General features: G+C 33.2%; 23 non-coding genes across 23 annotated transcripts; all 23 read right to left on the bottom strand.

The window, feature by feature from the left end:
- Positions 1-62,344: 62,344 nt before the first annotated feature.
- Positions 62,345-62,417, bottom strand: TRNAQ-UUG (transfer RNA glutamine (anticodon UUG)). Its single transcript has one exon. It is a non-coding gene; the product is annotated as a tRNA-Gln (tRNA).
- A 2,572-nt stretch (positions 62,418-64,989) lies between these two features.
- On the bottom strand, positions 64,990-65,062 carry TRNAR-UCG (transfer RNA arginine (anticodon UCG)). The gene has a single exon. It is a non-coding gene; the product is annotated as a tRNA-Arg (tRNA).
- Positions 65,063-73,160: 8,098 nt separating this feature from the next.
- On the bottom strand, positions 73,161-73,233 carry TRNAR-UCG (transfer RNA arginine (anticodon UCG)). The gene has a single exon. It is a non-coding gene; the product is annotated as a tRNA-Arg (tRNA).
- Positions 73,234-74,113: 880 nt separating this feature from the next.
- TRNAR-UCG (transfer RNA arginine (anticodon UCG)) lies at positions 74,114-74,186 on the bottom strand. Its single transcript has one exon. It is a non-coding gene; the product is annotated as a tRNA-Arg (tRNA).
- Positions 74,187-78,675: 4,489 nt separating this feature from the next.
- TRNAR-UCG (transfer RNA arginine (anticodon UCG)) lies at positions 78,676-78,748 on the bottom strand. Its single transcript has one exon. It is a non-coding gene; the product is annotated as a tRNA-Arg (tRNA).
- Positions 78,749-84,705: 5,957 nt separating this feature from the next.
- On the bottom strand, positions 84,706-84,778 carry TRNAR-UCG (transfer RNA arginine (anticodon UCG)). The gene has a single exon. It is a non-coding gene; the product is annotated as a tRNA-Arg (tRNA).
- Positions 84,779-91,692: 6,914 nt separating this feature from the next.
- On the bottom strand, positions 91,693-91,765 carry TRNAR-UCG (transfer RNA arginine (anticodon UCG)). The gene has a single exon. It is a non-coding gene; the product is annotated as a tRNA-Arg (tRNA).
- Positions 91,766-94,330: 2,565 nt separating this feature from the next.
- On the bottom strand, positions 94,331-94,403 carry TRNAR-UCG (transfer RNA arginine (anticodon UCG)). Its single transcript has one exon. It is a non-coding gene; the product is annotated as a tRNA-Arg (tRNA).
- A 3,307-nt stretch (positions 94,404-97,710) lies between these two features.
- Positions 97,711-97,783, bottom strand: TRNAR-UCG (transfer RNA arginine (anticodon UCG)). Its single transcript has one exon. It is a non-coding gene; the product is annotated as a tRNA-Arg (tRNA).
- Positions 97,784-99,627: 1,844 nt separating this feature from the next.
- TRNAR-UCG (transfer RNA arginine (anticodon UCG)) lies at positions 99,628-99,700 on the bottom strand. Its single transcript has one exon. It is a non-coding gene; the product is annotated as a tRNA-Arg (tRNA).
- A 3,307-nt stretch (positions 99,701-103,007) lies between these two features.
- TRNAR-UCG (transfer RNA arginine (anticodon UCG)) lies at positions 103,008-103,080 on the bottom strand. The gene has a single exon. It is a non-coding gene; the product is annotated as a tRNA-Arg (tRNA).
- Positions 103,081-104,924: 1,844 nt separating this feature from the next.
- TRNAR-UCG (transfer RNA arginine (anticodon UCG)) lies at positions 104,925-104,997 on the bottom strand. Its single transcript has one exon. It is a non-coding gene; the product is annotated as a tRNA-Arg (tRNA).
- Positions 104,998-108,304: 3,307 nt separating this feature from the next.
- TRNAR-UCG (transfer RNA arginine (anticodon UCG)) lies at positions 108,305-108,377 on the bottom strand. Its single transcript has one exon. It is a non-coding gene; the product is annotated as a tRNA-Arg (tRNA).
- A 2,576-nt stretch (positions 108,378-110,953) lies between these two features.
- TRNAR-UCG (transfer RNA arginine (anticodon UCG)) lies at positions 110,954-111,026 on the bottom strand. Its single transcript has one exon. It is a non-coding gene; the product is annotated as a tRNA-Arg (tRNA).
- A 4,265-nt stretch (positions 111,027-115,291) lies between these two features.
- On the bottom strand, positions 115,292-115,364 carry TRNAR-UCG (transfer RNA arginine (anticodon UCG)). Its single transcript has one exon. It is a non-coding gene; the product is annotated as a tRNA-Arg (tRNA).
- A 2,576-nt stretch (positions 115,365-117,940) lies between these two features.
- TRNAR-UCG (transfer RNA arginine (anticodon UCG)) lies at positions 117,941-118,013 on the bottom strand. Its single transcript has one exon. It is a non-coding gene; the product is annotated as a tRNA-Arg (tRNA).
- A 2,576-nt stretch (positions 118,014-120,589) lies between these two features.
- On the bottom strand, positions 120,590-120,662 carry TRNAR-UCG (transfer RNA arginine (anticodon UCG)). The gene has a single exon. It is a non-coding gene; the product is annotated as a tRNA-Arg (tRNA).
- A 1,616-nt stretch (positions 120,663-122,278) lies between these two features.
- TRNAR-UCG (transfer RNA arginine (anticodon UCG)) lies at positions 122,279-122,351 on the bottom strand. Its single transcript has one exon. It is a non-coding gene; the product is annotated as a tRNA-Arg (tRNA).
- Positions 122,352-123,967: 1,616 nt separating this feature from the next.
- TRNAR-UCG (transfer RNA arginine (anticodon UCG)) lies at positions 123,968-124,040 on the bottom strand. Its single transcript has one exon. It is a non-coding gene; the product is annotated as a tRNA-Arg (tRNA).
- Positions 124,041-125,657: 1,617 nt separating this feature from the next.
- TRNAR-UCG (transfer RNA arginine (anticodon UCG)) lies at positions 125,658-125,730 on the bottom strand. The gene has a single exon. It is a non-coding gene; the product is annotated as a tRNA-Arg (tRNA).
- A 1,610-nt stretch (positions 125,731-127,340) lies between these two features.
- On the bottom strand, positions 127,341-127,413 carry TRNAR-UCG (transfer RNA arginine (anticodon UCG)). The gene has a single exon. It is a non-coding gene; the product is annotated as a tRNA-Arg (tRNA).
- An 884-nt stretch (positions 127,414-128,297) lies between these two features.
- TRNAR-UCG (transfer RNA arginine (anticodon UCG)) lies at positions 128,298-128,370 on the bottom strand. The gene has a single exon. It is a non-coding gene; the product is annotated as a tRNA-Arg (tRNA).
- Positions 128,371-129,980: 1,610 nt separating this feature from the next.
- On the bottom strand, positions 129,981-130,053 carry TRNAR-UCG (transfer RNA arginine (anticodon UCG)). Its single transcript has one exon. It is a non-coding gene; the product is annotated as a tRNA-Arg (tRNA).
- Positions 130,054-144,179: the final 14,126 nt, after the last annotated feature.

Here is a 144,179-nt window from a genome sequence, read left to right as displayed (position 1 = left end):
TTACTGAATACTAAAAGAATGTTGTGCAAACAATACTTATTCTTCATAGGAAGAGATGTGCAAGAATACGAGGACATGCACTGAAACTGGAGGGAGGTAGACTTAGAGGAAATTTGAAGAAAAATTACTTCACAGAGAGGGTAGTTGATAAATAGAAAAGCCTCCCATCCGATGTTATTGAAGCTAAATGGTGAAACAATTTAAACACTCTTGGGATAGGCATAATAATATCCTTAAGAGAAATGTAAGGAGCAAATAGGGTTGAAGTTGCCTAAAGGATACATGAAAAGGAGCAGACTACGTGGGCCAAGTGGTTCTTATCTGCCATCAAATTCTGTTTCTATGTAATATATTATTTCAATAGCCAATTTCTACATGAACTGAAATTTAGAATTTTAAACTAATCATATTGTCTTTATCATTTAAGAATAATTTAATTAATTTACCTCTAATGTAATTTGATCTTGATTGGAGTGTAGATGGGAAAATTGATCAATTCTTAGGTCTTTAACAGTTTCTATGCCCTTTAATTTATACAATCATTGCGCTTCACATTGCAAGGAAATAATTGGGATCAAGATATCAATGTCTGGGAGAGGAAAGATTGAAAGACTGTGGATGTCCTGAGCATACTTCTCAATGTCTGTCATTTTGAGTCTAAAACATAACCAAACAGCAAGAAAATATTGTCAAAAGTGGGATTTGAACTCACGCCTCTTTACAGAGACCAGAATTCCCATTAACCAGAAGAGTAGAATCTTGAGTCTGGCGCCTGAGACCGCTCGGCCATCCTGACAAACACATCAGTATGTCCAAACCTGCTGCCTGTTAGGGTTTATCATTTTACTATTTATATTTTTGATTGTGATTTTGACAAATAATTTGGACTTGTTGAAAAAGGGGTCATTAAATCAAGATCTTAGATTAATGCATTTCCTCTAAAAGCTGTTTCTTAAATAACATTATTTAGGAAAAATGGCTCAAGCTAAAGTGTTATCCTTCAAAATTACTGTTGCCACACTTTACTAAGGTCTTCATCCTAGCAGAACAGATTAGTTTGTCTTAGAAGTAAATTGTATATCACATTATATGTAAGAGTCTAAGAGCCTTAAAATACTTTAGATGCCAATTATTCTTGTGTTTTATGTTTAGATTACTGAATACTAAAAGAATGTTGTGCAAACAATATTTATTCTTCAAAGGAAGAGATGTACAAGAACACGAGGACATGCACTGAAACTGGAGGGAGGTAGACTTAGAGGAAATTTGAAGAAAAATTACTTCACAGAAAGGGTAGTTGATAAATAGAAAAGCCTCCCATCCGATGTTGTTGAAGCTAAATGGTGAAACAATTTAAATACTCTAGGAATAGGCATGAGAATATCCTTAAGATATATGTAAGGAGCAAATAGGGTTGAAGTTGCCTAAAGGATATATGAAAAGGAGCAGACTACGTGGGCCAAGTGGTTATTATCTGCCATCAAATTCTGTTTCTATGTAATACATTATTTCAATAGACAATTTCTACATGAACTGAACTTTAGAATTTTAAAACTAATCATAGTGTCTTTATCATTTAAGAATAATTTAATTAATTTAACTCTAATGTAATTTGATCTTGATTGGAATGTAGATGGGAAAATTGATCTATTCTTAGGTGTTTAACAGTTTCTATGCCCTTTAATTCATTCAATCATTGCACTTCACATTGCTTAGAAATAAATGGGATCAAGATATCAATGTCTGGGAGAGGAAAGATTGAAAGACTGTGGATGTCCTGAGCATACTTCTCAATGTCGGTCATTTTGAGTTTTAAAACATAACCAAAGAGCAAGAAAATATAGTCAGAAGAGGGATTTGAACCCACGCCTCTTTACAGAGACTAGAATTCCCATTAACTGGAAGAGTAGAATCTTGAGTCTGGCACCTTAGACCCCTCGGCCATCCTGACAAGCACATCAGTATATCCAAACCTGCTGCCTGTTAGGGTTTATCATTTTACTATTTATATTTTTGAGTGTGATTTTGACAAATAATTTGGACTTGTTGAAAAAGGGGTCATTAAATCAAGATCTTATATTAATGCATTTCCTCTAAAAGCTGTTTCTTAAATAACATTATTTAGGAAAAATGGCTCAAGCTAAAGTGTTATCCTTCAAAATTACTGTTGCCACACTTTACTAAGGTCTTCATCCTAGCAGAACAGATTAGTATGTCTTAGAAGTAAATTGTATATCACATTATATGTAAGAGTCTAAGAGCCTTAAAATACTTTCGATGTCAATTATTCTTGTGTTTTATGTTTAGATTACTGAATACTAAAAGAATGTGGTGCAAACAATATTTATTCTTCAAAGGAAGAGATGTACAAGAACACGAGGACATGCACTGAAACTGGAGGGAGGTAGACTTAGAGGAAATTTGAAGAAAAATTACTTCACAGAAAGGGTAGTTGATAAATAGAAAAGCCTCCCATCCGATGTTGTTGAAGCTAAATGGTGAAACAATTTAAACACGCTTCGGATAGGCATAAGAATATCCTTAAGAGAAATGTAAGGAGCAAATAGGGTTGAAGTTGCCAAAAGGATACATGAAAAGGAGCAGACTACGTGGGCCAAGTGGTTCTTATCTGCCATCAAATTCTGTTTCGATGTAATATATTATTTCAAAAGCCAATTTCTACATTAACTGAACTTTAGAATTTTAAAACTAATCATAGTGTCTTCATCATTTAAGAATAATTTAATTAATTTAACTAATGTAATTTGATCTTTATTGGAATGTAGATGGGAAAATTGATCAATTCTTAGGTGTTTAACAGTTTCTATGCCCTTTTATTCATTCAATCATTGCACTTCTTATGGCTTAGAAATAAATGGGATCAAGATATCAATGTCTGGGAGAGATAAGATTGAAAGACTGTGGATGTCCAGAGCATACTTTTCAATGTCGGTCATTTTGAGTCTAAAACATAACCAAACAGCATGAAAATATTGTCAGAAGTGGGATTTGAACCCACGCCTCTTTACAGAGACCAGAATTCCCATTAACTGGAAGAGTAGAATCTTGAGCCTGGCGCCTTAGACCACCTGGCCATTCTGACAAGCACATCAGTATGTCCAAACCTGCTGCCTGTTAGGGTTTATCATTTTACTATTTATATTTTTGATTGTGATTTTGACAAATAATTTGGACTTGTTGGAAAAGGGGTCATTAAATCAAGATCTTATATTAATGCATTTCCGCTAAAAGTTGTTCCTTAAATAACATTATTTAGGAAAAATGGCTCAAGCTAAAGTGTTATCCTTCAAAATTACTGTTGCCACCCTTTACTAAGATCTTCATCCTAGCAGAACAGATTAGTTTGTCTTAGAAGTAAATTGTATATCACGTTATTTGTAAAGTCTAAGAGCCTTAAAATACTTTCGATGCCAATTATTCTTGTGTTTTATGTTTAGATTACTGAATACTAAAAGAATGTTGTGCAAACAATACTTATTCTTCATAGGAAGAGATGTACAAGAACACGAGGACATGCACTGAAACTGGAGGGAGGTAGACTTAGAGGAATTTGAAGAAAAATTACTTCACAGAAAGGGTAGTTGATAAATAGAAAAGCCTCCCATCCGATGTTGTTGAAGCTAAATGGTGAAACAATTTAAACACGCTTGTGATAGGCATAAGAATATCCTTAAGAGAACTGTAAGGAGCAAATAGGGTTGAAGTTGCCTGAAGGATACATGAAAAGGAGCAGACTACGTGGGCCAAGTGGTTCTTATCTACCATCAAATTCTGTTTCTATGTAATACATTATTTCAATAGAAAATTTCTACATGAACTGAACTTTTGAATTTTAAAACTAATCATAGAGTCTTTATCATTTAAGAATAATTTAATTAATTTAATCTCTAATGTATTTTGATCTTGATTGGAATGTAGATGGGAAAATCTATCTATTCTTAGGTCTTTAACAGTTTCTATGCCCTTTAATTCATTCAATCATTGCACTTCACATTGCTTAGAAATAAATGGGATCAAGATATCAATGTCTGGGAGAGGAAAGATTGAAAGACTGTGGATGTCCTGAGCATACTTCTCAATGTCGGTCATTTTGAGTCTAAAACATAACCAAACAGCAAGAAAATATTGTCAGAAATGGGATTTGAACCCACGCCTCTTTACAGAGACCAGAATTCCCATTAACTGGAAGAGAAGAATCTTGAGTCTGGCACCTTAGTCCGCTCGGCCATCCTGACAAGCACATCAGTATGTCCAAACCTGCTGCCTGTTAGGGTATATCATTTTACTATTTATATTTTTGATTGTGATTTTGACAAATAATTTGGACTTGTTGAAAAAGAGGTCATAAAATCAAGATCTTAGATTAATGCATTTCCTCTAAAAGCTGTTTCCTAAATAACATTATTTAGGAAAAAGGGCTCAAGCTAAAGTGTTATCCTTCAAAATTACTGTTGCCACCCTTTACTAATGTCTTCATCCTAGCAGAACAGATTAGTTTGTCTTAGAAGTAAATTGTATATCACATTATATGTAAAGTCTAAGAGCCTTAAAATACTTTCGATGCAAATTATTCTTGTGTTTTTGTTTATATTACTGAATACTAAAAGAATGTTGTGCAAACAATACTTATTCTTCATAGGAAGAGATGTGCAAGAATACGAGGACATGCACTGAAACTGGAGGGAGGTAGACTTAGAGGAAATTTGAAGAAAAATTACTTCACAGAAAGGGTAGTTGATAAATAGAAAAGCCTCCCATCCGATGTTATTGAAGCTAAATGGTGAAACAATTTAAACACTCTTGGGATAGGCATAATAATATCCTTAAGAGAAATGTAAGGAGCAAATAGGGTTGAAGTTGCCTAAAGGATACATGAAAAGGAGCAGACTACGTGGGCCAAGTGGTTCTTATCTGCCATCAAATTCTGTTTCTATGTAATATATTATTTCAATAGCCAATTTCTACATGAACTGAAATTTAGAATTTTAAACTAATCATATTGTCTTTATCATTTAAGAATAATTTAATTAATTTACCTCTAATGTAATTTGATCTTGATTGGAGTGTAGATGGGAAAATTGATCAATTCTTAGGTCTTTAACAGTTTCTATGCCCTTTAATTTATACAATCATTGCGCTTCACATTGCAAGGAAATAATTGGGATCAAGATATCAATGTCTGGGAGAGGAAAGATTGAAAGACTGTGGATGTCCTGAGCATACTTCTCAATGTCTGTCATTTTGAGTCTAAAACATAACCAAACAGCAAGAAAATATTGTCAAAAGTGGGATTTGAACTCACGCCTCTTTACAGAGACCAGAATTCCCATTAACCAGAAGAGTAGAATCTTGAGTCTGGCGCCTGAGACCGCTCGGCCATCCTGACAAACACATCAGTATGTCCAAACCTGCTGCCTGTTAGGGTTTATCATTTTACTATTTATATTTTTGATTGTGATTTTGACAAATAATTTGGACTTGTTGAAAAAGGGGTCATTAAATCAAGATCTTAGATTAATGCATTTCCTCTAAAAGCTGTTTCTTAAATAACATTATTTAGGAAAAATGGCTCAAGCTAAAGTGTTATCCTTCAAAATTACTGTTGCCACACTTTACTAAGGTCTTCATCCTAGCAGAACAGATTAGTTTGTCTTAGAAGTAAATTGTATATCACATTATATGTAAGAGTCTAAGAGCCTTAAAATACTTTAGATGCCAATTATTCTTGTGTTTTATGTTTAGATTACTGAATACTAAAAGAATGTTGTGCAAACAATATTTATTCTTCAAAGGAAGAGATGTACAAGAACACGAGGACATGCACTGAAACTGGAGGGAGGTCGACTTAGAGGAAATTTGAAGAAAAATTACTTCACAGAAAGGGTAGTTGATAAATAGAAAAGCCTCCCATCCGATGTTGTTGAAGCTAAATGGTGAAACAATTTAAATACTCTAGGAATAGGCATGAGAATATCCTTAAGATATATGTAAGGAGCAAATAGGGTTGAAGTTGCCTAAAGGATATATGAAAAGGAGCAGACTACGTGGGCCAAGTGGTTATTATCTGCCATCAAATTCTGTTTCTATGTAATACATTATTTCAATAGACAATTTCTACATGAACTGAACTTTAGAATTTTAAAACTAATCATAGTGTCTTTATCATTTAAGAATAATTTAATTAATTTAACTCTAATGTAATTTGATCTTGATTGGAATGTAGATGGGAAAATTGATCTATTCTTAGGTGTTTAACAGTTTCTATGCCCTTTAATTCATTCAATCATTGCACTTCACATTGCTTAGAAATAAATGGGATCAAGATATCAATGTCTGGGAGAGGAAAGATTGAAAGACTGTGGATGTCCTGAGCATACTTCTCAATGTCGGTCATTTTGAGTTTTAAAACATAACCAAAGAGCAAGAAAATATAGTCAGAAGAGGGATTTGAACCCACGCCTCTTTACAGAGACTAGAATTCCCATTAACTGGAAGAGTAGAATCTTGAGTCTGGCACCTTAGACCCCTCGGCCATCCTGACAAGCACATCAGTATATCCAAACCTGCTGCCTGTTAGGGTTTATCATTTTACTATTTATATTTTTGAGTGTGATTTTGACAAATAATTTGGACTTGTTGAAAAAGGGGTCATTAAATCAAGATCTTATATTAATGCATTTCCTCTAAAAGCTGTTTCTTAAATAACAATATTTAGGAAAAATGGCTCAAGCTAAAGTGTTATCCTTCAAAATTACTGTTGCCACCCTTTACTAAGGTCTTCATCCTAGCAGAACAGATTAGTTTGTCTTAGAAGTAAATTGTATATCACGTTATATGTAAAGTCTAAGTGCCTTAAAATACTTTCGATGCCAATTATTCTTGTGTTTTATGTTTATATTACTGAATACTAAAAGAATGTTGTGCAAACAATACTTATTCTTCATAGGAAGAGATGTACAAGAACACGAGGACATGCACTGAAACTGGAGGGAGGTAGACTTAGAGGAAATTTGAAGAAAAATTACTTCACAGAAAGGGTAGTTGATAAATAGAAAAGCCTCCCATCCGATGTTGTTGAAGCTAAATGGTGAAACAATTTAAACACGCTTCGGATAGGCATAAGAATATCCTTAAGAGAAATGTAAGGAGCAAATAGGGTTGAAGTTGCCAAAAGGATACATGAAAAGGAGCAGACTACGTGGGCCAAGTGGTTCTTATCTGCCATCAAATTCTGTTTCGATGTAATATATTATTTCAAAAGCCAATTTCTACATTAACTGAACTTTAGAATTTTAAAACTAATCATAGTGTCTTTATCATTTAAGAATAATTTTATTAATTTAACTCTAATGTAATTTGATCTTGATTGGAATGTAGATGGGAAAATTGATAAATTCTTAGGTGTTTAACAGTTTCTATGCCCTTTTATTCATTCAATCATTGCACTTCTTATGGCTTAGAAATAAATGGGATCAAGATATCAATGTCTGGGAGAGATAAGATTGAAAGACTGTGGATGTCCAGAGCATACTTTTCAATGTCGGTCATTTTGAGTCTAAAACATAACCAAACAGCATGAAAATATTGTCAGAAGTGGGATTTGAACCCACGCCTCTTTACAGAGACCAGAATTCCCATTAACTGGAAGAGTAGAATCTTGAGCCTGGCGCCTTAGACCACCTGGCCATTCTGACAAGCACATCAGTATGTCCAAACCTGCTGCCTGTTAGGGTTTATCATTTTACTATTTATATTTTTGATTGTGATTTTGACAAATAATTTGGACTTGTTGGAAAAGGGGTCATTAAATCAAGATCTTATATTAATGCATTTCCGCTAAAAGTTGTTCCTTAAATAACATTATTTAGGAAAAATGGCTCAAGCTAAAGTGTTATCCTTCAAAATTACTGTTGCCACCCTTTACTAAGATCTGCATCCTAGCAGAACAGATTAGTTTGTCTTAGAAGTAAATTGTATATCACGTTATATGTAAAGTCTAAGAGCCTTAAAATACTTTCGATGCCAATTATTCTTGTGTTTTATGTTTAGATTACTGAATACTAAAAGAATGTTGTGCAAACAATATTTATTCTTCATAGGAAGAGATGTACAAGAACACGAGGACATGCACTGAAACTGGAGGGAGGTAGACTTAGAGGAATTTGAAGAAAAATTACTTCACAGAAAGGGTAGTTGATAAATAGAAAAGCCTCCCATCCGATGTTGTTGAAGCTAAATGGTGAAACAATTTAAACACGCTTGTGATAGGCATAAGAATATCCTTAAGAGAAATGTAAGGAGCAAATAGGGTTGAAGTTGCCTGAAGGATACATGAAAAGGAGCAGACTACGTGGGCCAAGTGGTTCTTATCTACCATCAAATTCTGTTTCTATGTAATACATTATTTCAATAGAAAATTTCTACATGAACTGAACTTTTGAATTTTAAAACTAATCTTAGTGTCTTTATCATTTAAGAATAATTTAATTAATTTAATCTCTAATGTATTTTGATCTTGATTGGAATGTAGATGGGAAAATCTATCTATTCTTAGGTCTTTAACAGTTTCTATGCCCTTTAATTCATTCAATCATTGCACTTCACATTGCTTAGAAATAAATGGGATCAAGATATCAATGTCTGGGAGAGGAAAGATTGAAAGACTGTGGATGTCCTGAGCATACTTCTCAATGTCTGTCATTTTGAGTCTAAAACATAACCAAACAGCAAGAAAATATTGTCAGAAGTGGGATTTGAACTCACGCCTCTTTACAGAGACCAGAATTCCCATTAACCAGAAGAGTAGAATCTTGAGTCTGGCGCCTGAGACCGCTCGGCCATCCAGAAAAACACATCAGTATGTCCAAACCTGCTGCCTGTTAGGGTTTATCATTTTACTAGTTATATTTTTGATTGTGATTTTGACAAATAATTTGGACTTGTTGAAAAAGGGGTCATTAAATCAAGATCTTAGATTAATGCATTTCCTCTAAAAGCTGTTTCTTAAATAACATTATTTAGGAAAAATGGCTCAAGCTAAAGTGTTATCCTTCAAAATTACTGTTGCCACCCTTTACTAAGGTCTTCATCCTAGCAGAACAGATTAGTTTGTCTTAGAAGTAAATTGTATATCACATTATATGTAAGAGTCTAAGAGCCTTAAAATACTTTAGATGCCAATTATTCTTGTGTTTTATGTTTAGATTACTGAATACTAAAAGAATGTTGTGCAAACAATATTTATTATTCAAAGGATGAGATGTACAAGAACACGAGGACATGCACTGAAACTGGAGGGAGGTAGACTTAGAGGAAATTTGAAGAAAAATTACTTCACAGAAAGGGTAGTTGATAAATAGAAAAGCCTCCCATCCGATGTTGTTGAAGCTAAATGGTGAAACAATTTAAATACTCTAGGAATAGGCATGAGAATATCCTTAAGATATATGTAAGGAGCAAATAGGGTTGAAGTTGCCTAAAGGATATATGAAAAGGAGCAGACTACGTGGGCCAAGTGGTTATTATCTGCCATCAAATTCTGTTTCTATGTAATACATTATTTCAATAGACAATTTCTACATGAACTGAACTTTAGAATTTTAAAACTAATCATAGTGTCTTTATCATTTAAGAATAATTTAATTAATTTAACTCTAATGTAATTTGATCTTGATTGGAATGTAGATGGGAAAATTGATCTATTCTTAGGTGTTTAACAGTTTCTATGCCCTTTAATTCATTCAATCATTGCACTTCACATTGCTTAGAAATAAATGGGATCAAGATATCAATGTCTGGGAGAGAAAAGATTGAAAGACTGTGGATGTCCTGAGCATACTTCTCAATGTCGGTCATTTTGAGTTTTAAAACATAACCAAAGAGCAAGAAAATATAGTCAGAAGAGGGATTTGAACCCACGCCTCTTTACAGAGACTAGAATTCCCATTAACTGGAAGAGTAGAATCTTGAGTCTGGCACCTTAGACCCCTCGGCCATCCTGACAAGCACATCAGTATGTCCAAACCTGCTGCCTGTTAGGGTTTATCATTTTACTATTTATATTTTTGAGTGTGATTTTGACAAATAATTTGGACTTGTTGAAAAAGGGGTCATTAAATCAAGATCTTATATTAATGCATTTCCTCTAAAAGCTGTTTCTTAAATAACAATATTTAGGAAAAATGGCTCAAGCTAAAGTGTTATCCTTCAAAATTACTGTTGCCACCCTTTACTAAGGTCTTCATCCTAGCAGAACAGATTAGTTTGTCTTAGAAGTAAATTGTATATCACGTTATATGTAAAGTCTAAGTGCCTTAAAATACTTTCGATGCCAATTATTCTTGTGTTTTATGTTTAGATTACTGAATACTAAAAGAATGTTGTGCAAACAATACTTATTCTTCATAGGAAGAGATGTACAAGAACACGAGGACATGCACTGAAACTGGAGGGAGGTAGACTTAGAGGAAATTTGAAGAAAAATTACTTCACAGAAAGGGTAGTTGATAAATAGAAAAGCCTCCCATCCGATGTTGTTGAAGCTAAATGGTGAAACAATTTAAACACGCTTCGGATAGGCATAAGAATATCCTTAAGAGAAATGTAAGGAGCAAATAGGGTTGAAGTTGCCAAAAGGATACATGAAAAGGAGCAGACTACGTGGGCCAAGTGGTTCTTATCTGCCATCAAATTCTGTTTCGATGTAATATATTATTTCAAAAGCCAATTTCTACATTAACTGAACTTTAGAATTTTAAAACTAATCATAGTGTCTTTATCATTTAAGAATAATTTTATTAATTTAACTCTAATGTAATTTGATCTTGATTGGAATGTAGATGGGAAAATTGATAAATTCTTAGGTGTTTAACAGTTTCTATGCCCTTTTATTCATTCAATCATTGCACTTCTTATGGCTTAGAAATAAATGGGATCAAGATATCAATGTCTGGGAGAGATAAGATTGAAAGACTGTGGATGTCCAGAGCATACTTTTCAATGTCGGTCATTTTGAGTCTAAAACATAACCAAACAGCATGAAAATATTGTCAGAAGTGGGATTTGAACCCACGCCTCTTTACAGAGACCAGAATTCCCATTAACTGGAAGAGTAGAATCTTGAGCCTGGCGCCTTAGACCACCTGGCCATTCTGACAAGCACATCAGTATGTCCAAACCTGCTGCCTGTTAGGGTTTATCATTTTACTATTTATATTTTTGATTGTGATTTTGACAAATAATTTGGACTTGTTGGAAAAGGGGTCATTAAATCAAGATCTTATATTAATGCATTTCCGCTAAAAGTTGTTCCTTAAATAACATTATTTAGGAAAAATGGCTCAAGCTAAAGTGTTATCCTTCAAAATTACTGTTGCCACCCTTTACTAAGATCTGCATCCTAGCAGAACAGATTAGTTTGTCTTAGAAGTAAATTGTATATCACGTTATATGTAAAGTCTAAGAGCCTTAAAATACTTTCGATGCCAATTATTCTTGTGTTTTATGTTTAGATTACTGAATACTAAAAGAATGTTGTGCAAACAATATTTATTCTTCATAGGAAGAGATGTACAAGAACACGAGGACATGCACTGAAACTGGAGGGAGGTAGACTTAGAGGAATTTGAAGAAAAATTACTTCACAGAAAGGGTAGTTGATAAATAGAAAAGCCTCCCATCCGATGTTGTTGAAGCTAAATGGTGAAACAATTTAAACACGCTTGTGATAGGCATAAGAATATCCTTAAGAGAAATGTAAGGAGCAAATAGGGTTGAAGTTGCCTGAAGGATACATGAAAAGGAGCAGACTACGTGGGCCAAGTGGTTCTTATCTACCATCAAATTCTGTTTCTATGTAATACATTATTTCAATAGAAAATTTCTACATGAACTGAACTTTTGAATTTTAAAACTAATCTTAGTGTCTTTATCATTTAAGAATAATTTAATTAATTTAATCTCTAATGTATTTTGATCTTGATTGGAATGTAGATGGGAAAATCTATCTATTCTTAGGTCTTTAACAGTTTCTATGCCCTTTAATTCATTCAATCATTGCACTTCACATTGCTTAGAAATAAATGGGATCAAGATATCAATGTCTGGGAGAGGAAAGATTGAAAGACTGTGGATGTCCTGAGCATACTTCTCAATGTCTGTCATTTTGAGTCTAAAACATAACCAAACAGCAAGAAAATATTGTCAGAAGTGGGATTTGAACTCACGCCTCTTTACAGAGACCAGAATTCCCATTAACCAGAAGAGTAGAATCTTGAGTCTGGCGCCTGAGACCGCTCGGCCATCCAGAAAAACACATCAGTATGTCCAAACCTGCTGCCTGTTAGGGTTTATCATTTTACTAGTTATATTTTTGATTGTGATTTTGACAAATAATTTGGACTTGTTGAAAAAGGGGTCATTAAATCAAGATCTTAGATTAATGCATTTCCTCTAAAAGCTGTTTCTTAAATAACATTATTTAGGAAAAATGGCTCAAGCTAAAGTGTTATCCTTCAAAATTACTGTTGCCACCCTTTACTAAGGTCTTCATCCTAGCAGAACAGATTAGTTTGTCTTAGAAGTAAATTGTATATCACATTATATGTAAGAGTCTAAGAGCCTTAAAATACTTTAGATGCCATTTATTCTTGTGTTTTATGTTTAGATTACTGAATACTAAAAGAATGTTGTGCAAACAATATTTATTCTTCATAGGAAGAGATGTACAAGAACACGAGGACATGCACTGAAACTGGAGGGAGGTAGACTTAGAGGAATTTGAAGAAAAATTACTTCACAGAAAGGGTAGTTGATAAATAGAAAAGCCTCCCATCCGATGTTGTTGAAGCTAAATGGTGAAACAATTTAAACACGCTTGTGATAGGCATAAGAATATCCTTAAGAGAAATGTAAGGAGCAAATAGGGTTGAAGTTGCCTGAAGGATACATGAAAAGGAGCAGACTACGTGGGCCAAGTGGTTCTTATCTACCATCAAATTCTGTTTCTATGTAATACATTATTTCAATAGAAAATTTCTACATGAACTGAACTTTTGAATTTTAAAACTAATCTTAGTGTCTTTATCATTTAAGAATAATTTAATTAATTTAATCTCTAATGTATTTTGATCTTGATTGGAATGTAGATGGGAAAATCTATCTATTCTTAGGTCTTTAACAGTTTCTATGCCCTTTAATTCATTCAATCATTGCACTTCACATTGCTTAGAAATAAATGGGATCAAGATATCAATGTCTGGGAGAGGAAAGATTGAAAGACTGTGGATGTCCTGAGCATACTTCTCAATGTCTGTCATTTTGAGTCTAAAACATAACCAAACAGCAAGAAAATATTGTCAGAAGTGGGATTTGAACTCACGCCTCTTTACAGAGACCAGAATTCCCATTAACCAGAAGAGTAGAATCTTGAGTCTGGCGCCTGAGACCGCTCGGCCATCCAGAAAAACACATCAGTATGTCCAAACCTGCTGCCTGTTAGGGTTTATCATTTTACTAGTTATATTTTTGATTGTGATTTTGACAAATAATTTGGACTTGTTGAAAAAGGGGTCATTAAATCAAGATCTTAGATTAATGCATTTCCTCTAAAAGCTGTTTCTTAAATAACATTATTTAGGAAAAATGGCTCAAGCTAAAGTGTTATCCTTCAAAATTACTGTTGCCACCCTTTACTAAGGTCTTCATCCTAGCAGAACAGATTAGTTTGTCTTAGAAGTAAATTGTATATCACATTATATGTAAGAGTCTAAGAGCCTTAAAATACTTTAGATGCCAATTATTCTTGTGTTTTATGTTTAGATTACTGAATACTAAAAGAATGTTGTGCAAACAATATTTATTATTCAAAGGATGAGATGTACAAGAACACGAGGACATGCACTGAAACTGGAGGGAGGTAGACTTAGAGGAAATTTGAAGAAAAATTACTTCACAGAAAGGGTAGTTGATAAATAGAAAAGCCTCCCATCCGATGTTGTTGAAGCTAAATGGTGAAACAATTTAAATACTCTAGGAATAGGCATGAGAATATCCTTAAGATATATGTAAGGAGCAAATAGGGTTGAAGTTGCCTAAAGGATATATGAAAAGGAGCAGACTACGTGGGCCAAGTGGTTATTATCTGCCATCAAATTCTGTTTCTATGTAATACATTATTTCAATAGACAATTTCTACATGAACTGAACTTTAGAATTTTAAAACTAATCATAGTGTCTTTATCATTTAAGAATAATTTAATTAATTTAACTCTAATGTAATTTGATCTTGATTGGAATGTAGATGGGAAAATTGATCTATTCTTAGGTGTTTAACAGTTTCTATGCCCTTTAATTCATTCAATCATTGCACTTCACATTGCTTAGAAATAAATGGGATCAAGATATCAATGTCTGGGAGAGAAAAGATTGAAAGACTGTGGATGTCCTGAGCATACTTCTCAATGTCGGTCATTTTGAGTTTTAAAACATAACCAAAGAGCAAGAAAATATAGTCAGAAGAGGGATTTGAACCCACGCCTCTTTACAGAGACTAGAATTCCCATTAACTGGAAGAGTAGAATCTTGAGTCTGGCACCTTAGACCCCTCGGCCATCCTGACAAGCACATCAGTATGTCCAAACCTGCTGCCTGTTAGGGTTTATCATTTTACTATTTATATTTTTGAGTGTGATTTTGACAAATAATTTGGACTTGTTGAAAAAGGGGTCATTAAATCAAGATCTTATATTAATGCATTTCCTCTAAAAGCTGTTTCTTAAATAACAATATTTAGGAAAAATGGCTCAAGCTAAAGTGTTATCCTTCAAAATTACTGTTGCCACCCTTTACTAAGGTCTTCATCCTAGCAGAACAGATTAGTTTGTCTTAGAAGTAAATTGTATATCACGTTATATGTAAAGTCTAAGTGCCTTAAAATACTTTCGATGCCAATTATTCTTGTGTTTTATGTTTAGATTACTGAATACTAAAAGAATGTTGTGCAAACAATACTTATTCTTCATAGGAAGAGATGTACAAGAACACGAGGACATGCACTGAAACTGGAGGGAGGTAGACTTAGAGGAAATTTGAAGAAAAATTACTTCACAGAAAGGGTAGTTGATAAATAGAAAAGCCTCCCATCCGATGTTGTTGAAGCTAAATGGTGAAACAATTTAAACACGCTTCGGATAGGCATAAGAATATCCTTAAGAGAAATGTAAGGAGCAAATAGGGTTGAAGTTGCCAAAAGGATACATGAAAAGGAGCAGACTACGTGGGCCAAGTGGTTCTTATCTGCCATCAAATTCTGTTTCGATGTAATATATTATTTCAAAAGCCAATTTCTACATTAACTGAACTTTAGAATTTTAAAACTAATCATAGTGTCTTTATCATTTAAGAATAATTTTATTAATTTAACTCTAATGTAATTTGATCTTGATTGGAATGTAGATGGGAAAATTGATAAATTCTTAGGTGTTTAACAGTTTCTATGCCCTTTTATTCATTCAATCATTGCACTTCTTATGGCTTAGAAATAAATGGGATCAAGATATCAATGTCTGGGAGAGATAAGATTGAAAGACTGTGGATGTCCAGAGCATACTTTTCAATGTCGGTCATTTTGAGTCTAAAACATAACCAAACAGCATGAAAATATTGTCAGAAGTGGGATTTGAACCCACGCCTCTTTACAGAGACCAGAATTCCCATTAACTGGAAGAGTAGAATCTTGAGCCTGGCGCCTTAGACCACCTGGCCATTCTGACAAGCACATCAGTATGTCCAAACCTGCTGCCTGTTAGGGTTTATCATTTTACTATTTATATTTTTGATTGTGATTTTGACAAATAATTTGGACTTGTTGGAAAAGGGGTCATTAAATCAAGATCTTATATTAATGCATTTCCGCTAAAAGTTGTTCCTTAAATAACATTATTTAGGAAAAATGGCTCAAGCTAAAGTGTTATCCTTCAAAATTACTGTTGCCACCCTTTACTAAGGTCTTCATCCTAGCAGAACAGATTAGTTTGTCTTAGAAGTAAATTGTATATCACGTTATATGTAAAGTCTAAGAGCCTTAAAATACTTTCGATGCCAATTATTCTTGTGTTTTATGTTTAGATTACTGAATACTAAAAGAATGTTGTGCAAACAATACTTATTCTTCATAGGAAGAGATGTACAAGAACACGAGGACATGCACTGAAACTGGAGGGAGGTAGACTTAGAGGAAATTTGAAGAAAAATTACTTCACAGAAAGGGTAGTTGATAAATAGAAAAGCCTCCCATCCGATGTTGTTGAAGCTAAATGGTGAAACAATTTAAACACGCTTGTGATAGGCATAAGAATATCCTTAAGAGAAATGTAAGGAGCAAATAGGGTTGAAGTTGCCTGAAGGATACATGAAAAGGAGCAGAGTATGTGGGCCAAGTGGTTCTTATCTACCATCAAATTCTGTTTCTATGTAATACATTATTTCAATAGAAAATTTCTACATGAACTGAACTTTTGAATTTTAAAACTAATCATAGTGTCTTTATCATTTAAGAATAATTTAATTAATTTAATCTCTAATGTATTTTGATCTTGATTGGAATGTAGATGGGAAAATCTATCTATTCTTAGGTCTTTAACAGTTTCTATGCCCTTTAATTCATTCAATCATTGCACTTCACATTGCTTAGAAATAAATGGGATCAAGATATCAATGTCTGGGAGAGGAAAGATTGAAAGACTGTGGATGTCCTGAGCATACTTCTCAATGTCGGTCATTTTGAGTCTAAAACATAACCAAACAGCAAGAAAATATTGTCAGAAATGGGATTTGAACCCACGCCTCTTTACAGAGACCAGAATTCCCATTAACTGGAAGAGTAGAATCTTGAGTCTGGCACCTTAGTCCGCTCGGCCATCCTGACAAGCACATCAGTATGTCCAAACCTGCTGCCTGTTAGGGTTTATCATTTTACTATTTATATTTTTGATTGTGATTTTGACAAATAATTTGGACTTGTTGAAAAAGAGGTCATAAAATCAAGATCTTAGATTAATGCATTTCCTCTAAAAGCTGTTTCCTAAATAACATTATTTAGGAAAAATGGCTCAAGCTAAAGTGTTATCCTTCAAAATTACTGTTGCCACCCTTTACTAATGTCTTCATCCTAGCAGAACAGATTAGTTTGTCTTAGAAGTAAATTGTATATCACATTATATGTAAAGTCTAAGAGCCTTAAAATACTTTCGATGCAAATTATTCTTGTGTTTTATGTTTAGATTACTGAATACTAAAAGAATGTTGTGCAAACAATACTTATTCTTCATAGGAAGAGATGTGCAAGAACACGAGGACATGCACTGAAACTGGAGGGAGGTAGACTTAGAGGAAATTTGAAGAAAAATTACTTCACAGAAAGGGTAGTTGATAAATAGAAAAGCCTCCCATCCGATGTTATTGAAGCTAAATGGTGAAACAATTTAAACACTCTTTGGATAGGCATAATAATATCCTTAAGAGAAATGTAAGGAGCAAATAGGGTTGAAGTTGCCTAAAGGATACATGAAAAGGAGCAGACTACGTGGGCCAAGTGGTTCTTATCTGCCATCAAATTCTGTTTCTATGTAATATATTATTTCAATAGCCAATTTCTACATGAACTGAAATTTAGAATTTTAAAACTAATCATATTGTCTTTATCATTTAAGAATAATTTAATTAATTTACCTCTAATGTAATTTGATCTTGATTGGAGTGTAGATGGGAAAATTGATCAATTCTTAGGTCTTTAACAGTTTCTATGCCCTTTAATTTATACAATCATTGCGCTTCACATTGCAAGGAAATAATTGGGATCAAGATATCAATGTCTGGGAGAGGAAAGATTGAAAGACTGTGGATGTCCTGAGAATACTTCTCAATGTCTGTCATTTTGAGTCTAAAACATAACCAAACAGCAAGAAAATATTGTCAGAAGTGGGATTTGAACTCACGCCTCTTTACAGAGACCAGAATTCCCATTAACCAGAAGAGTAGAATCTTGAGTCTGGCGCCTTAGACCGCTTGTCCATCCTGACAAGCACATCAGTATGTCCAAACCTGCTGCCTGTTAGGGTTTATCATTTTACTATTTATATTTTTGAGTGTGATTTTGACAAATAATTTGGACTTGTTGAAAAAGGGGTCAATAAATCTAGATCTTAGATTAATGCACTTCCTCTAAAAGCTGTTTCTTAAATAACATTATTTAGGAAAAATGGCTCAAGCTAAAGTGTTATCCTTCAAAATTACTGTTGCCACACTTTACTAAGGTCTTCATCCTAGCAGAACAGATTAGTTTGTCTTAGAAGTAAATTGTATATCACATTATATGTAAGAGTCTAAGAGCCTTAAAATACTTTTGATGCCAATTATTCTTGTGTTTTATGTTTAGATTACTGAATACTAAAAGAATGTTGTGCAAACAATATTTATTCTTCAAAGGAAGAGATGTACAAGAACACGAGGACATGCACTGAAACTGGAGGGAGGTAGACTTAGAGGAAATTTGAAGAAAAATTTCTTCACAGAAAGGGTAGTTTATAAATAGAAAAGCCTCCCATCCGATGTTGTTGAAGCTAAATGGTGAAACAATTTAAACATGCTTGGGATAGGCATAAGAATATCCTTAAGAGAAATGTAAGGAGCAAATTTGGTTGAAGTTGCCTAAAGGATACATGAAAAGGAGCAGACTACATGGGCCAAGTGGTTCTTATCTGCCATCAAATTCTGTTTCTATGTAGTATATTATTTCAATAGCCAATTTCTACATGAACTGAACTTTAGAATTTTAAAACTAATCATATTGTCTTTATCATTTAAGAATAATTTAATTAATTTAACTCTAATGTAATTTGATCTTGATTGGAGTGTAGATGGGAAAATTGATCAATTCTTAGGTCTTTAACAGTTTTTATGCCCTTTAATTCATACATTCATTGCGCTTCACATTGCAAGGAAATAAATGTGATCAAGATATCAATGTCTGGGAGAGGAAAGATTGAAAGACTGTGGATGTCCTGAGCATACTTCTCAATGTCAGTCATTTTGAGTCTAAAACATGACCAAAGAGCAAGAAAATATTGTCAGAAGAGGGATTTGAACCCACGCCTCTAAACAGAGACCAGAATTCCCATTAACCAGAAGAGAAGAATCTTGAGTCTGGCACCGTAGACCGCTCGGCCATCCTGACAAGCACATCAGTATGTCCAAACCTGCTGCCTGTTAGGGTTTATCATTTTACTATTTATAATTTTGATAGTGATTTTGACAAATAATTTGGACTTGTTGAAAATGGGGTCATTAAATCAAGATCTTAGATTAATGCATTTCCTCTAAAAGCTGTTTCCTAAATAACATTATTTAGGAAAAATGGCTCAAGCTAAAGTGTTATCCTTCAAAATTACTGTTGCCACACTTTACTAAGGTCTTCATCCTAGCAGAACAGATTAGTTTGTCTTAGAAGTAAACTGTATATCATGTTATATGTAAGGTCTAAGAGCCTTTAAATACTTTTGATGCCAATTATTCTTGTGTTTTATGTTTAGATTACTGAATACTAAAAGAATGTTGTGCAAACAATATTTATTCTTCAAAGGAAGAGATGTACCAGAACACGAGGACATGCACTGAAACTGGAGGGAGGTAGACTTAGAGGAAATTTGAAGAAAAATTACTTCACAGAAAGGGTAGTTGATAAATAGAAAAGCCTCCCATCCGATGTTGTTGAAGCTAAATGGTGAAACAATTTAAACACGCTTGGGATAGGCATAAGAATATCCTTAAGAGAAATGTAAGGAGCAAATAGGGTTGAAGTTGCCTAAAGGATACATGAAAAGGAGCAGACTACGTGGGCCAAGTGGTTCTTATCTGCCATCAAATTCTGTTTCTATGTAATTTATTTTTTCAAAAGCCAATATCTACATTAACTGAACTTTAGAATTTTAAAACTAATCATATTGTCTTTATCATTTAAGAATAATTTAATTAATTTAATCTCTAATGTATTTTGTTCTTGATTGGAATGCAGATGGGAAAATTGATCTATTCTTAGGTCTTTAACAGTTTCTATGCCCTTTAATTCATTCAATCATTGCACTTCACATTGCTTAGAAATAAATGGGATCAAGATATCAATGTCTGGGAGAGGAAAGATTGAAAGACTGTGGATGTCCTGAGCATAATTCTCAATGTCGGTCATTTTGAGTGTAAAACATAACCAAAGAGCAAGAAAATATTGTCAGAAGTTGGATTTGAACCCATGCCTCTTTATAGAGACCTGAATTCGCATTAACTGGAAGAGTAGAATCTGGCGCCTTAGACCGCTCGGCCATCCTGACAAGCACATCAGTATGTCCAAACCTGCTGCCTGTTAGGGTTTATCATTTTACTATTTATATTTTTGATTGTGATTTTGACAAATATTTTGGACTTTTTGAAAAAAGGGTCATTAAATCAAGATCTTAGATTAATGCACTTCCTCTAAAAGCTGTTTGTTAAATAACATTATTTAGGAAAAATGGCTCAAGCTAAAGTGTTATCCTTCAAAATTACTGTTGCCACCCTTTACTAAGGTCTTCATCCTAGCAGAACAGATTAGTTTGTCTTAGAAGTAAATTGTATATCACATTATAAGTAAAGTCTAAGAGCCTTAAAATACTTTTGATGCCAATTATTCTTCTGTTTTATGTTTAGATTAATGAATACTAAAAGAATGTTGTGCAAACAATATTTACTCTTCAAAGGAAGAGATGTACAAGAACACGAGGACATGCACTGAATCTGGAGGGAGGTAGACTTAGAGGAAATTTGAAGAAAAATTACTTCACAGAAAGGGTAGTTGATAAATAGAAAAGCCTCCCATCTGATGTTGTTGAAGCTAAATGGGGAAACATTTTAAATACGCTTGGGATAGGCATATGAATATCCTTAAGAGAAATGTAAGGAGCAAATAGGGTTGAAGTTGCCTAAAGGATACATGAAAAGGAGCAGACTACGTGGGCCAAGTTGCTCTTATCTGCCATCAAATTCTGTTTCTATGTAATACATTATTTCAATAGCCAATTTCTACATGAACTTAACTATAGAATTTTAAAACTAATCATAGTGTCTTTATCATTTAAGAATAATTTAATTAATTTAACTCTAATGTAATTTGATCTTGATTGGAATGTAGATGGGAAAATTGATCAATTCTTAGGTGTTTAACAGTTTCTATGCCCTTTAATTCATTCAATCATTGCACTTCACATGGCTTAGAAATAAATGGGATCAAGATATCAATGTCTGGGAGAGGAAAGATTAAAAGACTGTGGATGTCCTGAGCATACTTCTCAATGTCGGTCATTTTGAGTCTAAAACATAACCAAACAGAAAGAAAATATTGTCAGAAGTGGGATTTGAACCCATGCCTCTTTACAGAGACCAGAATTCCCATTAACTGGAAGAGTAGAATCTTGAGTCTGGTGACTTAGACTGCTCGGCCATCCTGCCAAGCACATCAGTATGGCCAAACCTGCTTCCTGTTAGGGTTTATCATTTTACTATTTATATTTTTGAGTGAGATTTTGACAAATAATTTTAACTTGTTGAAAAGGGGTCATTAAATCAAGATCTTAGATTAATGCATTTCCTCTAAAAGCTGTTTCTTAAATAACATTATTTAGGAAAAATTGCTCAAGCTAAAGTGTTATCCTTCAAAATTACTGTTGCAACCCTTTAATAAGATCTTCATCCTAGCAGAACAGATTAGTTTGTCTTAGAAGTAAACTGTATACCATGTTATATGTAAAGTCTAAGAGCCTTAAAATACTTTCAATGCCAATTATTCTTCTGTTTTATGTTTAGATTACTGAATACTAAAAGAATGTTGTGCAAACAATATTTATTCTTCAAAGGAAGAGATGTACAAGAACACGAGGACATGCACTGAAACTGGAGGGAGGTAGACTTAGAGCAAATTTGAAGAAAAATTACTTCACAGAAAGGGTAGTTGATAAATAGAAAAGCCTCCCATCCGATGTTGTTGAAGCTAAATGGTGAAACAATTTAAACACGCTTGGGATAGGCATAAGAATATCCTTAAGAGAAATGTAAGGAGCAAATAGGGTTGAAGTTGCCTAAAGGATACATGAAAAGGAGCAGACTACGTGGGCCAAGTGGTTCTTATCTGCCATCAAATTCTGTTTCTATGTAATATTTTTTTTCAAAAGCCAATATCTACATTAACTGAACTTTAGAATTTTAAAACTAATCATAATGTCTTTATCATTTAAGAATAATTAAATTAATTTTATCTCTAATGTATTTTGTTCTTGATTGGAATGTAGATGGGAAAATCGATCTATTCTTAGGTCTTTAACAGTTTCTATTCCCTATAGTTCATTCAATCATTGCACTTCACATTGCTTAGAAATAAATGGGATCAAGATATCAATGTCTGGGAGAGGAAAGATTGAAAGACAGTGGATGTTCTGAGCATAATTCTCAATGTCGGTCATTTTGAGTGTAAAACATAACCAAAGAGCAAGAGAATATTGTTAGAAGTGGGATTTGAACCCATGCCTCTTTATAGAGACCTGAAATCCCATTAACTGGAAGAGTAGAATCTTGAGTCTGGCACCTTAGACCGCTCGGCCATCCTGACAAGCACATCATTATGTCCAATCCTGCTGCCTGTTAGGGTTTATCATTTTACTATTTATATTTTTGAGTGTGATTTTGACAAATAATTTGGACTTGCTGAAAAAGGGGTCATTAAATCAAGATCTTAGATTAATGCATTTCCTCTAAAAGCTGTTTCTTAAATAACATTATTTAGGAAAAATGGCTCAAGCTAAAGTGTTATCCTTCAAAATTACTGTTGCCACCCTTTACTAAGGTCTTCATCCTAGCAGAATAGATTAGTTTGTCTTAGAAGTAAATTGTATATCACGTTATATGTAAAGTCTAAGAGCCTTAAAATACTTTCGATGCCAATTATTCTTGTGTTTTATGTTTAGATTACTGAATACTAAAAGGATGTTGTGCAAACAATACGTATTCTTCAAAGGAAGAGATGTACAAGAACAACAGTGAGATGCAATAAAACTGGAGGGAGGTAGACTTAGAGGAAATTTGAAGAAAAATTTCTTCACAGAAAGGGTAGTTTATAAATAGAAAAGCCTCCCATCCGATGTTGTTGAAGCTAAATGGTGAAACAATTTAAACATGCTTGGGATAGGCATAAGAATATCCTTAAGAGAAATGTAAGGAGCAAATTTGGTTGAAGTTGCCTAAAGGATACATGAAAAGGAGCAGACTACATGGGCCAAGTGGTTCTTATCTGCCATCAAATTCTGTTTCTATGTAGTATATTATTTCAATAGCCAATTTCTACATGAACTGAACTTTAGAATTTTAAAACTAATCATATTGTCTTTATCATTTAAGAATAATTTAATTAATTTAACTCTAATGTAATTTGATCTTGATTGGAGTGTAGATGGGAAAATTGATCAATTCTTAGGTCTTTAACAGTTTTTATGCCCTTTAATTCATACATTCATTGCGCTTCACATTGCAAGGAAATAAATGTGATCAAGATATCAATGTCTGGGAGAGGAAAGATTGAAAGACTGTGGATGTCCTGAGCATACTTCTCAATGTCAGTCATTTTGAGTCTAAAACATAACCAAAGAGCAAGAAAATATTGTCAGAAGAGGGATTTGAACCCACGCCTCTAAACAGAGACCAGAATTCCCATTAACCAGAAGAGAAGAATCTTGAGTCTGGCACCGTAGACCGCTCGGCCATCCTGACAAGCACATCAGTATGTCCAAACCTGCTGCCTGTTAGGGTTTATCATTTTACTATTTATAATTTTGATAGTGATTTTGACAAATAATTTGGACTTGTTGAAAATGGGGTCATTAAATCAAGATCTTAGATTAATGCATTTCCTCTAAAAGCTGTTTCCTAAATAACATTATTTAGGAAAAATGGCTCAAGCTAAAGTGTTATCCTTCAAAATTACTGTTGCCACACTTTACTAAGGTCTTCATCCTAGCAGAACAGATTAGTTTGTCTTAGAAGTAAACTGTATATCATGTTATATGTAAGGTCTAAGAGCCTTTAAATACTTTTGATGCCAATTATTCTTGTGTTTTATGTTTAGATTACTGAATACTAAAAGAATGTTGTGCAAACAATATTTATTCTTCAAAGGAAGAGATGTACCAGAACACGAGGACATGCACTGAAACTGGAGGGAGGTAGACTTAGAGGAAATTTGAAGAAAAATTACTTCACAGAAAGGGTAGTTGATAAATAGAAAAGCCTCCCATCCGATGTTGTTGAAGCTAAATGGTGAAACAATTTAAACACGCTTGGGATAGGCATAAGAATATCCTTAAGAGAAATGTAAGGAGCAAATAGGGTTGAAGTTGCCTAAAGGATACATGAAAAGGAGCAGACTACGTGGGCCAAGTGGTTCTTATCTGCCATCAAATTCTGTTTCTATGTAATTTATTTTTTCAAAAGCCAATATCTACATTAACTGAACTTTAGAATTTTAAAACTAATCATATTGTCTTTATCATTTAAGAATAATTTAATTAATTTAATCTCTAATGTATTTTGTTCTTGATTGGAATGCAGATGGGAAAATCGATCTATTCTTAGGTCTTTAACAGTTTCTATGCCCTTTAATTCATTCAATCATTGCACTTCACATTGCTTAGAAATAAATGGGATCAAGATATCAATGTCTGGGAGAGGAAAGATTGAAAGACTGTGGATGTCCTGAGCATAATTCTCAATGTCGGTCATTTTGAGTGTAAAACATAACCAAAGAGCAAGAAAATATTGTCAGAAGTTGGATTTGAACCCATGCCTCTTTATAGAGACCTGAATTCGCATTAACTGGAAGAGTAGAATCTGGCGCCTTAGACCGCTCGGCCATCCTGACAAGCACATCAGTATGTCCAAACCTGCTGCCTGTTAGGGTTTATCATTTTACTATTTATATTTTTGATTGTGATTTTGACAAATATTTTGGACTTTTTGAAAAAAGGGTCATTAAATCAAGATCTTAGATTAATGCACTTCCTCTAAAAGCTGTTTGTTAAATAACATTATTTAGGAAAAATGGCTCAAGCTAAAGTGTTATCCTTCAAAATTACTGTTGCCACCCTTTACTAAGGTCTTCATCCTAGCAGAACAGATTAGTTTGTCTTAGAAGTAAATTGTATATCACATTATAAGTAAAGTCTAAGAGCCTTAAAATACTTTTGATGCCAATTATTCTTCTGTTTTATGTTTAGATTAATGAATACTAAAAGAATGTTGTGCAAACAATATTTACTCTTCAAAGGAAGAGATGTACAAGAACACGAGGACATGCACTGAATCTGGAGGGAGGTAGACTTAGAGGAAATTTGAAGAAAAATTACTTCACAGAAAGGGTAGTTGATAAATAGAAAAGCCTCCCATCTGATGTTGTTGAAGCTAAATGGGGAAACATTTTAAATACGCTTGGGATAGGCATATGAATATCCTTAAGAGAAATGTAAGGAGCAAATAGGGTTGAAGTTGCCTAAAGGATACATGAAAAGGAGCAGACTACGTGGGCCAAGTTGCTCTTATCTGCCATCAAATTCTGTTTCTATGTAATACATTATTTCAATAGCCAATTTCTACATGAACTTAACTATAGAATTTTAAAACTAATCATAGTGTCTTTATCATTTAAGAATAATTTAATTAATTTAACTCTAATGTAATTTGATCTTGATTGGAATGTAGATGGGAAAATTGATCAATTCTTAGGTGTTTAACAGTTTCTATGCCCTTTAATTCATTCAATCATTGCACTTCACATGGCTTAGAAATAAATGGGATCAAGATATCAATGTCTGGGAGAGGAAAGATTAAAAGACTGTGGATGTCCTGAGCATACTTCTCAATGTCGGTCATTTTGAGTCTAAAACATAACCAAACAGAAAGAAAATATTGTCAGAAGTGGGATTTGAACCCATGCCTCTTTACAGAGACCAGAATTCCCATTAACTGGAAGAGTAGAATCTTGAGTCTGGTGACTTAGACTGCTCGGCCATCCTGCCAAGCACATCAGTATGGCCAAACCTGCTTCCTGTTAGGGTTTATCATTTTACTATTTATATTTTTGAGTGAGATTTTGACAAATAATTTTAACTTGTTGAAAAGGGGTCATTAAATCAAGATCTTAGATTAATGCATTTCCTCTAAAAGCTGTTTCTTAAATAACATTATTTAGGAAAAATTGCTCAAGCTAAAGTGTTATCCTTCAAAATTACTGTTGCAACCCTTTAATAAGATCTTCATCCTAGCAGAACAGATTAGTTTGTCTTAGAAGTAAACTGTATACCATGTTATATGTAAAGTCTAAGAGCCTTAAAATACTTTCAATGCCAATTATTCTTCTGTTTTATGTTTAGATTACTGAATACTAAAAGAATGTTGTGCAAACAATATTTATTCTTCAAAGGAAGAGATGTACAAGAACACGAGGACATGCACTGAAACTGGAGGGAGGTAGACTTAGAGCAAATTTGAAGAAAAATTACTTCACAGAAAGGGTAGTTGATAAATAGAAAAGCCTCCCATCCGATGTTGTTGAAGCTAAATGGTGAAACAATTTAAAAACGCTTGGGATAGGCATAAGAATATCCTTAAGAGAAATGTAAGGAGCAAATAGGGTTGAAGTTGCCTAAAGGATACATGAAAAGGAGCAGACTACGTGGGCCAAGTGGTTCTTATCTGCCATCAAATTCTGTTTCTATGTAATATTTTTTTTCAAAAGCCAATATCTACATTAACTGAACTTTAGAATTTTAAAACTAATCATAATGTCTTTATCATTTAAGAATAATTAAATTAATTTTATCTCTAATGTATTTTGTTCTTGATTGGAATGTAGATGGGAAAATCGATCTATTCTTAGGTCTTTAACAGTTTCTATTCCCTATAGTTCATTCAATCATTGCACTTCACATTGCTTAGAAATAAATGGGATCAAGATATCAATGTCTGGGAGAGGAAAGATTGAAAGACAGTGGATGTTCTGAGCATAATTCTCAATGTCGGTCATTTTGAGTGTAAAACATAACCAAAGAGCAAGAGAATATTGTTAGAAGTGGGATTTGAACCCATGCCTCTTTATAGAGACCTGAAATCCCATTAACTGGAAGAGTAGAATCTTGAGTCTGGCACCTTAGACCGCTCGGCCATCCTGACAAGCACATCATTATGTCCAATCCTGCTGCCTGTTAGGGTTTATCATTTTACTATTTATATTTTTGAGTGTGATTTTGACAAATAATTTGGACTTGCTGAAAAAGGGGTCATTAAATCAAGATCTTAGATTAATGCATTTCCTCTAAAAGCTGTTTCTTAAATAACATTATTTAGGAAAAATGGCTCAAGCTAAAGTGTTATCCTTCAAAATTACTGTTGCCACCCTTTACTAAGGTCTTCATCCTAGCAGAATAGATTAGTTTGTCTTAGAAGTAAATTGTATATCACGTTATATGTAAAGTCTAAGAGCCTTAAAATACTTTCGATGCCAATTATTCTTGTGTTTTATGTTTAGATTACTGAATACTAAAAGGATGTTGTGCAAACAATACGTATTCTTCAAAGGAAGAGATGTACAAGAACAACAGTGAGATGCAATAAAACTGGAGGGAGGTAGACTTAGAGGAAATTTGAAGAAAAACTTCTTCACAGAAAGGGTAGTTGATAAATAGAAAAGCCTCCCATCCGATGTTGTTGAAGCTAAACGGTGAAACAATTTAAACACGCTTGGGATAGGCATAAGAATATCCTTAAGAGAAATGTAAGGAGCAAATAGGGTTGAAGTTGCCTAAAGGATCTATGAAAAGGAGCAGACTAAGTGGGCCAAGTGGTTCTTATCTGCCATCAAATTCTGTTTCTATGTAATACATTATTTCAATAGCCAATTTCTACATGAACATAACTTTAGAATTTTAAAACTAATCATAGTGTCTTTATCATTTAAGAATAATTTCATAAATTTAACTCTAATGTAATTTGATCTTGATTAGAATGTAGATGGTAAAATCGATCAATTCTTAGGCCTTTAACGGTTTCAATGCCCTTTAATTCATTCAATCATTGCGCTTCACATTGCTTAGAAATAAATGGGATCAAGAAATCAATGTCTGGGAGAGGAAAAATTGAAATACTATGGGTGTCCTGAGCATACTTCTCAATGTTGGTCATTTTGAGTGTAAAACATAACCAAAGAGCAAGAAAACATTGTCAGAAGTGGGATTTGAACCCACGCCTCTTTACAGAGACCAGAATTCCCATTAACTGGAAGAGTAAAATCTTGAGTGTGGCACCTTAGACAGCTCTGCCATCCTGACAAGCACATCAGTATGTCCAAACCTGCTGCCTGTTAGGGATTATCATTTTACTATTTATATTTTTGAGTGTGATTTTGACAAATAATTTGGACTTGTTGAAAAAGGGGTCATTAAATCAAGATCTTAGATGAATGCATTTCCTCTAAAAGCTGTTTCTTAAATAACATTATTTAGGAAAAATGGCTCAAGCTAAAGTGTTATCCTTCAAAATTACTGTTGCCACCCTTTACTAAGGTCTTCATCCTAGCAGAACAGATTAGATTGTCTTAGAAGTAAATTGTATATCACGTTATATGTAAAGTCTAAGAGCCTTAAAATACTTTTGATGCCAATTGTTCTTGTGTTTTATGTTTAGATTACTGAATACTATAAGAATGTTGTGCAAACAATACTTATTCTTCAAAGGAAGAGATGTACAAGAACACGAGGACATGCACTGAAACTGGAGGGAGGTAGACAGAGGAAATTTGAAGAAAAATTACTTCACAGAAAGGGTAGTTGATAAATAGAAAAGCCTCCCATCCGATGTTGTTTAAGCTAAATGGTGAAACAATTTAAACAGGCTTGGGATAGGCATAAGAATATCCTTAAGAGAAATGTAAGGAGCAAATAGGGTTGAATTTGCCTAAAGGATACATGAAAAGGAGCAAACTACGTGGGCCAAGTGGTTCTTATCTGCCATCAAATTCTGTTCTATGTAATACATTATTTCAATAGCCAATTTCTACATGAACTGAACTTTAGAATTTTAATAAATAATCATAGTGTCTTTATCATTTAAGAAGAATTTAATTAATTTAACTCTAATGTAATTTGATCTTGATTGGAATGTAGATGGGAAAATCGATCAATTCTTAGGTCTTTACAGTTTCTTAGCCCTTTAATTCATTCAATCATTGCGCTTCACATTGCTTAGAAATAAATGGGATCAAGATATCAATGTCTGGCAGAGGAAAGATTGAAAGACTGTTGATGTTATGAGCATACTTCTCAATGTCGTTGATTTTGAGTCTAAAACATAACCAAAGAGCAAGAAAATATTTTCAGAAGTGGGATTTGAACCCACGCCTCTTTACAAAGACCAGAATTCCCATTAACTGGAAGAGTAGAATCTTGAGTGTGGCGCCTTAGACCACTCGGCCATCCTGACAAGCACATCAGTATATTCAAACCTGCTGCCTGTTAGGGTTTATCATTTTACAATTTATATTTTTGAGTGTGATTTTGACAAATAATTTGGACTTGTTGAAAAAGGGGTCATTAAATCAAGATATTAGATTAATGCATTTCCTCTAAAAGCTGTTTCTTAAATAACATTATTTAGGAAAACTGGCTTAAGCTAAAGTGTTATCCTTCAAAATTACTGTTGACACCCTTTACTAAGGTCTTCATCCTAGCAGAACAGATTAGTTTGTCTTAGAAGTAAATTCTATATCACTTTATATGTAAAGTCTAAGAGCCTTAAAATACTTTCGATGCCAATTATTCTTGTGTTTTATGTTTAGATTACTGAATACTAAAAGAATGTTGTGCAAACAATACTTATTCTTCAAAGGAAGAGATGTACAAGAACACGAGGACATGCACAGAAACTGGAGGGAGGTAGACTTAGAGGAAATTTGAAGAAAAATTACTTCACAGAAAGGGTAGTTGATAAATAGAAAAGCCTCCCATCCGATGTTGTTGAAGCTAAATGGTGAAACAATTTAAACACGCTTGGGATAGGCATAAGAATATCCTTAAGAGAAATGTAAGGAGCAAATAGGGTTGAATTTGCCTAAAGGATACATGAAAATGAGCAAACTACGTGGGCCAAGTGGTTCTTATCTGCCATCAAATTCTGTTTCTATGTAATACATTATTTCAATAGCCAATTTCTACATAAACTGAACTTTAGAATTTTAAAAATAATCATAGTGTTTTTATCATTTAAGAAGAATTTAATTAATTTTACTCTAATGTACTTTGATCTTGATTGGAATGTAGATGGGAAAATCGATCAATTCTTATGTCTTTAACAATTTCTATGCCCTTTAATTCATTCAAACATTGCACTGCACATTGCTTAGAAATAAATAGGATCAAGATATCAATGTCTGGGAGAGGAAAGATTGAAAGACTGTGGATGTCCTGAGCATACTTCTCAATGTCGGTCATTTTGAGTCTAAAACATAACCAAACAGCAAGAAAATATTGTCAGAAATGGGATTTGAACCCACACCTCTTTACAGAGACCAGAATTCCCATTAACTGGAAGAGTAGAATCTTGAGTCTGGCACCTTAGTCCGCTCGGCCATCCTGACAAGCACATCAGTATGTCCAAACCTGCTGCCTGTTAGGGTTTATCATTTTACTATTTATATTTTTGATTGTGATTTTGACAAATAATTTGGACTTGTTGAAAAAGAGGTCATAAAATCAAGATCTTAGATTAATGCATTTCCTCTAAAAGCTGTTTCCTAAATAACATTATTTAGGAAAAAGGGCTCAAGCTAAAGTGTTATCCTTCAAAATTACTGTTGCCACCCTTTACTAATGTCTTCATCCTAGCAGAACAGATTAGTTTGTCTTAGAAGTAAATTGTATATCACATTATATGTAAAGTCTAAGAGCCTTAAAATACTTTCGATGCAAATTATTCTTGTGTTTTATGTTTATATTACTGAATACTAAAAGAATGTTGTGCAAACAATACTTATTCTTCATAGGAATAGATGTGCAAGAACACGAGGACATGCACTGAAACTGGAGGGAGGTAGACTTAGAGGAAATTTGAAGAAAAATTACTTCACAGAAAGGGTAGTTGATAAATAGAAAAGCCTCCCATCCGATGTTATTGAAGCTAAATGGTGAAACAATTTAAACACTCTTGGGATAGGCATAATAATATCCTTAAGAGAAATGTAAGGAGCAAATAGGGTTGAAGTTGCCTAAAGGATACATGAAAAGGAGCAGACTACGTGGGCCAAGTGGTTCTTATCTGCCATCAAATTCTGTTTCTATGTAATATATTATTTCAATAGCCAATTTCTACATGAACTGAAATTTAGAATTTTAAAACTAATCATATTGTCTTTATCATTTAAGAATAATTTAATTAATTTACCTCTAATGTAATTTGATCTTGATTGGAGTGTAGATGGGAAAATTGATCAATTCTTAGGTCTTTAACAGTTTCTATGCCCTTTAATTTATAGAATCATTGCGCTTCACATTGCAAGGAAATAATTGGGATCAAGATATCAATGTCTGGGAGAGGAAAGATTGAAAGACTGTGGATGTCCTGAGCATACTTCTCAATGTCTGTCATTTTGAGTCTAAAACATAACCAAACAGAAAGAAAATATTGTCAGAAGTGGGATTTGAACTCACGCCTCTTTACAGAGACCAGAATTGCCATTAACCAGAAGAGTAGAATCTTGAGTCTGGCGCCTTAAACTGCTCGGCCATCCTGACAAGCACATCAGTATGTCCAAACCTGCTGCCTGTTAGGGTTTATCATTTTACTATTTATATTTTTGATTGTGATTTTGACAAATAATTTGGACTTGTTGAAAAAGGGGTCATTAAATCAAGATCTTAGATTAATGCATTGCCTCTAAAAGCTGTTTCTTAAATAACATTATTTAGGAAAAATGGCTCAAGCTAAAGTGTTATCTTTCCAAATTACTGTTGCCACCCTTTACTAAGGTCTTCATCCTAGCAGAACAGATTAGTTTGTCTTAGAAGTAAATTGTATATCACGTTATATGTAAAGTCTAAGTGCCTTAAAATACTTTCGATGCCAATTATTCTTGTGTTTTATGTTTAGATTACTGAATACTAAAAGAATGTTGTGCAAACAATACTTATTCTTCATAGGAAGAGATGTACAAGAACACGAGGACATGCACTGAAACTGGAGGGAGGTAGACTTAGAGGAAATTTGAAGAAAAATTACTTCACAGAAAGGGTAGTTGATAAATAGAAAAGCCTCCCATCCGATGTTGTTGAAGCTAAATGGTGAAACAATTTAAACACTCTTGGAATAGGCTTGAGAATATCCTTAAGATATATGTAAGGAGCAAATAGGGTTGAAGTTGCCTAAAGGATATTTGAAAAGGAGCAGACTACGTGGGCCAAGTGGTTCTTATCTGCCATCAAATTCTGTTTCTATGTAGTATATTTTTTCAAAAGCCAATTTCTACATTAACTGAACTTTAGAATTTTAAAACTAATCATAGTGTCTTTCTCATTTAAGAATAATTTAATTAATTTAACTGTAATGTAATTTGATCTTGATTGGAATGTAGATGGGAAAATTGATCAATTCTTAGGTGTTTAACAGTTTCTATGCCCTTTAATTCATTCAATCATTGCACTTCACATGGATTAGAAATAAATGGGATCAAGATATCAATGTCTGGGAGACGAAAGATTGAAAGACTGTGGATGTCCTGAGCATACTTCTCAATGTCGGTCATTTTGAGTCTAAAACATAACCAAAGAGCAAGAAAATATTGTCTGAAGTGGGATTTGAACCCACGCCTCTTTACAGAGACCAGAATTCCCATTAACCAGAAGAGTAGAATCTTGAGTCTGGCACCTTAGACCGCTTGTCCATCCTGACAAGCACGTCAGTATGTCCAAACCTGCTGCCTGTTAGGGTTTTTCATTTTACTATTTATATTTTTGATTGTGATTTTGACAAATAATTTGGACTTGTTTAAAAAGGGGTCATTAAATCTAGATCTTAGATTAATGCACTTCCTCTAAAAGCTGTTTCTTAAATAACATTATTTAGGAAAAATGGCTCAAGCTAAAGTGTTATCCTTCAAAATTACTGTTGCCACACTTTACTAAGGTCTTCATCCTAGCAGAACAGATTTGTTTGTTTTAGAAGTAAATTGTATATCACATTATATGTAAGAGTCTAAGAGCCTTAAAATACTTTCGATGCCAATTATTCTTGTGTTTTATGTTTAGATTACTGAACACTAAAAGAATGTTGTGCGAGCAATATTTATTCTTCAAAGGAAGAGATGTACAAGAACACGAGGACATGCACTGAAACTGGAGGGAGGTAGACTTAGAGGAAATTTGAAGAAAAATTACTTCACAGAAAGGGTAGTTGATAAATAGAAAAGCATCCCATCCGATGTTGTTGAAGCTAAATGAAACAATTTAAACATGCTTGGGATAGGCATAAGAATATCCGTAAAAGAAATGTAAGGAGCAAATAGGGTTGAAGTTGCCTAAAGGATACATGAAAAGGAGCGGACTACAACGGCCAAGTGGTTCTTATCTGCCATCAAATTCTGTTTCTATGTAACATATTATTTCAAAAGCCAATTTCTACATTAACTGGACTTTAGAATTTTAAAACTAATCATAGTGTCTTTATCATTTAAGAATAATTTAATTAATTTAACTCTAATGTAATTTGATCTTGATTGGAATGTAGATGGGAAAATTGATCAATTCTTAGGTGTTTAACAGTTTCTATGCCTTTAATTCATTCAATCATTGCACTTCACATGGCTTAGAAATAAATGGGATCAAGATATCAATGTCTGGGAGAGGAAAGATTGAAAAACTGTGGATGTCCAGAGCATACTTCTCAATGTAGGTCATTTTGAGTCTAAAACATAACCAAACAGCATGAAAATATTGTCAGGAGTGGGATTTGAACCCACGCCTCTTTACAGACACCAGAATTCCCATTAACTGGAAGAGTAGAATCTTGAGTCTGGCGCTTTAGACTGCTCAGCCATCCTGACAAGCACATCAGTATGTTCAAACCTGCTGCCTGTTAGGGTTTATCTTTTTACTATTTATATTTTTGATTGTGATTTTGACAAATAATTTGGACTTGATGGAAAAGGGGTCATTAATCAAGATCTTATATTAATGCATTTCCACTAAAAGTTGTTTCTTAAATAACATTATTTAGGAAAAATGGCTCAAGCTAAAGTGTTATCCTTCAAAATTACTGTTGCCACCCTTTACTAAGGTCTTCATCCTAGCAGAACAGATTAGTTTGTCTTAGAAGTAAATTGTATATCACATTATATGTAAAGTCTAAGAGCCTTAAAATACTTTCGATGCCAATTATTCTTGTGTTTTATCTTTAGATTACTGAATACTAAAAGAATGTTGTGCAAACAATACTTATTCTTCATAGTAAGAGATGTACAAGAACACGAGGACATGCACTGAAACTGGAGGGAGGTAGACTTAGAGGAAATTTGAAGAAAAATTACTTCACAGAAAGGGTAGTTGATAAATAGAAAAGCCTCCCATCCAATGTTGTTGAAGCTAAATGGTGAAACAATTTAAACACTCTTGGGATAGGCATAAGAATATCCTTAAGATATATGTAAGGAGCAAAAAGGGTTGAAGTTGCCTAAAGGATATATGAAAAGGAGCAGACTACGTGGGCCAAGTGGTTATTATCTGCCATCAAATTCTGTTTCTATGTCATACATTATTTCAATAGACAATTTCTACATGAACTGAACTTTAGAATTTTAAAACTAATCATAGTATCTTTATCATTTAAGAATAATTTAATTAATTTAACTCTAATGTAATTTGAACTTGATTGGAATGTAGATGGGAAAATTGATCAATTCTTAGGTGTTTAACAGTTTCTATGCCCTTTAATTCATTCAATCATTGCACTTCACATTGCTTAAAAATAAATGGGATCAAGATATCAATGTCTGAGAGAGGAAAGATTGAAAGACTGTGGATGTCCTGAGCATACTTCTCAATGTCGGTCATTTTGAGTCTAAAACATAACCAAAGAGCAAGAAAATATTGTCTGAAGTGGGATTTGAACCCACGCCTCTTTACAGAGACCAGAATTCCCATTAACCAGAAGAGTAGAATCTTGAGTCTGGCACCTTAGACCGCTTGTCCATCCTGACAAGCACGTCAGTATGTCCAAACCTGCTGCCTGTTAGGGTTTTTCATTTTACTATTTATATTTTTGATTGTGATTTTGACAAATAATTTGGACTTGTTTAAAAAGGGGTCATTAAATCTAGATCTTAGATTAATGCACTTCCTCTAAAAGCTGTTTCTTAAATAACATTATTTAGGAAAAATGGCTCAAGCTAAAGTGTTATCCTTCAAAATTACTGTTGCCACACTTTACTAAGGTCTTCATCCTAGCAGAACAGATTAGTTTGTCTTAGAAGTAAATTGTATATCACATTATATGTAAGAGTCTAAGAGCCTTAAAATACTTTCGATGCCAATTATTCTTGTGTTTTATGTTTAGATTACTGAACACTAAAAGAATGTTGTGCGAGCAATATTTATTCTTCAAAGGAAGAGATGTACAAGAACACGAGGACATGCACTGAAACTGGAGGGAGGTAGACTTAGAGGAAATTTGAAGAAAAATTACTTCACAGAAAGGGTAGTTGATAAATAGAAAAGCATCCCATCCGATGTTGTTGAAGCTAAATGAAACAATTTAAACATGCTTGGGATAGGCATAAGAATATCCGTAAAAGAAATGTAAGGAGCAAATAGGGTTGAAGTTGCCTAAAGGATACATGAAAAGGAGCGGACTACAACGGCCAAGTGGTTCTTATCTGCCATCAAATTCTGTTTCTATGTAACATATTATTTCAAAAGCCAATTTCTACATTAACTGGACTTTAGAATTTTAAAACTAATCATAGTGTCTTTATCATTTAAGAATAATTTAATTAATTTAACTCTAATGTAATTTGATCTTGATTGGAATGTAGATGGGAAAATTGATCAATTCTTAGGTGTTTAACAGTTTCTATGCCTTTAATTCATTCAATCATTGCACTTCACATGGCTTAGAAATAAATGGGATCAAGATATCAATGTCTGGGAGAGGAAAGATTGAAAGACTGTGGATGTCCAGAGCATACTTCTCAATGTAGGTCATTTTGAGTCTAAAACATAACCAAACAGCATGAAAATATTGTCAGGAGTGGGATTTGAACCCACGCCTCTTTACAGACACCAGAATTCCCATTAACTAGAAGAGTAGAATCTTGAGTCTGGCGCTTTAGACTGCTCAGCCATCCTGACAAGCACATCAGTATGTTCAAACCTGCTGCCTGTTAGGGTTTATCTTTTTACTATTTATATTTTTGATTGTGATTTTGACAAATAATTTGGACTTGATGGAAAAGGGGTCATTAATCAAGATCTTATATTAATGCATTTCCGCTAAAAGTTGTTTCTTAAATAACATTATTTAGGAAAAATGGCTCAAGCTAAAGTGTTATCCTTCAAAATTACTGTTGCCACCCTTTACTAAGGTCTTCATCCTAGCAGAACAGATTAGTTTGTCTTAGAAGTAAATTGTATATCACATTATATGTAAAGTCTAAGAGCATTAAAATACTTTCGATGCCAATTATTCTTGTGTTTTATCTTTAGATTACTGAATACTAAAAGAATGTTGTGCAAACAATACTTATTCTTCATAGTAAGAGATGTACAAGAACACGAGGACATGCACTGAAACTGGAGGGAGGTAGACTTAGAGGAAATTTGAAGAAAAATTACTTCACAGAAAGGGTAGTTGATAAATAGAAAAGCCTCCCATCCGATGTTGTTGAAGCTAAATGGTGAAACAATTTAAACACTCTTGGGATAGGCATAAGAATATCCTTAAGATATATGTAAGGAGCAAAAAGGGTTGAAGTTGCCTAAAGGATATATGAAAAGGAGCAGACTACGTGGGCCAAGTGGTTATTATCTGCCATCAAATTCTGTTTCTATGTCATACATTATTTCAATAGACAATTTCTACATGAACTGAACTTTAGAATTTTAAAACTAATCATAGTATCTTTATCATTTAAGAATAATTTAATTAATTTAACTCTAATGTAATTTGATCTTGATTGGAATGTAGATGGGAAAATTGATCAATTCTTAGGTGTTTAACAGTTTCTATGCCCTTTAATTCATTCAATCATTGCACTTCACATTGCTTAAAAATAAATGGGATCAAGATATCAATGTCTGAGAGAGGAAAGATTGAAAGACTGTGGATGTCCTGAGCATACTTCTCAATGTCGGTCATTTTGAGTCTAAAACATAAACAAAGAGCAAGAAAATATTGTCAGAAGTGGAATTTGAACCCATGTCTCTTTACAGAAACCAGAATTCCCATTAACTGGAAGAGTAGAATCTTGAGTGTGGCGCCTTAGACCACTCGGCCATCCTGACAAGCACATCAGTATATTCAAACCTGCTGCCTATTAGGGTTTATCATTTTACTATTTATATTTTTGAGTGAGATTTTGACAAATAATTTGGACTTGTTGAAAAAGTGGTCATTAAATCAAGATCTTAGATTAATGCATTTCCTCTAAAAGCTGTTTCTTAAATAACATTATTTAGGAAAAATGACTCAAGCTAAAGTGTTATCCTTCAAAATTACTGTTGCCACCCTTTAGAAAGGTCTTCATCCTAGCAGAACAGATTAGTTTGTCTTAGAAGTAAACTGTATATCATGTTATATGTAAGGTCTAAGAGCCTTTAAATACTTTTGATGCCAATTATTCTTGTGTTTTATGTTTAGATTACTGAATACTAAAAGAATGTTGTGCAAACAATATTTATTCTTCAAAGGAAGAGATGTACAAGAACACGAGGACATGCACTGAAACTGGAGGGAGGTAGACTTAGAGGAAATTTGAAGAAAAATTACTTCACAGAAAGGGTAGTTGATAAATAGAAAAGCCTCCCATCCGATGTTGTTGAAGCTAAATGGTGAAACAATTTAAACACGCTTGGGATAGGCATAAGAATATCCTTAAGAGAAATGTAAGGAGCAAATAGGGTTGAAGTTGCCTAAAGGATACATGAAAAGGAACAGACTACGTGGGCCAAGTGGTTCTTATCTGCCATCAAATTCTGTTTCTATGTAATTTATTTTTTCAAAAGCCAATATCTACATTAACTGAACTTTAGAATTTTAAAACTAATCATATTGTCTTTATCATTTAAGAATAATTTAATTAATTTAATCTCTAATGTATTTTGTTCTTGATTGGAATGCAGATGGGAAAATCGATCTATTCTTAGGTCTTTAACAGTTTCTATTCCCTATAGTTCATTCAATCATTGCACTTCACATTGCTTAGAAATAAATGGGATCAAGATATCAATGTCTGGGAGAGGAAAGATTGAAAGACTGTGGATGTCCTGAGCATAATTCTCAATGTCGGTCATTTTGAGTGTAAAACATAACCAAAGAGCAAGAAAATATTGTCAGAAGTTGGATTTGAACCCATACCTCTTTATAGAGACCTGAATTCGCATTAACTGGAAGAGTAGAATCTGGCGCCTTAGACCGCTCGGCCATCCTGACAAGCACATCAGTATGTCCAAACCTGCTGGCTGTTAGGGTTTATCATTTTACTATTTATATTTTTGATTGTGATTTTGACAAATATTTTGGACTTTTTGAAAAAAGGGTCATTAAATCAAGATCTTAGATTAATGCACTTCCTCTAAAAGCTGTTTGTTAAATAACATTATTTAGGAAAAATGGCTCAAGTTAAAGTGTTATCCTTCAAAATTACTGTTGCCACCCTTTACTAAGGTCTTCATCCTAGCAGAACAGATTAGTTTGTCTTAGAAGTAAATTGTATATCACATTATATGTAAAGTCTAAGAGCCTTAAAATACTTTCGATGCCAATTATTCTTCTGTTTTATGTTTAGATTACTGAATACTAAAAGAATGTTGTGCAAACAATATTTACTCTTCAAAGGAAGAGATGTACAAGAACACGAGGACATGCACTGAAACTGGAGGGAGGTAGACTTAGAGCAAATTTGAAGAAAAATTACTTCACAGAAAGGGTAGTTGATAAATAGAAAAGCCTCCCATCCGATGTTGTTGAAGCTAAATGGTGAAACAATTTAAACACGCTTGGGATAGGCATACGAATATCCTTAAGAGAAATGTAAGGAGCAAATAGGGTTGAAGTTGCCTAAAGGATACATGAAAAGGAGCAGACTACGTGGGCCAAGTGGTTCTTATCTGCCATCAAATTCTGTTTCTATGTAATATTTTTTTTCAAAAGCCAATATCTACATTATCTTAACTTTAGAATTTTAAAACTAATCATAATGTCTTTATCATTTAAGAATAATTAAATTAATTTTATCTCTAATGTATTTTGTTCTTGATTGGAATGTAGATGGGAAAATCGATCTATTCTTAGGTCTTTAACAGTTTCTATGCCCTTTAATTCATTCAATCATTGCACTTCACATTGCTAAGAAATAAATGGGATCAAGATATCAATGTCTGGGAGAGGAAAGATTGAAAGACAGTGGATGTCCTGAGCATAATTCTCAATGTCGGTCATTTTGAGTGTAAAACATAACCAAAGAGCAAGAGAATATTGTTAGTAGTGGGATTTGAACCCATGCCTCTTTATAGAGACCTGAAATCCCATTAACTGGAAGAGTAGAATCTTGAGTCTGGCACCTTAGACCGCTCGGCCATCCTGACAAGCACAACATTATGTCCAATCCTGCTGCCTGTTAGGGTTTATCATTTTACTATTTATATTTTTGAGTGTGATTTTGACAAATAATTTGGACTTGCTGAAAAAGGGGTCATTAAATCAAGATCTTAGATTAATGCATTTCCTCTAAAAGCTGTTTCTTAAATAACATTATTTAGGAAAAATGGCTCAAGCTAAAGTGTTATCCTTCAAAATTACTTTTGCCACCCTTTACTAAGGTCTTCATCCTAGCAGAATAGATTAGTTTGTCTTAGAAGTAAATTGTATATCACGTTATATGTAAAGTCTAAGAGCCTTAAAATACTTTCGATGCCAATTATTCTTGTGTTTTATGTTTAGATTACTGAATACTAAAAGGATGTTGTGCAAACAATACGTATTCTTCAAAGGAAGAGATGTACAAGAACAACAGTGAGATGCAATAAAACTGGAGGGAGGTAGACTTAGAGGAAATTTGAAGAAAAACTTCTTCACAGAAAGGGTAGTTGATAAATAGAAAAGCCTCCCATCCGATGTTGTTGAAGCTAAACGGTGAAACAATTTAAACACGCTTGGGATAGGCATAAGAATATCCTTAAGAGAAATGTAAGGAGCAAATAGGGTTGAAGTTGCCTAAAGGATCTATGAAAAGGAGCAGACTAAGTGGGCCAAGTGGTTCTTATCTGCCATCAAATTCTGTTTCTATGTAATACATTATTTCAATAGCCAATTTCTACATGAACATAACTTTAGAATTTTAAAACTAATCATAGTGTCTTTATCATTTAAGAATAATTTCATAAATTTAACTCTAATGTAATTTGATCTTGATTAGAATGTAGATGGTAAAATCAATCAATTCTTAGGCCTTTAACGATTTCAATGCCCTTTAATTCATTCAATCATTGCGCTTCACATTGCTTAGAAATAAATGGGATCAAGAAATCAATGTCTGGGAGAGGAAAGATTGAAATACTATGGGTGTCCTGAGCATACTTCTCAATGTTGGTCATTTTGAGTGTAAAACATAACCAAAGAGCAAGAAAACATTGTCAGAAGTGGGATTTGAACCCACGCCTCTTTACAGAGACCAGAATTCCCATTAACTGGAAGAGTAAAATCTTGAGTGTGGCACCTTAGACAGCTCTGCCATCCTGACAAGCACATCAGTATGTCCAAACCTGCTGCCTGTTAGGGATTATCATTTTACTATTTATATTTTTGAGTGTGATTTTGACAAATAATTTGGACTTGTTGAAAAAGGGGTCATTAAATCAAGATCTTAGATGAATGCATTTCCTCTAAAAGCTGTTTCTTAAATAACATTATTTAGGAAAAATGGCTCAAGCTAAAGTGTTATCCTTCAAAATTACTGTTGCCACCCTTTACTAAGGTCTTCATCCTAGCAGAACAGATTAGATTGTCTTAGAAGTAAATTGTATATCACGTTATATGTAAAGTCTAAGAGCCTTAAAATACTTTTAATGCCAATTGTTCATGTGTTTTATGTTTAGATTACTGAATACTAAAAGAATGTTGTGCAAACAATACTTATTCTTCAAAGGAAGAGATGTACAAGAACACGAGGACATGCACTGAAACTGGAGGGAGGTAGACAGAGGAAATTTGAAGAAAAATTACTTCACAGAAAGGGTAGTTGATAAATAGAAAAGCCTCCTATCCGATGTTGTTTAAGCTAAATGGTGAAACAATTTAAACAGGCTTGGGATAGGCATAAGAATATCCTTAAGAGAAATGTAAGGAGCAAATAGGGTTGAATTTGCCTAAAGGATACATGAAAAGGAGCAAACTACGTGGGCCAAGTGGTTCTTATCTGCCATCAAATTCTGTTCTATGTAATACATTATTTCAATAGCCAATTTCTACATGAACTGAACTTTAGAATTTTAAAAATAATCATAGTGTCTTTATCATTTAAGAAGAATTTAATTAATTTAACTCTAATGTAATTTGATCTTGATTGGAATGTAGATGGGAAAATCGATCAATTCTTAGGTCTTTACAGTTTCTTAGCCCTTTAATTCATTCAATCATTGCGCTTCACATTGCTTAGAAATAAATGGGATCAAGATATCAATGTCTGGCAGAGGAAAGATTGAAAGACTGTTGATGTTATGAGCATACTTCTCAATGTCGGTGATTTTGAGTCTAAAACATAACCAAAGAGCAAGAAAATATTGTCAGAAGTGGGATTTGAACCCACGCCTCTTTACAAAGACCAGAATTCCCATTAACTGGAAGAGTAGAATCTTGAGTGTGGCGCCTTAGACAACTCGGCCATCCTGACACGCACATCAGTATATTGAAACCTGCTGCCTGTTAGGGTTTATCATTTTACAATTTATATTTTTGAGTGTGATTTTGACAAATAATTTGGACTTGTTGAAAAAGGGGTCATTAAATCAAGATATTAGATTAATGCATTTCCTCTAAAAGCTGTTTCTTAAATAACATTATTTAGGAAAACTGGCTTAAGCTAAAGTGTTATCCTTCAAAATTACTGTTGCCACCCTTTACTAAGGTCTTCATCCTAGCAGAACAGATTAGTTTGTCTTAGAAGTAAATTGTATATCACTTTATATGTAAAGTCTAAGAGCCTTAAAACACTTTCAATGCCAATTGTTCTTGTGTTTTATGTTTAGATTACTGAATACTAAAAGAATGTTGTGCAAACAATACTTATTCTTCAAAGGAAGAGATGTACAAGAACACGAGGACATGCACAGAAACTGGAGGGAGGTAGACTTAGAGGAAATTTGAAGAAAAATTACTTCACAGAAAGGGTAGTTGATAAATAGAAAAGCCTCCCATCCGATGTTGTTGAAGCTAAATGGTGAAACAATTTAAACACGCTTGGGATAGGCATAAGAATATCCTTAAGAGAAATGTAAGGAGCAAATAGGGTTGAATTTGCCTAAAGGATACATGAAAAGGAGCAAACTACGTGGGCCAAGTGGTTCTTATCTGCCATCAAATTCTGTTTCTATGTAATACATTATTTCAATAGCCAATTTCTACATGAACTGAACTTTAGAATTTTAAAAATAATCATAGTGTTTTTATCATTTAAGAAGAATTTAATTAATTTTACTCTAATGTACTTTGATCTTGATTGGAATGTAGATGGGAAAATCGATCAATTCTTATGTCTTTAACAATTTCTATGCCCTTTAATTCATTCAAACATTGCACTGCACATTGCTTAGAAATAAATAGGATCAAGATATCAATGTCTGGGAGAGGAAAGATTGAAAGACTGTGGATGTCCTGAGCCTATTTCTCAATGTCGGTCATTTTGAGTCTAAAACATACCCAAAGAGCAAGAAAAAATTGTCAGAAGTGGGACTTGAACCAATGCCTCTTTACAGAGACCAGAATTCCCATTCACTGGAAGAGTAGAACCTTGAGTCTGGTGCCTTAGACCACTTGGCCATCCTGACAAGCACATCAGTATGTCCAAACCTGCTGCCTATTAGGGTTTATCATTTTACTATTTATATTTTTGATTGTGATTTTGACAAATAATTTGGACTTGTTGGAAAAGGGGTCATTAAATCAAGATCTTATATTAATGCATTTCCGCTAAAAGTTGTTCCTTAAATAACATTATTTAGGAAAAATGGCTCAAGCTAAAGTGTTATCCTTCAAAATTACTGTTGCCACCCTATACTAAGGTATTCATCCTAGCAGAACAGATTAGGTTGTCTTAGAAGTAAATTGTATATCACGTTATATGTATAGTGTAAGACCCTTAAAATACTTTGGAAGCCAATTTTTCTTGTGTTTTATGTTTACATTACTGAATACTAAAAGAATGTTGTGCAAACAATACTTATTCTTCAAAGGAAGAGTTGTACATGAACACGAGGATTTGCACTGAAACTGGAGGGAGGTAGACTTAGAGGAAATTTGAAGAAAAATTACTTCACAGAAAGGGTAGTTGATAAATGGATTAGCCTCCCTTCAGATGTGGTTGAAGCTAAAATGGTAAAACAATTTAAACACGCTTGGGATAGGCATAAGAATATCCTTAAGAGAAATGTAAGGAGCAAATAGGGTTGAGGTTACCTAAAGGATACATGAAAGGAGCAGACTACATGGGCCAAGTGGTTCTTATCTGCCATCAAATTCTATGTTTCTATGTAATACATTATTCCAATAGCCAATTTCTACATGAACTGAACTTTATAATTTTAAAACTAATCATAGTGTCTTTATCATTTAAGAATAATTTAATTAATTTAACTCTAATAAAATTTGATCTTGATTGGAATGTAGATGGGAAAATCGATCAATTCTTAGGTCTTTAACAGTTTCTATGCCCTTTAATTCATTCAATCATTGCCCTGCACATTGCTTAGAAATAAATGGGATCAAGATATCAATGGCTGGGAGAGGAAAGATTGAAAGACTGTGGATGTCCTGAGCATACTTCTCAATGTCGGTCATTTTGAGTGTAAAACATAACCAAAGAGCAAGAAAATATTGTCAGAAGTGGGATTTAAACCCACGCCTCTTTAGAGAGACCAGAATTCCCATTCACTTGAACAGTAGAATCTTGAGTCTGGCGCCTTATGGGGGGCATCCACTAAACGATTTTAGCCCTGTCCAACTTCTAAACGATTTTCCATTGAATTTTCCCTTGAAATTTGATCTTCCGCTCTGAACAATTTGCAAACGATTTGCAAACAATTTTCAAAAGATCTAAGAATAAATGTTGTCGTTTCAAACTGTGATAGACAGCTTTCAGCTATAGTGGGCAGATAATATTTTAGAGGGGTGGGCGTGGCTATAATGATGGAATAAATAGGTGGTGGCCATTTTACTCATTGCATTTATGCTCTGTGGCTAGTTTGGTTTGGTTTATACCTGTTGAATGCTGTTTCATTGCTCATTTGCTGTGGTTTGTTTTTGGCTTGTCTTTAAACAAACTGTACTTATTTCTCTTCATCATGGATCCTTCTTATCGCTATCGTGTGATGACAGCATATGCTGGAGTCGTGCTTTTAGCTGATAGGGAGAGGTCTGAGAGATGGAGAAGGGTGCACTCATGCTGGACCAGGGAGTGGTTGCTGCAGAGGGATACTCTGTCGCACATGCCACTGCTGATGGGACTTCGTGAGAACAACCCTGATGACTTCCAAAACTGTCTGAGGATGGATGATGTCACCTTCCGGGAGTTATTGAGATTGGTGATGCCCTATATCGAGAGGCAGGATATGAGGATGCGAAAGGCCATACCCCCTGAGGAGAGGCTGATTGCTACCCTGCAGTTCCTGGCAACTGGCAGATCCCTGGCTGACTTAAAGTTTGGCACCCTCATCTCTGCGCAAACTTTAGGTCGCATCATTCCGGAGACCTGTCGAGCCATATTTATGGTTTTGAAGGCTGAGTATTTTTAGGTAATCACAATTTATACTGTTCATTTATTAAGTGATCCATGAACCCATTACCCCCCTCTACCCTCAGAAATGTTTGTATGTGCAGGACTCCTAGTATACACTTGCAGGTCCCAGCAGTCTGCCCTAATCTCTCACATATCATGAGCTGCCCCTCTAAATGCTGCAGGACTCCACTATCCCCCCCCTGAAATGTGTATGTGCAGGACCCCATTATCCCCCCCCTTAAATGTGTATGTGCAGGACCCCACTATCCCCCCCTGAGATGTGTATGTGCAGGACTCAAGAGTAATTTTATTTGCTAAAACACACTTCACATACCCTTTTTTAATAATCTGTTTTAAATTGGAATATAATGGGGTTGATGTATGAAGCCCAAAACCAGTATCAGCGCATGTTATGTGCGCTGATACCGCTTCTCCCCGATGTATGATTGGGGGGTCTGGATGGTAAATGACAGGGGCGCTATGTGCCTCTGTCATTATTGGTGCTGCTATCTACAAGATAGCAGCACCAAGCATAAGGGCTATATATGAACGGCCATACCGTATGACCATTTGCCTGGCTGTAGCTGGCGTTATGGACAGCTACAGCCTGTCACTAGCCTATACCCACAACAGGGACAGCGCTGTCCCTTCTGGGGCTGCTGCCAGCTCTAGGGCTGCACGTGGGGATCTCGCGATACTGGCGAGAGCCGGCCGGGACAGAGACACAGTGCATCAGCACTAGGCTGATGCGCTGTGCTCTCCAGCGATTACGAATTTATTTTTATAGATGTGGGTAAAAATGGCCATGCATCAGATGGTGGATCATTTAAGGACACTGAATTTTATCATCGTATGATCTCTGGAGCCCTCAATTTACCGCCTGTTTCACAATGCAAGCATCAATTGAACTTTGTGTTTGTAGCTGATGCGGCCTTTGCCTTACAGGAGAATGTAATGAAACCCTATCCCCAAAGGGGTTTAACCAAAGAGCGGCATATCTTTAATTATCGCCTTTCAAGGACTAGGCGTACTGTGGAAAATTCATTTGGCATCATGTGCAGCAGGTTAAGAATTTTCTACACACCTATTAATCTGGAAATTTCAAAAATTGAATGGTTAGTAATGGCCTGCTGTGCTCTACACAACTTGTTACGGTGTAAAGCAACATCACAAACACACTTACCTACCTCTGTTTTGGAGCGGCCCGAACAAACGGTGAACAATGAACTCTTGCCATCAGTATCCCAATCCAGAGTCCCTCAGGTTGCGTCAGGGCGTGCAAAAGCAATAAGGGAGGAATACCTCCATTTCTTCAATGGTGTGGGTGCCGTGGAATGGCAAGATAATTACATCTAATTGTTTATTTTACCCACACTTAATATTTTGAAAATGACAATAAAAGTTTTTACAAACACTGACTTTTTGGATACATATTTGAATAAAATTTTCTAAAATGTCATTAGATTATGTACCAAAATATTCTTAATCTAAAGTTGCTTATGCTTTTAGATAAATTCATTTGTAATTATTCTGTTTTTTTAGGAAAATATTATAAAGTGTTTTTTTTTTTAAAGTGTTTTTTTTTATAAGATTTTTTTTTGGTTTTCGAACAACATCTGGATATAATATGGGTATAAAGCAATGATTAGGTGGGAAAATTGAGGGCCTGATTCAGATACGGTCGCTCTGATAGAGCACTCACTCAGAATCAGGGAATTTTTTTTTTTTTTTAAATGGAGTGGCCTCCTGGCCGCTAGCATAGCTGTGGGTGACCAACCACAACTATTGCGAGCGGCCAGGATGATGGTCACCATGGTCAAGACCATGGCGACCATCCGGCTTGCAACAAGACCCTTGTGGTAGGGTCTCAGCCATCACAAGCCCCAGAGATCTTTCGGCATTAACAGAGCCGGAAGTTCTCCACTGACATCACTTGTGATGTCAGTGGGACCGGCCCCAAACAGCAGGCATTCTGGCAGGAATGCTTCCGTTTGGGCTTCCACCCCCCCGGCCCGCTCACCAAAGAGGGCGTGCTGTCACTCAACATCGACAGCACAACCCCTTTGGTGCGAGACCCGGAGCGACAGATTGCCCATCGCTAGCAAGGTCTCGCGCATGCGCACGACGGAGCCAGCTCCATGGTGCGCATGCCCAGTGGTCAACCATCGACCCATTTGCAAGCGCTCAGTGCTTGTGACCAGGTCAGAATCAGGCCCTGAATTCACAAATTATTCAGGTTCAGTATACATAGGATGAATGGTACACATATTCAAATCACATACATTGGTTAATGAAAATCACACCCACAACCAAACATTTATTCTACATGAATGCACCATCAAGAAAGAAAAACACAGGACCAGAGTATTGAAGTTTAACATTTTTATAAGTATCCAAAAAAAAAAAAACTGGACTGGATTAATTGAATATTACCAGACCAATGAGTGCCTCCTCAGTAGGGACTACTCCAAAAATGAGAAGCTTCAGGAACTGAAATAAGTGTAATATACAGTCGGGAGCTAAACAGTGATGTCAACATAAGCAGGGTGAAGAACAAGAAATAGGGTTCAAAAACAGTGTCCATGGGAGCACAAGAAGTAAGCAGAAATCAAAACGTTCAGAAAACAAGTGCAAATGAAGTACATTTGCCAAAGTTAAGGCACTATGTACATGCTCAAATTCAGCCTTGACAAAGAACCAAAGAAAAAGAAGTGTCAAATTTTTGAATCACTAAAAAAAAACGAACATTAAAAAATAACTAATAATTAAAATACACTTCATCATCGGCCTCCAGCGTAACATGTGCACTCATCCATGATGAGCGCACTTCACTGCTGGATGTGGTGGGAATGGGATCTGGTGTCTGTTGGGCGCCGGACGCATGATAGGTGAGGGGATGTGATGGAGGAGGAATTGGCATTAGTTGGGACGCGGGTCTATGAGGTGGGATAGGGAAATTGTCAGAAAACAATGGGGTGGGCTGCGCCATCATATATGACCCTATGTTACTATGCTCATCCAATTTTCCTTCATGAGCTAGTAACATAGCGTTATATATAATACGCTTGAAATGATGCAGCTGGTTTTGAGCCATGCTGTCCATTTCGTTGCCGATGTGAGCAGCAAAAGTTTGATTTGGACCGGGGAGTGCATGTAATACCTCCTCCGCGTGACTCAAAAATCTGGCACTTCTTGACGGGCCAGAGGATGGAGTCCTGGAAGCTGTTCTCCGCTTCTTGGTGGATGCTGCCACTGCCGGCCTCTCAATTCTAGACTCCATAACCTCTGTGGTCTCGCTGGTTGAAGGGACAGGATTCACATCCAGGACTTCCTCCTTTGGAAAAATGACAAACAATAAATAAAAGTATTTCGATATTAACAAAATAAACATACATACAGTGCCTTACAAGTTGTTTTTTTAATAAAAAAAGCACAACATTTGAAGCATCTCCATCCTGTCCATCCTAGCAAAAAATAATACAATATGGGCCTGATTCAGACCTGGACGCAAGTGGTGAGCACTCGCAACCTGGTCGATGGTGGCCCAGAGCACTTGCGCATGACGGAGCCGGCTCCGTCGTGCGCATGTGCGAGACCTAGATAGCGACGGGCACTCAGTCGCTCCGGGTTTCGCACCAAAGGCGTCGTGCTGTCGATGTTGAGTGACAGCACGCCCCCTTTGGTGGGCAGGCCGGGGGGGTGGAAGCCCAAATGGAGGTGTTCCCATGTGAACACCTACTGTTTGGGGCCGGCCCCACTGACATCACGAGTTATGTCAGTGGGAGAGATTTCGGCTCTGTTAGAGCCAAAATCTCTCTGGGGCTTGCGGCCATGAGACCCTACCACAAGGGTCTCGTCGCAAGCCCGATGGTCATGATGGTCATGACTATCGCAACCATCATCATGGCCGCTCGCTATAGTGGTCCTGACTCAGAGCGAGCACTCTGTCGCAGCAAGTTGCTCTGAATCAGGCTGTCATGATTGGTGTCTGCGAGTTACCTGTCTCAGGTGGTGATCGGGTTTCAACGGAGGCCGGCATGACTGGAATCACAGATAATGTAAATAGCTCTATTTACAAGACTTGGGTAGCAGTGAAAACTGCCTTTGATGATAAATGACAGGAACTGGAGGGACCGGACTGGGACCGGCAGGAAGACTTGTTGAATTGAACTGATGTACTAAGAACTTGACTCTGGACTGGAACAACGTGGACTGAACTGATGAGCTTGGAACTTGACTCTGGACTGGAACAACGTGGACTGAACTGAAGAGCTTGGAACTTGACTCTGGAACAACGTGGACTGAACTGATGAGCTAAAGGGAAGTCAGGTAATGCTGAGACGAGGGCTAAACAGGGTAATCTGGAATTACTATGACAAAGGCTAGAACTCAGGTGCAGGCTGGACAGGATAATTGGAAATAACAGGTTTCAGGAAGGATTGGGTAGGTTTGGGAATTTGCAGGCTGGACAGGATAATTGGAAATAACAGGTTACAGGAAGGATTGGGTAGGTTTGGGAATTTGCAGGCTGGACAGGATAATTGGAAATAACAGGTTTCAGGAAGGAATGGGTAGGTTTGGGAATTTTAGGTTCAGGGAGGGAATAGGTAGGTAACAGGGGCAGGAGTTGATCCACAGCAGGAAGCAAGGCAGGGTAACACGATGCAGGTTTACAGAGTGCCAGGGACCAACCAGGAGTCGGACTAGCAGCAGATCACAGGCCAGGTATTCTGTAACAGGACGTCTGGATGCCAGGTATTACTGTAGCAGGTTTTCGGGATGCACCAGAGGTTGCTGTCAGCAGACTTACTGGATTGCCAGGCTTGGCTGTAACAGGTTTTCTGGAAGCACCGGGGGTTGCTGCCAGCAGATTTACTGGATTGCCAGGTACAGCTGAAACAGGTTTTCTGGATAGCGCCAGGGATTGCTGTAGCAGGTTACAGGGACAGACTTGAATGCATGAACCATAAACCATGGGAAGATGAGATGTTCAGGCTCAGAATGCTATCAGGAGAGGATATATATATCATGGGTCTGGCAGCAATTGGTGGATATGGACAGGTGGTCTGGTAGTAGCATTCTGAGTGGAGGAAGGCACAACATGCAGAGGGAGTATTCATCTCTGCAGCTCTGAGAATCAGAACCACACCTGTGATTCCGATCAGGGCTAGCAGTGCTCACAGACAGAGGAGAGACCAGGTGCAATAATCAGAGCAAATCCTCCAGGCAAATTACACACACAGCTCTATGGGGAAGCTGACAGGGGTAAGTCCCAAGGCAAAAAGGTGACAACTAGACATGGTCGTGACAGTACCCCCCTCTTTATGGGTGGACTCCGGACACCAAAACTGAAACTTTCTTCAGACATCTTCCCAATTCTCAATTTCTTGGGATACTTGGAGTGGAAATAGGGGCAACCCAGTCCCAAGCTTTACCTTGAAAAGATGAGATAACAAACTCTACAATATTAGTAGACTTGACTCCACATGGCAGGGAAGAATTCATCATACTGAAGAATTGTTTCAATAAAGCATAGTATTGAGTTAAGTCCCCATCAAAATAAATGCATGGTGAAGTATCTGACGAATCCTGTGTGTTGAAGGATTGTGGAGCACTTTCAGGTGCCAGGCAGGAGGAAATTTGAGGATGCTCCGATTGATGAGGAGTCGAAATAACTGAAGCTGACCGATGTTCAGAATTCAGGCCAATTGATGGAACTGGAAGGAGTCCTGGGGAGCCAGAGACAGTAGCATCAACAATCAAAGCTGAGAACAGACTACAGAGGTTGTCATCTTCTGGAACAATATATGCAGGAGATGGTGAACAGGAACCATAATCAGATTTTTTAGCACAAGACACTTCTCCCTGATAACAGGAACTTGAGACCCCCTCCTGAGGCATGAGACTTGAGACCCCCTCCTGGGGCGCAAGACTTGAGACCCCCTCCTGGGGCGCGAGACTTGAGACCCCCTCCTGGGGCGCAAGACTTGAGACCCCCTCCTGGGGCGCGAGACTTGAGACCCCCTCCTGGGGCGTGAGACTTGAGACCCCCTCCTGGGGCACGAGACTTGAGACCCCCTCCTGGGGCGTGAGACTTGAGACCCCCTCCTGGGGCGTGAGACTTGAAACCCCCTCCTGGGGTGTGAGACTTGAAACCCCCTCCTGGGGTACGAGACTAGAAACCCCCTCCTGGGGTACAAGACTAGAAACCCCCTCCTGGGGTACGAAACTAGAAACCCCTTGCTGGGGTGCCAGACTTGAGATCCCCTTCTGGGGTACGAGACTTGAAACCCCCTCCTGGGGTACGAGACTTGAAACCCCTCCTGGGGCTGCTGACTGGAGTCCCCTGCTGGGACGGGCAGAATCCGGGCAGGGACCGGAACGGGCAGAATCTGGGCTGGGACCGGAACTGGCAGAATCCGGGCTGGGACCGTAACGGGCAGAATCCGGGCTGGGACCGTAACGGGCAGAATCCGGGCTGGGACCGGAACGGGCAGAATCCAGGCTGGGACCGGAACGGGCAGAATCCAGGCTGGAACCGGAACGGGCAGAATCCGGGCTGGAACCGGAACGGGCAGAATCCGGGCTGGAACCGGAACGGGCAGAATCCGGGCTGGAACCGGAACGGGCAGAATCCGGGCTGGAACCGGAACGGGCAGAATCCGGGCTGGAACCGGAACGGGCACTGAGACGTTGACACTTAGAACCACTGCTGGAGTTGCAAAGGAAACAGTCTTTAATGAAGTGGTCAGAACTCCCACAATAGAGACAGAGCTGTAAATCTTTGCGCCGCTGGCGTTCGGCCACAGAGAGCTTGGGGCATGGGTAACTACGATGTCTGACATTACTTGGTTCGGAAGAATCCTTGTTTCTTAGGGATTCCAAGGCAGAGGTTTTAGTCGAGACAGAGGCAGCTCTAAGAAATTCAGGAATGATCTGAAAAATTTTGCTGAGTAGAACCTGAAGCTGTTCCAGCAGTCGATGGAAGGTAGTTAGGGGTTCAGGTAAGGTTTGGGTAACATCTAGCCGGTTATTCAGGATTTTCAAAAGCTGTAGCACTTGATGCTGTACGGCCTCCTGTGAATCCAAGCGGGTGACCAGGTTACGGAAAGCATCTAGTCCCTTAATAGGTGCTTGATCCGCCACCATCGTTGGGCCTGAACATTCTGTCATGATTGGTGTCTGCGAGTTACCTGTCTCAGGTGGTGATCGGGTTTCAACGGAGGCCGGCATGACTGGAATCACAGATAATGTAAATAGCTCTATTTACAAGACTTGGGTAGCAGTGAAAACTGCCTTTGATGATAAATGACAGGAACTGGAGGGACTGGACTGGGACCGGCAGGAAGACTTGTTGAATTGAACTGATGAACTAAGAACTTGACTCTGGACTGGAACAACATGGACTGAACTGATGAGCTTGGAACTTGACTCTGGACTGGAACAATGTGGACTGAACTGAAGAGCTTGGAACTTGACTCTGGAACAACGTGGACTGAACTGATGAGCTAAAGGGAAGTCAGGTAATGCTGAGACGAGGGCTAAACAGGGTAATCTGGAATTACTATGACAAAGGCTAGAACTCAGGTGCAGGCTGGACAGGATAATTGGAAATAACAGGTTTCAGGAAGGATTGGGTAGGTTTGGGAATTTGCAGGCTGGACAGGATAATTGGAAATAACAGGTTTCAGGAAGGATTGGGTAGGTTTGGGAATTTGCAGGCTGGACAGGATAATTGGAAATAACAGGTTACAGGAAGGATTGGGTAGGTTTGGGAATTTGCAGGCTGGACAGGATAATTGGAAATAACAGGTTTCAGGAAGGAATGGGTAGGTTTGGGAATTTTAGGTTCAGGGAGGGAATAGGTAGGTAAAAGGGGCAGGAGTTGATCCACAGCTGGAAGCAAGGCAGGGTAACACGATGCAGGTTTACAGAGTGCCAGGGACCAACCAGGAGTAGGACTAGCAGCAGATCACAGGCCAGGTATTCTGTAACAGGACGTCTGGATGCCAGGTATTACTGTAGCAGGTTTTCGGGATGCACCAGAGGTTGCTGTCAGCAGACTTACTGGATTGCCAGGCTTGGCTGTAACAGGTTTTCTGGAAGCACCGGGGGTTGCTGCCAGCAGATTTACTGGATTGCCAGGTACAGCTGAAACAGGTTTTCAGGATAGCGCCAGGGATTGCTGTAGCAGGTTACAGGGACAGATTTGAATGCATGAACCATACACCACGGGAAGACGAGATGTTCAGGCTCAGAATGCTATCAGGAGAGGATATATATATCATGGGTCTGGCAGCAATTGGTGGATACGGACAGGTGGTCTGGTAGTAGCACTCTGAGTGGAGGAAGGCACAACATGCAGAGGGAGTATTCATCTCTGCAGCTCTGAGAATCAGAACCACACCTGTGATTCCAATCAGGGCTAGCAGTGCTCACAGACAGAGGAGAGACCAGGTGCAATAATCAGAGCAAATCCTCCAGGCAAATTACACACACAGCTCCATGGGGAAGCTGACAGGGGTAAGTCCCAAGGCAAAAAGGTGACAACTAGACAGGGTGGTGACACAGGCCCAATGTCCAATTAAAAAATACAATAGTTTAATGGCATACCTGGTCCTGCCCCTCCACATTCTCCATGAGGGTCTATTCTTCCTCGGGAATCAGTGAAGACTGCGCCTGTGTCTTTGGCTCTTGGTCAAGGATGAATTTGAGCAAGTCATAATACCATAACTTAGGCTTCATGACTTCATCTGCACCTGCTCCCGAATGTTTTGATTCTTCATACTTCTTGTGCTCCTTCAGGAACACTGTTCTCAAACCCTGGATCTTGTTCTTCACCCACTCTATGCCAACATCACTGTCACACTCCCGACTGTATACTAACAATTTCTTCAGTGCCTGAAGCTTAACATCATGATTGGAGTAGTCCCTATCTGTGTGCTTCCAAAGGCACTCATTGGCCTGGTACATCTCAATGAACCCGGTCACAAATGCTCTGGATTGAGTTCCAGTCATGTCTGCAAGTGAGAAAATAAATAAATAAATAAAAAAAAACAGATGCATTATCCTATGTACCTATGCCCTTTATGCAGCTTCTCTCCTATGCCCTTTATGCAGCCTCCCCCCTATGACCTTTATGCAACCTCTCCCCTATGCCCTTTATGCAGCCTCCCCCCAATGCCCTTTATGCAGCCCCCCTATGCCCTTTATGCAGCCTCTCCCCAAAGCCCTGTATGCAGCCTACCCCCCTATGCCCTTTATGCAGCCCCCCTATGCCCTTTATGCAGCCTCTCTCCTATGCCCTTTATGCAGCCTCCCCTATGCCCATTATGCAGTGTCTCCCCTATGCCCTTTATGCAGCCTCCTCCCATGCCCTTTATGCAGCACCCCCTATGCAGCCTCTCCCCTATGCCCTTTATGCAGCCTCCCCCCAATGCCATGTATGCAGCCTCCCCCCTATGCCCTTTATGCAACACCCCCTATGCAGCCTCTCCCCTATGCCCTTTATGCAGCCTCTCCCCAATGCCCTGTATGCAGCCTCCCCACATGCCCTTTATGCAGCACCCCCTATGCAGACTCTCCCCTATGCCTTTTATGCAGCCTCTCCCCAATGCCCTGTTTGCAGCCTCCCCCCCTATGACCTTTATGCAGCACCCCCAATGCAGCCTCTCCCCTATGCCCTTTATGCAGCCTCTCCCCAATGCCCTGTATGCAGCCTCCCCCATGCCCTTTATGCAGCACCCACTATGCAGCCTCTCCCCTATGCTCTTTATGCAGCCTCTCCCCTATCCCTTTTATGCAGCACCCCCATTCCCTTTATGCATCCTCTCCCCAATGCCCTGTATGCAGACTCCCCCCTATGCCCTTTATGCAGCACCCCCATGCCCATTCTGCAGCACCCCCCCACAGTATGCCCTTTAGACAGTACACCCCAAGTCCCTCTATGCAGCACCCTCCAAGTGCCACACCCCACTTGTGTACCCCCTCTTGTGCCCCTTCCCAGTGCCAGTCCCCAGGGAGTGCTACATTGGTGGACAGTGGTTTACAAATAAATACTTACCGAGCTTCTATTTGTGATCCGCGTGGTCCTCAAAATGTTGCCTCTTGTCAGACGCTCCATCAGGGCAGAATAAACAAAATGGTGGTGTGGGAGTGTCAAGGAGTAGTGTCAGGGAGTGGTTCATCGTTTGATCGTTCACCCTGAACGATTTGCAAACGATGTGTAAATGATGTGCAAATGATCTACAAGCGATATAGAAGCGATCAAGTGAAATTGACCTGCATGTTCACTCAATGGAGGAGATGATCACGCGATCAGCGGGAGCGCGCATCGTACATCGTTAGAAACTATTTCTGCACGATTTGCAAACGATTTGTAAACGATTTTTAAATGATTGAACAATAATGATATCGTTATCGTTCGATCGCCTGCTAAAATCATCTAGTGGATGCCCCCCATTAGACCGCTCGGCCATCCTGACAAGCACGTCAGTATATCCAAACCTGCTGCCTGTTAGGGTTTATCATTTTACTATTTATATTTTTGAGTGTGATTTTGACAAATAATTTGGACTTCTTGATAAAGGAATCATTAAATCAAGATCTTAGATTAATGCATTTCCTCTAAAAACTGTTTCTTAAATAACATTATTTAGGAAAAATGGATCACGCTAAAGTGTTATCCTTCAAAATTACTGTTGCCACCCTTTACTAAGGTCTTCATCCTAGCAGAACAGATTAGGTTGTCTTAGAAGTAAATTGTATATCACATTATATGTAAATTCTAAGGGCCTGATTCAGAGCCACTCATAAGCGGCAGTACGCTCGTTCTGAGCGATGTTCGCACATCTGCGCATATGGACAGTTTTTAAAACGAAAGCGCTAACCAGTCAGTGCGGCTGAAAATCGTTTGTTCGCTTAATAGCGAATGCCTGCTATTTTGAGTGACAGAATGAGGCGTATGTGGGTGGTAACAGGGGAAGGTGCTTGAAAACGGGGAGTGGAGATCAGAACACAGGTGTGCTTAAAGGTCAAAGCGGGCGTTTTATGGGTGTGCATAATTAATACAGCAGCGTCATTGACCACGTCACTTGGTTGATTTATAGTCAGAACTGCTCGCAATATAGTGGTAGGAAAAACCAACCACAAGAATAGCGAGCAGTTCATACGCTGTTCGATGTACTCGAGTAATCTAATAAATAGCAGACATGACATATGATGCGAGCGGCCGGAGGGCGTATTTTTCAAATAAACATCCGCATGTTTTGTTTGCTCGTTCAGACATGGAGGCGGCAACAGACCACAAAGAGCGAACGGTTCATTTGAATAGCCACCCCCTTTTTCTGAACAAGCGAGCGCTAATTGCGTCCAGCTCTGAATCAGGCCCTAAGAGCCTTAAAATGCTTTTGATGCCAATTATTCTTGTGTTTTACGTTTAGATTACTGAATACTAAAAGAATGTTGTGCAAACAGTTAGAACATCAAATACTTTTTTTATATGAGGCTCGCCTGCCCAAACTCACTCAAGACCAACATGACACCTTAGACTTAGCAATCACTGAACAAGAACTTCGTGATGCCATAAAAACCCTTCCTGCTCATAAAGCCCCTGGTCCAGATGGCTATTCAGGAGGGTACTACAAAATCCTCCAAGATGATCTCTCCCCTCTTCTTCTAGATTTAATTTGACATATTCATTGCGACTCTCCCCCCCTTTGATCTTTCAACACCTCACATATGATCCTGCTACCTAAGCAGGAGAAAGATCTCCTCTTCTTGGTTCATGCCGTCCCATTACATTGCTGAATGTAGATTTAAATTACTTGCGAAAATCATGGCCACTCGTCTACAGCAAATCTTACCCACTCTTTTGACTGAACATCAGTTAGGATTAGTGACAAAAAGGCACTCAGTTAAAGGCATCCTTACCACTTTGACCATGATAATTGCCTCTAATCAGGACCCCCACGCACAGAACAGGCTCCTGATCCTTGATACACACAAGGCATTTGATACAGTTCTCTGGCCTCATCTGTTCGAGGTCTTGAGATGCAGAGAATTTGCTCCAAATTTTATTAAACTGCTTCACTTTTTTTATCATTCCCCCTCTACATCATTATTGATTAATGGATTGTATGCTACTCCAATGGAACTGGGACAGGGCACTCCACAGGGATGTCCCTTCTCCCCTCTCCTTTTTAATCTTGCCATCGATCCTTTTCTCCATATTCTACAACAATGGTCTAGCTTTCAGGGAGTTCGTGTAGGCACTCGCAGTATCAAACTCATGGTGTACGCAGATGACATTCTTTTACACATTAACGACCCTCAACATACACTATCACTGATCATGCAAAAGTTTGGGCAGTTTGGCAACATCTCTGGTCTCCAAATCAATGCAGACAAATCAAAGGGAATGTTTCTTCACCCCACCATAGTCACTTCCTCCTGGGGTTCGTCCATTTTTTACATTTTATTTTCTGAATGGACTGGTTTGAAACGGTGTTTGAAAAAGAGTGGTGGGTCGCTTTTTTCTTTGACACCTGGGAAAGCTTTATTGTGACTCTGCCACTTTCAACACAAACCGAGATATATCATAGTATGCATCTGACCCAATGGAATGAAACTAGAATCTTCTTTGGTGATCCTCCTATCATGCTGCCTGGTGGGTGAGTGCTGGACATTCTACCTTTTTTTTTCCTTTTCTTCATTTATTTATTTATCATTTATATATTTTCAATTGCTTGTGTTTTATACTTCAATTTGCATTGGAAAAAACTATGGGCAAATTGTGCACAGATATGTATACAGACATACAAATGCCATGGAATAAATGTATAGGCTGATAGACATCATATGTATTGTCATCCAATACTTGTACTTGATTTCTTACATCTATAAATTGCTAATTCGATGTATAGTGTTTTTTCTTGCTTCAATAAAAAAGATATTTAAAAAAAAAGATGTTGTGCAAACAATACTTATTCTTCAAAGGAATAGATGTACAAGAACATGAGGACTTGCACTGAAACTGGAGGGAGGTAGACATAGAGGAAATTTGAAGAAAAAATACTTCACAGAAAGGGTAGTTGATAAATAGAATAACCTCCCATCAGATGTGGTTGAAGCTAAAATGGTGAAACAATTTAAACACGCTTGGGATAGGCATAAGAATATCCTTAAGAGAAATGTAAGGAGCAAATAGGGTTGAAGTTGCCTAAAGGATACATGAAAAGGAGCAGACTACGTGGGCCAAGTGGTTCTTATCTGCCATCAAATTCTATGTTTCTATGTAATACATTATTTCAATAGCCAATTTCTACATGAACTGAACTTTAGAATTTTAAAACTAATCATAGTGTCTTTATCATTTAAGAATAATTTAATTAATTTAATTATAATGAAACTTGATCTTGATTGGAACATAGATAGGAAAATCGATCAATTCATAAAAATCTTTATCAGTTTCTATGCCCTTTAATTCATTCAATCATTGCATTGCACATTGCTTAGAAATAAATGGGATCAAGATATCAATGTCTGGGAGAGGAAAGATTGAAAGACTGTGATGTCCTGAGCATACTTCTCCCTGTCAGTCATTTTGACTCTAAAACATAACCAAAGAGTTGGAAAAAATTATCAGATGTGGATTTTGAACCCACATCTCTTTACACAGACCAGAAATCCCATTCACTGGAAGAGTAGAATCTTGAGAAAGGCACATTAGACCGCTCGGCCATCCTGACTAGCACATCAGTAAGTCCAAACCTGCTGCCTATTTGGGTTTGTCATTTTACTATTTATATTTTTAATCGTGATTTTGACAAATAATTTGTACTTTTTGAAAAAAGAATCATTAAATCAAGATCTTAGATTAATGCATTTCCTCTAAAAGCTGTTTCTTAAATAACATTATTTAGGAAAAATGGCTCAAGCTAAAGTGTTATCCTTCAAAATTACTGTTGCCCCCCTTTACTAAGGTCTTCATCCTAGCAGAACAGATTAGGTTGTCTTAGAAGTAAATTGTATATCATGTTATATGTAAAGTCTAAGAGGCTGAAATAAGTTTTGATGCCAATTATTCTTGTGTTTTATGTTTAGATTACTGAATGCTAAGGAAAGTTGTGCAAACAATACTCATTCTTCAAAGGAACACGAGGACATGCACTAAAACTGGAGGGAGGCAGACTTAGAGGAAATTTGAAGAATACTTACTTCACAGAAAGGGTAGTTGATAAATGGATTAGCCTCCCATCAGATGTGGTTGAAGATAAAATGGTGAAACAATTTAAAGACGTTTGGGATAGGCATAAGAATATCCTTAAGAGAAATGTAAGAAGCAAATAGGGTTGAAGTTGGCTAAAGGATACATGAAAAGGAGCAGACTACATGGGCCAAGTGGTTCTTATCTGCCATCAAATTCTATGTTTCTATGTAATACATTATTTCAATAGCCAATTTCTACATGAACTGAACTTTAGAATTTTAAAACTAATCATAGTGTCTTTATCATTTAAGAATAATTTAATTAATTTAATTATAATGAAACTTGATCTTGATTGGAACATAGATAGGAAAATCGATCAATTCATAAAAATCTTTATCAGTTTCTATGCCCTTTAATTCATTCAATCATTGCATTGCACATTGCTTAGAAATAAATGGGATCAAGATATCAATGTCTGGGAGAGGAAAGATTGAAAGACTGTGATGTCCTGAGCATACTTCTCCCTGTCAGTCATTTTGACTCTAAAACATAACCAAAGAGTTGGAAAAAATTATCAGATGTGGATTTTGAACCCACATCTCTTTACACAGACCAGAAATCCCATTCACTGGAAGAGTAGAATCTTGAGAAAGGCACATTAGACCGCTCGGCCATCCTGACTAGCACATCAGTAAGTCCAAACCTGCTGCCTATTTGGGTTTGTCATTTTACTATTTATATTTTTAATCGTGATTTTGACAAATAATTTGTACTTTTTGAAAAAAGAATCATTAAATCAAGATCTTAGATTAATGCATTTCCTCTAAAAGCTGTTTCTTAAATAACATTATTTAGGAAAAATGGCTCAAGCTAAAGTGTTATCCTTCAAAATTACTGTTGCCCCCCTTTACTAAGGTCTTCATCCTAGCAGAACAGATTAGGTTGTCTTAGAAGTAAATTGTATATCATGTTATATGTAAAGTCTAAGAGGCTGAAATAAGTTTTGATGCCAATTATTCTTGTGTTTTATGTTTAGATTACTGAATGCTAAGGAAAGTTGTGCAAACAATACTCATTCTTCAAAGGAACACGAGGACATGCACTAAAACTGGAGGGAGGCAGACTTAGAGGAAATTTGAAGAATACTTACTTCACAGAAAGGGTAGTTGATAAATGGATTAGCCTCCCATCAGATGTGGTTGAAGATAAAATGGTGAAACAATTTAAAGACGTTTGGGATAGGCATAAGAATATCCTTAAGAGAAATGTAAGAAGCAAATAGGGTTGAAGTTGGCTAAAGGATACATGAAAAGGAGCAGACTACATGGGCCAAGTGGTTCTTATCTGCCATCAAATTTTGTAAAATCCTTATCTTAACTGAGAAATAGATTGACTTTTCTATAGGCAAGCTATAAAGTTTTATGAAAAGATTAGGGATGTAGGCTTTAGAGCAATTTCTCATTGAACTATGGGTGTTCTGATTTCATTGATTCCATCTAAACATGTGAGATGTAATTTTAATATGCAGATATGCAAATATCTATTATAGTATCAATTCGGTTAAAGAATTTTTTTGCAACACAGATTACCAAAATTGAACAAGTTAACAGGTAAACACTTGTCTTTTCCTAAAGAATATATTTTAATATCCTCCAAAAATCTAAAAAAAACTGCAACTATGTGTACTTCATACTCATCATTGTTTATGTTATATTTTTTTCCTATAGGAATTACATTTACAAATGTACTTTCTTTACAACATTCTCATCCATTGAATTCATGCAGTTTGAAGTTTTCAAATAGTGACCAAAGAGAACTCCTTGACCACAAAGGTACTCGAATCCATAATCTACTGAACCAAAGTCAGACACCTTATCCATTAGGCCACACAGTCATCTTAGTTGAAGAAGTCAAACTTGTGGAAGGTGTGGTAATACTAACCCCAAGTATAACAATCAAACTTTAGAAGATTTTTCAAGAGGAATATTTTGGTACAACTTGAATTTGAATTACAAAATGAGACCCAACAACATATTTTAATAATTTATTTTGAGTGAACTGTAAAAGTATACCTTTCACAGAGCCTAGATTTTGTAAAATTATTTTCTTAACTGAGAAAGAGATTAACTTTTCTTTAGGCAAGCTATAAAGTTTTATGAAAAGATCAGGTATGTAGGCTTTTGAGCAATTTCTCATTGAACTATGGGTGTTTTGATTTCATTGATTCCTTCTAAACATGTGAGATGTAATTTTTATATGAAATTATGCAAATGTCCATTATAGTATCAATTTGGTGAAAGAATTTTTTGCAACACAGATTACCAAAATTGAAGAAGTTAACAAGTAAATACTTTCCTTTTCCAAAAGGATTTTTAAGTTTTATGAAAAGATTAGGGATGTAGACATTAGAGCAACTTCTCATTGAACTATGTGTGTTCTTATTTCATTGATTCCTTCTAAACATGTGAGATGTAATTTTAATATGCAGATATGCAAATAACCATTACAGTATCAATTTGGTCAAAGAATTTTTTGCAACACAGATTACCAAAATAGAACAAGTTAACAGGTAAATACTTACCTTTTCCAAAAGGATACCTTTTACTATAAACCAAAAACCTAAAAAAGCTGTAACTATGTGTACATCATACACATCATTGTTTATGTTGTATTTATTTTCCTATGGGAATTACATTTAGAAATGTACATTCTTTACAACATTGTCATCCATTTATTGATCGAAAAGAAAACCTCGTCCACGAAGGGACTCGAACCCTCAATCTTCTGATCCAAAGTCAGATGCCTTATCCATTAGGCCACACAGTCAACTATGTAGAAGTTGTCGAACCTGTGGAAGGTGTGGTAATAGTAACCTAAAGTATAACATTCAAAATGTAGAAGTTTTTTCTAGAGGAATGTTTTGGATAAACTTGCATATGAATTACAAAATGAAATCGAACAACATATTTTAATAATTTATTTTGAGTGAACATTACAAAGTATAACTTTATCATAGCCTAGATTTTGTTAAATCCTTAATTTAGCTGAGAAATAACTTAACTTTTCTATAGGCATGCTATAAAGTTTTCTGAAAAAATTAGGGATGTAGGCTTTAGAGCAATTTCTCATTGAACTATGGGTGTTCGGACTTCATTGATTCCTTCTAAATATGTGAGATGTTATTTTTATATGCAAATATGCAAATAAACATTATAGTATCAATTTGGTCAAATAATTGTTTTTAACACAGATTTCCAAAATTGAACAAGTTAAGAGGTAAACACTTACCTTTTCCAAAAGGATACCTTTTACTATGCACCAAAAACCAAAAAAAACTATAGCTATGTGTACGTCATGCACATCATTGTTTATGTTGTATTTATTTTCCTATGGGAATTACATTTAGAAATGTACATTCTTTACAACATTGTCATCCATTGAATTCATGCAGAGTTTGAAGATTTCAAATAGTGATCGAAAAGAAAACCTCGACCACGAAGGGACTCGAACCCTCCATCTTCTGATCCGAAGTCAGACGCCTCATCCATTTGAGCACACAGTCATCTATGTTGAAATTGTCGAACCTGTGGAAGGTGTGGTAATAGTAACCTCTAGTATAACATTCAAAATTTAGAAGCTTTTTCTAGAGGTATGTTTTGGAAAAACTTGCATATGAATTACAAAATGAAATCCAACATATTTTAGTGATTTATGTTGAGTGAACATTACAAAGTATACCTTTCACATAGCCTAGATTTTGTAAAATCCTTAACTTAGCTGAGAAATAACTTAACTTTTCTATAGGCATGCTATAAAGTTTTATAAAAAGATTAGGGATGTAGGCATTAGAGCAATTTCTCATTGAACTATGGGTGTTCTGATTTCACTGATTCCTTCTAAACATGTGAGATGTATTTTTTATATGCAGATATGCAAATAACCATTATAGTATCAATTTGGTCAAAGAATTGCTTTGCAACACAGATTACCAAAATTGAAGATATTAATAGGTAAACACTTTCATTTTCCAAAAGGATTTTTAAGTTTTATGAAAATATTAGGGATGTAGGCTTTATAGCAATTTCTCATTGGACTATGGGTGTTCTGATTTCATTGATTCCTTTTAAACATGTGAGATATAATTTTTAAATGGAGATATGCAAATATCCTTTATTGTATCAATTTGGTCAAATAATTTTTTGCAACACAAATTACCAAAATTGAACAAGTTAACAGGTAAACACTTACCTATTCCAAAAGGATAACTTTTAATGTGCACCTAAAACCTAAAAAAACAGTAACTATGTGTACATCATACACATCATTGTTTATGTTGTATTTATTTTCCTATAGGAATTACATTTACAAATGTACATTCTTTACAACATTGTCATCCATTGAATTTATGCAGAGTTTGAAGATTTCAAATAGTGACAAAAAGAATGACTTGACCACGAAGGGACACGAACCCTCAATCTTCTGATCAGAAGTCAGACGCCTCATCCATTATGCCATGCTGTCATCTATGTCAAAATTGTCGAACCTGTGGAAGGTGTGGTAATAGTAACCTCAAGTATAACATTCAAAATTTAGAAGCTTTTTCTAGAGGTATGTTTTGGAAAAACTTGCATATGAATTACAAAATGAAATACAACATATTTTAGTGATTTATGTTGAGTGAACATTACAAAGTATACCTTTCACATAGCCTAGATTTTGTAAAATCCTTAACTTAGCTGAGAAATAACTTAACTTTTCTATAGGCATGCTCTAAAGTTTTATAAAAAGATTAGGGATGTAGGCATTAGAGCAATTTCTCATTGAGCTATGGCTGTTCTGATTTCACTGATTCCTTCTAAACATGTGAGATGTATTTTTTATATGCAGATATGCAAATAACCATTACAGTATCAATTTGGTCAAAGAATTGCTTTGCAACACAGATTACCAAAATCGAATAAGTTAACAGATAAACACTTACATTTTCCAAAAGGATTTTTAAGTTTTATGAAAATATTAGGGATGTAGGCTTTATAGCAATTTCTCATTGGACTATGGGTGTTCTGATTTCATTGATTCCTTTTAAACATGTGAGATATAATTTTTATATGGAGATATGCAAATATCCTTTATTGTATCAATTTGGTCAAATAATTTTTTGCAACACAAATTACCAAAATTGAACAAGTTAACAGGTAAACACTTACCTATTCCAAAAGGATAACTTTTAATATGCACCTAAAACCTAAAATACAGTAACTATGTGTAAATCATACACATCATTGTTTATGTTGTTTTTATTTTCCTATAGGAATTACATTTACAAATGTACATTCTTTACAACATTGCCATCCATTAATTTCATGAAGAGGTCAAATAGTTATCGAAAAGAAAACCTCGACCACGAAGGGACTCGAACCCTCAATCTTCTGATCCGAAGTCAGACGCCTAATCCATTAGGCCACGCGGTAATCTATGTAGAAATTCTTGAACCTGTGGAAGGTGTGGTAATAGTGACCTCAGGTATAACATTCAAAATTTAGAAGTTTTTTCTAGAGGTATGTTTTGGAAAAACTTGCATATGAATTACAAAATAAAATCCAACAACATATGTTAATGATTTATTTTGAGTGAACATTACAAAGTATACCTTTCACATAGCCTAGATTTTGTAAAATCCTTAACTTAGCTGAGAAATAACTTAACTTTTCTATAGGCACGCTATAAAGTTTTATAAAAAGATTAGGGATGTAGGCATTAGAGCAATTTCTCTTTGAGCTATGGCTGTTCTGATTTCACTGATTCCTTCTAGACATGTGAGATGTATTTTTTATATGCAGATATGCAAATAACCATTATAGTATCAATTTGGTCAAAAAATTGCTTTGCAACACAGATTACCAAAATCGAATAAGTTAACAGGTAAACACTTACATTTTCCAAAAGGATTTTTAAGTTTTATGAAAATATTAGGGATGTAGGCTTTATAGCAACTTCTCATTGGACTATGGGTGTTCTGATTTCAATGATTCCTTTTAAACATGTGAGATATAATTTTTATATGCAGATATGCAAATATCCTTTATTGTATCAATTTGGTCAAAGAATTTTTTGCAACACAGATTACCAAAATTGAACAAGTTAACAGGTAAATACTTACCTTTTCCAAAAGGATACCTTTTACTGTCCACCAAAAGCCTAAAAAAACTGTAACTATGTGTACGTCATACTCATCATTGTTTATGTTGTATTTATTTTCCTTTGGGAATTACATTTAGAAATGTACATTGTTTACAACATTGTCATCCTTTGAATTCATGCAGAGTTTGAAGATTTCTAATTGTGACAAAATGAAAGACTCGACCATGAAGGGACTCGAACCCTCAATCTTCTGATCCGAAGTCAGACGCCTTATCCATTAGGCCATGCGGTCATCTTTATAGAAGTTGTCGAACCTGTGGAAGGTGTGGTAATAGTAACCTCAAGTATAACATTCAAAATTTAGAAGTTTTTTCTAGAGGTATGTTTTGGAAAAACTTGCATATGAATTACAAAATGAAATCCAACATATTTTAGAGATTTATGTTGAGTGAACATTTCAAAGTATACCTTTCACATAGCCTAGATTTTGTAAAATCCTTAACTTAGCTGAGAAAAAACTTAACTTTTCTATAGGCATGCTATAAAGTTTTATAAAAAGATTAGGGATGTAGGCATTAGAGCAATTTCTCATTGAGCTATGGCTGTTCTGATTTCACTGATTCCTTCTAAACATGTGAGATGTATTTTTTATATGCAGATATGCAAATAACCATTATAGTATCAATTTGGTCAAAGAATTGGTTTGCAACACAGATTACCAAAATCAAACAAGTTAACAGGTAAACACTTACATTTTCCTAAAGGTTTTTTAAGTTTTATGAAAATATTAGGGATGTAGGCTTTATAGCAATTTCTCATTGGACTGTGGATGTTCGGATTTCAATGATTCATTTTAAACATGTGAGATATAATTTTTATATGCAGATATGCAAATATCCTTTATTGTATCAATTTGGTCAAAGATTTCTTTCCAACACAGATTACCAAAATTGAACAAGTTAACAGGTAAATACTTACCTTTTCCAAAAGGATACCTTTTACTATGCACCAAAAACCTAAAAAAACTATAAATATGTGTACATCATGCACATCATTGTTTATGTTGTATTTATTTTCCTATGGGAATTACATTTAGAAATGTACATTCATTACAACATTGTCATCCATTGAATTCATGCAGAGTTTGAAGATTTCAAATAGTGACAAAAAGAATGACTTGACCACGAAGGGACACGAACCCTCAATCTTCTGATCAGAAGTCAGACGCCTCATCCATTATGCCATGCTGTCATCTATGTTAAAATTGTCGAACCTGTGGAAGGTGTGGTAATAGTAACTTCAAGTATAATATTCAAAATTTAGAAGCTTTTTCTAGAGGTATGTTTTGGAAAAACTTGCATATGAATTACAAAATGAAATACAACATATTTTAGTTATTTATGTTGAGTGAACATTACAAAGTATACCTTTCACATAGCCTGGATTTTGTAAAATCCTTAACTTAGCTGAGAAATAACTTAACTTTTCTATAGGCATGCTCTAAAGTTTTATAAAAAGATTAGGGATGTAGGCATTAGAGCAATTTCTCATTGAGCTATGGCTGTTCTGATTTCACTGATTCCTTCTAAACATGTGAGATGTATTTTTTATATGCAGATATGCAAATAACCATTACAGTATCAATTTGGTCAAAGAATTGCTTTGCAACACAGATTACCAAAATCGAATAAGTTAACAGATAAACACTTACACTTTCCAAAAGGATTTTTAAGTTTTATGAAAATAATAGGGATGTAGGCTTTATAGCAACTTCTCATTGGACAATGGGTGTTCTGATTTCATTGATTCCTTTTAAACATGTGAGATATAATTTTTATATGCAGATATGCAAATATCCTTTATTGTATCAATTTGGTCAAAGAATTTTTTGCAACACAGATTACCAAAATTGAACAAGTTAACAGGTAAATACTTACCTTTTCCAAAAGGATACCTTTTACTATGCACCAAAAACCTAAAAAAACTATAACTATGTGTACATCATGCACATCTTTGTTTATGTTGTATTTATTTTCCTATGGGAATTACATTTAGAAATGTACATTGTTTACAACATTGTCATCCTTTGAATTCATGCAGAGTTTGAAGATTTCAAATAGTGACAAAAAGAATGACTTGACCCCGAAGGAACACGAACCCTCAATCTTCTGATCAGAAGTCAGACGCCTCATCCATTATGCCACGCTGTCATCTATGTTGAAATTGTTGAACCTGTGGAAGGTGTGGTAATAGTAACCTCAAGTATAACATTCAAAATTTAGAAGCTTTTTCTAGAGGTATGTTTTGGAAAAACTTGCATATGAATTACAAAATGAAATCCAACATATTTTAGTGATTTATGTTGAGTGAACATTACAAAGTATACCTTTCACATAGCCTAGATTTTGTAAAATCCTTAACTTAGCTGAGAAATAACTTAACTTTTCTATAGGCATGCTATAATGTTTTATAAAAAGATTAGGGATGTAGGCATTAGAGCAATTTCTCACTGAACTATGGGTGTTCTGATTTCAATGATTCATTTTAAACATGTGAGATATAATTTTTATATGCAGATATGCAAATATCCTTTATTGTATCAATTTGGTCAAAGATTTTTTTCCAACACAGATTACCAAAATTAAACAAGTTAACAGGTAAATACTTACCTTTTCAAAAAGGATACCTTTTACTATGCACCAAAAACCTAAAAAAACTATAACTATGTTTACATCATGCATATCTTTGTTTATGTTGTATTTATTTTCCTATGGGAATTACATTTAGAAATGTACATTCTTTACAACATTGTCATCCATTGAATTCATGCAGAGTTTGAAGATTTCAAATAGTGACAAAAAGAATGACTTGACCACGAAGGGACACTAACCCTCAATCTTCTGATCAGAAGTCAGACGCCTCATCCATAATGCCACGCGGTCTTCTATGTTGAAATTGTCGAACCTGTGGAAGGTGTAGTAATAGTAACCTCAAGTATAACATTCTAAATTTAGAAGTTTTTTCTAGAGGTATGTTTTGGAAAAACTTGCATATGAATTACAAAATGAAATCCAACATATTTTAGAGATTTATGTTGAGTGAACATTTCAAAGTATACCTTTCACATAGCCTAGATTTTGTAAAATCCTTAACTTAGCTGAGAAAAAACTTAACTTTTCTATAGGCATGCTATAAAGTTTTATAAAAAGATTAGGGATGTAGGCATTAGAGCAATTTCTCATTGAGCTATGGCTGTTCTGATTTCACTGATTCCTTCTAAACATGTGAGATGTATTTTTTATATGCAGATATGCAAATAACCATTATAGTATCAATTTGGTCAAAGAATTGGTTTGCAACACAGATTACCAAAATCAAACAAGTTAACAGGTAAACACTTACATTTTCCTAAAGGTTTTTTAAGTTTTATGAAAATATTAGGGATGTAGGCTTTATAGCAATTTCTCATTGGACTGTGGATGTTCGGATTTCAATGATTCATTTTAAACATGTGAGATATAATTTTTATATGCAGATATGCAAATATCCTTTATTGTATCAATTTGGTCAAAGATTTCTTTCCAACACAGATTACCAAAATTGAACAAGTTAACAGGTAAATACTTACCTTTTCCAAAAGGATACCTTTTACTATGCACCAAAAACCTAAAAAAACTATAAATATGTGTACATCATGCACATCATTGTTTATGTTGTATTTATTTTCCTATGGGAATTACATTTAGAAATGTACATTCATTACAACATTGTCATCCATTGAATTCATGCAGAGTTTGAAGATTTCAAATAGTGACAAAAAGAATGACTTGACCACGAAGGGACACGAACCCTCAATCTTCTGATCAGAAGTCAGACGCCTCATCCATTATGCCATGCTGTCATCTATGTTAAAATTGTCGAACCTGTGGAAGGTGTGGTAATAGTAACTTCAAGTATAATATTCAAAATTTAGAAGCTTTTTCTAGAGGTATGTTTTGGAAAAACTTGCATATGAATTACAAAATGAAATACAACATATTTTAGTTATTTATGTTGAGTGAACATTACAAAGTATACCTTTCACATAGCCTGGATTTTGTAAAATCCTTAACTTAGCTGAGAAATAACTTAACTTTTCTATAGGCATGCTCTAAAGTTTTATAAAAAGATTAGGGATGTAGGCATTAGAGCAATTTCTCATTGAGCTATGGCTGTTCTGATTTCACTGATTCCTTCTAAACATGTGAGATGTATTTTTTATATGCAGATATGCAAATAACCATTACAGTATCAATTTGGTCAAAGAATTGCTTTGCAACACAGATTACCAAAATCGAATAAGTTAACAGATAAACACTTACACTTTCCAAAAGGATTTTTAAGTTTTATGAAAATAATAGGGATGTAGGCTTTATAGCAACTTCTCATTGGACAATGGGTGTTCTGATTTCATTGATTCCTTTTAAACATGTGAGATATAATTTTTATATGCAGATATGCAAATATCCTTTATTGTATCAATTTGGTCAAAGAATTTTTTGCAACACAGATTACCAAAATTGAACAAGTTAACAGGTAAATACTTACCTTTTCCAAAAGGATACCTTTTACTATGCACCAAAAACCTAAAAAAACTATAACTATGTGTACATCATGCACATCTTTGTTTATGTTGTATTTATTTTCCTATGGGAATTACATTTAGAAATGTACATTGTTTACAACATTGTCATCCTTTGAATTCATGCAGAGTTTGAAGATTTCAAATAGTGACAAAAAGAATGACTTGACCCCGAAGGAACACGAACCCTCAATCTTCTGATCAGAAGTCAGACGCCTCATCCATTATGCCACGCTGTCATCTATGTTGAAATTGTTGAACCTGTGGAAGGTGTGGTAATAGTAACCTCAAGTATAACATTCAAAATTTAGAAGCTTTTTCTAGAGGTATGTTTTGGAAAAACTTGCATATGAATTACAAAATGAAATCCAACATATTTTAGTGATTTATGTTGAGTGAACATTACAAAGTATACCTTTCACATAGCCTAGATTTTGTAAAATCCTTAACTTAGCTGAGAAATAACTTAACTTTTCTATAGGCATGCTATAATGTTTTATAAAAAGATTAGGGATGTAGGCATTAGAGCAATTTCTCACTGAACTATGGGTGTTCTGATTTCAATGATTCATTTTAAACATGTGAGATATAATTTTTATATGCAGATATGCAAATATCCTTTATTGTATCAATTTGGTCAAAGATTTTTTTCCAACACAGATTACCAAAATTGAACAAGTTAACAGGTAAATACTTACCTTTTCAAAAAGGATACCTTTTACTATGCACCAAAAACCTAAAAAAACTATAACTATGTTTACATCATGCATATCTTTGTTTATGTTGTATTTATTTTCCTATGGGAATTACATTTAGAAATGTACATTCTTTACAACATTGTCATCCATTGAATTCATGCAGAGTTTGAAGATTTCAAATAGTGACAAAAAGAATGACTTGACCACGAAGGGACACTAACCCTCAATCTTCTGATCAGAAGTCAGACGCCTCATCCATAATGCCACGCGGTCTTCTATGTTGAAATTGTCGAACCTGTGGAAGGTGTAGTAATAGTAACCTCAAGTATAACATTCTAAATTTAGAAGCTTTTTCTAGAGGTATGTTTTGGAAAAACTTGCATATGAATTACAAAATGAAATCCAACATATTTTAGTGATTTATGTTGAGTGAACATTACAAAGTATACCTTTCACATAGCCTAGATTTTGTAAAATCCTTAACTTAGCTGAGAAATAACTTAACTTTTCTATAGGCATGCTATAAAGTTTTATAAAAAGATTAGGGATGTAGGCATTAGAGCAATTTCTCATTGAACTATGGGTGTTCTGATTTCACTGATTCCTTCTAAACATGTGAGATGTATTTTTTATATGCAGATATGCAAATAACCATTATAGTATCAATTTGGTCAAAGAATTGCTTTGCAACACAGATTACCAAAATTGAAGATATTAATAGGTAAACACTTTCATTTTCCAAAAGGATTTTTAAGTTTTATGAAAATATTAGGGATGTAGGCTTTATAGCAATTTCTCATTGGACTATGGGTGTTCTGATTTCATTGATTCCTTTTAAACATGTGAGATATAATTTTTAAATGGAGATATGCAAATATCCTTTATTGTATCAATTTGGTCAAATAATTTTTTGCAACACAAATTACCAAAATTGAACAAGTTAACAGGTAAACACTTACCTATTCCAAAAGGATAACTTTTAATGTGCACCTAAAACCTAAAAAAACAGTAACTATGTGTACATCATACACATCATTGTTTATGTTGTATTTATTTTCCTATAGGAATTACATTTAGAAATGTACATTCTTTACAACATTGTCATCCATTGAATTCATGCAGAGTTTGAAGATTTCAAATAGTGACAAAAAGAATGACTTGACCACGAAGGGACACGAACCCTCAATCTTCTGATCAGAAGTCAGACGCCTCATCCATTATGCCATGCTGTCATCTATGTCAAAATTGTCGAACCTGTGGAAGGTGTGGTAATAGTAACCTCAAGTATAACATTCAAAATTTAGAAGCTTTTTCTAGAGGTATGTTTTGGAAAAACTTGCATATGAATTACAAAATGAAATACAACATATTTTAGTGATTTATGTTGAGTGAACATTACAAAGTATACCTTTCACATAGCCTAGATTTTGTAAAATCCTTAACTTAGCTGAGAAATAACTTAACTTTTCTATAGGCATGCTCTAAAGTTTTATAAAAAGATTAGGGATGTAGGCATTAGAGCAATTTCTCATTGAGCTATGGCTGTTCTGATTTCACTGATTCCTTCTAAACATGTGAGATGTATTTTTTATATGCAGATATGCAAATAACCATTACAGTATCAATTTGGTCAAAGAATTGCTTTGCAACACAGATTACCAAAATCGAATAAGTTAACAGATAAACACTTACATTTTCCAAAAGGATTTTTAAGTTTTATGAAAATATTAGGGATGTAGGCTTTATAGCAATTTCTCATTGGACTATGGGTGTTCTGATTTCATTGATTCCTTTTAAACATGTGAGATATAATTTTTATATGGAGATATGCAAATATCCTTTATTGTATCAATTTGGTCAAATAATTTTTTGCAACACAAATTACCAAAATTGAACAAGTTAACAGGTAAACACTTACCTATTCCAAAAGGATAACTTTTAATATGCACCTAAAACCTAAAATACAGTAACTATGTGTAAATCATACACATCATTGTTTATGTTGTTTTTATTTTCCTATAGGAATTACATTTACAAATGTACATTCTTTTCAACATTGCCATCCATTAATTTCATGAAGAGGTCAAATAGTTATCGAAAAGAAAACCTCGACCACGAAGGGACTCGAACCCTCAATCTTCTGATCCGAAGTCAGACGCCTAATCCATTAGGCCACGCGGTAATCTATGTAGAAATTCTTGAACCTGTGGAAGGTGTGGTAATAGTGACCTCAGGTATAACATTCAAAATTTAGAAGTTTTTTCTAGAGGTATGTTTTGGAAAAACTTGCATATGAATTACAAAATAAAATCCAACAACATATGTTAATGATTTATTTTGAGTGAACATTACAAAGTATACCTTTCACATAGCCTAGATTTTGTAAAATCCTTAACTTAGCTGAGAAATAACTTAACTTTTCTATAGGCATGCTCTAAAGTTTTATAAAAAGATTAGGGATGTAGGCATTAGAGCAATTTCTCATTGAGCTATGGCTGTTCTGATTTCACTGATTCCTTCTAAACATGTGAGATGTATTTTTTATATGCAGATATGCAAATAACCATTACAGTATCAATTTGGTCAAAGAATTGCTTTGCAACACAGATTACCAAAATCGAATAAGTTAACAGATAAACACTTACATTTTCCAAAAGGATTTTTAAGTTTTATGAAAATATTAGGGATGTAGGCTTTATAGCAATTTCTCATTGGACTATGGGTGTTCTGATTTCATTGATTCCTTTTAAACATGTGAGATATAATTTTTATATGGAGATATGCAAATATCCTTTATTGTATCAATTTGGTCAAATAATTTTTTGCAACACAAATTACCAAAATTGAACAAGTTAACAGGTAAACACTTACCTATTCCAAAAGGATAACTTTTAATATGCACCTAAAACCTAAAATACAGTAACTATGTGTAAATCATACACATCATTGTTTATGTTGTTTTTATTTTCCTATAGGAATTACATTTACAAATGTACATTCTTTACAACATTGCCATCCATTAATTTCATGAAGAGGTCAAATAGTTATCGAAAAGAAAACCTCGACCACGAAGGGACTCGAACCCTCAATCTTCTGATCCGAAGTCAGACGCCTAATCCATTAGGCCACGCGGTAATCTATGTAGAAATTCTTGAACCTGTGGAAGGTGTGGTAATAGTGACCTCAGGTATAACATTCAAAATTTAGAAGTTTTTTCTAGAGGTATGTTTTGGAAAAACTTGCATATGAATTACAAAATAAAATCCAACAACATATGTTAATGATTTATTTTGAGTGAACATTACAAAGTATACCTTTCACATAGCCTAGATTTTGTAAAATCCTTAACTTAGCTGAGAAATAACTTAACTTTTCTATAGGCACGCTATAAAGTTTTATAAAAAGATTAGGGATGTAGGCATTAGAGCAATTTCTCTTTGAGCTATGGCTGTTCTGATTTCACTGATTCCTTCTAGACATGTGAGATGTATTTTTTATATGCAGATATGCAAATAACCATTATAGTATCAATTTGGTCAAAAAATTGCTTTGCAACACAGATTACCAAAATCGAATAAGTTAACAGGTAAACACTTACATTTTCCAAAAGGATTTTTAAGTTTTATGAAAATATTAGGGATGTAGGCTTTATAGCAACTTCTCATTGGACTATGGGTGTTCTGATTTCAATGATTCCTTTTAAACATGTGAGATATAATTTTTATATGCAGATATGCAAATATCCTTTATTGTATCAATTTGGTCAAAGAATTTTTTGCAACACAGATTACCAAAATTGAACAAATTAACAGGTAAATACTTACCTTTTCCAAAAGGATACCTTTTACTGTCCACCAAAAGCCTAAAAAAACTGTAACTATGTGTACGTCATACTCATCATTGTTTATGTTGTATTTATTTTCCTATGGGAATTACATTTAGAAATGTACATTGTTTACAACATTGTCATCCTTTGAATTCATGCAGAGTTTGAAGATTTCAAATTGTGACAAAATGAAAGACTCGACCATGAAGGGACTCGAACCCTCAATCTTCTGATCCGAAGTCTAGACGCCTTATCCATTAGGCCATGCGGTCATCTTTATAGAAGTTGTCGAACCTGTGGAAGGTGTGGTAATAGTAACCTCAAGTATAACATTCAAAATTTAGAAGTTTTTTCTAGAGGTATGTTTTGGAAAAACTTGCATATGAATTACAAAATGAAATCCAACATATTTTAGAGATTTATGTTGAGTGAACATTTCAAAGTATACCTTTCACATAGCCTAGATTTTGTAAAATCCTTAACTTAGCTGAGAAAAAACTTAACTTTTCTATAGGCATGCTATAAAGTTTTATAAAAAGATTAGGGATGTAGGCATTAGAGCAATTTCTCATTGAGCTATGGCTGTTCTGATTTCACTGATTCCTTCTAAACATGTGAGATGTATTTTTTATATGCAGATATGCAAATAACCATTATAGTATCAATTTGGTCAAAGAATTGGTTTGCAACACAGATTACCAAAATCAAACAAGTTAACAGGTAAACACTTACATTTTCCTAAAGGTTTTTTAAGTTTTATGAAAATATTAGGGATGTATGCTTTATAGCAATTTCTCATTGGACTATGGATGTTCGGATTTCAATGATTCATTTTAAACATGTGAGATATAATTTTTATATGCAGATATGCAAATATCCTTTATTGTATCAATTTGGTCAAAGATTTTTTTCCAACACAGATTACCAAAATTGAACAAGTTAACAGGTAAATACTTACCTTTTCCAAAAGGATACCTTTCACTATGCACCAAAAACCTAAAAAACCTATAACTATGTGTACATCATGCACATCATTGTTTATGTTGTATTTATTTTCCTATGGGAATTACATTTAGAAATGTACATTCTTTACAACATTGTCATCCATTGAATTCATGCAGAGTTTGAAGATTTCAAATAGTGACAAAAAGAATGACTTGACCACGAACCCTCAATCTTCTGATCAGAAGTCAGACGCCTCATCCATTATGCCACGCTGTCATCTATGTCAAAACTGTCAAACCTGTGGAAGGTGTGGTAATAGTAACCTCAAGTATAACATTCAAAATTTAGAAGCTTTTTCTAGAGGTATGTTTTGGAAAAACTTGCATATGAATTACAAAATGAAATCCAACATATTTTAGTGATTTATGTTGAGTGAACATTACAAAGTATACCTTTCACATAGCCTAGATTTTGTAAAATCCTTAACTTAGCTGAGAAATAACTTAACTTTTCTATAGGCATGCTATAAAGTTTTATAAAAAGATTAGGGATGTAGGCATTAGAGCAATTTCTCATTGAACTATGGGTGTTCTGATTTCACTGATTCCTTCTAAACATGTGAGATGTATTTTTTATATGCAGATATGCAAATAACCATTATAGTATCAATTTGGTCAAAGAACTGCTTTGCAACACAGATTACCAAAATCAAACAAGTTAACAGGTAAACACTTACATTTTCCTAAAGGTTTTTTAAGTTTTACGAAAATATTAGGGATGTATGCTTTATAGCAATTTCTCATTGGACTATGGATGTTCGGATTTCAATGATTCATTTTAAACATGTGAGATATAATTTTTATATGCAGATATGCAAATATCCTTTATTGTATCAATTTGGTCAAAGATTTTTTTCCAACACAGATTACCAAAATTGAACAAGTTAACAGGTAAATACTTACCTTTTCCAAAAGGATACCTTTTACTATGCACCAAAAACCTAAAAAAACTATAACTATGTGTACATCATGCACATCTTTGTTTATGTTGTATTTATTTTCCTATGGGAATTACATTTAGAAATGTACATTCTTTACAACATTGTCATCCTTTGAATTCATGCAGAGTTTGAAGATTTCAAATAGTGACAAAAAGAATGACTTGACCCCGAAGGAACACGAACCCTCAATCTTCTGATCAGAAGTCAGACGCCTCATCCATTATGCCACGCTGTCATCTATGTTGAAATTGTTGAACCTGTGGAAGGTGTGGTAATAGTAACCTCAAGTATAACATTCAAAATTTAGAAGCTTTTTCTAGAGGTATGTTTTGGAAAAACTTGCATATGAATTACAAAATGAAATCCAACATATTTTAGTGATTTATGTTGAGTGAACATTACAAAGTATACCTTTCACATAGCCTAGATTTTGTAAAATCCTTAACTTAGCTGAGAAATAACTTAACTTTTCTATAGGCATGCTATAATGTTTTATAAAAAGATTAGGGATGTAGGCATTAGAGCAATTTCTCACTGAACTATGGGTGTTCTGATTTCAATGATTCATTTTAAACATGTGAGATATAATTTTTATATGCAGATATGCAAATATCCTTTATTGTATCAATTTGGTCAAAGATTTTTTTCCAACACAGATTACCAAAATTGAACAAGTTAACAGGTAAATACTTACCTTTTCCAAAAGGATACCTTTTACTATGCACCAAAAACCTAAAAAAACTATAACTATGTTTACATCATGCATATCTTTGTTTATGTTGTATTTATTTTCCTATGGGAATTACATTTAGAAATGTACATTCTTTACAACATTGTCATCCTTTGAATTCATGCAGAGTTTGAAGATTTCAAATAGTGACAAAAAGAATGACTTGACCCCGAAGGGACACGAACCCTCAATCTTCTGATCAGAAGTCAGACGCCTCATCCATTATGCCACGCTGTCATCTATGTTGAAATTGTCGAACCTGTGGAAGGTGTGGTAATAGTAACCTCAAGTATAACATTCAAAATTTAGAAGCTTTTTCCAGAGGTATGTTTTGGAAAAACTTGCATATGAATTACAAAATGAAATCCAACATATTTTAGTGATTTATGTTGAGTGAACATTACAAAGTATACCTTTCACATAGCCTAGATTTTGTAAAATCCTTAACTTAGCTGAGAAATAACTTAACTTTTCTATAGGCATGCTATAAAGTTTTATAAAAAGATTAGGGATGTAGGCATTAGAGCAATTTCTCATTGAACTATGGGTGTTCTGATTTCACTGATTCCTTCTAAACATGTGAGATGTATTTTTTATATGCAGATATGCAAATAACCATTATAGTATCAATTTGGTCAAAGAACTGCTTTGCAACACAGATTACCAAAATCAAACAAGTTAACAGGTAAACACTTACATTTTCCTAAAGGTTTTTTAAGTTTTATGAAAATATTAGGGATGTAGGCTTTATAGCAATTTCTCATTGGACTATGGATGTTCGGATTTCAATGATTCATTTTAAACATGTGAGATATACTTTTTATATGCAGATATGCAAATATCCTTTATTGTATCAATTTTGTCAAAGATTTTTTTCCAACACAGATTACCAAAATTGAAAAAGTTAACAGGTAAATACTTACCTTTTCCAAATGGATACCTTTTACTATGCACCAAAAACCTAAAAAAACTATAACTATGTGTACATCATGCACATCATTGTTTATGTTGTATTTATTTTCCTATGGGAATTACATTTAGAAATGTACATTCTTTACAACATTGTCATCCATTGAATTCATGCAGAGTTTGAAGATTTCAAATTGTGACAAAATGAAAGACTCGACCACGAAGGGACTCGAACCCTCAATCTTCTGATCCGAAGTCAGATGCCTAATCCATTAGGCCACGCGGTCATCTTTATAGAAGTTGTCGAACCTTTGGAAGGTGTGGTAATAGTAACCTCAAATATAACATTCAAAATTTAGAAGTTTTTTCTAGATATATGTTTTGGAAAAACTTGCATATGAATTACAAAATGAAATCCAACATATTTTAGTGATTTATGTTGAGTGAACATTACAAAGTATACCTTTCACATAGCATAGATTTTGTAAAATCCTTAATCTAGCTGAGAAATAACTGAACTTTTCTATAGGCATGCTATAAAGTTTTATAAAAAGATTAGGGATGTAGGCATTAGAGCAATTTCTCATTGAGCTATGGCTGTTCTGATTTCACTGATTCCTTCTAAACATGTGAGATTTATTTTTTATATGCAGATATGCAAATAACCATTATAGTATCAATTTGGTCAAAGAATTGCTTTGCAACACAGATTACCAAAATCAAACAAGTTAACAGGTAAACACTTACATTTTCCTAAAGGTTTTTTAAGTTTTATGAAAATATTAGGGATGTAGGCTTTATAGCAATTTCTCATTGGACTATGGATGTTCGGATTTCAATGATTCATTTTAAACATGTGAGATATAATTTTTATATGCAGATATGCAAATATCCTTTATTGCATCAATTTGGTCAAAGATTTTTTTCCAACACAGATTACCAAAATTGAACAAGTTAAGAGGTAAATAATTACATTTTCCAAAAGGATACCTTTTACTATGCACCAAAAACCTAAAAAAACTATAACTATGTGTACATCATGCACATCATTGTTTATGTTGTATTTATTTTCCTATAGGAATTACATTTAGAAATGTACATTCTTTACAACATTGTCATCCATTGAATTCATGCAGAGTTTGAAGGTTTCAAATAGTGAAAAAAAGAATGACTTGACCCCGAAGGGACACGACCCCTCAATCTTCTGATCAGAAGTCAGACGCCTCATCCATTATGCCACGCTGTCATCTATGTCGAAATTGTCGAACCTGTGGAAGGTGTGGTAATAGTAACCTCAAGTATAACATTCAAAATTTAGAAGCTTTTTCTAGAGGTATGTTTTGGAAAAACTTGCATATGAATTACAAAATGAAATCCAACATATTTTAGTGATTTATGTTGAGTGAACATTACAAAGTATACCTTTCACATAGCCTAGATTTTGTAAAATCCTTAACTTAGCTGAGAAATAACTTAACTTTTCTATAGGCATGCTATAAAGTTTTATAAAAAGATTAGGGATGTAGGCATTAGAGCAATTTCTCACTGAACTATGGGTGTTCTGATTTCAATGATTCATTTTAAACATGTGAGATATAATTTTTATATGCAGATATGCAAATATCCTTTATTGTATCAATTTGGTCAAAGATTTTTTTCCAACACAGATTACCAAAATTGAACAAGTTAACAGGTAAATACTTACCTTTTCCAAAAGGATACCTTTTACTATGCACCAAAAACCTAAAAAAACTATAACTATGTTTACATCATGCATATCATTGTTTATGTTGTATTTATTTTCCTATGGGAATTACATTTAGAAATGTACATTCTTTACAATATTGTCATCTATTGAATTCATGCAGAGTTTGAAGATTTCAAATTGTGACAAAATCAAAGACTCGACCACGAAGGGAATCGAACCCTCAATCTTCTGATCCGAAGTCAGACGCCTTATCCATTAGGCACCGCGGTCTCTTTATAGAAGTTGTCGAACCTGTGGAAGGTGTGGTAATAGTAACCTCAAGTATAACATTCAAAATTTAGAAGTTTTTCTAGATATATGTTTTGGAAAAACTTGCATATGAATTACAAAATGAAATCCAACATATTTTAGTGATTTATGTTGAGTGAACATTACAAAGTATACCTTTCACATAGCCTAGATTTTGTAAAATCCTTAACTTAGCTGAGAAATAACTTAACTTTTCTATAGGCATGCTATAAAGTTTTATAAAAAGATTAGGGATGTAGGTATTAGAGCAATTTCTCATTGAGCTATGGCTGTTCTGATTTCACTGATTCCTTCTAAACATGTGAGATGTATTTTTTATATGCAGATATGCAAATAACCATTATAGTATCAATTTGGTCAAAGAATTGCTTAGCAACACAGATTACCAAAATCAAACAAGTTAACAGGTAAACACTTACATTTTCCTAAAGGTTTTTTAAGTTTTATGAAAATATTAGGGATGTATGCTTTATAGCAATTTCTCATTGGACTATGGATGTTCGGATTTCAATGATTCATTTTAAACATGTGAGATATAATTTTTATATGCAGATATGCAAATATCCTTTATTGTATCAATTTGGTCAAAGATTTTTTTCCAACACAGATTACCAAAATTGAACAAGTTAACAGGTAAATAATTACCTTTTCCAAAAGGATACCTTTTACTATGCACCAAAAACCTAAAAAAACTATAACTATGTGTACATCATGCACATCTTTGTTTATGTTGTATTTATTTTCCTATGGGAATTACATTTAGAAATGTACATTCTTTACAACATTGTCATCCTCTGAATTCATGCAGAGTTTGAAGATTTCAAATAGTGACAAAAAGAATGACTTGACCCCGAAGGGACACGAACCCTCAATCTTCTGATCAGAAGTCAGACGCCTCATCCATTATGCCACGCTGTCATCTATGTTGAAATTGTTTAACCTGTGGAAGGTGTGGTAATAGTAACCTCAAGTATAACATTCAAAATTTAGAAGCTTTTTCTAGAGGTATGTTTTGGAAAAACTTGCATATGAATTACAAAATGAAATCCAACATATTTTAGTGATTTATGTTGAGTGAACATTACAAAGTATACCTTTCACATAGCCTAGATTTTGCAAAATCCTTAACTTAGCTGAGAAATAACTTAACTTTTCTATAGGCATGCTATAATGTTTTATAAAAAGATTAGGGATGTAGGCATTAGAGCAATTTCTCACTGAACTATGGGTGTTCTGATTTCAATGATTCATTTTAAACATGTGAGATATAATTTTTATATGCAGATATGCAAATATCCTTTATTGTATCAATTTGGTCAAAGATTTTTTTCCAACACAGATTACCAAAATTGAACAAGTTAACAGGTAAATACTTACCTTTTCCAAAAGGATACCTTTTACTATGCACCAAAAACCTAAAAAAACTATAACTATGTGTACATCATGCACATCTTTGTTTATGTTGTATTTATTTTCCTATGGGAATTACATTTAGAAATGTACATTCTTTACAACATTGTCATCCTTTGAATTCATGCAGAGTTTGAAGATTTCAAATAGTGACAAAAAGAATGACTTGACCCCGAAGGGACACGAACCCTCAATCTTCTGATCAGAAGTCAGACGCCTCATCCATTATGCCACGCTGTCATCTATGTTGAAATTGTCGAACCTGTGGAAGGTGTGGTAATAGTAACCTCAAGTATAACATTCAAAATTTAGAAGCTTTTTCCAGAGGTATGTTTTGGAAAAACTTGCATATGAATTACAAAATGAAATCCAACATATTTTAGTGATTTATGTTGAGTGAACATTACAAAGTATACCTTTCACATAGCCTAGATTTTGTAAAATCCTTAACTTAGCTGAGAAATCACTTAACTTTTCTATAGGCATGCTATAAAGTTTTATAAAAAGATTAGGGATGTAGGCATTAGAGCAATTTCTCATTGAACTATGGGTGTTCTGATTTCACTGATTCCTTCTAAACATGTGAGATGTATTTTTTATATGCAGATATGCAAATAACCATTATAGTATCAATTTGGTCAAAGAACTGCTTTGCAACACAGATTACCAAAATCAAACAAGTTAACAGGTAAACACTTACATTTTCCTAAAGGTTTTTTAAGTTTTATGAAAATATTAGGGATGTAGGCTTTATAGCAATTTCTCATTGGACTATGGATGTTCGGATTTCAATGATTCATTTTAAACATGTGAGATATACTTTTTATATGCAGATATGCAAATATCCTTTATTGTATCAATTTTGTCAAAGATTTTTTTCCAACACAGATTACCAAAATTGAAAAAGTTAACAGGTAAATACTTACCTTTTCCAAATGGATACCTTTTACTATGCACCAAAAACCTAAAAAAACTATAACTATGTGTACATCATGCACATCATTGTTTATGTTGTATTTATTTTCCTATGGGAATTACATTTAGAAATGTACATTCTTTACAACATTGTCATCCATTGAATTCATGCAGAGTTTGAAGATTTCAAATTGTGACAAAATGAAAGACTCGACCACGAAGGGACTCGAACACTCAATCTTCTGATCCGAAGTCAGATGCCTAATCCATTAGGCCACGCGGTCATCTTTATAGAAGTTGTCGAACCTTTGGAAGGTGTGGTAATAGTAACCTCAAGTATAACATTCAAAATTTAGAAGTTTTTTCTAGATATATGTTTTGGAAAAACTTGCATATGAATTACAAAATGAAATCCAACATATTTTAGTGATTTATGTTGAGTGAACATTACAAAGTATACCTTTCACATAGCATAGATTTTGTAAAATCCTTAATCTAGCTGAGAAATAACTGAACTTTTCTATAGGCATGCTATAAAGTTTTATAAAAAGATTAGGGATGTAGGCATTAGAGCAATTTCTCATTGAGCTATGGCTGTTCTGATTTCACTGATTCCTTCTAAACATGTGAGATTTATTTTTTATATGCAGATATGCAAATAACCATTATAGTATCAATTTGGTCAAAGAATTGCTTTGCAACACAGATTACCAAAATCAAACAAGTTAACAGGTAAACACTTACATTTTCCTAAAGGTTTTTTAAGTTTTATGAAAATATTAGGGATGTAGGCTTTATAGCAATTTCTCATTGGACTATGGATGTTCGGATTTCAATGATTCATTTTAAACATGTGAGATATAATTTTTATATGCAGATATGCAAATATCCTTTATTGCATCAATTTGGTCAAAGATTTTTTTCCAACACAGATTACCAAAATTGAACAAGTTAAGAGGTAAATAATTACATTTTCCAAAAGGATACCTTTTACTATGCACCAAAAACCTAAAAAAACTATAACTATGTGTACATCATGCACATCATTGTTTATGTTGTATTTATTTTCCTATAGGAATTACATTTAGAAATGTACATTCTTTACAACATTGTCATCCATTGAATTCATGCAGAGTTTGAAGGTTTCAAATAGTGAAAAAAAGAATGACTTGACCCCGAAGGGACACGACCCCTCAATCTTCTGATCAGAAGTCAGACGCCTCATCCATTATGCCACGCTGTCATCTATGTCGAAATTGTCGAACCTGTGGAAGGTGTGGTAATAGTAACCTCAAGTATAACATTCAAAATTTAGAAGCTTTTTCTAGAGGTATGTTTTGGAAAAACTTGCATATGAATTACAAAATGAAATCCAACATATTTTAGTGATTTATGTTGAGTGAACATTACAAAGTATACCTTTCACATAGCCTAGATTTTGTAAAATCCTTAACTTAGCTGAGAAATAACTTAACTTTTCTATAGGCATGCTATAAAGTTTTATAAAAAGATTAGGGATGTAGGCATTAGAGCAATTTCTCACTGAACTATGGGTGTTCTGATTTCAATGATTCATTTTAAACATGTGAGATATAATTTTTATATGCAGATATGCAAATATCCTTTATTGTATCAATTTGGTCAAAGATTTTTTTCCAACACAGATTACCAAAATTGAACAAGTTAACAGGTAAATACTTACCTTTTCCAAAAGGATACCTTTTACTATGCACCAAAAACCTAAAAAAACTATAACTATGTTTACATCATGCATATCATTGTTTATGTTGTATTTATTTTCCTATGGGAATTACATTTAGAAATGTACATTCTTTACAATATTGTCATCTATTGAATTCATGCAGAGTTTGAAGATTTCAAATTGTGACAAAATCAAAGACTCGACCACGAAGGGAATCGAACCCTCAACCTTCTGATCCGAAGTCAGACGCCTTATCCATTAGGCACCGCGGTCTCTTTATAGAAGTTGTCGAACCTGTGGAAGGTGTGGTAATAGTAACCTCAAGTATAACATTCAAAATTTAGAAGTTTTTCTAGATATATGTTTTGGAAAAACTTGCATATGAATTACAAAATGAAATCCAACATATTTTAGTGATTTATGTTGAGTGAACATTACAAAGTATACCTTTCACATAGCCTAGATTTTGTAAAATCCTTAACTTAGCTGAGAAATAACTTAACTTTTCTATAGGCATGCTATAAAGTTTTATAAAAAGATTAAGGATGTAGGTATTAGAGCAATTTCTCATTGAGCTATGGCTGTTCTGATTTCACTGATTCCTTCTAAACATGTGAGATGTATTTTTTATATGCAGATATGCAAATAACCATTATAGTATCAATTTGGTCAAAGAATTGCTTTGCAACACAGATTACCAAAATCAAACAAGTTAACAGGTAAACACTTACATTTTCCTAAAGGTTTTTTAAGTTTTATGAAAATATTAGGGATGTATGCTTTATAGCAATTTCTCATTGGACTATGGATGTTCGGATTTCAATGATTCATTTTAAACATGTGAGATATAATTTTTATATGCAGATATGCAAATATCCTTTATTGTATCAATTTGGTCAAAGATTTTTTTCCAACACAGATTACCAAAATTGAACAAGTTAACAGGTAAATACTTACCTTTTCCAAAAGGATACCTTTTACTATGCACCAAAAACCTAAAAAAACTATAACTATGTGTACATCATGCACATCTTTGTTTATGTTGTATTTATTTTCCTATGGGAATTACATTTAGAAATGTACATTCTTTACAACATTGTCATCCTTTGAATTCATGCAGAGTTTGAAGATTTCAAATAGTGACAAAAAGAATGACTTGACCCCGAAGGGACACGAACCCTCAATCTTCTGATCAGAAGTCAGATGCCTCATCCATTATGCCACGCTGTCATCTATGTTGAAATTGTTGAACCTGTGGAAGGTGTGGTAATAGTAACCTCAAGTATAACATTCAAAATTTAGAAGCTTTTTCTAGAGGTATGTTTTGGAAAAACTTGCATATGAATTACAAAATGAAATCCAACATATTTTAGTGATTTATGTTGAGTGAACATTACAAAGTATACCTTTCACATAGCCTAGATTTTGTAAAATCCTTAACTTAGCTGAGAAATAACTTAACTTTTCTATAGGCATGCTATAATGTTTTATAAAAAGATTAGGGATGTAGGCATTAGAGCAATTTCTCACTGAACTATGGGTGTTCTGATTTCAATGATTCATTTTAAACATGTGAGATATAATTTTTATATGCAGATATGCAAATATCCTTTATTGTATCAATTTGGTCAAAGATTTTTTTCCAACACAGATTACCAAAATTGAACAAGTTAACAGGTAAATACTTACCTTTTCCAAAAGGATACCTTTTACTATGCACCAAAAACCTAAAAAAACTATAACTATGTGTACATCATGCACATCTTTGTTTATGTTGTATTTATTTTCCTATGGGAATTACATTTAGAAATGTACATTCTTTACAACATTGTCATCCTTTGAATTCATGCAGAGTTTGAAGATTTCAAATAGTGACAAAAAGAATGACTTGACCCCGAAGGGACACGAACCCTCAATCTTCTGATCAGAAGTCAGACGCCTCATCCATTATGCCACGCTGTCATCTATGTTGAAATTGTCGAACCTGTGGAAGGTGTGGTAATAGTAACCTCAAGTATAACATTCAAAATTTAGAAGCTTTTTCCAGAGGTATGTTTTGGAAAAACTTGCATATGAATTACAAAATGAAATCCAACATATTTTAGTGATTTATGTTGAGTGAACATTACAAAGTATACCTTTCACATAGCCTAGATTTTGTAAAATCCTTAACTTAGCTGAGAAATAACTTAACTTTTCTATAGGCATGCTATAAAGTTTTATAAAAAGATTAGGGATGTAGGCATTAGAGCAATTTCTCATTGAACTATGGGTGTTCTGATTTCACTGATTCCTTCTAAACATGTGAGATGTATTTTTTATATGCAGATATGCAAATAACCATTATAGTATCAATTTGGTCAAAGAACTGCTTTGCAACACAGATTACCAAAATCAAACAAGTTAACAGGTAAACACTTACATTTTCCTAAAGGTTTTTTAAGTTTTATGAAAATATTAGGGATGTAGGCTTTATAGCAATTTCTCATTGGACTATGGATGTTCGGATTTCAATGATTCATTTTAAACATGTGAGATATACTTTTTATATGCAGATATGCAAATATCCTTTATTGTATCAATTTTGTCAAAGATTTTTTTCCAACACAGATTACCAAAATTGAACAAGTTAACAGGTAAATACTTACCTTTTCCAAAAGGATACCTTTTACTATGCACCAAAAACCTAAAAAAACTATAACTATGTTTACATCATGCATATCATTGTTTATGTTGTATTTATTTTCCTATGGGAATTACATTTAGAAATGTACATTCTTTACAATATTGTCATCTATTGAATTCATGCAGAGTTTGAAGATTTCAAATTGTGACAAAATCAAAGACTCGACCACGAAGGGAATCGAACCCTCAACCTTCTGATCCGAAGTCAGACGCCTTATCCATTAGGCACCACGGTCTCTTTATAGAAGTTGTCGAACCTGTGGAAGGTGTGGTAATAGTAACCTCAAGTATAACATTCAAAATTTTGAAGTTTTTCTAGATATATGTTTTGGAAAAACTTGCATATGAATTACAAAATGAAATCCAACATATTTTAGTGATTTATGTTGAGTGAACATTACAAAGTATACCTTTCACATAGCCTAGATTTTGTAAAATCCTTAACTTAGCTGAGAAATAACTTAACTTTTCTATAGGCATGCTATAAAGTTTTATAAAAAGATTAGGGATGTAGGTATTAGAGCAATTTCTCATTGAGCTATGGCTGTTCTGATTTCACTGATTCCTTCTAAACATGTGAGATGTATTTTTTATATGCAGATATGCAAATAACCATTATAGTATCAATTTGGTCAAAGAATTGCTTAGCAACACAGATTACCAAAATCAAACAAGTTAACAGGTAAACACTTACATTTTCCTAAAGGTTTTTTAAGTTTTATGAAAATATTAGGGATGTATGCTTTATAGCAATTTCTCATTGGACTATGGATGTTCGGATTTCAATGATTCATTTTAAACATGTGAGATATAATTTTTATATGCAGATATGCAAATATCCTTTATTGTATCAATTTGGTCAAAGATTTTTTTCCAACACAGATTACCAAAATTGAACAAGTTAACAGGTAAATAATTACCTTTTCCAAAAGGATACCTTTTACTATGCACCAAAAACCTAAAAAAACTATAACTATGTGTACATCATGCACATCTTTGTTTATGTTGTATTTATTTTCCTATGGGAATTACATTTAGAAATGTACATTCTTTACAACATTGTCATCCTCTGAATTCATGCAGAGTTTGAAGATTTCAAATAGTGACAAAAAGAATGACTTGACCCCGAAGGGACACGAACCCTCAATCTTCTGATCAGAAGTCAGACGCCTCATCCATTATGCCACGCTGTCATCTATGTTGAAATTGTTGAACCTGTGGAAGGTGTGGTAATAGTAACCTCAAGTATAACATTCAAAATTTAGAAGCTTTTTCTAGAGGTATGTTTTGGAAAAACTTGCATATGAATTACAAAATGAAATCCAACATATTTTAGTGATTTATGTTGAGTGAACATTACAAAGTATACCTTTCACATAGCCTAGATTTTGCAAAATCCTTAACTTAGCTGAGAAATAACTTAACTTTTCTATAGGCATGCTATAATGTTTTATAAAAAGATTAGGGATGTAGGCATTAGAGCAATTTCTCACTGAACTATGGGTGTTCTGATTTCAATGATTCATTTTAAACATGTGAGATATAATTTTTATATGCAGATATGCAAATATCCTTTATTGTATCAATTTGGTCAAAGATTTTTTTAAAACACAGATTACCAAAATTGAACAAGTTAACAGGTAAATACTTACCTTTTCCAAAAGGATACCTTTTACTATGCACCAAAAACCTAAAAAAACTATAACTATGTGTACATCATGCACATCTTTGTTTATGTTGTATTTATTTTCCTATGGGAATTACATTTAGAAATGTACATTCTTTACAACATTGTCATCCTTTGAATTCATGCAGAGTTTGAAGATTTCAAATAGTGACAAAAAGAATGACTTGACCCCGAAGGGACACGAACCCTCAATCTTCTGATCAGAAGTCAGACGCCTCATCCATTATGCCACGCTGTCATCTATGTTGAAATTGTCGAACCTGTGGAAGGTGTGGTAATAGTAACCTCAAGTATAACATTCAAAATTTAGAAGCTTTTTCCAGAGGTATGTTTTGGAAAAACTTGCATATGAATTACAAAATGAAATCCAACATATTTTAGTGATTTATGTTGAGTGAACATTACAAAGTATACCTTTCACATAGCCTAGATTTTGTAAAATCCTTAACTTAGCTGAGAAATCACTTAACTTTTCTATAGGCATGCTATAAAGTTTTATAAAAAGATTAGGGATGTAGGCATTAGAGCAATTTCTCATTGAACTATGGGTGTTCTGATTTCACTGATTCCTTCTAAACATGTGAGATGTATTTTTTATATGCAGATATGCAAATAACCATTATAGTATCAATTTGGTCAAAGAACTGCTTTGCAACACAGATTACCAAAATCAAACAAGTTAACAGGTAAACACTTACATTTTCCTAAAGGTTTTTTAAGTTTTATGAAAATATTAGGGATGTAGGCTTTATAGCAATTTCTCATTGGACTATGGATGTTCGGATTTCAATGATTCATTTTAAACATGTGAGATATACTTTTTATATGCAGATATGCAAATATCCTTTATTGTATCAATTTTGTCAAAGATTTTTTTCCAACACAGATTACCAAAATTGAAAAAGTTAACAGGTAAATACTTACCTTTTCCAAATGGATACCTTTTACTATGCACCAAAAACCTAAAAAAACTATAACTATGTGTACATCATGCACATCATTGTTTATGTTGTATTTATTTTCCTATGGGAATTACATTTAGAAATGTACATTCTTTACAACATTGTCATCCATTGAATTCATGCAGAGTTTGAAGATTTCAAATTGTGACAAAATGAAAGACTCGACCACGAAGGGACTCGAACACTCAATCTTCTGATCCGAAGTCAGATGCCTAATCCATTAGGCCACGCGGTCATCTTTATAGAAGTTGTCGAACCTTTGGAAGGTGTGGTAATAGTAACCTCAAGTATAACATTCAAAATTTAGAAGTTTTTTCTAGATATATGTTTTGGAAAAACTTGCATATGAATTACAAAATGAAATCCAACATATTTTAGTGATTTATGTTGAGTGAACATTACAAAGTATACCTTTCACATAGCATAGATTTTGTAAAATCCTTAATCTAGCTGAGAAATAACTGAACTTTTCTATAGGCATGCTATAAAGTTTTATAAAAAGATTAGGGATGTAGGCATTAGAGCAATTTCTCATTGAGCTATGGCTGTTCTGATTTCACTGATTCCTTCTAAACATGTGAGATTTATTTTTTATATGCAGATATGCAAATAACCATTATAGTATCAATTTGGTCAAAGAATTGCTTTGCAACACAGATTACCAAAATCAAACAAGTTAACAGGTAAACACTTACATTTTCCTAAAGGTTTTTTAAGTTTTATGAAAATATTAGGGATGTAGGCTTTATAGCAATTTCTCATTGGACTATGGATGTTCGGATTTCAATGATTCATTTTAAACATGTGAGATATAATTTTTATATGCAGATATGCAAATATCCTTTATTGCATCAATTTGGTCAAAGATTTTTTTCCAACACAGATTACCAAAATTGAACAAGTTAAGAGGTAAATAATTACATTTTCCAAAAGGATACCTTTTACTATGCACCAAAAACCTAAAAAAACTATAACTATGTGTACATCATGCACATCATTGTTTATGTTGTATTTATTTTCCTATAGGAATTACATTTAGAAATGTACATTCTTTACAACATTGTCATCCATTGAATTCATGCAGAGTTTGAAGGTTTCAAATAGTGAAAAAAAGAATGACTTGACCCCGAAGGGACACGACCCCTCAATCTTCTGATCAGAAGTCAGACGCCTCATCCATTATGCCACGCTGTCATCTATGTCGAAATTGTCGAACCTGTGGAAGGTGTGGTAATAGTAACCTCAAGTATAACATTCAAAATTTAGAAGCTTTTTCTAGAGGTATGTTTTGGAAAAACTTGCATATGAATTACAAAATGAAATCCAACATATTTTAGTGATTTATGTTGAGTGAACATTACAAAGTATACCTTTCACATAGCCTAGATTTTGTAAAATCCTTAACTTAGCTGAGAAATAACTTAACTTTTCTATAGGCATGCTATAAAGTTTTATAAAAAGATTAGGGATGTAGGCATTAGAGCAATTTCTCACTGAACTATGGGTGTTCTGATTTCAATGATTCATTTTAAACATGTGAGATATAATTTTTATATGCAGATATGCAAATATCCTTTATTGTATCAATTTGGTCAAAGATTTTTTTCCAACACAGATTACCAAAATTGAACAAGTTAACAGGTAAATACTTACCTTTTCCAAAAGGATACCTTTTACTATGCACCAAAAACCTAAAAAAACTATAACTATGTTTACATCATGCATATCATTGTTTATGTTGTATTTATTTTCCTATGGGAATTACATTTAGAAATGTACATTCTTTACAATATTGTCATCTATTGAATTCATGCAGAGTTTGAAGATTTCAAATTGTGACAAAATCAAAGACTCGACCACGAAGGGAATCGAACCCTCAACCTTCTGATCCGAAGTCAGACGCCTTATCCATTAGGCACCGCGGTCTCTTTATAGAAGTTGTCGAACCTGTGGAAGGTGTGGTAATAGTAACCTCAAGTATAACATTCAAAATTTAGAAGTTTTTCTAGATATATGTTTTGGAAAAACTTGCATATGAATTACAAAATGAAATCCAACATATTTTAGTGATTTATGTTGAGTGAACATTACAAAGTATACCTTTCACATAGCCTAGATTTTGTAAAATCCTTAACTTAGCTGAGAAATAACTTAACTTTTCTATAGGCATGCTATAAAGTTTTATAAAAAGATTAGGGATGTAGGTATTAGAGCAATTTCTCATTGAGCTATGGCTGTTCTGATTTCACTGATTCCTTCTAAACATGTGAGATGTATTTTTTATATGCAGATATGCAAATAACCATTATAGTATCAATTTGGTCAAAGAATTGCTTTGCAACACAGATTACCAAAATCAAACAAGTTAACAGGTAAACACTTACATTTTCCTAAAGGTTTTTTAAGTTTTATGAAAATATTAGGGATGTATGCTTTATAGCAATTTCTCATTGGACTATGGATGTTCGGATTTCAATGATTCATTTTAAACATGTGAGATATAATTTTTATATGCAGATATGCAAATATCCTTTATTGTATCAATTTGGTCAAAGATTTTTTTCCAACACAGATTACCAAAATTGAACAAGTTAACAGGTAAATACTTACCTTTTCCAAAAGGATACCTTTTACTATGCACCAAAAACCTAAAAAAACTATAACTATGTGTACATCATGCACATCTTTGTTTATGTTGTATTTATTTTCCTATGGGAATTACATTTAGAAATGTACATTCTTTACAACATTGTCATCCTTTGAATTCATGCAGAGTTTGAAGATTTCAAATAGTGACAAAAAGAATGACTTGACCCCGAAGGGACACGAACCCTCAATCTTCTGATCAGAAGTCAGATGCCTCATCCATTATGCCACGCTGTCATCTATGTTGAAATTGTTGAACCTGTGGAAGGTGTGGTAATAGTAACCTCAAGTATAACATTCAAAATTTAGAAGCTTTTTCTAGAGGTATGTTTTGGAAAAACTTGCATATGAATTACAAAATGAAATCCAACATATTTTAGTGATTTATGTTGAGTGAACATTACAAAGTATACCTTTCACATAGCCTAGATTTTGTAAAATCCTTAACTTAGCTGAGAAATAACTTAACTTTTCTATAGGCATGCTATAATGTTTTATAAAAAGATTAGGGATGTAGGCATTAGAGCAATTTCTCACTGAACTATGGGTGTTCTGATTTCAATGATTCATTTTAAACATGTGAGATATAATTTTTATATGCAGATATGCAAATATCCTTTATTGTATCAATTTGGTCAAAGATTTTTTTCCAACACAGATTACCAAAATTGAACAAGTTAACAGGTAAATACTTACCTTTTCCAAAAGGATACCTTTTACTATGCACCAAAAACCTAAAAAAACTATAACTATGTGTACATCATGCACATCTTTGTTTATGTTGTATTTATTTTCCTATGGGAATTACATTTAGAAATGTACATTCTTTACAACATTGTCATCCTTTGAATTCATGCAGAGTTTGAAGATTTCAAATAGTGACAAAAAGAATGACTTGACCACGAACCCTCAATCTTCTAATCAGAAGTCAGACGCCTCATCCATTATGCCACGCTGTCATCTATGTCAAAATTGTCGAACCTGTGGAAGGTGTGGTAATAGTAACCTCAAGTATAACATTCAAAATTTAGAAGCTTTTTCTAGAGGTATGTTTTGGAAAAACTTGCATATGAATTACAAAATGAAATCAAACATATTTTAGTGATTTATGTTGAGTGAACATTACAAAGTATACCTTTCACATAGCCTAGATTTTGTAAAATCCTTAACTTAGCTGAGAAATAACTTAACTTTTCTATAGGCATGCTATAAAGTTTTATAAAAAGATTAGGGATGTAGGCATTAGAGCAATTTCTCATTGAACTATGGGTGTTCTGATTTCACTGATTCCTTCTAAACATGTGAGATGTATTTTTTATATGCAGATATGCAAATAACCATTATAGTATCAATTTGGTCAAAGAACTGCTTTGCAACACAGATTACCAAAATCAAACAAGTTAACAGGTAAACACTTACATTTTCCTAAAGGTTTTTTAAGTTTTATGAAAATATTAGGGATGTAGGCTTTATAGCAATTTCTCATTGGACTATGGATGTTCGGATTTCAATGATTCATTTTAAACATGTGAGATATACTTTTTATATGCAGATATGCAAATATCCTTTATTGTATCAATTTTGTCAAAGATTTTTTTCCAACACAGATTACCAAAATTGAAAAAGTTAACAGGTAAATACTTACCTTTTCCAAATGGATACCTTTTACTATGCACCAAAAACCTAAAAAAACTATAACTATGTGTACATCATGCACATCATTGTTTATGTTGTATTTATTTTCCTATGGGAATTACATTTAGAAATGTACATTCTTTACAACATTGTCATCCATTGAATTCATGCAGAGTTTGAAGATTTCAAATTGTGACAAAATGAAAGACTCGACCACGAAGGGACTCGAACCCTCAATCTTCTGATCCGAAGTCAGATGCCTAATCCATTAGGCCACGCGGTCATCTTTATAGAAGTTGTCGAACCTTTGGAAGGTGTGGTAATAGTAACCTCAAGTATAACATTCAAAATTTAGAAGTTTTTTCTAGATATATGTTTTGGAAAAACTTGCATATGAATTACAAAATGAAATCCAACATATTTTAGTGATTTATGTTGAGTGAACATTACAAAGTATACCTTTCACATAGCATAGATTTTGTAAAATCCTTAATCTAGCTGAGAAATAACTGAACTTTTCTATAGGCATGCTATAAAGTTTTATAAAAAGATTAGGGATGTAGGCATTAGAGCAATTTCTCATTGAGCTATGGCTGTTCTGATTTCACTGATTCCTTCTAAACATGTGAGATTTATTTTTTATATGCAGATATGCAAATAACCATTATAGTATCAATTTGGTCAAAGAATTGCTTTGCAACACAGATTACCAAAATCAAACAAGTTAACAGGTAAACACTTACATTTTCCAAAAGGTTTTTTAAGTTTTATGAAAATATTAGGGATGTAGGCTTTATAGCAATTTCTCATTGGACTATGGATGTTCGGATTTCAATGATTCATTTTAAACATGTGAGATATAATTTTTATATGCAGATATGCAAATATCCTTTATTGCATCAATTTGGTCAAAGATTTTTTTCCAACACAGATTACCAAAATTGAACAAGTTAAGAGGTAAATAATTACATTTTCCAAAAGGATACCTTTTACTATGCACCAAAAACCTAAAAAAACTATAACTATGTGTACATCATGAACATCATTGTTTATGTTGTATTTATTTTCCTATAGGAATTACATTTAGAAATGTACATTCTTTACAACATTGTCATCCATTGAATTCATGCAGAGTTTGAAGGTTTCAAATAGTGAAAAAAAGAATGACTTGACCCCGAAGGGACACGACCCCTCAATCTTCTGATCAGAAGTCAGACGCCTCATCCATTATGCCACGCTGTCATCTATGTCGAAATTGTCGAACCTGTGGAAGGTGTGGTAATAGTAACCTCAAGTATAACATTCAAAATTTAGAAGCTTTTTCTAGAGGTATGTTTTGGAAAAACTTGCATATGAATTACAAAATGAAATCCAACATATTTTAGTGATTTATGTTGAGTGAACATTACAAAGTATACCTTTCACATAGCGTAGATTTTGTAAAATCCTTAACTTAGCTGAGAAATAACTTAACTTTTCTATAGGCATGCTATAAAGTTTTATAAAAAGATTAGGGATGTAGGCATTAGAGCAATTTCTCACTGAACTATGGGTGTTCTGATTTCAATGATTCATTTTAAACATGTGAGATATAATTTTTATATGCAGATATGCAAATATCCTTTATTGTATCAATTTGGTCAAAGATTTTTTTCCAACACAGATTACCAAAATTGAACAAGTTAACAGGTAAATACTTACCTTTTCCAAAAGGATACCTTTTACTATGCACCAAAAACCTAAAAAAACTATAACTATGTTTACATCATGCATATAATTGTTTATGTTGTATTTATTTTCCTATGGGAATTACATTTAGAAATGTACATTCTTTACAATATTGTCATCTATTGAATTCATGCAGAGTTTGAAGATTTCAAATTGTGACAAAATCAAAGACTCGACCACGAAGGGAATCGAACCCTCAATCTTCTGATCCGAAGTCAGACGCCTTATCCATTAGGCACCGCGGTCTCTTTATAGAAGTTGTCGAACCTGTGGAAGGTGTGGTAATAGTAACCTCAAGTATAACATTCAAAATTTAGAAGTTTTTCTAGATATATGTTTTGGAAAAACTTGCATATGAATTACAAAATGAAATCCAACATATTTTAGTGATTTATGTTGAGTGAACATTACAAAGTATACCTTTCACATAGCCTAGATTTTGTAAAATCCTTAACTTAGCTGAGAAATAACTTAACTTTTCTATAGGCATGCTATAAAGTTTTATAAAAAGATTAGGGATGTAGGTATTAGAGCAATTTCTCATTGAGCTATGGCTGTTCTGATTTCACTGATTCCTTCTAAACATGTGAGATGTATTTTTTATATGCAGATATGCAAATAACCATTATAGTATCAATTTGGTCAAAGAATTGCTTTGCAACACAGATTACCAAAATCAAACAAGTTAACAGGTAAACACTTACATTTTCCTAAAGGTTTTTTAAGTTTTATGAAAATATTAGGGATGTATGCTTTATAGCAATTTCACATTGGACTATGGATGTTCGGATTTCAATGATTCATTTTAAACATGTGAGATATAATTTTTATATGCAGATATGCAAATATCCTTTATTGTATCAATTTGGTCAAAGATTTTTTTCCAACACAGATTACCAAAATTGAACAAGTTAACAGGTAAATACTTACCTTTTCCAAAAGGATACCTTTTACTATGCACCAAAAACCTAAAAAAACTATAACTATGTGTACATCATGCACATCTTTGTTTATGTTGTATTTATTTTCCTATGGGAATTACATTTAGAAATGTACATTCTTTACAACATTGTCATCCTTTGAATTCATGCAGAGTTTGAAGATTTCAAATAGTGACAAAAAGAATGACTTGACCCCGAAGGGACACAAACCCTCAATCTTCTGATCAGAAGTCAGACGCCTCATCCATTATGCCACGCTGTCATCTATGTTGAAATTGTTGAACCTGTGGAAGGTGTGGTAATAGTAACCTCAAGTATAACATTCAAAATTTAGAAGCTTTTTCTAGAGGTATGTTTTGGAAAAACTTGCATATGAATTACAAAATGAAATCCAACATATTTTAGTGATTTATGTTGAGTGAACATTACAAAGTATACCTTTCACATAGCCTAGATTTTGTAAAATCCTTAACTGAGCTGAGAAATAACTTAACTTTTCTATAGGCATGCTATAATGTTTTATAAAAAGATTAGGGATGTAGGCATTAGAGCAATTTCTCACTGAACTATGGGTGTTCTGATTTCAATGATTCATTTTAAACATGTGAGATATAATTTTTATATGCAGATATGCAAATATCCTTTATTGTATCAATTTGGTCAAAGATTTTTTTCCAACACAGATTACCAAAATTGAACAAGTTAACAGGTAAATACTTACCTTTTCCAAAAGGATACCTTTTACTATGCACCAAAAACCTAAAATAACTATAACTATGTTTACATCATGCATATCATTGTTTATGTTGTATTTATTTTCCTATGGGAATTACATTTAGAAATGTACATTCTTTACAATATTGTCATCTATTGAATTCATGCAGAGTTTGAAGATTTCAAATTGTGACAAAATCAAAGACTCGACCACGAAGGGAATCGAACCCTCAATCTTCTGATCCGAAGTCAGACGCCTTATCCATTAGGCCACGCGGTCTCTTTATAGAAGTTGTCGAACCTGTGGAAGGTGTGGTAATAGTAACCTCAAGTATAACATTCAAAATTTAGAAGTTTTTTCTAGATATATGTTTTGGAAAAACTTGCATATGAATTACAAAATGAAATCCAACATATTTTAGTGATTTATGTTGAGTGAACATTACAAAGTATACCTTTCACATAGCCTAGATTTTGTAAAATCCTTAACTTAGCTGAGAAATAACTTAACTTTTCTATAGGCATGCTATAAAGTTTTATAAAAAGATTAGGGATGTAGGTATTAGAGCAATTTCTCATTGAGCTATGGCTGTTCTGATTTCACTGATTCCTTCTAAACATGTGAGATGTATTTTTTATATGCAGATATGCAAATAACCATTATAGTATCAATTTGGTCAAAGAATTGCTTTGCAACACAGATTACCAAAATCAAACAAGTTAACAAGTAAACACTTACATTTTCCTAAAGGTTTTTTAAGTTTTATGAAAATATTAGGGATGTATGCTTTATAGCAATTTCTCATTGGACTATGGATGTTCGGATTTCAATGATTCATTTTAAACATGTGAGATATAATTTTTATATGCAGATATGCAAATATCCTTTATTGTATCAATTTGGTCAAAGATTTTTTTCCAACACAGATTACCAAAATTGAACAAGTTAACAGGTAAATACTTACCTTTTCCAAAAGGATACCTTTTACTATGCACCAAAAACCTAAAAAAACTATAACTATGTGTACATCATGCACATCTTTGTTTATGTTGTATTTATTTTCCTATGGGAATTACATTTAGAAATGTACATTCTTTACAACATTGTCATCCTTTGAATTCATGCAGAGTTTGAAGATTTCAAATAGTGACAAAAAGAATGACTTGACCCCGAAGGGACACGAACCCTCAATCTTCTGATCAGAAGTCAGACGCCTCATCCATTATGCCACGCTGTCATCTATGTTGAAATTGTCGAACCTGTGGAAGGTGTGGTAATAGTAACCTCAAGTATAACATTCAAAATTTAGAAGCTTTTTCCAGAGGTATGTTTTGGAAAAACTTGCATATGAATTACAAAATGAAATCCAACATATTTTAGTGATTTATGTTGAGTGAACATTACAAAGTATACCTTTCACATAGCCTAGATTTTGTAAAATCCTTAACTTAGCTGAGAAATAACTTAACTTTTCTATAGGCATGCTATAAAGTTTTATAAAAAGATTAGGGATGTAGGCATTAGAGCAATTTCTCATTGAACTATGGGTGTTCTGATTTCACTGATTCCTTCTAAACATGTGAGATGTATTTTTTATATGCAGATATGCAAATAACCATTATAGTATCAATTTGGTCAAAGAACTGCTTTGCAACACAGATTACCAAAATCAAACAAGTTAACAGGTAAACACTTACATTTTCCTAAAGGTTTTTTAAGTTTTATGAAAATATTAGGGATGTAGGCTTTATAGCAATTTCTCATTGGACTATGGATGTTCGGATTTCAATGATTCATTTTAAACATGTGAGATATACTTTTTATATGCAGATATGCAAATATCCTTTATTGTATCAATTTTGTCAAAGATTTTTTTCCAACACAGATTACCAAAATTGAAAAAGTTAACAGGTAAATACTTACCTTTTCCAAATGGATACCTTTTACTATGCACCAAAAACCTAAAAAAACTATAACTATGTGTACATCATGCACATCATTGTTTATGTTGTATTTATTTTCCTATGGGAATTACATTTAGAAATGTACATTCTTTACAACATTGTCATCCATTGAATTCATGCAGAGTTTGAAGATTTCAAATTGTGACAAAATGGAAGACTCGACCACGAAGGGACTCGAACCCTCAATCTTCTGATCCGAAGTCAGATGCCTAATCCATTAGGCCACGCGGTCATCTTTATAGAAGTTGTCGAACCTTTGGAAGGTGTGGTAATAGTAACCTCAAGTATAACATTCAAAATTTAGAAGTTTTTTCTAGATATATGTTTTGGAAAAACTTGCATATGAATTACAAAATGAAATCCAACATATTTTAGTGATTTATGTTGAGTGAACATTACAAAGTATACCTTTCACATAGCATAGATTTTGTAAAATCCTTAATCTAGCTGAGAAATAACTGAACTTTTCTATAGGCATGCTATAAAGTTTTATAAAAAGATTAGGGATGTAGGCATTAGAGCAATTTCTCATTGAGCTATGGCTGTTCTGATTTCACTGATTCCTTCTAAACATGTGAGATTTATTTTTTATATGCAGATATGCAAATAACCATTATAGTATCAATTTGGTCAAAGAATTGCTTTGCAACACAGATTACCAAAATCAAACAAGTTAACAGGTAAACACTTACATTTTCCTAAAGGTTTTTTAAGTTTTATGAAAATATTAGGGATGTAGGCTTTATAGCAATTTCTCATTGGACTATGGATGTTCGGATTTCAATGATTCATTTTAAACATGTGAGATATAATTTTTATATGCAGATATGCAAATATCCTTTATTGCATCAATTTGGTCAAAGATTTTTTTCCAACACAGATTACCAAAATTGAACAAGTTAAGAGGTAAATAATTACATTTTCCAAAAGGATACCTTTTACTATGCACCAAAAACCTAAAAAAACTATAACTATGTGTACATCATGCACATCATTGTTTATGTTGTATTTATTTTCCTATAGGAATTACATTTAGAAATGTACATTCTTTACAACATTGTCATCCATTGAATTCATGCAGAGTTTGAAGGTTTCAAATAGTGAAAAAAAGAATGACTTGACCCCGAAGGGACACGACCCCTCAATCTTCTGATCAGAAGTCAGACGCCTCATCCATTATGCCACGCTGTCATCTATGTCGAAATTGTCGAACCTGTGGAAGGTGTGGTAATAGTAACCTCAAGTATAACATTCAAAATTTAGAAGCTTTTTCTAGAGGTATGTTTTGGAAAAACTTGCATATGAATTACAAAATGAAATCCAACATATTTTAGTGATTTATGTTGAGTGAACATTACAAAGTATACCTTTCACATAGCGTAGATTTTGTAAAATCCTTAACTTAGCTGAGAAATAACTTAACTTTTCTATAGGCATGCTATAAAGTTTTATAAAAAGATTAGGGATGTAGGCATTAGAGCAATTTCTCACTGAACTATGGGTGTTCTGATTTCAATGATTCATTTTAAACATGTGAGATATAATTTTTATATGCAGATATGCAAATATCCTTTATTGTATCAATTTGGTCAAAGATTTTTTTCCAACACAGATTACCAAAATTGAACAAGTTAACAGGTAAATACTTACCTTTTCCAAAAGGATACCTTTTACTATGCACCAAAAACCTAAAAAAACTATAACTATGTTTACATCATGCATATCATTGTTTATGTTGTATTTATTTTCCTATGGGAATTACATTTAGAAATGTACATTCTTTACAATATTGTCATCTATTGAATTCATGCAGAGTTTGAAGATTTCAAATTGTGACAAAATCAAAGACTCGACCACGAAGGGAATCGAACCCTCAATCTTCTGATCCGAAGTCAGACGCCTTATCCATTAGGCACCGCGGTCTCTTTATAGAAGTTGTCGAACCTGTGGAAGGTGTGGTAATAGTAACCTCAAGTATAACATTCAAAATTTAGAAGTTTTTCTAGATATATGTTTTGGAAAAACTTGCATATGAATTACAAAATGAAATCCAACATATTTTAGTGATTTATGTTGAGTGAACATTACAAAGTATACCTTTCACATAGCCTAGATTTTGTAAAATCCTTAACTTAGCTGAGAAATAACTTAACTTTTCTATAGGCATGCTATAAAGTTTTATAAAAAGATTAGGGATGTAGGTATTAGAGCAATTTCTCATTGAGCTATGGCTGTTCTGATTTCACTGATTCCTTCTAAACATGTGAGATGTATTTTTTATATGCAGATATGCAAATAACCATTATAGTATCAATTTGGTCAAAGAATTGCTTTGCAACACAGATTACCAAAATCAAACAAGTTAACAGGTAAACACTTACATTTTCCTAAAGGTTTTTTAAGTTTTATGAAAATATTAGGGATGTATGCTTTATAGCAATTTCTCATTGGACTATGGATGTTCGGATTTCAATGATTCATTTTAAACATGTGAGATATAATTTTTATATGCAGATATGCAAATATCCTTTATTGTATCAATTTGGTCAAAGATTTTTTTCCAACACAGATTACCAAAATTGAACAAGTTAACAGGTAAATACTTACCTTTTCCAAAAGGATACCTTTTACTATGCACCAAAAACCTAAAAAAACTATAACTATGTGTACATCATGCACATCTTTGTTTATGTTGTATTTATTTTCCTATGGGAATTACATTTAGAAATGTACATTCTTTACAACATTGTCATCCTTTGAATTCATGCAGAGTTTGAAGATTTCAAATAGTGACAAAAAGAATGACTTGACCCCGAAGGGACACAAACCCTCAATCTTCTGATCAGAAGTCAGACGCCTCATCCATTATGCCACGCTGTCATCTATGTTGAAATTGTTGAACCTGTGGAAGGTGTGGTAATAGTAACCTCAAGTATAACATTCAAAATTTAGAAGCTTTTTCTAGAGGTATGTTTTGGAAAAACTTGCATATGAATTACAAAATGAAATCCAACATATTTTAGTGATTTATGTTGAGTGAACATTACAAAGTATCCCTTTCACATAGCCTAGATTTTGTAAAATCCTTAACTGAGCTGAGAAATAACTTAACTTTTCTATAGGCATGCTATAATGTTTTATAAAAAGATTAGGGATGTAGGCATTAGAGCAATTTCTCACTGAACTATGGGTGTTCTGATTTCAATGATTCATTTTAAACATGTGAGATATAATTTTTATATGCAGATATGCAAATATCCTTTATTGTATCAATTTGGTCAAAGATTTTTTTCCAACACAGATTACCAAAATTGAACAAGTTAACAGGTAAATACTTACCTTTTCCAAAAGGATACCTTTTACTATGCACCAAAAACCTAAAATAACTATAACTATGTTTACATCATGCATATCATTGTTTATGTTGTATTTATTTTCCTATGGGAATTACATTTAGAAATGTACATTCTTTACAATATTGTCATCTATTGAATTCATGCAGAGTTTGAAGATTTCAAATTGTGACAAAATCAAAGACTCGACCACGAAGGGAATCGAACCCTCAATCTTCTGATCCGAAGTCAGACGCCTTATCCATTAGGCCACGCGGTCTCTTTATAGAAGTTGTCGAACCTGTGGAAGGTGTGGTAATAGTAACCTCAAGTATAACATTCAAAATTTAGAAGTTTTTTCTAGATATATGTTTTGGAAAAACTTGCATATGAATTACAAAATGAAATCCAACATATTTTAGTGATTTATGTTGAGTGAACATTACAAAGTATACCTTTCACATAGCCTAGATTTTGTAAAATCCTTAACTTAGCTGAGAAATAACTTAACTTTTCTATAGGCATGCTATAAAGTTTTATAAAAAGATTAGGGATGTAGGTATTAGAGCAATTTCTCATTGAGCTATGGCTGTTCTGATTTCACTGATTCCTTCTAAACATGTGAGATGTATTTTTTATATGCAGATATGCAAATAACCATTATAGTATCAATTTGGTCAAAGAATTGCTTTGCAACACAGATTACCAAAATCAAACAAGTTAACAAGTAAACACTTACATTTTCCTAAAGGTTTTTTAAGTTTTATGAAAATATTAGGGATGTATGCTTTATAGCAATTTCTCATTGGACTATGGATGTTCGGATTTCAATGATTCATTTTAAACATGTGAGATATAATTTTTATATGCAGATATGCAAATATCCTTTATTGTATCAATTTGGTCAAAGATTTTTTTCCAACACAGATTACCAAAATTGAACAAGTTAACAGGTAAATACTTACCTTTTCCAAAAGGATACCTTTTACTATGCACCAAAAACCTAAAAAAACTATAACTATGTGTACATCATGCACATCTTTGTTTATGTTGTATTTATTTTCCTATGGGAATTACATTTAGAAATGTACATTCTTTACAACATTGTCATCCTTTGAATTCATGCAGAGTTTGAAGATTTCAAATAGTGACAAAAAGAATGACTTGACCCCGAAGGGACACGAACCCTCAATCTTCTGATCAGAAGTCAGACGCCTCATCCATTATGCCACGCTGTCATCTATGTTGAAATTGTCGAACCTGTGGAAGGTGTGGTAATAGTAACCTCAAGTATAACATTCAAAATTTAGAAGCTTTTTCCAGAGGTATGTTTTGGAAAAACTTGCATATGAATTACAAAATGAAATCCAACATATTTTAGTGATTTATGTTGAGTGAACATTACAAAGTATACCTTTCACATAGCCTAGATTTTGTAAAATCCTTAACTTAGCTGAGAAATAACTTAACTTTTCTATAGGCATGCTATAAAGTTTTATAAAAAGATTAGGGATGTAGGCATTAGAGCAATTTCTCATTGAACTATGGGTGTTCTGATTTCACTGATTCCTTCTAAACATGTGAGATGTATTTTTTATATGCAGATATGCAAATAACCATTATAGTATCAATTTGGTCAAAGAACTGCTTTGCAACACAGATTACCAAAATCAAACAAGTTAACAGGTAAACACTTACATTTTCCTAAAGGTTTTTTAAGTTTTATGAAAATATTAGGGATGTAGGCTTTATAGCAATTTCTCATTGGACTATGGATGTTCGGATTTCAATGATTCATTTTAAACATGTGAGATATACTTTTTATATGCAGATATGCAAATATCCTTTATTGTATCAATTTTGTCAAAGATTTTTTTCCAACACAGATTACCAAAATTGAAAAAGTTAACAGGTAAATACTTACCTTTTCCAAATGGATACCTTTTACTATGCACCAAAAACCTAAAAAAACTATAACTATGTGTACATCATGCACATCATTGTTTATGTTGTATTTATTTTCCTATGGGAATTACATTTAGAAATGTACATTCTTTACAACATTGTCATCCATTGAATTCATGCAGAGTTTGAAGATTTCAAATTGTGACAAAATGAAAAACTCAACCACGAAGGGACTCGAACCCTCAATCTTCTGATCCGAAGTCAGATGCCTAATCCATTAGGCCACGCGGTCATCTTTATAGAAGTTGTCGAACCTTTGGAAGGTGTGGTAATAGTAACCTCAAGTATAACATTCAAAATTTAGAAGTTTTTTCTAGATATATGTTTTGGAAAAACTTGCATATGAATTACAAAATGAAATCCAACATATTTTAGTGATTTATGTTGAGTGAACATTACAAAGTATACCTTTCACATAGCATAGATTTTGTAAAATCCTTAATCTAGCTGAGAAATAACTGAACTTTTCTATAGGCATGCTATAAAGTTTTATAAAAAGATTAGGGATGTAGGCATTAGAGCAATTTCTCATTGAGCTATGGCTGTTCTGATTTCACTGATTCCTTCTAAACATGTGAGATTTATTTTTTATATGCAGATATGCAAATAACCATTATAGTATCAATTTGGTCAAAGAATTGCTTTGCAACACAGATTACCAAAATCAAACAAGTTAACAGGTAAACACTTACATTTTCCTAAAGGTTTTTTAAGTTTTATGAAAATATTAGGGATGTAGGCTTTATAGCAATTTCTCATTGGACTATGGATGTTCGGATTTCAATGATTCATTTTAAACATGTGAGATATAATTTTTATATGCAGATATGCAAATATCCTTTATTGCATCAATTTGGTCAAAGATTTTTTTCCAACACAGATTACCAAAATTGAACAAGTTAAGAGGTAAATAATTACATTTTCCAAAAGGATACCTTTTACTATGCACCAAAAACCTAAAAAAACTATAACTATGTGTACATCATGCACATCATTGTTTATGTTGTATTTATTTTCCTATAGGAATTACATTTAGAAATGTACATTCTTTACAACATTGTCATCCATTGAATTCATGCAGAGTTTGAAGGTTTCAAATAGTGAAAAAAAGAATGACTTGACCCCGAAGGGACACGACCCCTCAATCTTCTGATCAGAAGTCAGACGCCTCATCCATTATGCCACGCTGTCATCTATGTCGAAATTGTCGAACCTGTGGAAGGTGTGGTAATAGTAACCTCAAGTATAACATTCAAAATTTAGAAGCTTTTTCTAGAGGTATGTTTTGGAAAAACTTGCATATGAATTACAAAATGAAATCCAACATATTTTAGTGATTTATGTTGAGTGAACATTACAAAGTATACCTTTCACATAGCGTAGATTTTGTAAAATCCTTAACTTAGCTGAGAAATAACTTAACTTTTCTATAGGCATGCTATAAAGTTTTATAAAAAGATTAGGGATGTAGGCATTAGAGCAATTTCTCACTGAACTATGGGTGTTCTGATTTCAATGATTCATTTTAAACATGTGAGATATAATTTTTATATGCAGATATGCAAATATCCTTTATTGTATCAATTTGGTCAAAGATTTTTTTCCAACACAGATTACCAAAATTGAACAAGTTAACAGGTAAATACTTACCTTTTCCAAAAGGATACCTTTTACTATGCACCAAAAACCTAAAAAAACTATAACTATGTTTACATCATGCATATCATTGTTTATGTTGTATTTATTTTCCTATGGGAATTACATTTAGAAATGTACATTCTTTACAATATTGTCATCTATTGAATTCATGCAGAGTTTGAAGATTTCAAATTGTGACAAAATCAAAGACTCGACCACGAAGGGAATCGAACCCTCAATCTTCTGATCCGAAGTCAGACGCCTTATCCATTAGGCACCGCGGTCTCTTTATAGAAGTTGTCGAACCTGTGGAAGGTGTGGTAATAGTAACCTCAAGTATAACATTCAAAATTTAGAAGTTTTTCTAGATATATGTTTTGGAAAAACTTGCATATGAATTACAAAATGAAATCCAACATATTTTAGTGATTTATGTTGAGTGAACATTACAAAGTATACCTTTCACATAGCCTAGATTTTGTAAAATCCTTAACTTAGCTGAGAAATAACTTAACTTTTCTATAGGCATGCTATAAAGTTTTATAAAAAGATTAGGGATGTAGGTATTAGAGCAATTTCTCATTGAGCTATGGCTGTTCTGATTTCACTGATTCCTTCTAAACATGTGAGATGTATTTTTTATATGCAGATATGCAAATAACCATTATAGTATCAATTTGGTCAAAGAATTGCTTTGCAACACAGATTACCAAAATCAAACAAGTTAACAGGTAAACACTTACATTTTCCTAAAGGTTTTTTAAGTTTTATGAAAATATTAGGGATGTATGCTTTATAGCAATTTCTCATTGGACTATGGATGTTCGGATTTCAATGATTCATTTTAAACATGTGAGATATAATTTTTATATGCAGATATGCAAATATCCTTTATTGTATCAATTTGGTCAAAGATTTTTTTCCAACACAGATTACCAAAATTGAACAAGTTAACAGGTAAATACTTACCTTTTCCAAAAGGATACCTTTTACTATGCACCAAAAACCTAAAAAAACTATAACTATGTGTACATCATGCACATCTTTGTTTATGTTGTATTTATTTTCCTATGGGAATTACATTTAGAAATGTACATTCTTTACAACATTGTCATCCTTTGAATTCATGCAGAGTTTGAAGATTTCAAATAGTGACAAAAAGAATGACTTGACCCCGAAGGGACACAAACCCTCAATCTTCTGATCAGAAGTCAGACGCCTCATCCATTATGCCACGCTGTCATCTATGTTGAAATTGTTGAACCTGTGGAAGGTGTGGTAATAGTAACCTCAAGTATAACATTCAAAATTTAGAAGCTTTTTCTAGAGGTATGTTTTGGAAAAACTTGCATATGAATTACAAAATGAAATCCAACATATTTTAGTGATTTATGTTGAGTGAACATTACAAAGTATACCTTTCACATAGCCTAGATTTTGTAAAATCCTTAACTGAGCTGAGAAATAACTTAACTTTTCTATAGGCATGCTATAATGTTTTATAAAAAGATTAGGGATGTAGGCATTAGAGCAATTTCTCACTGAACTATGGGTGTTCTGATTTCAATGATTCATTTTAAACATGTGAGATATAATATTTATATGCAGATATGCAAATATCCTTTATTGTATCAATTTGGTCAAAGATTTTTTTCCAACACAGATTACCAAAATTGAACAAGTTAACAGGTAAATACTTACCTTTTCCAAAAGGATACCTTTTACTATGCACCAAAAACCTAAAATAACTATAACTATGTTTACATCATGCATATCATTGTTTATGTTGTATTTATTTTCCTATGGGAATTACATTTAGAAATGTACATTCTTTACAATATTGTCATCTATTGAATTCATGCAGAGTTTGAAGATTTCAAATTGTGACAAAATCAAAGACTCGACCACAAAGGGAATCGAACCCTCAATCTTCTGATCCGAAGTCAGACGCCTTATCCATTAGGCCACGCGGTCTCTTTATAGAAGTTGTCGAACCTGTGGAAGGTGTGGTAATAGTAACCTCAAGTATAACATTCAAAATTTAGAAGTTTTTTCTAGATATATGTTTTGGAAAAACTTGCATATGAATTACAAAATGAAATCCAACATATTTTAGTGATTTATGTTGAGTGAACATTAGAAAGTATACCTTTCACATAGCCTAGATTTTGTAAAATCCTTAACTTAGCTGAGAAATAACTTAACTTTTCTATAGGCATGCTATAAAGTTTTATAAAAAGATTAGGGATGTAGGTATTAGAGCAATTTCTCATTGAGCTATGGCTGTTCTGATTTCACTGATTCCTTCTAAACATGTGAGATGTATTTTTTATATGCAGATATGCAAATAACCATTATAGTATCAATTTGGTCAAAGAATTGCTTTGCAACACAGATTACCAAAATCAAACAAGTTAACAAGTAAACACTTACATTTTCCTAAAGGTTTTTTAAGTTTTATGAAAATATTAGGGATGTATGCTTTATAGCAATTTCTCATTGGACTATGGATGTTCGGATTTCAATGATTCATTTTAAACATGTGAGATATAATTTTTATATGCAGATATGCAAATATCCTTTATTGTATCAATTTGGTCAAAGATTTTTTTCCAACACAGATTACCAAAATTGAACAAGTTAACAGGTAAATACTTACCTTTTCCAAAAGGATACCTTTTACTATGCACCAAAAACCTAAAAAAACTATAACTATGTGTACATCATGCACATCTTTGTTTATGTTGTATTTATTTTCCTATGGGAATTACATTTAGAAATGTAAATTCTTTACAACATTGTCATCCTTTGAATTCATGCAGAGTTTGAAGATTTCAAATAGTGACAAAAAGAATGACTTGACCCCGAAGGGACACGAACCCTCAATCTTCTGATCAGAAGTCAGACGCCTCATCCATTATGCCACGCTGTCATCTATGTTGAAATTGTCGAACCTGTGGAAGGTGTGGTAATAGTAACCTCAAGTATAACATTCAAAATTTAGAAGCTTTTTCCAGAGGTATGTTTAGGAAAAACTTGCATATGAATTACAAAATGAAATCCAACATATTTTAGTGATTTATGTTGAGTGAACATTACAAAGTATACCTTTCACATAGCCTAGATTTTGTAAAATCCTTAACTTAGCTGAGAAATAACTTAACTTTTCTATAGGCATGCTATAAAGTTTTATAAAAAGATTAGGGATGTAGGCATTAGAGCAATTTCTCATTGAACTATGGGTGTTCTGATTTCACTGATTCCTTCTAAACATGTGAGATGTATTTTTTATATGCAGATATGCAAATAACCATTATAGTATCAATTTGGTCAAAGAATTGCTTTGCAACACAGATTACCAAAATCAAACAAGTTAACAGGTAAACACTTACATTTTCCTAAAGGTTTTTTAAGTTTTATGAAAATATTAGGGATGTAGGCTTTATAGCAATTTCTCATTGGACTATGGATGTTCGGATTTCAATGATTCATTTTAAACATGTGAGATATAATTTTTATATGCAGATATGCAAATATCCTTTATTGCATCAATTTGGTCAAAGATTTTTTTCCAACACAGATTACCAAAATTGAACAAGTTAAGAGGTAAATAATTACATTTTCCAAAAGGATACCTTTTACTATGCACCAAAAACCTAAAAAAACTATAACTATGTGTACATCATGCACATCATTGTTTATGTTGTATTTATTTTCCTATAGGAATTACATTTAGAAATGTACATTCTTTACAACATTGTCATCCATTGAATTCATGCAGAGTTTGAAGGTTTCAAATAGTGAAAAAAAGAATGACTTGACCCCGAAGGGACACGACCCCTCAATCTTCTGATCAGAAGTCAGACGCCTCATCCATTAAGCCACGCTGTCATCTATGTCGAAATTGTCGAACCTGTGGAAGGTGTGGTAATAGTAACCTCAAGTATAACATTCAAAATTTAGAAGCTTTTTCTAGAGGTATGTTTTGGAAAAACTTGCATATGAATTACAAAATGAAATCCAACATATTTTAGTGATTTATGTTGAGTGAACATTACAAAGTATACCTTTCACATAGCCTAGATTTTGTAAAATCCTTAACTTAGCTGAAAAATAACTTAACTTTTCTATAGGCATGCTATAAAGTTTTATAAAAAGATTAGGGATGTAGGCATTAGAGCAATTTCTCACTGAACTATGGGTGTTCTGATTTCAATGATTCATTTTAAACATGTGAGATATAATTTTTATATGCAGATATGCAAATATCCTTTATTGTATCAATTTGGTCAAAGATTTTTTTCCAACACAGATTACCAAAATTGAACAAGTTAACAGGTAAATACTTACCTTTTCCAAAAGGATACCTTTTACTATGCACCAAAAACCTAAAATAACTATAACTATGTTTACATCATGCATATCATTGTTTATGTTGTATTTATTTTCCTATGGGAATTACATTTAGAAATGTACATTCTTTACAATATTGTCATCTATTGAATTCATGCAGAGTTTGAAGATTTCAAATTGTGACAAAATCAAAGACTCGACCACGAAGGGAATCGAACCCTCAATCTTCTGATCCGAAGTCAGACGCCTTATCCATTAGGCCACGCGGTCTCTTTATAGAAGTTGTCGAACCTGTGGAAGGTGTGGTAATAGTAACCTCAAGTATAACATTCAAAATTTAGAAGTTTTTTCTAGATATATGTTTTGGAAAAACTTGCATATGAATTACAAAATGAAATCCAACATATTTTAGTGATTTATGTTGAGTGAACATTAGAAAGTATACCTTTCACATAGCCTAGATTTTGTAAAATCCTTAACTTAGCTGAGAAATAACTTAACTTTTCTATAGGCATGCTATAAAGTTTTATAAAAAGATTAGGGATGTAGGTATTAGAGCAATTTCTCATTGAGCTATGGCTGTTCTGATTTCACTGATTCCTTCTAAACATGTGAGATGTATTTTTTATATGCAGATATGCAAATAACCATTATAGTATCAATTTGGTCAAAGAATTGCTTTGCAACACAGATTACCAAAATCAAACAAGTTAACAAGTAAACACTTACATTTTCCTAAAGGTTTTTTAAGTTTTATGAAAATATTAGGGATGTATGCTTTATAGCAATTTCTCATTGGACTATGGATGTTCGGATTTCAATGATTCATTTTAAACATGTGAGATATAATTTTTATATGCAGATATGCAAATATCCTTTATTGTATCAATTTGGTCAAAGATTTTTTTCCAACACAGATTACCAAAATTGAACAAGTTAACAGGTAAATACTTACCTTTTCCAAAAGGATACCTTTTACTATGCACCAAAAACCTAAAAAAACTATAACTATGTGTACATCATGCACATCTTTGTTTATGTTGTATTTATTTTCCTATGGGAATTACATTTAGAAATGTACATTCTTTACAACATTGTCATCCTTTGAATTCATGCAGAGTTTGAAGATTTCAAATAGTGACAAAAAGAATGACTTGACCCCGAAGGGACACGAACCCTCAATCTTCTGATCAGAAGTCAGACGCCTCATCCATTATGCCACGCTGTCATCTATGTTGAAATTGTCGAACCTGTGGAAGGTGTGGTAATAGTAACCTCAAGTATAACATTCAAAATTTAGAAGCTTTTTCCAGAGGTATGTTTAGGAAAAACTTGCATATGAATTACAAAATGAAATCCAACATATTTTAGTGATTTATGTTGAGTGAACATTACAAAGTATACCTTTCACATAGCCTAGATTTTGTAAAATCCTTAACTTAGCTGAGAAATAACTTAACTTTTCTATAGGCATGCTATAAAGTTTTATAAAAAGATTAGGGATGTAGGCATTAGAGCAATTTCTCATTGAACTATGGGTGTTCTGATTTCACTGATTCCTTCTAAACATGTGAGATGTATTTTTTATATGCAGATATGCAAATAACCATTATAGTATCAATTTGGTCAAAGAATTGCTTTGCAACACAGATTACCAAAATCAAACAAGTTAACAGGTAAACACTTACATTTTCCTAAAGGTTTTTTAAGTTTTATGAAAATATTAGGGATGTAGGCTTTATAGCAATTTCTCATTGGACTATGGATGTTCGGATTTCAATGATTCATTTTAAACATGTGAGATATAATTTTTATATGCAGATATGCAAATATCCTTTATTGCATCAATTTGGTCAAAGATTTTTTTCCAACACAGATTACCAAAATTGAACAAGTTAAGAGGTAAATAATTACATTTTCCAAAAGGATACCTTTTACTATGCACCAAAAACCTAAAAAAACTATAACTATGTGTACATCATGCACATCATTGTTTATGTTGTATTTATTTTCCTATAGGAATTACATTTAGAAATGTACATTCTTTACAACATTGTCATCCATTGAATTCATGCAGAGTTTGAAGGTTTCAAATAGTGAAAAAAAGAATGACTTGACCCCGAAGGGACACGACCCCTCAATCTTCTGATCAGAAGTCAGACGCCTCATCCATTAAGCCACGCTGTCATCTATGTCGAAATTGTCGAACCTGTGGAAGGTGTGGTAATAGTAACCTCAAGTATAACATTCAAAATTTAGAAGCTTTTTCTAGAGGTATGTTTTGGAAAAACTTGCATATGAATTACAAAATGAAATCCAACATATTTTAGTGATTTATGTTGAGTGAACATTACAAAGTATACCTTTCACATAGCCTAGATTTTGTAAAATCCTTAACTTAGCTGAAAAATAACTTAACTTTTCTATAGGCATGCTATAAAGTTTTATAAAAAGATTAGGGATGTAGGCATTAGAGCAATTTCTCACTGAACTATGGGTGTTCTGATTTCAATGATTCATTTTAAACATGTGAGATATAATTTTTATATGCAGATATGCAAATATCCTTTATTGTATCAATTTGGTCAAAGATTTTTTTCCAACACAGATTACCAAAATTGAACAAGTTAACAGGTAAATACTTACCTTTTCCAAAAGGAAACCTTTTACTATGCACCAAAAACCTAAAAAAACTATAACTATGTTTACATCATGCATATCAATGTTTATGTTGTATTTATTTTCCTATGGGAATTACATTTAGAAATGTACATTCTTTACAATATTGTCATCTATTGAATTCATGCAGAGTTTGAAGATTTCAAATTGTGACAAAATCAAAGACTCGACCACGAAGGGAATCGAACCCTCAATCTTCTGATCCGAAGTCAGACGCCTTATCCATTAGGCACCGCGGTCTCTTTATAGAAGTTGTCGAACCTGTGGAAGGTGTGGTAATAGTAACCTCAAGTATAACATTCAAAATTTAGAAGTTTTTCTAGATATATGTTTTGGAAAAACTTGCATATGAATTACAAAATGAAATCCAACATATTTTAGTGATTTATGTTGAGTGAACATTACAAAGTATACCTTTCACATAGCCTAGATTTTGTAAAATCCTTAACTTAGCTGAGAAATAACTTAACTTTTCTATAGGCATGCTATAAAGTTTTATAAAAAGATTAGGGATGTAGGTATTAGAGCAATTTCTCATTGAGCTATGGCTGTTCTGATTTCACTGATTCCTTCTAAACATGTGAGATGTATTTTTTATATGCAGATATGCAAATAACCATTATAGTATCAATTTGGTCAAAGAATTGCTTTGCAACACAGATTACCAAAATCAAACAAGTTAACAGGTAAACACTTACATTTTCCTAAAGGTTTTTTAAGTTTTATGAAAATATTAGGGATGTATGCTTTATAGCAATTTCTCATTGGACTATGGATGTTCGGATTTCAATGATTCATTTTAAACATGTGAGATATAATTTTTATATGCAGATATGCAAATATCCTTTATTGTATCAATTTGGTCAAAGATTTTTTTCCAACACAGATTACCAAAATTGAACAAGTTAACAGGTAAATACTTACCTTTTCCAAAAGGATACCTTTTACTATGCACCAAAAACCTAAAAAAACTATAACTATGTGTACATCATGCACATCTTTGTTTATGTTGTATTTATTTTCCTATGGGAATTACATTTAGAAATGTACATTCTTTACAACATTGTCATCCTTTGAATTCATGCAGAGTTTGAAGATTTCAAATAGTGACAAAAAGAATGACTTGACCCCGAAGGGACACAAACCCTCAATCTTCTGATCAGAAGTCAGACGCCTCATCCATTATGCCACGCTGTCATCTATGTTGAAATTGTTGAACCTGTGGAAGGTGTGGTAATAGTAACCTCAAGTATAACATTCAAAATTTAGAAGCTTTTTCTAGAGGTATGTTTTGGAAAAACTTGCATATGAATTACAAAATGAAATCCAACATATTTTAGTGATTTATGTTGAGTGAACATTACAAAGTATACCTTTCACATAGCCTAGATTTTGTAAAATCCTTAACTGAGCTGAGAAATAACTTAACTTTTCTATAGGCATGCTATAATGTTTTATAAAAAGATTAGGGATGTAGGCATTAGAGCAATTTCTCACTGAACTATGGGTGTTCTGATTTCAATGATTCATTTTAAACATGTGAGATATAATTTTTATATGCAGATATGCAAATATCCTTTATTGTATCAATTTGGTCAAAGATTTTTTTCCAACACAGATTACCAAAATTGAACAAGTTAACAGGTAAATACTTACCTTTTCCAAAAGGATACCTTTTACTATGCACCAAAAACCTAAAATAACTATAACTATGTTTACATCATGCATATCATTGTTTATGTTGTATTTATTTTCCTATGGGAATTACATTTAGAAATGTACATTCTTTACAATATTGTCATCTATTGAATTCATGCAGAGTTTGAAGATTTCAAATTGTGACAAAATCAAAGACTCGACCACGAAGGGAATCGAACCCTCAATCTTCTGATCCGAAGTCAGACGCCTTATCCATTAGGCCACGCGGTCTCTTTATAGAAGTTGTCGAACCTGTGGAAGGTGTGGTAATAGTAACCTCAAGTATAACATTCAAAATTTAGAAGTTTTTTCTAGATATATGTTTTGGAAAAACTTGCATATGAATTACAAAATGAAATCCAACATATTTTAGTGATTTATGTTGAGTGAACATTAGAAAGTATACCTTTCACATAGCCTAGATTTTGTAAAATCCTTAACTTAGCTGAGAAATAACTTAACTTTTCTATAGGCATGCTATAAAGTTTTATAAAAAGATTAGGGATGTAGGTATTAGAGCAATTTCTCATTGAGCTATGGCTGTTCTGATTTCACTGATTCCTTCTAAACATGTGAGATGTATTTTTTATATGCAGATATGCAAATAACCATTATAGTATCAATTTGGTCAAAGAATTGCTTTGCAACACAGATTACCAAAATCAAACAAGTTAACAAGTAAACACTTACATTTTCCTAAAGGTTTTTTAAGTTTTATGAAAATATTAGGGATGTATGCTTTATAGCAATTTCTCATTGGACTATGGATGTTCGGATTTCAATGATTCATTTTAAACATGTGAGATATAATTTTTATATGCAGATATGCAAATATCCTTTATTGTATCAATTTGGTCAAAGATTTTTTTCCAACACAGATTACCAAAATTGAACAAGTTAACAGGTAAATACTTACCTTTTCCAAAAGGATACCTTTTACTATGCACCAAAAACCTAAAAAAACTATAACTATGTGTACATCATGCACATCTTTGTTTATGTTGTATTTATTTTCCTATGGGAATTACATTTAGAAATGTACATTCTTTACAACATTGTCATCCTTTGAATTCATGCAGAGTTTGAAGATTTCAAATAGTGACAAAAAGAATGACTTGACCCCGAAGGGACACGAACCCTCAATCTTCTGATCAGAAGTCAGACGCCTCATCCATTATGCCACGCTGTCATCTATGTTGAAATTGTCGAACCTGTGGAAGGTGTGGTAATAGTAACCTCAAGTATAACATTCAAAATTTAGAAGCTTTTTCCAGAGGTATGTTTAGGAAAAACTTGCATATGAATTACAAAATGAAATCCAACATATTTTAGTGATTTATGTTGAGTGAACATTACAAAGTATACCTTTCACATAGCCTAGATTTTGTAAAATCCTTAACTTAGCTGAGAAATAACTTAACTTTTCTATAGGCATGCTATAAAGTTTTATAAAAAGATTAGGGATGTAGGCATTAGAGCAATTTCTCATTGAACTATGGGTGTTCTGATTTCACTGATTCCTTCTAAACATGTGAGATGTATTTTTTATATGCAGATATGCAAATAACCATTATAGTATCAATTTGGTCAAAGAATTGCTTTGCAACACAGATTACCAAAATCAAACAAGTTAACAGGTAAACACTTACATTTTCCTAAAGGTTTTTTAAGTTTTATGAAAATATTAGGGATGTAGGCTTTATAGCAATTTCTCATTGGACTATGGATGTTCGGATTTCAATGATTCATTTTAAACATGTGAGATATAATTTTTATATGCAGATATGCAAATATCCTTTATTGCATCAATTTGGTCAAAGATTTTTTTCCGACACAGATTAACAAAATTGAACAAGTTAAGAGGTAAATAATTACATTTTCCAAAAGGATACCTTTTACTATGCACCAAAAACCTAAAAAAACTATAACTATGTGTACATCATGCACATCATTGTTTATGTTGTATTTATTTTCCTATAGGAATTACATTTAGAAATGTACATTCTTTACAACATTGTCATCCATTGAATTCATGCAGAGTTTGAAGGTTTCAAATAGTGAAAAAAAGAATGACTTGACCCCGAAGGGACACGACCCCTCAATCTTCTGATCAGAAGTCAGACGCCTCATCCATTAAGCCACGCTGTCATCTATGTCGAAATTGTCGAACCTGTGGAAGGTGTGGTAATAGTAACCTCAAGTATAACATTCAAAATTTAGAAGCTTTTTCTAGAGGTATGTTTTGGAAAAACTTGCATATGAATTACAAAATGAAATCCAACATATTTTAGTGATTTATGTTGAGTGAACATTACAAAGTATACCTTTCACATAGCCTAGATTTTGTAAAATCCTTAACTTAGCTGAAAAATAACTTAACTTTTCTATAGGCATGCTATAAAGTTTTATAAAAAGATTAGGGATGTAGGCATTAGAGCAATTTCTCACTGAACTATGGGTGTTCTGATTTCAATGATTCATTTTAAACATGTGAGATATAATTTTTATATGCAGATATGCAAATATCCTTTATTGTATCAATTTGGTCAAAGATTTTTTTCCAACACAGATTACCAAAATTGAACAAGTTAACAGGTAAATACTTACCTTTTCCAAAAGGATACCTTTTACTATGCACCAAAAACCTAAAATAACTATAACTATGTTTACATCATGCATATCATTGTTTATGTTGTATTTATTTTCCTATGGGAATTACATTTAGAAATGTACATTCTTTACAATATTGTCATCTATTGAATTCATGCAGAGTTTGAAGATTTCAAATTGTGACAAAATCAAAGACTCGACCACGAAGGGAATCGAACCCTCAATCTTCTGATCCGAAGTCAGACGCCTTATCCATTAGGCCACGCGGTCTCTTTATAGAAGTTGTCGAACCTGTGGAAGGTGTGGTAATAGTAACCTCAAGTATAACATTCAAAATTTAGAAGTTTTTTCTAGATATATGTTTTGGAAAAACTTGCATATGAATTACAAAATGAAATCCAACATATTTTAGTGATTTATGTTGAGTGAACATTAGAAAGTATACCTTTCACATAGCCTAGATTTTGTAAAATCCTTAACTTAGCTGAGAAATAACTTAACTTTTCTATAGGCATGCTATAAAGTTTTATAAAAAGATTAGGGATGTAGGTATTAGAGCAATTTCTCATTGAGCTATGGCTGTTCTGATTTCACTGATTCCTTCTAAACATGTGAGATGTATTTTTTATATGCAGATATGCAAATAACCATTATAGTATCAATTTGGTCAAAGAATTGCTTTGCAACACAGATTACCAAAATCAAACAAGTTAACAAGTAAACACTTACATTTTCCTAAAGGTTTTTTAAGTTTTATGAAAATATTAGGGATGTATGCTTTATAGCAATTTCTCATTGGACTATGGATGTTCGGATTTCAATGATTCATTTTAAACATGTGAGATATAATTTTTATATGCAGATATGCAAATATCCTTTATTGTATCAATTTGGTCAAAGATTTTTTTCCAACACAGATTACCAAAATTGAACAAGTTAACAGGTAAATACTTACCTTTTCCAAAAGGATACCTTTTACTATGCACCAAAAACCTAAAAAAACTATAACTATGTGTACATCATGCACATCTTTGTTTATGTTGTATTTATTTTCCTATGGGAATTACATTTAGAAATGTACATTCTTTACAACATTGTCATCCTTTGAATTCATGCAGAGTTTGAAGATTTCAAATAGTGACAAAAAGAATGACTTGACCCCGAAGGGACACGAACCCTCAATCTTCTGATCAGAAGTCAGACGCCTCATCCATTATGCCACGCTGTCATCTATGTTGAAATTGTCGAACCTGTGGAAGGTGTGGTAATAGTAACCTCAAGTATAACATTCAAAATTTAGAAGCTTTTTCCAGAGGTATGTTTAGGAAAAACTTGCATATGAATTACAAAATGAAATCCAACATATTTTAGTGATTTATGTTGAGTGAACATTACAAAGTATACCTTTCACATAGCCTAGATTTTGTAAAATCCTTAACTTAGCTGAGAAATAACTTAACTTTTCTATAGGCATGCTATAAAGTTTTATAAAAAGATTAGGGATGTAGGCATTAGAGCAATTTCTCATTGAACTATGGGTGTTCTGATTTCACTGATTCCTTCTAAACATGTGAGATGTATTTTTTATATGCAGATATGCAAATAACCATTATAGTATCAATTTGGTCAAAGAATTGCTTTGCAACACAGATTACCAAAATCAAACAAGTTAACAGGTAAACACTTACATTTTCCTAAAGGTTTTTTAAGTTTTATGAAAATATTAGGGATGTAGGCTTTATAGCAATTTCTCATTGGACTATGGATGTTCGGATTTCAATGATTCATTTTAAACATGTGAGATATAATTTTTATATGCAGATATGCAAATATCCTTTATTGCATCAATTTGGTCAAAGATTTTTTTCCAACACAGATTACCAAAATTGAACAAGTTAAGAGGTAAATAATTACATTTTCCAAAAGGATACCTTTTACTATGCACCAAAAACCTAAAAAAACTATAACTATGTGTACATCATGCACATCATTGTTTATGTTGTATTTATTTTCCTATAGGAATTACATTTAGAAATGTACATTCTTTACAACATTGTCATCCATTGAATTCATGCAGAGTTTGAAGGTTTCAAATAGTGAAAAAAAGAATGACTTGACCCCGAAGGGACACGACCCCTCAATCTTCTGATCAGAAGTCAGACGCCTCATCCATTAAGCCACGCTGTCATCTATGTCGAAATTGTCGAACCTGTGGAAGGTGTGGTAATAGTAACCTCAAGTATAACATTCAAAATTTAGAAGCTTTTTCTAGAGGTATGTTTTGGAAAAACTTGCATATGAATTACAAAATGAAATCCAACATATTTTAGTGATTTATGTTGAGTGAACATTACAAAGTATACCTTTCACATAGCCTAGATTTTGTAAAATCCTTAACTTAGCTGAAAAATAACTTAACTTTTCTATAGGCATGCTATAAAGTTTTATAAAAAGATTAGGGATGTAGGCATTAGAGCAATTTCTCACTGAACTATGGGTGTTCTGATTTCAATGATTCATTTTAAACATGTGAGATATAATTTTTATATGCAGATATGCAAATATCCTTTATTGTATCAATTTGGTCAAAGATTTTTTTCCAACACAGATTACCAAAATTGAACAAGTTAACAGGTAAATACTTACCTTTTCCAAAAGGAAACCTTTTACTATGCACCAAAAACCTAAAAAAACTATAACTATGTTTACATCATGCATATCAATGTTTATGTTGTATTTATTTTCCTATGGGAATTACATTTAGAAATGTACATTCTTTACAATATTGTCATCTATTGAATTCATGCAGAGTTTGAAGATTTCAAATTGTGACAAAATCAAAGACTCGACCACGAAGGGAATCGAACCCTCAATCTTCTGATCCGAAGTCAGACACCTTATCCATTAGGCCACGCGGTCTCTTTATAGAAGTTGTCGAACCTGTGGAAGGTGTGGTAATAGTAACCTCAAGTATAACATTCAAAATTTAGAAGTTTTTCTAGATATATGTTTTGGAAAAACTTGCATATGAATTACAAAATGAAATCCAACATATTTTAGTGATTTATGTTGAGTGAACATTACAAAGTATACCTTTCACATAGCCTAGATTTTGTAAAATCCTTAACTTAGCTGAGAAATAACTTAACTTTTCTATAGGCATGCTATAAAGTTTTATAAAAAGATTAGGGATGTAGGTATTAGAGCAATTTCTCATTGAGCTATGGCTGTTCTGATTTCACTGATTCCTTCTAAACATGTGAGATGTATTTTTTATATGCAGATATGCAAATAACCATTATAGTATCAATTTGGTCAAAGAATTGCTTTGCAACACAGATTACCAAAATCAAACAAGTTAACAGGTAAACACTTACATTTATCTAAATGTTTTTTAAGTTTTATGAAAATATTAGGGATGTATGCTTTATAGCAATTTCTCATTGGACTATGGATGTTCGGATTTCAATGATTCATTTTAAACATGTGAGATATAATTTTTATATGCAGATATGCAAATATCCTTTATTGTATCAATTTGGTCAAAGATTTTTTTCCAACACAGATTACCAAAATTGAACAAGTTAACAGGTAAATACTTACCTTTTCCAAAAGGATACCTTTTACTATGCACCAAAAACCTAAAAAAACTATAACTATGTGTACATCATGCACATCTTTGTTTATGTTGTATTTATTTTCCTATGGGAATTACATTTAGAAATGTACATTCTTTACAACATTGTCATCCTTTGAATTCATGCAGAGTTTGAAGATTTCAAATAGTGACAAAAAGAATGACTTGACCCCGAAGGGACACGAACCCTCAATCTTCTGATCAGAAGTCAGACGCCTCATCCATTATGCCACGCTGTCATCTATGTTGAAATTGTTGAACCTGTGGAAGGTGTGGTAATAGTAACCTCAAGTATAACATTCAAAATTTAGAAGCTTTTTCTAGAGGTATGTTTTGGAAAAACTTGCATATGAATTACAAAATGAAATCCAACATATTTTAGTGATTTATGTTGAGTGAACATTACAAAGTATACCTTTCACATAGCCTAGATTTTGTAAAATCCTTAACTTAGCTAAGAAATAACTTAACTTTTCTATAGGCATGCTATAAAGTTTTATAAAAAGATTAGGGATGTAGGCATTAGAGCAATTTCTTACTGAACTATGGGTGTTCTGATTTCAATGATTCATTTTAAACATGTGAGATATAATTTTTATATGCAGATATGCAAATATCCTTTATTGTATCAATTTGGTCAAAGATTTTTTTCCAACACAGATTACCAAAATTGAACAAGTTAACAGGTAAATACTTACCTTTTCCAAAAGGATACCTTTTACTATGCACCAAAAACCTAAAAAAACTATAACTATGTTTACATCATGCATATCAATGTTTATGTTGTATTTATTTTCCTATGGGAATTACATTTAGAAATGTACATTCTTTACAATATTGTCATCTATTGAATTCATGCAGAGTTTGAAGATTTCAAATTGTGACAAAATCAAAGACTCGACCACGAAGGGAATCGAACCCTCAAACTTCTCATCCGAAGTCAGACGCCTTATCCATTAGGCCACGCGGTCTCTTTATAGAAGTTGTCGAACCTGTGGAAGGTGTGGTAATAGTAACCTCAAGTATAACATTCAAAATTTAGAAGTTTTTCTAGATATATGTTTTGGAAAAACTTGCATATGAATTACAAAATGAAATCCAACATATTTTAGTGATTTATGTTGAGTGAACATTACAAAGTATACCTTTCACATAGCCTAGATTTTGTAAAATCCTTAACTTAGCTGAGAAATAACTTAACTTTTCTATAGGCATGCTATAAAGTTTTATAAAAAGATTAGGGATGTAGGTATTAGAGCAATTTCTCATTGAGCTATGGCTGTTCTGATTTCACTGATTCCTTCTAAACATGTGAGATGTATTTTTTATATGCAGATATGCAAATAACCATTATAGTATCAATTTGGTCAAAGAATTGCTTTGCAACACAGATTACCAAAATCAAACAACTTAACAGGTAAACACTTACATTTTCCTAAAGGTTTTTTAAGTTTTATGAAAATATTAGGGATGTATGCTTTATAGCAATTTCTCATTGGACTATGGATGTTCGGATTTCAATGATTCATTTTAAACATGTGAGATATAATTTTTATATGCAGATATGCAAATATCCTTTATTGTATCAATTTGGTCAAAGATTTTTTTCCAACACAGATTACCAAAATTGAACAAGTTAACAGGTAAATACTTACCTTTTCCAAAAGGATACCTTTTACTATGCACCAAAAACCTAAAAAAACTATAACTATGTGTACATCATGCACATCTTTGTTTATGTTGTATTTATTTTCCTATGGGAATTACATTTAGAAATGTACATTCTTTACAACATTGTCATCCTTTGAATTCATGCAGAGTTTGAAGATTTCAAATAGTGACAAAAAGAATGACTTGACCCCGAAGGGACACGAACCCTCAATCTTCTGATCAGAAGTCAGACGCCTCATCCATTATGCCACGCTGTCATCTATGTTGAAATTGTTGAACCTGTGGAAGGTGTGGTAATAGTAACCTCAAGTATAACATTCAAAATTTAGAAGCTTTTTCTAGAGGTATGTTTTGGAAAAACTTGCATATGAATTACAAAATGAAATCCAACATATTTTAGTGATTTATGTTGAGTGAACATTACAAAGTATACCTTTCACATAGCCTAGATTTTGTAAAATCCTTAACTTAGCTGAGAAATAACTTAACTTTTCTATAGGCATGCTATAAAGTTTTATAAAAAGATTAGGGATGTAGGCATTAGAGCAATTTCTCACTGAACTATGGGTGTTCTGATTTCAATGATTCATTTTAAACATGTGAGATATAATTTTTATATGCAGATATGCAAATATCCTTTATTGTATCAATTTGGTCAAAGATTTTTTTCCAACACAGATTACCAAAATTGAACAAGTTAATAGGTAAATACTTACCTTTTCCAAAAGGATACCTTTTACTATGCACCAAAAACCTAAAAAAACTATAACTATGTTTACATCATGCATATCATTGTTTATGTTGTATTTATTTTCCTATGGGAATTACATTTAGAAATGTACATTCTTTACAATATTGTCATCTATTGAATTCATGCAGAGTTTGAAGATTTCAAATTGTGACAAAATCAAAGACTCGACCACGAAGGGAATCGAACCCTCAATCTTCTGATCCGAAGTCAGACGCCTTATCCATTAGGCCACGCGGTCTCTTTATAGAAGTTGTCGAACCTGTGGAAGGTGTGGTAATAGTAACCTCAAGTATAACATTCAAAATTTAGAAGTTTTTTCTAGATATATGTTTTGGAAAAACTTGCATATGAATTACAAAATGAAATCCAACATATTTTAGTGATTTATGTTGAGTGAACATTACAAAGTATACCTTTCACATAGCCTAGATTTTGTAAAATCCTTAACTTAGCTGAGAAATAACTTAACTTTTCTATAGGCATGCTATAAAGTTTTATAAAAAGATTAGGGATGTAGGTATTAGAGCAATTTCTCATTGAGCTATGGCTGTTCTGATTTCACTGATTCCTTCTAAACATGTGAGATGTATTTTTTATATGCAGATATGCAAATAACCATTATAGTATCAATTTGGTCAAAGAATTGCTTTGCAACACAGATTACCAAAATCAAACAAGTTAACAGGTAAACACTTACATTTTCCTAAAGGTTTTTTAAGTTTTATGAAAATATTAGGGATGTATGCTTTATAGCAATTTCTCATTGGACTATGGATGTTCGGATTTCAATGATTCATTTTAAACATGTGAGATATAATTTTTATATGCAGATATGCAAATATCCTTTATTGTATCAATTTGGTCAAAGATTTTTTTCCAACACAGATTACCAAAATTGAACAAGTTAACAGGTAAATACTTACCTTTTCCAAAAGGATACCTTTTACTATGCACCAAAAACCTAAAAAAACTATAACTATGTGTACATCATGCACATCTTTGTTTATGTTGTATTTATTTTCCTATGGGAATTACATTTAGAAATGTACATTCTTTACAACATTGTCATCCTTTGAATTCATGCAGAGTTTGAAGATTTCAAATAGTGACAAAAAGAATGACTTGACCCCGAAGGGACACGAACCCTCAATCTTCTGATCAGAAGTCAGACGCCTCATCCATTATGCCACGCTGTCATGTATGTTGAAATTGTCGAACCTGTGGAAGGTGTGGTAATAGTAACCTCAAGTATAACATTCAAAATTTAGAAGCTTTTTCTAGAGGTATGTTTTGGAAAAACTTGCATATGAATTACAAAATGAAATCCAACATATTTTAGTGATTTATGTTGAGTGAACATTACAAAGTATACCTTTCACATAGCCTAGATTTTGTAAAATCCTTAACTTAGCTGAGAAATAACTTAACTTTTCTATAGGCATGCTATAAAGTTTTATAAAAAGATTAGGGATGTAGGCATTAGAGCAATTTCTCACTGAACTATGGGTGTTCTGATTTCAATGATTCATTTTAAACATGTGAGATATAATTTTTATATGCAGATATGCAAATATCCTTTATTGTATCAATTTGGTCAAAGATTTTTTTCCAACACAGATTACCAAAATTGAACAAGTTAACAGGTAAATACTTACCTTTTCCAAAAGGATACCTTTTACTATGCACCAAAAACCTAAAAAAACTATAACTATGTTTACATCATGCATATCATTGTTTATGTTGTATTTATTTTCCTATGGGAATTACATTTAGAAATGTACATTCTTTACAATATTGTCATCTATTGAATTCATGCAGAGTTTGAAGATTTCAAATTGTGACAAAATCAAAGACTCGACCACGAAGGGAATCGAACCCTCAATCTTCTGATCCGAAGTCAGACGTCTTATCCATTAGGCCACGCGGTCTCTTTATAGAAGTTGTCGAACCTGTGGAAGGTGTGGTAATAGTAACCTCAAGTATAACATTCAAAATTTAGAAGCTTTTTCTAGATATATGTTTTGGAAAAACTTGCATATGAATTACAAAATGAAATCCAACATATTTTAGTGATTTATGTTGAGTGAACATTACAAAGTATACCTTTCACATAGCCTAGATTTTGTAAAATCCTTAACTTAGCTGAGAAATAACTTAACTTTTCTATAGGCATGCTATAAAGTTTTATAAAAAGATTAGGGATGTAGGTATTAGAGCAATTTCTCATTGAGCTATGGCTGTTCTGATTTCACTGATTCCTTCTAAACATGTGAGATGTATTTTTTATATGCAGATATGCAAATAACCATTATAGTATCAATTTGGTCAAAGAATTGCTTTGCAACACAGATTACCAAAATCAAACAAGTTAACAGGTAAACACTTACATTTTCCTAAAGGTTTTTTAAGTTTTATGAAAATATTAGGGATGTATGCTTTATAGCAATTTCTCATTGGACTATGGATGTTCGGATTTCAATGATTCATTTTAAACATGTGAGATATAATTTTTATATGCAGATATGCAAATATCCTTTATCAATTTGGTCAAAGATTTTTTTCCAACACAGATTACCAAAATTGAACAAGTTAACAGGTAAATACTTACCTTTTCCAAAAGGATACCTTTTACTATGCACCAAAAACCTAAAAAAACTATAACTATGTGTACATCATGCACATCTTTGTTTATGTTGTATTTATTTTCCTATGGGAATTACATTTAGAAATGTACATTCTTTACAACATTGTCATCCTTTGAATTCATGCAGTTTGAAGATTTCAAATAGTGACAAAAAGAATGACTTGACCCCGAAGGGACACAAACCCTCAATCTTCTGATCAGAAGTCAGACGCCTCATCCATTATGCCACGCTGTCATCTATGTTGAAATTGTCGAACCTGTGGAAGGTGTGGTAATAGTAACCTCAAGTATAACATTCAAAATTTAGAAGCTTTTTCTAGAGGTATGTTTTGGAAAAAATTGCATATGAATTACAAAATGAAATCCAACATATTTTAGTGATTTATGTTGAGTGAACATTACAAAGTATACCTTTCACATAGCCTAGATTTTGTAAAATCCTTAACTTAGCTGAGAAATAACTTAACTTTTCTATAGGCATGCTATAAAGTTTTATAAAAAGATTAGGGATGTAGGCATTAGAGCAATTTCTCACTGAACTATGGGTGTTCTGATTTCAATGATTCATTTTAAACATGTGAGATATAATTTTTATATGCAGATATGCAAATATCCTTTATTGTATCAATTTGGTCAAAGATTTTTTTCCAACACAGATTACCAAAATTGAACAAGTTAACAGGTAAATACTTACCTTTTCCAAAAGGATACCTTTTACTATGCACCAAAAACCTAAAAAAACTATAACTATGTTTACATCATGCATATCATTGTTTATGTTGTATTTATTTTCCTATGGGAATTACATTTAGAAATGTACATTCTTTACAATATTGTCATCTATTGAATTCATGCAGAGTTTGAAGATTTCAAATTGTGACAAAATCAAAGACTCGACCACGAAGGGAATCGAACCCTCAATCTTCTGATCCGAAGTCAGACGCCTTATCCATTAGGCCACGCGGTCTCTTTATAGAAGTTGTCGAACCTGTGGAAGGTGTGGTAATAGTAACCTCAAGTATAACATTCAAAATTTAGAAGTTTTTCTAGATATATGTTTTGGAAAAACTTGCATATGAATTACAAAATGAAATCCAACATATTTTAGTGATTTATGTTGAGTGAACATTACAAAGTATACCTTTCACATAGCCTAGATTTTGTAAAATCCTTAACTTAGCTGAGAAATAACTTAACTTTTCTATAGGCATGCTATAAAGTTTTATAAAAAGATTAGGGATGTAGGTATTAGAGCAATTTCTCATTGAGCTATGGCTGTTCTGATTTCACTGATTCCTTCTAAACATGTGAGATGTATTTTTTATATGCAGATATGCAAATAACCATTATAGTATCAATTTGGTCAAAGAATTGCTTTGCAACACAGATTACCAAAATCAAACAAGTTAACAGGTAAACACTTACATTTTCCTAAAGGTTTTTTAAGTTTTATGAAAATATTAGGGATGTATGCTTTATAGCAATTTCTCATTGGACTATGGATGTTCGGATTTCAATGATTCATATTAAACATGTGAGATATAATTTTTATATGCAGATATGCAAATATCCTTTATTGTATCAATTTGGTCAAAGATTTTTTTCCAACACAGATTACCAAAATTGAACAAGTTAACAGGTAAATACTTACCTTTTCCAAAAGGATACCTTTTACTATGCACCAAAAACCTAAAAAAACTATAACTATGTTTACATCATGCATATCATTGTTTATGTTGTATTTATTTTCCTATGGGAATTACATTTAGAAATGTACATTCTTTACAATATTGTCATCTATTGAATTCATGCAGAGTTTGAAGATTTCAAATTGTGACAAAATCAAAGACTCGACCACGAAGGGAATCGAACCTTCAATCTTCTGATCCGAAGTCAGACGCCTTATCCATTAGGCCACGCGGTCTCTTTATAGAAGTTGTCGAACCTGTGGAAGGTGTGGTAATAGTAACCTCAAGTATAACATTCAAAATTTAGAAGTTTTTTCTAGATATATGTTTTGGAAAAACTTGCATATGAATTACAAAATGAAATCCAACATATTTTAGTGATTTATGTTGAGTGAACATTACAAAGTATACCTTTCACATAGCCTAGATTTTGTAAAATCCTTAACTTAGCTGAGAAATAACTTAACTTTTCTATAGGCATGCTATAAAGTTTTATAAAAAGATTAGGGATGTAGGTATTAGAGCAATTTCTCATTGAGCTATGGCTGTTCTGATTTCACTGATTCCTTCTAAACATGTGAGATGTATTTTTTATATGCAGATATGCAAATAACCATTATAGTATCAATTTGGTCAAAGAATTGCTTTGCAACACAGATTACCAAAATCAAACAAGTTAACAGGTAAACACTTACATTTTCCTAAAGGTTTTTTAAGTTTTATGAAAATATTAGGGATGTATGCTTTATAGCAATTTCTCATTGGACTATGGATGTTCGGATTTCAATGATTCATTTTAAACATGTGAGATATAATTTTTATATGCAGATATGCAAATATCCTTTATCAATTTGGTCAAAGATTTTTTTCCAACACAGATTACCAAAATTGAACAAGTTAACAGGTAAATACTTACCTTTTCCAAAAGGATACCTTTTACTATGCACCAAAAACCTAAAAAAACTATAACTATGTGTACATCATGCACATCTTTGTTTATGTTGTATTTATTTTCCTATGGGAATTACATTTAGAAATGTACATTCTTTACAACATTGTCATCCTTTGAATTCATGCAGTTTGAAGATTTCAAATAGTGACAAAAAGAATGACTTGACCCCGAAGGGACACGAACCCTCAATCTTCTGATCAGAAGTCAGACGCCTCATCCATTATGCCACGCTGTCATCTATGTTGAAATTGTCGAACCTGTGGAAGGTGTGGTAATAGTAACCTCAAGTATAACATTCAAAATTTAGAAGCTTTTTCTAGAGGTATGTTTTGGAAAAAATTGCATATGAATTACAAAATGAAATCCAACATATTTTAGTGATTTATGTTGAGTGAACATTACAAAGTATACCTTTCACATAGCCTAGATTTTGTAAAATCCTTAACTTAGCTGAGAAATAACTTAACTTTTCTATAGGCATGCTATAAAGTTTTATAAAAAGATTAGGGATGTAGGCATTAGAGCAATTTCTCACTGAACTATGGGTGTTCTGATTTCAATGATTCATTTTAAACATGTGAGATATAATTTTTATATGCAGATATGCAAATATCCTTTATTGTATCAATTTGGTCAAAGATTTTTTTCCAACACAGATTACCAAAATTGAACAAGTTAACAGGTAAATACTTACCTTTTCCAAAAGGATACCTTTTACTATGCACCAAAAACCTAAAAAAACTATAACTATGTTTACATCATGCATATCATTGTTTATGTTGTATTTATTTTCCTATGGGAATTACATTTAGAAATGTACATTCTTTACAATATTGTCATCTATTGAATTCATGCAGAGTTTGAAGATTTCAAATTGTGACAAAATCAAAGACTCGACCACGAAGGGAATCGAACCCTCAATCTTCTGATCCGAAGTCAGACGCCTTATCCATTAGGCCACGCGGTCTCTTTATAGAAGTTGTCGAACCTGTGGAAGGTGTGGTAATAGTAACCTCAAGTATAACATTCAAAATTTAGAAGTTTTTCTAGATATATGTTTTGGAAAAACTTGCATATGAATTACAAAATGAAATCCAACATATTTTAGTGATTTATGTTGAGTGAACATTACAAAGTATACCTTTCACATAGCCTAGATTTTGTAAAATCCTTAACTTAGCTGAGAAATAACTTAACTTTTCTATAGGCATGCTATAAAGTTTTATAAAAAGATTAGGGATGTAGGTATTAGAGCAATTTCTCATTGAGCTATGGCTGTTCTGATTTCACTGATTCCTTCTAAACATGTGAGATGTATTTTTTATATGCAGATATGCAAATAACCATTATAGTATCAATTTGGTCAAAGAATTGCTTTGCAACACAGATTACCAAAATCAAACAAGTTAACAGGTAAACACTTACATTTTCCTAAAGGTTTTTTAAGTTTTATGAAAATATTAGGGATGTATGCTTTATAGCAATTTCTCATTGGACTATGGATGTTCGGATTTCAATGATTCATTTTAAACATGTGAGATATAATTTTTATATGCAGATATGCAAATATCCTTTATTGTATCAATTTGGTCAAAGATTTTTTTCCAACACAGATTACCAAAATTGAACAAGTTAACAGGTAAATACTTACCTTTTCCAAAAGGATACCTTTTACTATGCACCAAAAACCTAAAAAAACTATAACTATGTTTACATCATGCATATCATTGTTTATGTTGTATTTATTTTCCTATGGGAATTACATTTAGAAATGTACATTCTTTACAACATTGTCATCCTTTGAATTCATGCAGAGTTTGAAGATTTCAAATAGTGACAAAAAGAATGACTTGACCACGAACCCTCAATCTTCTAATCAGAAGTCAGACGCCTCATCCATTATGCCACGCTGTCATCTATGTCAAAATTGTCGAACCTGTGGAAGGTGTGGTAATAGTAACCTCAAGTATAACATTCAAAATTTAGAAGCTTTTTCTAGAGGTATGTTTTGGAAAAACTTGCATATGAATTACAAAATGAAATCAAACATATTTTAGTGATTTATGTTGAGTGAACATTACAAAGTATACCTTTCACATAGCCTAGATTTTGTAAAATCCTTAACTTAGCTGAGAAATAACTTAACTTTTCTATAGGCATGCTATAAAGTTTTATAAAAAGATTAGGGATGTAGGCATTAGAGCAATTTCTCATTGAACTATGGGTGTTCTGATTTCACTGATTCCTTCTAAACATGTGAGATGTATTTTTTATATGCAGATATGCAAATAACCATTATAGTATCAAATTGGTCAAAGAACTGCTTTGCAACACAGATTACCAAAATCAAACAAGTTAACAGGTAAACACTTACATTTTCCTAAAGGTTTTTTAAGTTTTATGAAAATATTAGCGATGTAGGCTTTATAGCAATTTCTCATTGGACTATGGATGTTCGGATTTCAATGATTCATTTTAAACATGTGAGATATAATTTTTATTTGCAGATATGCAAATATCCTTTATTGTATCAATTTGGTCAAAGATTTTTTTCCAACACAGATTACCAAAATTGAACAAGTTAACAGGTAAATACTTACCTTTTCCAAAAGGATACCTTTTACTATGCACCAAAAACCTAAAAAAACTATAACTATGTGTACATCATGCACATCATTGTTTATGATGTATTTATTTTCCTATGGGAATTACATTTAGAAATGTACATTCTTTACAACATTGTCATCCATTGAATTCATGCAGAGTTTGAAGATTTCAAATAGTGACAAAAAGAATGACTTGACCACAAAGGGACACGAATCCTCAATCTTCTGATCAGAAGTCAGACGCCTCATTCATTATGCCACGCTGTCATCTATGTCGAAATTGTCGAACCTGCGGAAGGTGTGGTAATAGTAACCTCAAGTATAACATTCAAAATTTAGAAGCTTTTTCTAGAGGCATGTTTTGGAAAAACTTGCATATGAATTATATAATGAAATCCAACATATTTTAGTGATTTATGTTGAGTGAACATTACAAAGTATACCTTTCACATAGCCTAGATTTTGTAAAATCCTTAACTTAGCTGAGAAATAACTTAACTTTTCTATAGGCATGCTATAAAGTTTTATAAAAAGATTAGGGATGTAGGCATTAGAGCAATTTCTCTTTGAATTATGGGTGTTCTGATTTCACTGATTCCTTCTAAACATGTGAGATGTATTTTTTATATGCAGATATGCAAATAACCATTATAGTATCAATTTGGTCAAAGAACTGCTTTGCAACACAGATTACCAAAATCAAACAAGTTAACAGGTAAACACTTACATTTTCCTAAAGGTTTTTTAAGTTTTACGAAAATATTAGGGATGTAGGCTTTATAGCAATTTCTCATTGGACTATGGATGTTCGGATTTCAATGATTCATTTTAAACATGTGAGATATAATTTTTATATGCAGATATGCAAATATCCTTTATTGTATCAATTTGGTCAAAGATTTTTTTCCAACACAGATTACCAAAATTGAACAAGTTAACAGGTAAATACTTACCTTTTCCAAAAGGATACCTTTTACTATGCACCAAAAACCTAAAAAAACTATAACTATGTGTACATCATGCACATCATTGTTTATGTTGTATTTATTTTCCTATGGGAATTACATTTAGAAATGTACATTCTTTACAACATTGTCATCCATTGAATTCATGCAGAGTTTGAAGATTTCAAATTGTGACAAAATGAAAGACTCGACCACGAAGGGTCTCGAACCCTCAATCTTCTGATCCCAAGTCAGACACCTTATCCATTAAGCCATGCGGTCCCTTTATAGAAGTTGTCGAACCTGTGGAAGGTGTGGTAATAGTAAACTCAAGTATAACATTCAAAATTTAGAAGTTTTTTCTAGATATATGTTTTGGAAAAACTTGCATATGAATTACAAAATGAAATCCAACATATTTTAGTGATTTATGTTGAGTGAACATTACAAAGTATACCTTTCACATAGCCTAGATTTTGTAAAATCCTTAACTTAGCTGAGAAATAACTTAACTTTTCTATAGGCATGCTATAAAGTTTTATAAAAAGATTAGGGATGTAGGCATTAGAGCAATTTCTCATTGAGCTATGGCTGTTCTGATTTCACTGATTCCTTCTAAACATGTGAGATGTATTTTTTATATGCAGATATGCAAATAACCATTATAGTATCAATTTGGTCAAAGAATTGCTTTGCAACACAGATTACCAAAATCAAACAAGTTAACAGGTAAACACTTACATTTTCCTAAAGGTTTTTTAAGTTTTATGAAAATATTAGGGATGTAGGCTTTATAGCAATTTCTCATTGGACTATGGATGTTCGGATTTCAATGATTCATTTTAAACATGTGAGATATAATTTTTATATGCAGATATGCAAATATCCTTTATTGTATCAATTTGGTCAAAGATTTTTTTCCAACACAGATTACCAAAATTGAACAAGTTAACAGGTAAATACTTACCTTTTCCAAAAGGATACCTTTTACTATGCACCAAAAACCTAAAAAAAACTATAACTATGTGTACATCATGCACATCATTGTTTATGTTGTACTTATTTTCCTATGGGAATTACATTTAGAAATGTACATTCTTTACAACATTGTCATCCATTGAATTCATGCAGAGTTTGAAGATTTCAAATAGTGACAAAAAGAATGACTTGACCACGAAGGGACACGAACCCTCAATCTTCTGATCAGAAGTCAGACGCCTCATCCATTATGCCACGCTGTCATCTATGTCGAAATTGTCGAACCTGTGGAAGGTGTGGTAATAGTAACCTCAAGTATAACATTCAAAATTTAGAAGCTTTTTCTAGAGGTATGTTTTGGAAAAACTTGCATATGAATTACAAAATGAAATCCAACATATTTTAGTGATTTATGTTGAGTGAACATTACAAAGTATACCTTTCACATAGCCTAGATTTTGTAAAATCCTTAACTTAGCTGAGAAATAACTTAACTTTTCTATAGGCATGCTATAAAGTTTTATAAAAAGATTAGGGATGTAGGCATTAGAGCAATTTCTCATTGAACTATGGGTGTTCTGATTTCACTGATTCCTTCTAAACATGTGAGATGTATTTTTTATATGCAGATATGCAAATAACCATTATAGTATCAATTTGGTCAAAGAACTGCTTTGCAACACAGATTACCAAAATCAAACAAGTTAACAGGTAAACACTTACATTTTCCTAAAGGTTCTTTAAGTTTTATGAAAATATTAGGGATGTAGGCTTTATAGCAATTTCTCATTGGACTATGGATGTTCGGATTTCAATGATTCATTTTAAACATGTGAGATATAATTTTTATATGCAGATATGCAAATATCCTTAATTGTATCAATTTGGTCAAAGATTTTTTTCCAACACAGATTACCAAAATTGAACAAGTTAACAGGTAAATACTTACCTTTTCCAAAAGGATACCTTTTACTATGCACCAAAAACCTAAAAAACTATAAATATGTGTACATCATGCACATCATTGTTTATGTTGTATTTATTTTCCTATGGGAATTACATTTAGAAATGTACATTCTTTACAACATTGTCATCCATTGAATTCATGCAGAGTTTGAAGATTTCAAATAGTGACAAAAAGAATGACTTGACCACAAAGGGACACGAATCCTCAATATTCTGATCAGAAGTCAGACGCCTCATCCATTATGCCACGCTGTCATCTATGTCGAAATTGTCGAACCTGCGGAAGGTGTGGTAATAGTAACCTCAAGTATAACATTCAAAATTTAGAAGCTTTTTCTAGAGGCATGTTTTGGAAAAACTTGCATATGAATTACATAATGAAATCCAACATATTTTAGTGATTTATGTTGAGTGAACATTACAAAGTATACCTTTCACATAGCCTAGATTTTGTAAAATCCTTAACTTAGCTGAGAAATAACTTAACTTTTCTATAGGCATGCTATAAAGTTTTATAAAAAGATTAGGGATGTAGGCATTAGAGCAATTTCTCATTGAATTATGGGTGTTCTGATTTCACTGATTCCTTCTAAACATGTGAGATGTATTTTTTATATGCAGATATGCAAATAACCATTATAGTATCAATTTGGTCAAAGAACTGCTTTGCAACACAGATTACCAAAATCAAACAAGTTAACAGGTAAACACTTACATTTTCCTAAAGGTTTTTTAAGTTTTACGAAAATATTAGGGATGTAGGCTTTATAGCAATTTCTCATTGGACTATGGATGTTCGGATTTCAATGATTCATTTTAAACATGTGAGATATAATTTTTATATGCAGATATGCAAATATCCTTTATTGTATCAATTTGGTCAAAGATTTTTTTCCAACACAGATTACCAAAATTGAACAAGTTAACAGGTAAATACTTACCTTTTCCAAAAGGATACCTTTTACTATGCACCAAAAACCTAAAAAAACTATAACTATGTGTACATCATGCACATCTTTGTTTATGTTGTATTTATTTTCCTATGGGAATTACATTTAGAAATGTACATTCTTTACAACATTGTCATCCTTTGAATTCATGCAGAGTTTGAAGATTTCAAATAGTGACAAAAAGAATGACTTGACCACGAACCCTCAATCTTCTAATCAGAAGTCAGACGCCTCATCCATTATGCCACGCTGTCATCTATGTCAAAATTGTCGAACCTGTGGAAGGTGTGGTAATAGTAACCTCAAGTATAACATTCAAAATTTAGAAGCTTTTTCTAGAGGTATGTTTTGGAAAAACTTGCATATGAATTACAAAATGAAATCAAACATATTTTAGTGATTTATGTTGAGTGAACATTACAAAGTATACCTTTCACATAGCCTAGATTTTGTAAAATCCTTAACTTAGCTGAGAAATAACTTAACTTTTCTATAGGCATGCTATAAAGTTTTATAAAAAGATTAGGGATGTAGGCATTAGAGCAATTTCTCATTGAACTATGGGTGTTCTGATTTCACTGATTCCTTCTAAACATGTGAGATGTATTTTTTATATGCAGATATGCAAATAACCATTATAGTATCAATTTGGTCAAAGAACTGCTTTGCAACACAGATTACCAAAATCAAACAAGTTAACAGGTAAACACTTACATTTTCCTAAAGGTTTTTTAAGTTTTATGAAAATATTAGGGATGTAGGCTTTATAGCAATTTCTCATTGGACTATGGATGTTCAGATTTCAATGATTCATTTTAAACATGTGAGATATAATTTTTATTTGCAGATATGCAAATATCCTTTATTGTATCAATTTGGTCAAAGATTTTTTTCCAACACAGATTACCAAAATTGAACAAGTTAACAGGTAAATACTTACCTTTTCCAAAAGGATACCTTTTACTATGCACCAAAAACCTAAAAAAACTATAACTATGTGTACATCATGCACATCATTGTTTATGTTGTATTTATTTTCCTATGGGAATTACATTTAGAAATGTACATTCTTTACAACATTGTCATCCATTGAATTCATGCAGAGTTTGAAGATTTCAAATAGTGACAAAAAGAATGACTTGACCACAAAGGGACACGAATCCTCAATATTCTGATCAGAAGTCAGACGCCTCATCCATTATGCCACGCTGTCATCTATGTCGAAATTGTCGAACCTGCGGAAGGTGTGGTAATAGTAACCTCAAGTATAACATTCAAAATTTAGAAGCTTTTTCTAGAGGCATGTTTTGCAAAAACTTGCATATGAATTACATAATGAAATCCAACATATTTTAGTGATTTATGTTGAGTGAACATTACAAAGTATACCTTTCACATAGCCTAGATTTTGTAAAATCCTTAACTTAGCTGAGAAATAACTTAACTTTTCTATAGGCATGCTATAAAGTTTTATAAAAAGATTAGGGATGTAGGCATTAGAGCAATTTCTCATTGAATTATGGGTGTTCTGATTTCACTGATTCCTTCTAAACATGTGAGATGTATTTTTTATATGCAGATATGCAAATAACCATTATAGTATCAATTTGGTCAAAGAACTGCTTTGCAACACAGATTACCAAAATCAAACAAGTTAACAGGTAAACACTTACATTTTCCTAAAGGTTTTTTAAGTTTTACGAAAATATTAGGGATGTAGGCTTTATAGCAATTTCTCATTGGACTATGGATGTTCGGATTTCAATGATTCATTTTAAACATGTGAGATATAATTTTTATATGCAGATATGCAAATATCCTTTATTGTATCAATTTGGTCAAAGATTTTTTTCCAACACAGATTACCAAAATTGAACAAGTTAACAGGTAAATACTTACCTTTTCCAAAAGGATACCTTTTACTATGCACCAAAAACCTAAAAAAACTATAACTATGTGTACATCATGCACATCATTGTTTATGTTGTATTTATTTTCCTATGGGAATTACATTTAGAAATGTACATTCTTTACAACATTGTCATCCATTGAATTCATGCACAGTTTGAAGATTTCAAATAGTGACAAAAAGAATGACTTGACCACGAAGGGACACGAACCCTCAATCTTCTGATCAGAAGTCAGACGCCTCATCCATTATGCCACGCTGTCATCTATGTCGAAATTGTCGAACCTGTGGAAGGTGTGGTAATAGTAACCTCAAGTATAACATTCAAAATTTAGAAGCTTTTTCTAGAGGTATGTTTTGGAAAAACTTGCATATGAATTACAAAATGAAATCCAACATATTTTAGTGATTTATGTTGAGTGAACATTACAAAGTATACCTTTCACATAGCCTAGATTTTGTAAAATCCTTAACTTAGCTGAGAAATAACTTAACTTTTCTATAGGCATGCTATAAAGTTTTATATAAAGATTAGGGATGTAGGCATTAGAGCAATTTCTCATTGAACTATGGGTGTTCTGATTTCACTGATTCCTTCTAAACATGTGAGATGTATTTTTTATATGCAGATATGCAAATAACCATTATAGTATCAATTTGGTCAAAGAACTGCTTTGCAACACAGATTACCAAAATCAAACAAGTTAACAGGTAAACACTTACATTTTCCTAAAGGTTTTTTAAGTTTTATGAAAATATTAGGGATGTTGGCTTTATAGCAATTTCTCATTGGACTATGGATGTTCGGATTTCAATGATTCATTTTAAACATGTGAGATATCATTTTTATATGCAGATATGCAAATATCCTTTATTGTATCAATTTGGTCAAAGATTTTTTTCCAACACAGATTACCAAAATTGAACAAGTTAACAGGTAAATACTTACCTTTTCCAAAAGGATACCTTTTACTATGCACCAAAAACCTAAAAAAACTATAACTATGTGTACATCATGCACATCATTGTTTATGTTGTATTTATTTTCCTATGGGAATTACATTTAGAAATGTACATTCTTTACAACATTGTCATCCATTGAATTCATGCAGAGTTTGAAGATTTCAAATAGTGACAAAAAGAATGACTTGACCACGAAGGGACACGAACCCTCAATCTTCTGATCAGAAGTCAGACGCCTCATCCATTATGCCACGCTGTCATCTATGTCGAAATTGTCGAACCTGTGGAAGGTGTGGTAATAGTAACCTCAAGTATAACATTCAAAATTTAGAAGCTTTTTCTAGAGGTATGTTTTGGAAAAACTTGCATATGAATTACAAAATGAAATCCAACATATTTTAGTGATTTATGTTGAGTGAACATTACAAAGTATACCTTTCACATAGCCTAGATTTTGTAAAATCCTTAACTTAGTTGAGAAATAACTTAACTTTTCTATAGGCATGCTATAAAGTTTTATAAAAAGATTAGGGATGTAGGTATTAGAGCAATTTCTCATTGAGCTATGGCTGTTCTGATTTCACTGATTCCTTCTAAACATGTGAGATGTATTTTTTATATGCAGATATGCAAATAACCATTATAGTATCAATTTGGTCAAAGAATTGCTTTGCAACACAGATTACCAAAATCAAACAAGTTAACAGGTAAACACTTACATTTTCCTAAAGGTTTTTTAAGGTTTATGAAAATATTAGGGATGTATGCTTTATAGCAATTTCTCATTGGACTATGGATGTTCGGATTTCAATGATTCATTTTAAACATGTGAGATATAATTTTTATATGCAGATATGCAAATATCCTTTATTGTATCAATTTGGTCAAAGATTTTTTTCCAACACAGATTACCAAAATTGAACAAGTTAACAGGTAAATACTTACCTTTTCCAAAAGGATACCTTTTACTATGCATCAAAAACCTAAAAAAACTATAACTATGTTTACATCATGCATATCATTGTTTATGTTGTATTTATTTTCCTATGGGAATTACATTTAGAAATGTACATTCTTTACAACATTGTCATCCTTTGAATTCATGCAGAGTTTGAAGATTTCAAATAGTGACAAAAAGAATGACTTGACCACGAACCCTCAATCTTCTAATCAGAAGTCAGACGCCTCATCCATTATGCCACGCTGTCATCTATGTCAAAATTGTCGAACCTGTGGAAGGTGTGGTAATAGTAACCTCAAGTATAACATTCAAAATTTAGAAGCTTTTTCTAGAGGTATGTTTTGGAAAAACTTGCATATGAATTACAAAATGAAATCAAACATATTTTAGTGATTTATGTTGAGTGAACATTACAAAGTATACCTTTCACATAGCCTAGATTTTGTAAAATCCTTAACTTAGCTGAGAAATAACTTAACTTTTCTATAGGCATGCTATAAAGTTTTATAAAAAGATTAGGGATGTAGGCATTAGAGAAATTTCTCATTGAACTATGGGTGTTCTGATTTCACTGATTCCTTCTAAACATGTGAGATGTATTTTTTATATGCAGATATGCAAATAACCATTATAGTATCAATTTGGTCAAAGAACTGCTTTGCAACACAGATTACCAAAATCAAACAAGTTAACAGGTAAACACTTACATTTTCCTAAAGGTTTTTTAAGTTTTATGAAAATATTAGGGATGTAGGCTTTATAGCAATTTCTCATTGGACTATGGATGTTCAGATTTCAATGATTCATTTTAAACATGTGAGATATAATTTTTATTTGCAGATATGCAAATATCCTTTATTGTATCAATTTGGTCAAAGATTTTTTTCCAACACAGATTACCAAAATTGAACAAGTTAACAGGTAAATACTTACCTTTTCCAAAAGGATACCTTTTACTATGCACCAAAAACCTAAAAAAACTATAACTATGTGTACATCATGCACATCATTGTTTATGTTGTATTTATTTTCCTATGGGAATTACATTTAGAAATGTACATTCTTTACAACATTGTCATCCATTGAATTCATGCAGAGTTTGAAGATTTCAAATAGTGACAAAAAGAATGACTTGACCACAAAGGGACACGAATCCTCAATATTCTGATCAGAAGTCAGATGCCTCATCCATTATGCCACGCTGTCATCTATGTCAAAATTGTCGAACCTGTGGAAGGTGTGGTAATAGTAACCTCAAGTATAACATTCAAAATTTAGAAGCTTTTTCTAGAGGTATGTTTTGGAAAAACTTGCATATGAATTACAAAATGAAATCAAACATATTTTAGTGATTTATGTTGAGTGAACATTACAAAGTATACCTTTCACATAGCCTAGATTTTGTAAAATCCTTAATTTAGCTGAGAAATAACTTAACTTTTCTATAGGCATGCTATAAAGTTTTATAAAAAGATTAGGGATGTAGGCATTAGAGCAATTTCTCATTGAACTATGGGTGTTCTGATTTCACTGATTCCTTCTAAACATGTGAGATGTATTTTTTATATGCAGATATGCAAATAACCATTATAGTATCAATTTGGTCAAAGAACTGCTTTGCAACACAGATTACCAAAATCAAACAAGTTAACAGGTAAACACTTACATTTTCCTAAAGGTTTTTTAAGTTTTATGAAAATATTAGGGATGTAGGCTTTATAGCAATTTCTCATTGGACTATGGATGTTCAGATTTCAATGATTCATTTTAAACATGTGAGATATAATTTTTATTTGCAGATATGCAAATATCCTTTATTGTATCAATTTGGTCAAAGATTTTTTTCCAACACAGATTACCAAAATTGAACAAGTTAACAGGTAAATACTTACCTTTTCCAAAAGGATACCTTTTACTATGCACCAAAAACCTAAAAAAACTATAACTATGTGTACATCATGCACATCATTGTTTATGTTGTATTTATTTTCCTATGGGAATTACATTTAGAAATGTACATTCTTTACAACATTGTCATCCATTGAATTCATGCAGAGTTTGAAGATTTCAAATAGTGACAAAAAGAATGACTTGACCACAAAGGGACACGAATCCTCAATATTCTGATCAGAAGTCAGACGCCTCATCCATTATGCCACGCTGTCATCTATGTCGAAATTGTCGAACCTGCGGAAGGTGTGGTAATAGTAACCTCAAGTATAACATTCAAAATTTAGAAGCTTTTTCTAGAGGCATGTTTTGCAAAAACTTGCATATGAATTACATAATGAAATCCAACATATTTTAGTGATTTATGTTGAGTGAACATTACAAAGTATACCTTTCACATAGCCTAGATTTTGTAAAATCCTTAACTTAGCTGAGAAATAACTTAACTTTTCTATAGGCATGCTATAAAGTTTTATAAAAAGATTAGGGATGTAGGCATTAGAGCAATTTCTCATTGAATTATGGGTGTTCTGATTTCACTGATTCCTTCTAAACATGTGAGATGTATTTTTTATATGCAGATATGCAAATAACCATTATAGTATCAATTTGGTCAAAGAACTGCTTTGCAACACAGATTACCAAAATCAAACAAGTTAACAGGTAAACACTTACATTTTCCTAAAGGTTTTTTAAGTTTTACGAAAATATTAGGGATGTAGGCTTTATAGCAATTTCTCATTGGACTATGGATGTTCGGATTTCAATGATTCATTTTAAACATGTGAGATATAATTTTTATATGCAGATATGCAAATATCCTTTATTGTATCAATTTGGTCAAAGATTTTTTTCCAACACAGATTACCAAAATTGAACAAGTTAACAGGTAAATACTTACCTTTTCCAAAAGGATACCTTTTACTATGCACCAAAAACCTAAAAAAACTATAACTATGTGTACATCATGCACATCATTGTTTATGTTGTATTTATTTTCCTATGGGAATTACATTTAGAAATGTACATTCTTTACAACATTGTCATCCATTGAATTCATGCAGAGTTTGAAGATTTCAAATAGTGACAAAAAGAATGACTTGACCACGAAGGGACACGAACCCTCAATCTTCTGATCAGAAGTCAGACGCCTCATCCATTATGCCACGCTGTCATCTATGTCGAAATTGTCGAACCTGTGGAAGGTGTGGTAATAGTAACCTCAAGTATAACATTCAAAATTTAGAAGCTTTTTCTAGAGGTATGTTTTGGAAAAACTTGCATATGAATTACAAAATGAAATCCAACATATTTTAGTGATTTATGTTGAGTGAACATTACAAAGTATACCTTTCACATAGCCTAGATTTTGTAAAATCCTTAACTTAGCTGAGAAATAACTTAACTTTTCTATAGGCATGCTATAAAGTTTTATATAAAGATTAGGGATGTAGGCATTAGAGCAATTTCTCATTGAACTATGGGTGTTCTGATTTCACTGATTCCTTCTAAACATGTGAGATGTATTTTTTATATGCAGATATGCAAATAACCATTATAGTATCAATTTGGTCAAAGAACTGCTTTGCAACACAGATTACCAAAATCAAACAAGTTAACAGGTAAACACTTACATTTTCCTAAAGGTTTTTTAAGTTTTATGAAAATATTAGGGATGTTGGCTTTATAGCAATTTCTCATTGGACTATGGATGTTCGGATTTCAATGATTCATTTTAAACATGTGAGATATCATTTTTATATGCAGATATGCAAATATCCTTTATTGTATCAATTTGGTCAAAGATTTTTTTCCAACACAGATTACCAAAATTGAACAAGTTAACAGGTAAATACTTACCTTTTCCAAAAGGATACCTTTTACTATGCACCAAAAACCTAAAAAAACTATAACTATGTGTACATCATGCACATCATTGTTTATGTTGTATTTATTTTCCTATGGGAATTACATTTAGAAATGTACATTCTTTACAACATTGTCATCCATTGAATTCATGCAGAGTTTGAAGATTTCAAATAGTGACAAAAAGAATGACTTGACCACGAAGGGACACGAACCCTCAATCTTCTGATCAGAAGTCAGACACCTCATCCATTATGCCACGCTGTCATCTATGTCGAAATTGTCGAACCTGTGGAAGGTGTGGTAATAGTAACCTCAAGTATAACATTCAAAATTTAGAAGCTTTTTCTAGAGGTATGTTTTGGAAAAACTTGCATATGAATTACAAAATGAAATCCAACATATTTTAGTGATTTATGTTGAGTGAACATTACAAAGTATACCTTTCACATAGCCTAGATTTTGTAAAATCCTTAACTTAGCTGAGAAATAACTTAACTTTTCTATAGGCATGCTATAAAGTTTTATATAAAGATTAGGGATGTAGGCATTAGAGCAATTTCTCATTGAACTATGGGTGTTCTGATTTCACTGATTCCTTCTAAACATGTGAGATGTATTTTTTATATGCAGATATGCAAATAACCATTATAGTATCAATTTGGTCAAAGAACTGCTTTGCAACACAGATTACCAAAATCAAACAAGTTAACAGGTAAACACTTACATTTTCCTAAAGGTTTTTTAAGTTTTATGAAAATATTAGGGATGTTGGCTTTATAGCAATTTCTCATTGGACTATGGATGTTCGGATTTCAATGATTCATTTTAAACATGTGAGATATCATTTTTATATGCAGATATGCAAATATCCTTTATTGTATCAATTTGGTCAAAGATTTTTTTCCAACACAGATTACCAAAATTGAACAAGTTAACAGGTAAATACTTACCTTTTCCAAAAGGATACCTTTTACTATGCACCAAAAACCTAAAAAAA

The sequence above is a fragment of the Taudactylus pleione genome, unplaced genomic scaffold (assembly GCF_031769625.1).
Source record: "Taudactylus pleione unplaced genomic scaffold, aTauple2 ptg000612l, whole genome shotgun sequence".
NCBI classification, from domain to species: domain Eukaryota; kingdom Metazoa; phylum Chordata; class Amphibia; order Anura; family Myobatrachidae; genus Taudactylus; species Taudactylus pleione.
The sequence above is the reverse complement of the archived record's forward strand: the minus strand, read 5'-3'. Positions and strand labels throughout refer to the sequence as shown.